Source organism: Alexandromys fortis, unplaced genomic scaffold (assembly GCF_014885135.2).
Source record: "Alexandromys fortis isolate MF-2015 unplaced genomic scaffold, M_Fortis_MF-2015_v1.1 scaffold_3, whole genome shotgun sequence".
NCBI lineage: Eukaryota > Metazoa > Chordata > Mammalia > Rodentia > Cricetidae > Alexandromys > Alexandromys fortis.
Genome location: NW_026067909.1, coordinates 5,961,195 through 6,074,038, shown reverse-complemented (window position 1 = coordinate 6,074,038; position 112,844 = coordinate 5,961,195). Strand labels below are relative to the sequence as shown.

Genomic DNA, 112,844 nt, shown 5'->3' with positions numbered 1-112,844 from the left:
CCATAATTACAAACAGCCCTACAAGCTATGTCGCGTGCATGCCACACCGTGAGAAATACAGCTACTAAACAAATGTAAATCACGACACTCCAAATACAACAGGACAAGCTGTTGTGTTTCTTTGCTGAGGTGGTAGAAACCCAAACCTAAAACTATAAAGACATAAACATAAGCCAGGTAGTGGTAGCCCACACCTCTAATACCAACACTCAGGAGGCAGAGGCAGGCGGCTCTCGGTGAGTTCGAGAACAGCCTATTCTACAGAGGAAGTTCTAGAACAGCCAGGGCTACACAAAGAAACCCTGTTTCACGTTGCCAGTAAAGCCACAGAAACCTCAAGAAAACAGTTGGCCACACACAGACATTAACATCTGCTTATAACATTGTATTATAGGGTTACAAAGTTTTACCACTGGGAGACAGTACACACAGTATCTCTGTATCCGGCCCTCTGCCCTGAATTTATTTTCAAACAAGTTCTCATGGTCAACTCACTGTGTAGGCAAAGCTGACCTTGAACTCATGGTCCTCTTCCTTCTACCTCACAAATGTTGCAAATTTTTTGTACCACCCTGCCTAGGTGATAATAAATTTATTACTATTGCTACTGAAATATGTTCTCAAGTAGCCCAGGATGGCCTCCAAGTTGCTGAGTAGCCAAGGTTTGCTGTGCTGTGATCTCCTGATTCTCCTGCCTCCACCTCCTAAGTACTGGGATTCCAGATAGGTGCCCCTAGACCCAACATTTTTCTTTTCCTAGTAAATGTGTCTGATTATACAGCATTAAACAGTTAGGTGGCTGAAAACAAAACTTGCAGAGAACTTTTGGGAGGTAAAATACACTACGAAGGAGAAAACTGTGTGGCAGAGACAGGAGAGGGGCTGGCAGGCCAGGAATCACAGCTCTCTGGAGCCTAAGACAGGAGGTTCAAGAGTTTGAGGTCAGCTTGGGCTACACCGTAAGCTCCAGGGATCCTGGCTTTTAGTATGAAACCCTGCCTTAATAAAAGAATGAAAAGTCAAATACTTGTTCTGATTGGTGTTTTTAATGATTGAATTATAAAGCTGAATATGGCATAAAAAAGGGTCTCCAAAAAGTTCCCCTAAAGTGTGAGAGCATGCCAGCGGAATGAGAGCAGGGGTGCGAACGTGGGGGTGGGGGGGACGCGAGGGGGAGACGCGGGGGGGGGGGGGGGGGGGGGGGGGGGGGGATGCGGGGGGGGGGGCTTTATCATCTAATCCAGCCGTTCACCACCTGTGGGTCATGACCTCTTTAGGGTCAAATACAAGATCTTCTGAGTATCACATAGTATGATTTGTAACAGTAAAAAAAAAAAAATACAGTTATGAAGTAGCGACAAAATAAGTTTCTGGTTAGGGGTCACCTTGCCATGAAGAACTGTATTAAAGGGCCACAGTGTTAGGAAGCTTGAGAACCTCTATACCACTGGGCCTGCTTCTGCCTGTCTCTGAAGAGCTCAGATTGCCTCTGTCACACGAAATCAGAAAACTGTAACTCAGGGAAGAGATGTTTCATAGAGTTTCAGGGAAGCGGTTTCATAGAACCGCTTTTTCATCTAGCAGTTTTACAAATTCTAATTTTTCTCTCTAAATGGAATTTGCAGAAAGTGGCACATACCAGCTGCAGACAGGTTCACCGTTTTGGGAGAAAGAGCAGGAAATGTCCTGGGAACTCTTCAGCTGCTCTTTCCGCCATTACCACTGCTAATATTGGTAAGCCTAAGGGGCAGCAGGTGATGTCACACCTAAAAAATGCTCTGACTTCAGCATCTAAGACTAGTGAGCTTGGGATGGGCCAAGCTGCACCCTGGGAAGCTAGTGAACCCAAGTTACAGGCTATAGGGATCCATGCTGAGGGTAGAACCTTTCTGCCTCTCAGAGCAGTTACACGGGTGCATGTTTCTCCCTCAGGGTCCCCGAAATGACAGAATATAAGTGTTCACTGCTCGCATCCCATTTATCACTATAGCTGCCCACCAACATCAGTGACGACAATGCCAGGATCCCCCTTTTAACCACTGCAAAACCCTCATCTTGCTGCTCTGGGAAGTCAAACCCTTTCCTTCTGACAGCCTTAAGAAAACTCTGGCCGCTTCCAGATTCAGTGGTTTGGGTCTGTTCAGAAAAACCCACACTTAGTGTACTGGCTAGTTTTATGTTGACTTGACCTATGCTAACATCATTTGAGAGGAAGGAACTTCAATTGAGAAAATGCCTCTGTAACACTGAGCTGTAGGGAAGCCTGTAGATCATTTTCTTAACTTGTGATTGATGGGGGAGGGTCCAGTCCAATGTGGATGGTGCCATCTCTGGACTGACTGGGGGTCCTGGGTTCTATAAGAAATCAGGCTGAGCAAACCATGACCACAACAAGCCAGTAAGCAGCATCCTTCCATGCCCTCTGCATCAGCTCCTGCCTCCAGGTTCCTGTTGTCTAAATCCCTACCCTGATTTCCTTCAGTAATGAACAGTGATGTTGAACTGTGAGGTAAATAAACCCATTCTTCCCCAAGTTGCTTTTGTTATGGTGTTCCAGCACGCAATAATAACCCTAACTAAGACACTTGGCTTTCCTCTATGCAGGTGAGTGCTCCAGATCCAAGGGGAAAAGGAAGGCAAGAGATTGGGGCTGCTTTGGACCCGTGTCCCTGTAGGGTCATTTTGGGCACTGACATGGGCTGACCTATGCTACGAGCATCTCTCGCTGATGTCTGATGCCTTCTTAGCAGCTGGGATTTCCACCTGAGAGCCAGTGACACCTGGACCTTCAGTGTCCTCTAGGGAGATGCCACCCTGTGCTGTGTGTTGGGTTTGCCTGGCCAGGAGCAGCCCCAGCGGGACAGCTGCTTCTAAACCTTCTGTAGAGGAGATAGTGAAGCTGCCCCCAGAGACGCTGTGAAGCACTTCTGGAGCATAGGAACAGGACCTGGGATGCTGGCCAAAGAGTTGGTCGTTTGTTGCCTAAGAGGGAAAAAACTTCAATGAGGAGGCAGCCAAGAAACTCCATCTCATGTCTCCTAGTCAGCTATGGATGGTAGAAGTATGCACACAGCCGTGTAGAAGCCAGGAGACAATCTTGTGTGAAGTCCCTCAAGAGCTGTCCACCTTGTGTTTTGAGACAAAGTCTCAATGACCTGGGACGCTCCAAGTGGGCTAGGCTAGAGGGTCAATGAGCCCCAGGATCAAGATGCCTGTCTCCCCATCCTGATCCCCAGCTCTGGGATTACTAGCCCATTACCCAGCTTTAGTCAAGTGGGTTCTGGGAGGGGAACATAGGTCCTCCTGTTACAGGAAGAACCTTACCAACTGCGCTAGCTAGCTAGCTCCCAGCCCTCAACTGTGTGGCAAACTTGTGGGGGTGGGGGATATATTTTTCCTGGGCTGGACAATGACAGCTGATATTTACTGCTCCTAAACAGCCAAGGGAATATTTTAACCACAAGCTTTTAACGATTTGTCATGCATTGCCAAGGCCAAATCTTACTCAGCATGTACGCACCATGCCAGGACTGTGAGGTCACCAACATGCCATTCTGCAGAGGACCATACCTGGTCAGCTGAAATGAAGCCGGAAAGTCCAGTTCCCTCCCATGGGCAGAGATCCGTAAACCCTACTTAGAGAAGGGAGAGGAGTAAAGAGACGTTGGGGGGAGCTGGGGGCGAACTGGGGGAGGAGAAAGCATGGTGCTGAAAAGGGCTGCCACTCAAGTAAAATGGCCAAGGTTTCCCTTCTTTTAAGAGAGACTCTTAAATTCCAATTACTCTGCCCCCCAAAGACCAGTTGAGAATAACCCCAACTGGAGGGAATTAATTTCCTTAGGAATTTCACTGGTGAGAGATTAATGGAGCCCCCCTGCCGAGCCGCGGTAAAGCTGTTAGTACAGGATTTGCACCTGAAGGATACATATTTTAATTTCAGTTCTCACGCTGCGCTAACATCTTCTGAGCTCCCATAAAAGCATAAATGAGCCCCAATGAGCCCTGCAAGTCTGCTGAGGACTGGCAGCTCTCAGCTCCCCAGGAGGAGTCTGGAACCCACTTGGCCCTGCAGGCCTCTGCCCTCCCCGCACATCCTCGCGCCCCCGTCCCCCGCCCACGCTGCCCACACAGTTTGGGCTCTTCGCTGGGAAGGACCTGAAATAAGTCTCCCTCTTGTAGAGTCCTGCAAAGGTGAGGACCAGGTTGACCCAGCCCTGAGCAGAATCCTGAGGTGGTGGTGTCCTAAAGAAGCCATCCTTGTTCATACGCAAGTACATCCACACCGTGCGTAACAGCTTGCCTGAGCTAATAATAAGGGTGCCCAGAGGCTGAGGTCCTCCCATGGCCCCTCCAGAGAGCCCTGGTATTTTACCCCACAATGGATCTTGGGAGGCAGGTTTCACCAAACCATGTAGATACATTGGACACTGGTTCAACCATGAGGCCAGACTCCTTCTCCTTCACCCATGACCGCTCTGGCAGTCGGACTGTTTGCCGGCCACTCTGATAGCCATTTTTTGTAGTACAGAAGTGGAAATTGGCTATGAGCAGTCCTCTGGACCCTCAGGAGGAGGAGGAGCTCCGTCCAGGGACAAGACAGCCAATTTCCTCACTCCCTTCTTACCAGAGGTGCTTTTATTGGAGCGCTCGATGTATAGGCTTGCTATAAAGGTTGTTTATGCTGTCATAGCTAGATGTTTATTGGTTATATTTCTGCTGCACTTGCTTGAAAAATAATTATTTCCAAAGAAAAGAAGAATTACATATCCAGTAAACTAAATAAGGCTCAGTGTTTATTAGGGACCTCTGACAGCTCCTCAAACGCAAACAAACGAAAAAAAAAAGGCTTCCGAACAGCGAATGGACAATTTATGTGCGAGTTTATTTGTAAAACAGATTTCAGGACATACTTCATCTTGGCTGTGCCAATAAAATGTGTTCCATTTCTTTTCAGGAGCGGGTGCTGTCACATAATCTGCTTTCCCCTAAGAAGGTAAAAACGGGCCGGATGAGCAGGCGTATCCTCCAACAGGAGCGTGGGTTGAACAGTCGGGCTGTTATGGTGAGGACTGAACGATCAGATCCCCAAAGGCCAGCTCAGGAAGAATCCATCAGTGAGCATGCAGCTCAACCATCTTAACTCAGCTGCTGCTGTTTCCACAAATTCTTCAGTTAAAGCCATTTTAAACTTGGTTTTGAATGGTGTACAGTTCTTCTGTCCCCAGCCTGAATCCCCATCTCCCCATTCTACCCAGGCCCAGGAGGAGCTGGGTGGGGTAAAGTCAGTTTCCAAGCGCAGGTGACATCAGCCTTCTCTTCGGACTGGAGAATGCATCGTTGACTGGATTCTCTAAGTCAACTTAGAGAGCCCAGACGAATGAATACAAACCGCTCCAGGGCTCTGTTGATCCTTGCTCTATGTCCTGCTATTTTTTTGGTTTTGTTTTGTTTTGTTTTGACCTACAAAGCTTGAATACTTTCACTGACCTTTCTCATTCCAATCAGCTATATGTACTTGAGATTTTATAAGTGTCGCCAGGTCTGGACTATGCATTCAAAAGCATTGCCGGCAGAGGGATGGGATGGGTATGTGAGAGAAGGAAGAAAAACTCTTTGCACAATCACTGACATGCACATTTTTGCACACATAACTACCTTTCAGGAGTCCATGCCCGAGGGACCACCCCAGACACGTGGTTCAGGTCATCACATTGGCCTGAGCATGTAGAAGTCTTTAGATGCAGCTGTGTATCCTGTCTTTTCTGAATCAAAATGTTTCCCATATAAACAGTCTACAATGTATTCTCCGAGTCCTTTGAAAGTTAATGTTCTGTTCTTCTTTGTCAGTCTTCTTTCTTTCTTTCTTTTTTTTTTTTTTTTTTTTTTGACTAAATCTCATTATATAGCCCTGGCTTTCTTGAAACTCACTGTTTAGAGTGGCCTGACTTCAAACTCATAGAAGTCTCCCTGCCGGAGTCTCCCAAATTCTGGAATTAAAGGTGTGTGCTAGCTGCAATTTTTGTTTCATTTCTATGAAACTAAGGACATAGGTGAACCTGCCTGCGTCACAGGCAATAGCTTGTGTTATGGCTTGAGTCAGAAGTTTCCCAAAACTCCATTGCTGGAGGTGTGATTAGTTGCCTGGGCATAGATGATGCATTATTGAGACGTGGAGCCCAGAAGGGGGAGTGTTCAGTGGGAACATGCCCTGGAAAGATATACCTTACTCCTGGTTCCTTTCTGCCTCTATCTTTCTGCTTCCTGGCTGCTGCAAGGTGAGCTGCTACGCTCTGCCGTGCCCCTGTCCCTACCATGATGCACTACCTCCCCACAGGCCTCACAGTGATGACAGGCCTTACAGCAAAGGCCCCAGCGGACCACAAAGTCCAACCCCTGAAAAAGAGAGACAAAAGAAATCTTTCCTGTTTGGAGTCTTTTTGCTCAGGTATTTATCATAACAGCAAAACACAAACTAACATAGTCTGTGAAGCCAGAAGTAATTCCTTACAAGACTAAGAGGCTCTAGCCCCCTCAGAGATATCCTCAAAGATATTTATGAGGACTACACACACACATGCACACATGCATGGACACTCGCACACACACTACATGATTCTCTATGTAGCAGATGTTGTCCTAGCCTGGAAACCAGACCTGCTGAGAATGAATTAAGTCCATGACCTCAGCATCATTGCCATATTTTTCAAACGTCTGCTACGCCCACAAGGGCTTCCTTCCTAATATACAAGAGGCATTTCTCTTGGGTACAAGGAGAGAAACAATGACTTCCCTTTTCAGTCCTAGCGCTGGAACCCAGGGCTTTAGCATCCTAGGCAAACACTCCATCACTGAGCTACAAATCTAGCCTGTGAGATAGGTCTTACCAAGTTGCCCAGAATGGCACCGAACACATAGCATTTCAGGCTTGTGCCACCAAGCTCAAGGAATACTGATCATTTGCTACTTTTAATCACTGTCATCTGAACTCCTACTCATCTTGAGCTCCCGAAGAGTCTGGTGGGCAGAGTGGGCAGGAATGTGTGGTCCTTAGCCCTCGTCATGTAACTCCGTGGCCTCGTCATGTAACTCTGTGGCCTCGTCATGTAACTCCGTGGCCTCGTCATGTAACTCCGTGGCCTCCGCAACAAGGTAGCATGGGCTGAAGAAAGTGTGGAAGCTCAGGGAGGCCGTGTCGTCAGATGACCTGGGCAAGCATCCCGTCAGATGCTCTGGGAGGTGTTTGGACCTGCCTCGCCCTCAAAGCCTGCCCGTGGGAAGCTCTCTAGACTGGAGCCCCACCCTGGATTTAAACAGCCAGAATGTTTTCTGTGGTTTTGTTCTGGAAAACCACTACTGACAAAGTTCCTTCTGCAAGAACACACACAAAAAAAAAAAAACAAAACAAGCACCAGGCAAGATAGCCCAGGCCTGTGACCTCAGCTGTCAGGTGGAGGAGGTAGGAGGATCAGCAGTTTGAGGCCGGGGCAGGTAACATGAGGCCTTTTCTCAAAAAAAGCAAACAAACAAACAAACAAAAAAAACAACCAAAGAGGATAAGGGCTGAAAAGATGTGTGGGTGGGTGGGGAGCTCCTGCTGCTCTTTAGATAGAAGACCTGTGTTCACGTCCCAGCACTCCTACCACTGCCTGCTGCCTACAACTGCCTCTACTCAGACACGTAAAATACAAAGCATTTTCCTCTTTAATGAGCAGAAAAGGCTCATTAAACCCTTCTAATCCCACTCAAAAGGAAAAGGCAGGAGGGTCAGGAGTTCAAGGCCAACCTCCAGCACGTAGTGAGTTTGAAGTCAACCTAGGCTACAAAAAATGGGGGAACCCCACAAAGCCCAGCAAGAGAGGAAGGGAGGAGATGGGAATTTTAAGAATATGCAGTCTCTAATAGCCCCAGAGTATGTCTAAATAAATGAGTAGCTATATAATAGTCTCACATTCTCAAGACAAAGTTGCTTATTTCCTGACGGCTACACACCCTGAGATGGCTCTGAGGTGTGAGCGGGAGACTTGCTGGGGAACAGGGTTTTGTTTAGCCCAAGAAATGTTTCAATCAAACACATCGCTGTCACTATAAACAATAGTTACCTTTCCAGTCTTAGAGACAGGTGGGCAGGGAGCCCAGACAGGTGGTGTTTTCCTACATGAAGCTGAGGGTCAGAGCAGTGTCCACCCCTCTACAGGGTCTAGAGCCAGGACAGTGATTGCTTCTCTGATCATCATATCCATCACAAGTCTGGCTTTGAGCAGGCAGCAGTTGCCCTAGCAGCGGACAGCAAGAGGCTCAGAGCTGCCTGCAGCCTTGAGGGGTTCAGGAGCCTGCAGCTCAGCTCCTCTCTTCCACACCAGAGCCGCATCTGGCCGCATCTTCTGGACAGTTTTGTTTTGGAGATTGAAACCAGGGCCCTGAGCACACAAAGAGGCAAGTACTCTACCACTCAGCTATACTCCCAACCCCCATAAGCGCCCATCATTCAATTTGACGAGTAACTATGTCTTTTGTGTTTTTAAGATTTATTTTATGTATGGGTGTTTGTCTTGCATGGACTGCCTGTGCACCATAAGCCTGCCCAGTGTCCTCGGAAGACAGAGTTGGATTTTTCTGGGATTGGAGTTACAGAGGATTGTGAGCCTCTATGTGGATGCCGAGAATCAAAATTAGATCCCCTGGAAAAGCAGCCAGCACTCTTAACCTCTGAGTTGGCTCTCTAGCTCAGTGTTTTTTAGTTATGCGCATGTGTGGGGGTGTGTGCACATGACTTCAGTGCCCTCAGAGGCCGGAGGCATCAGATTCCCCCAGAGCCGGAGTTACAGGCAATTGTAATCCATTTGATGTGGGTGCTGGGACCTGAACTCAGGTCCTCTGCAAGAGCAGTACAAGTTCTTAACGCTGAGCCATCTCTTCAGTCCCTTGGCTTTGTTTCTTTGTCCCAAATTCTCTGCCTATCTTCCTGGACTAATGGAGACCAAAAGAAATCCCACCAATTTGACAGAAATCTTTATTTCTCGAGTTCTCCACCCTGTAAATCACTGCGCCTGCACCAGAGTGACACCACAAAGACCAGGCGCCCTCTTGGGGCAGTGAGTCACAGATGTATCCCCCCCCCCCCCCCCCCCCCCCCCCCCCCCCGTCACCCAGTCTTCTCTCCTTGAGAACTGGGTTATTCTATTACCATTCCCTATCCAGAGCCGTTATTATTGGGTATAACTGTATTTATCCTACAGAAATATGTCCTTTTACGATGGGATATAAATATTAACTAACAATGTCTGGCATACCTGGTCACCAGCACAGCTGGGAGAGGTGGGAATCTCAGGGAATCTTGAGGCCCAGCCTTACCCTTAAATGAAATGTTCTGTTTCAAAAGATGCTTGTGGTCTTTAGCATTATTTAGCAATCTCTTCAGGAAAGGCTCATCTCTTTCTTAGTTATCTGAGATGCGGAATGTGGCTTTGCATGTCTTTGATTTTGCTTTATATTTTCAAAACAGTCAGGAAATACTGCATTCTCTGGCAATCAATTTATTTTGATTGATAAAAGGGGGTTAATAAAAACTCCCTTAGAAATAAAAGGAAGGTGAATAGCAATATATCTTTCATGGTGCCTCCTCTCAGCTGTGCATAAAGAGAGCAAGCTCTTTACTTCCCCTCAATAAGTCTTCTCCCCTTATTTTCTATACCTAGTGAGTCATTTATAATCCTTATTATTTCCAACCCACATGCGAACACAGCATCAGTCATATTTCCACATGCTAGAGCTTTTCCTTTCCTATGTTGAGAGAGCCGAAAGGCAAAAACACCCCATAATTTATATGAAAATGCGTGCCCAAAATGCATTATCCAACATAACTAATGTGACTTCAGATCCTTGCAAGTGAAAAAAAAATTTAGGACAAAATATAAAACCTTGGGCTAAAGTTCCCATCTATTCCTGAAACCAAATCTAACTCAGAAAGTGCATGGGCATGTGGCATTTGACAAATGTCACCCAGTGATTAAAAGCAGGGCTAGGTTAAAACGAGATATAATTAATGCGGTCCACTCAAATATGAAGCTATCGATTTTGGAAGACACATTTTATGACTGATTGAGAGTCTTGCTTTTTGACAGCACCCGTGGAGAAAACATGAGGTGACAAGCCGCAGAAGGCTCGCTTCCTGTGTGTACTGAGTGTCCACTGTGAGGCTGTGGAGCGGACATAGCACACCTCACATACCTCATACGCGCCCACGCATCTCCAGTTTGCACAGGTCATAGAGTTTTTCAGACGTTAAATCTGAACGGTTTGGGGGTCACCTTGCCAAGCACGTTTACAAAGTCAGGAAATATTTTAGGGAATGAGCTAACTCGCCAAGGTCTTCAAGAGCGTGGAAATGCCGTAGGCTGTTGGTTTTTCTGAGGTCTGGCTGTGATGAAGTGTTCCTGGGTCATGAGGAGCGCTGGGTAAACATTGTATGGAGTCTTGCCGGAAGTGAAAATAGCTTCAAAGCTGAGCTGGTTAGTGGTTTGTCAACTTGACACAAGCTAGAGTCATCTGGGAAGGGGGACTCTCAGCCGAGGAATTGCCTCTATCAGATGAGGGGGCATTTTCTTGATTAAGAATTGATGTGGTCATCCTCTTCCAGACTCCAGGTGCCTGGGAAGATGAATAAAGATTTAGCATAAAATGAATAAGAGGAGGGTACAATGTTTCAGACACTGGGAGCTGAAGTCAGATGGCCCGTGTTTGATTTCTGACTACACTATTAGCTAGCTATGCAAACTTGGGTGAGATAATCTTCATGGGCATCTGTTTCTCCAAATGATGGTAATGGCACTTGCCCCCAGCATCATTGTGAGTATTAAATAAGATAGCCATGAAAAAAAAAAAAGCAAGAGTGCTGCCTAACACCCAACAACTGTAGCTACTTTTATTATACTATCCTTCACCTAATTTTTTTTTTTTCCAGAAAAAGACAGTATGAAGCAGGCTGGTCTCCAATCAAAGCCTCTATAATGTCTCTCTTGTAAAGACTTGAGAAATATATAATTACATATAAATAAATAAAAAATTGATATGGGAGGATCCAGCACACAGTGAGCAATGCCACCACTGGGCAGGTGATCCTGACTTGGACAGCAAAGCAGGCTGAGGAAGCCCAAAGGAGCAAGCCAGGAAGCAATAATCCTCCGTAGTCTCTGCTTCAGTTGCTGCCTCCAGGGTTTTGCCTTGAGAACCTGCTATGGCTTCCTGGGAGGTGGGAGTGTAAGCTGGAAAAAAAACCCTATGCTCCCCTAAGTTGATTTTGGTCATGTTGTTTTTATCACAGCAATAGGGAGACAAACTGGAACAAAAGACAAGACAGAAGGCTCACAGGAAGAGGTCTAGTCCTTTAGAGAGTGAGGCAGGAGGATTACCTAAATTCAAGCTAGGCTGCAGTGTGAGACACTGGGGTGGGGGGAAGTAATCTAAAATGGCACAGGAAGAAAGCCGTGCCCTTCCTCAGCACAAGAATACGGCTGATTTAGAAGCGCAGCTTCAGATCTAACCCTCTGGGATGGAAAGACTTTGCACTGGGAGAACAGAGCCAGAGCCTAGGCTGGAACGGAACCCAAAGTGTGAGGCCACCAGAGTGCATCCCAATCAGTTTCCATTTAGCAACTTTTGACGGAATGTGTGCATGTAAGATGCAGTAATAAAGACCAGCTCAGGCAATGCCATGTCTTCTCACCTAATATTCTAGCAGTATCTGAGCCACATGGATGCATGATACAAAGAGCGGGCCAAAGATAAGACCCATGGAGTGAAGTGGAGCCGGCATGCAAGGGCTCCTGGTCGCTGAAGCACTGGTCAGCTCCAGGCTTGTGAGGAAGGAACAGGGAGCAGGGCAGAGAGGAAAACTCCCAGTGGAGAAGTCATTCCTGCCCTGGGACCCACTGCTGGGACTTGCAGCTCAGTAAAGAGGCTCACCTTGGCCTGGAAGCCCACAGAACAGCAGGAAGTAGAAAAGGGATATAGTTTACAATCTGATGTGTTACTTGATCCTTCTGCAGCCTGGGCATCACACCTCTGTGCCTCAGCTCCTTCCTTTTCCCCTTCCCACTTCTTCCTTTCTTTTAGAGACACAGTCTGGTCTCAGACTCACTGCGTAGCAGATGATGACCTTGGATTGCTGATTTCCCCCCTCCCCTCCCCCCTCCTCACTCCCCTCCACTTTCTAGTGCTAGAATTACAGGGGTGCCTGTTTTTTGTTGTTGTTGTTGTTATTGTTGTTTGTTTGCTTGTTTGTTGTTGTTTAAATCTAAACAGTCCTGAAGTGTCACGTGCAAACATAGTAAGTTAAAGATCCAAAATGAGTAACAAAGCATCCATTTGGGAGAGCTCCTTCCTGAGTGCCTACTGGGTACCTGGCCCTGGCCAATGGGAAACAATCAGTCTGGGAAATGAGGGGGATTAAGGACACAGGACCCTCAATCATTAAATAGGAAAACTACTGCACGATGACCAGTATCAGAGAGCCGAGATGGGGCCACTCAGAGGACCAGTGTGGCTGCTGTAGGTTAGGTAGTCAGACATAGACAGCTCCTCTGAGGAAGGGACATTCAATTAAAACGTAAAAAATGATGGAGAAGATCAGGTGCCGAGTAGAGAAGGGAGACGTGCTCAGGAAATATGGTGTCACCGTCATATCTCTAGAAACTGCAAGCTCCAAGGTAAAATAACTTTATACTGAACACCAAAGAAGAACTGAGAGAAGAGAGAGGGTGAGAACATTATTAAATGCCCACCGCAAGCCAGACTCCACGCTAGCTAGTAGACAATAAACATGTTATCTTTCACCTCGCAGTAGGAAGGGCAGAGGTGGCAACCCTTTTTCCAAAAAAGTCACTGGAATTTGGGGTGACTTTGCAAGGGAGCTGTATGCAAGTTTTCACACACACACACACACACACACACACACACACACACACACACACACGCAAGATATCTCAGTGGGTGAAAGTAGTTGCTGTCTAAGACTGAAGACCTGAACTGGATTTCCAGCAGCCGTGGTAGAAGTAGAGAAGCTAATACTGAAAGTAGTCCTCTGACTTCCACACATTTGTGGGGACACTCACCCGATTCATACACATATAATAATAATAAATAAATAAATACATATACAAACATTCAGACATAGAAATTTAAATGAAAACAAAGACCTTGGATGGATAGATATTTTTTCCAAAGAAGATATACAGATGGCCAGCAAGCACATGAGACGATCAGCTTTGTTAGTTATTAGGGAATGAAAGGAAAACCATTTGGATATATAGCATTACTGCCATTAGGGTGGCTGCCTGCAAGAGTGCCAAGTGTTAGATGACAAATGAAGAAATGGAAACTTTCATGTGTGGTTGGTGGGAACAGAAAACACTGCAGCTGCAACCAGAAATTGTGTTTCCAAAAGAAAGAAAGATCAGTTACCCACGAGCCAGCAGTTTTTGTTTTTCTAGAACTATACATCAGGTAACTGAAGCAGGGGGCACCCATGTTTCTAGCGGCATTTTCCCACAAAATGGAAAAAACAAAACATGGAAGCAAGCCAGTTACCCAGTAATGGATGAAAGCATACATGCCTTGTAATTGACCCGCAGTGTGGTTCTGCCTCAGGGAGGAGGGAGTGTCAACACGCGCTACAGCGCTGATGATCTCAAATTTATTCATACCCAGCAGAGCCACTACAAAGATCCAGATAACTCTTGACTCCACTTATGTCTGGTACCGAGTCTGGTCAGACTTACAGATAGCCTGGCATGATGGTGTACAACTGTAATGTCTACACTTAACGAGGTAGAGACAGGAGGATCACTGTGAGTTTGAGGCCAGCCAGGACTCCATAGTGAGGCCCTGTACCAAGCCACGCACACGCACTAACTTACAGAGACAGTAAAAATGTGGGTGGCAGTGGGAGCAAGTTTTGTTTTTTAGTATTTTGTTTTTTGAGACAGGGTTTCTCTGTAGCTTTGGAGCCTACACCAACACCAAACACGAAAGTTTAAGAGAGAGTTTAACTAAGTAATAGGAGAGCTCTAATACATGTCTAAGATGACCAGTGTTTTGTAACTATCTGAGCTGAAGTCCATCTTCCTTTCTTTTTAACAGCACTGGGGACCAAACCTGTGCAATTGCTGAGCAACAACTCCAGCCTTTCTATATAAACCCGCTGTTGTAGCTAGTGTATGGAGTTTGGATGTGGAGAAATGGTTTCGGAGTTGGCTCAAGCATCTTTTTTTTTCTTTTCTTTTCTTTTTTTTTTTTCGAGACAGGGTTTCTCTGTTGCTTTGGAGCCTGTCCTCGCTCTATAGACCAGGCTGGCCTCAAACTCACAGAGATCCACCTGTCTCTGCCTCCCGAGTGCTGGGATTAAAGGTGTTTGCCACTGATACCTGGCAGGCTCAAAATGGAACTGTTCCTAAAGGAGTCCAGGACCCGAGACACTTATGTCACTTATTTGTAAGACCTGACCTGACCCTCTGAGAGGTCATCAGGGAGTCAGATAGCTCTGAGCTGATGAGATTTCATTCACACTCCTATAAGAAAGGGATCTTGAGTCTTGAGGCAGCATGGGCTGGGGAGAGATGTCTACCGTCCCCCACCCACATCAACCCCTGAGACAGGTGGGAGAGCTGGCCCTGAGGTCACAACATTGGGAAAGTTGTTCTTGCCCTCCCCGCCACCATCTGTAACACTTGGGAGAGCAGGCCCTGTACCTCACCTGGGCAGTTCAAGAGAGTTAACCCTGTTGGTGGAGGTGTGGGGGAGCTGTGAGCATGGGAGAGCTATTCCCACTGCTCCGCTGTCTTGTGAAGAAATGGGTAGGGGAGAGATGCCATCCCTCCCATCAACACCTGAGGCCTTGCCACTCATAAGCTGCAGCACTCGAGAGAGTGGCCCCAACACCCTATCTGGGCAACACAGTAGAGCTGACCCTTAAGGTGTGGGTATGGGAGAACCAACCCAGAGGATGTAAAAGCTGGAGAACAAACTCCACCTCTTGCTCATTGATGCAAGGGGTTAACTAGTCAGGGCAGTCCTGGAGAGATCACCCTGGTGGCAAAGACAGGGGAGAGCTGGTGTGCTGACCAACCCTGCAGGTACTCAGACCCAGAACCAGGGTTATGTGTTGGCAGACTCCGACATCCACCCCATCTGTGACCTTCTGGAGCACAGGGGTGGGGGCTGGGATGGAGTCAGATCTGTGGACACGGGGCTGCAAGAGCTCCACAATACAGGGCAGCAATGGAATGTCCAGGAAGAGTCCCAGTGAGGGCCCAGTAAAAATATATGGATAAAGGGGTTTACTGTGTGACTCACTGTGTCATACTGTAGCTTCCATGACAAGATTTCCCCCTTCTTCCTTTTTCCCCCTCTTTTTCTCTTAAATTTTGTTTTATTTTGAGGTGGGGAGGGAGATGGGTGGGATTGGGAGACATGATGTGAAAGACACAAAGAATAAATAAAAAATAAAAAAGAGAAAGGGAATCTTGAACAATTTGGCATTCTCTCGTTGTTGCTGCTTTCTTCCTTTTAAATATAAAGGCTTATTTTTATTGTTCCTAACTCTGCATTTTTTGAGGGGGTGTGTATGTGAGTGGCGGCCCAAGACACTGGATCCCCAGGAGCTGGAGTTATAGGCAGTTGTGAGTCAGCTGACATAGGTGCTGGGAACTGAACTCATGCACTCTGCATGATACTCTTAGGCAATAAGTCATCTCTCCAGCCCATGAATTTTGTTCTGTTTTTCAAAATTGTGTCTTTCTTATGTAATAATCCTGGCTGGCTGGAATTCCCTATGCAGAAGAAGAGATCTGCCTGTCTCTGCACCCCAAATGCTGGGGTTAAAGGTGGACACCACAAGCCCAGTCCTGTGTTTTGTTGTTGAGACAGTTTCTAGTAGTTCAGAAGAGCCTCCAACTCACTGGGATGATGACCTTTGACTCCCAGTCCTCCCTTTCTCCCCTTTAAAATTTCCTTCTAACTAGTCTGTTCCTTTGGAGAATGCTGATTGCTACACTAAGCAAGAACTCCAACCCCAGAGAAACACCGCCCAGCCTCTTTAAAAAACTCAAGATTCTGAATTCCTAAACCACAGCTGGTGGGAAGGGCGTGTGACACAAGGTTGTGCAAGACCAGTGCCAGTGTCTGGCTAGGAACACTGAGGAGTGACATCAGATCTAGTGAGGGCTTGGCTTACAATAGAGGCAGCCCAGGTACTTTATTATCATTTTAATTAATTTATTTATTTATTCGAGGGAGGGTCTTTCCTTGCAGCTCTGGCTATCCTGGAACTCTCTACTTAGACCAGGCTGGCCTTGAACTCACAGAGATCCACCTGCCTCTGCCTCCCTAGTGCTGGGATTAGAAGCAGATGCCATCATGTTCAGCCTGCAAAGTTTGTTAAAATAGGTAAACATCTCCCAGTCCCTATCAGTAGCTATTGTTGTCTCTTACAAGGAACAGAGGTAAGAGAGCCACCTGGAGATCCTGCAGCAGCAACCTAAGGAGAGCTTCATGCACTCATAATGATTTCCTGCAGTAAACTCAGAGTGCCTCACAAGAGAAGTGTGGAGTGTAGCCAGGGGCGATACAGCTCAGAAAACGTGTTGTTAAAACCCACTTTGCACAAACATTGCCACCAGCGATCCTCCTGGTGATGTGAATGCTGTCGTCACCCGCTCCTTGAAACTAACACTGATCAAGAACTGGAAAAAGGCACCCCACAGCCTATCTCCTAGAACTCTGCTTCAATCAACCTTGTCTACTTCTCACCGATTCAAACTAGCTCACGTGCTCACTGCTAACCAATCACAGCCAAAGTACTGACCCTATTTTACTCGTCAATAAAGCACAGGGGGCTGGGAACTTTACAGAACAGTTCAGAGCTTTGCAGTGGAGCCCAGAGGGAGGAAGAGGCTGGCCTAGTCTTCAAGAAGTCGGTGTGCAACCTTCCGCATAGCCGGGGCCTGGAGCCGCACTCCACCCCCATGCCTGTGGCCGTTCCTGCTCCCAGGGCCTGGCCACGACAAGTCAGAAAAAAACAAAAACAAACAAACAAACAAACAAACAAAAAAACCCTACAGGCCGCTGCCCGCAAGGTCGAGACGAAATTTCGCGTTTTTCTCGCACCACAGAGCAAAACTAGCCTAGCAGCTTTCGGACCGGACCTCAACTCTCGGGGCACCGCCCAGCGCAGCTTTAGCCATGCCGATTGGTCTGAGGCTCCATCTATCAGGACGCAGTAACCAATCACAAGGGAGAAGAGACGGGCGCGCCTCCCGCGGACCAAGGGTTGCAAAAGTTGTAGATACTGAACAAACGACCTTTGGAATTGACTCTGTGAACCGAATACAAGCCAGTCACAGCCAGGCGTCGACCTGTGGCAGGTGAAAGAGTCCCCGTACTTAGGGACGTGGGCGACTCCGGTTTCGGCTACTCCTGCCTGCAGCCCTCGGTGGGGCACAATCTGTGCCCCTCAGGCTACGCCCCGCGCCTCCTCATTGGCTTCTTCAGGCACGTGGTAGGGTGGTCCCGCCTCCGGGTGGCCTGAGAGGCGGCACGCTAAGCCGCATGGACAGCTTGGCGCTGGGCCGATGGAGACGACGAAGGATCGAGGAGCTGCCGGCCGCAGGGGACGCGGTAAACTCCGGGCGGGGCGCGAGCCGAGGGAGGCGGCGCCCAATCTGGCGCGCGGGTGGCTAAGGCGTGGCCTTTCCAGACGCCGGCAGGCTGGGCGGTGGAAGCCCGAGGCGGGGCCGGGGGCGGGGCCAGGTAGCGGACTGTCCCGCCCCTCCAGCTGCGCTTGCGCACAGATGCCTAGTCGTGTGCTCCTTGACCAAACCGTAACACAGTGTTACGGAATTTATGAGTCGCAACCTGTGCCATAAGTCCGATCTCAATAAGCAAATCGAAAGAGCCAAGTTAAAAGTAGAAAGCAGAAAATTATTTATTTGTTGCAGCCGCATTGGCAGAGGGACAAAGGGATCCAGGGAACCACGCCAAATTTGACTTTGGAATTCTGAAGTGAGAGTAAAGGTGAACTAGAGCGCCAAGAACATCTAAGCAGTCCGTGTCAAAAGTGTGGCCCGGCCAACATTGGCTCATCATTGTCGTCTTGTGAGGTAGTCTGGCAGGTTAGAACTGGGTGAAATCTCATCCCTGAGACTCCTTCTCCCTTGGTCTGGGACTCTTTCCTTCTCCCAGCATGAGATTCTTAGGGAAATACTCATGTCTTTGGGGTCCGTTGTTTGAATAGTCTGATAGTCAGATTAAGAGTCGCATTTCTCAGAGTATCTCCATTTCTGCCATGTCTGTTAATGGAGGATCAGTGTGAAAGCCCAGGTGCTCAGAGTCAGTCTGTCGTTGGCGGCTAACTCCACCCCCAAACCTTGGGAGAGGGCTAGGGGAAAGTAAGCAGTGGAGGGTAAATGAAGGCCTCTGTGTCACATCCTGCTCAGGAGCCCAGCCTGTTGCATCACCTCTACCTAGTGAGAGATCTCACTAGGGACCTGCACAGATTGAATTACAACCAAACCAAACCAAACCAAACAAAACAAAAAAAACCCAAGCCCGAACAAAACGAAAACAAAACAAAAATCAACTCACTCAATGTGTTAAGTAAGTTTATGGTTTCGTGTTGCGCCTCATTGTGGAACAGAAGTTTGAAGGAGGCAATCTCTTAGCGGAATTGTGCTTGCCTCTGCTTCTCCATGCAACTGAGCAATTTTTCCTCAGTTCTCACCTTCATTTATTGCCTCTATTGTTTTGAGACAGAGCCTTCTCCAGTTCAGGCTGGCCTCCAGTGCCAGCGTTTATGCAGCCCCAATGACCTTGTCTTCCTATCCTGCTGCCTCCTCCCAGAGCTGGGATTACAGGCATGCACCCTTAAAACTGGCTCCAGCATTTTCTTTTTCTTCCTGCCCCTGTGCTGTAGGTTTGCTGCATGTTGATATGTCTTTCCAGTTAGCACAGCAATGTTACTTTTACTTGCGGTTTTGTTTTGAGACAAGGCCTTTTTATGTATTCCACGGTGGTCTGGAACTTTCTTTGTAGCCCAGGCTGGTTTTGTACTCTCATTGCTTCTTCCTTTGTCTCCCCAGTGCTGGGTTTATAGACACAGCCACTATTCCCACCTGCAGGCAGCTTTGAGGTTTGTTTGTTTTGTTTCTACAGTGAAGCAAGAATGGCTAGGGTAGGGGTGGGGTGGCTCAGTGGTAAAGCAAGTACTTAGTATGCACAAGGGGGCCAATCAGAGTGGGAGAGGATTTCTGCTACCGTGACTCTGATAAGGAACTTCTGTAAAAAAGTGGGAAGAAGGCTCCTGGAGAGATAAATCAGTGGCTCTGACTGTGGAAATCTTGTCCCATGACTATTGATACAATTAAAACCCTTCACCTTTTTTGGAGGCAAGGTCTTACCACATAGCCCTGGTTGGCCTGGAATTCACTATGGAGACCAGGTTGACCTCAGACTTAAAGTGATCTTCCTGGCTTTGCCTCTCAGGGGATTTTTGTTGTTGTTTGCTTTTTGAGGTAGAATCTCATATACCTTGGGCTGACCTTCAATTCGGGAAGTAGCCCTGGATGACCTTGGGTTTCTAATGCTGCTTCTGCCTCTGCAGTGCTGGGAGTAAAGGCTTGCAGCTTACTGTTTGTTTTCTGTTTAGCTACTCATTGCTCATCTTTCCTCTTTTCCTCCTTGCTAGGTTTAATGGGATCTATATTTTTTGATTGTGTGCTATTTTCCTCATTGGTTACTTAGTTTTGACTTTGCTGTTTACTGGTGATCTAGTATGTAACTTTGTCAGGCTACAGCCAACCACTTCATAGTGAAGGAACTCCCTTGTCTTTCCTCTCAAGTCTGTTCTCTGTTGCAGTCCTACATCTACTCTGAGTGACTCTGAAACCACCATTCTGCACTGTGCCGTTACTGTTTCATTCACGCAAGCAAGCCTCACTCAGACTGGACCCTGCTGAGCTGACCGGGTCAAAGAAGAGCTGCTCGTTGAAGGTGTCATTCCATAGACTTCTGTTTAAACCATTATGCTTTAAAGGTGTTTCCATAGCAAGAACCAATAGACTATAGATTTACACACGGAGTTCCATTGTAGTTTGATTCTTCTTTTAGCCTTCTTGAATGTTGAGGGTCAGGGGTTGCTTTGCATTTGTGAGTTGGTGATTGGACCCAGAGATTTGTGCATCCTTAGTGCCCTAATACTGAGCAGAAATATCCCATGTCTGTAGCTCCTTTTAATATTTCTTCTTAATTTTTTTTTCAGTTTTAGGAAATCAAACCCAAGGCATTGTACATATTAGGCAAGAACTCTACCACTGAGTTGTATCCCTAGATTACTTTAGGAATTTTACAGGACAACAGGTCTGCTGGTGATAATTATTTTCTACTATTGTTTATCAAAGTATTTCACTCTCTCTCTCTCTCTCTCTCTCTCTCTCTCTCTCTCTCTCTGTGTGTGTGTGTGTGTGTGTGTGTGTGTGTGTGTTATGACGCTAGGTATCATACACAGGGTCTCACATGCGATAGACAAGAGTTCTGTTGCTAAGCTACATCCTTAGCTTTCTTTTTGAGATAGGATCTCACTACTTTACTCACACTCACCTTTAATTTGTTCAGTAACTCTTCTAGAGGACCCTGGTTTGATTTCCATGTGGTTGTTTACAACCATCTATAACTCCAGTTCCAGGAGATCCAACACCCTCTTCTGACTTCTGCCGGCACCAGGCACACATAAATATATGCAAGCAGACCACTCATCCACATAAAATAAATTAAATCTGACTTGTTCGGTAGCCAAGGCAGACTTTGAACTTGCGATGCTCCAGCTTTAGTTTTCCAAGAAACTAGGATTACAGACCCATACCACTAGATACAGCTAGGTGTCTCAAATTTGATGGCATCTGTAACCCCAGACACCAAAGAACCTCAGTAATTCCAAGTACAATATCATGGAGAAAACTATGGCAGAAACAGCTAATGAGAAAATTTCTCGTGGGTTCTGATAGAAAAATGTAAAAGTAGCCAGATGTCAAAAACCAGCTTTGTCAAAACTTGTACATTCCAGGGCAAGTGTGTGAGGATTAGAATTATTAAGCAAAAGAAACGGAGATATAAGAGAATTAAGAGACAGAAACAACAGCATTGGGAGGGACATTCAGTGAATACTGAATTCACCTCGTTTATTCTTCCACAAGCTTATAGACTTCACTCCAAAAGAGAGGCAACAGAGTTCATTAACATGATATAAGGAATAGGCTTGAATTCTCAGATCTGGAGCAAATCCACCTCTATACTCAAAATACTAATTAACCATACCCTACGTCAGACTCTCTCATTTGTAGTAGCCACACCTGTTGTCAAGAACTTTGAGGGAGCAAAAATAAGCTCAAACTCTCTGACCTCTAGTCAAGGTAGAACAGGCTCACATCTGGTGTGTGCTCCTGCAGCCAGAGACATGGAGACAGAAACAAAGAGTGCTCTGACTTCACACTGGAAATGGTCCTGCCGGAGCAGTAGCGTTTTATCAATGGTAGACAGAGTTCTACTTATTTAGAATTCCAGACCCAGTGGAAGATATCATTTGTGTTCAGTTTCTGATAACTTCTCTGGCTGTCTTTAAGCTGAACAACCTTTTCTTTGAAAGTGTCTAGTTTGCTACTAATTGTATCTAGTGCGGTTTTCATCTCAGGATTTGTAACCTTTAATTTGGAACCTGTACACGCACATATCCCATGTCTAACATTTTGAGCATGTGCAGTTATAGGGACCCTTGGAGTGTTCTCTTCTAATTCTTTATTTTCAAATTACAAGAGTTTGTTTTGGCCCAGTACTGTGAGCCTATGGATGAACAGAATATCATGTTGGGGAGTGAGGCTTCTCACCCCACAGCACCGTGGGCAGAGAGAGAAGAAAGGTGGATGGATAGAGAGGACGGGGTTAAGGACGAGGTATATGCTTTAAAAGGTACACCATGCCTCTTATTAGCCAATGAGGCTATGATTCTATTAGTGAAGTTAACACCCTCACTGCTCATCTATCGGAACACGATTCAGGAACCGAGTCACGTGAGGAGAATTCTGAGTGCTCGTGAGAAAACAAAGCGAGAGTCTTGTGACTTTTTACAGATTTGTTTATTTGTATGTTATGTACATTGGTGTTTTGTCTGAATATGTCAGTGTGAGGGTGTTGGATCCCGTGGAGCAGGACTTACAGACAGTTGTCAGCTGCCTGACATGTGGGTGCTGGGAATTGAACCCAGTGCTTCTAGAAGCGCAGCCAGTCAGTGCTCTTAACTGCTGAGCCTTCTCTGCAGCCCGAGTTTCTTCAAAACATGGATGTTCTTGGCGTGTGTCTTCCCGCTCCTCCCAGGTGTAGCGGGTGGGAATGTGTTTCCTTCAGAGGACTCGTTATTGCGTGCTGCTGTTCTCTTTTACGTGCCTCTGTGGAGAAATACGCTTTTGCCATGTGTGGCTTTTCTTTGTGGCTTTATACAGCTTGAACTCACATGACGTTACTCACATGACTCTTCTTAGCCTTCAGAGTATACATTGTCTGATACTCCGAGGAAAGTTGCCTACTGTATGAGACTTTAGTTCCCTTCATTTATGGGCTCCATCCTCCCAGGTCCCACTGCCGCCAAAGTGATAAACACCCATCACTTCTGGGACCCCCACCTTGGAACACTGCTGCGTTGGGATCAAGCCTTCAGTTCATGAGACTCTGGGGGACACTTAGTATACAAACCATTATACCTAGTAATTTTTTATTAGTCATAGATTGTCAATTAGAGGTGTGGTGGTTTGAATAAGAATGGCCCCAGAGGCTCATATATCCAAATGCTTAGTTACCAGGGAGTGGCACTATTTGAATGGATTAGAAGGATTAGGAGGTGTGACCTCATTGGAGGAAGTGTGTCTCGATGTGCTTTGAGGTTTCAAAAGCCCATGCCAAGCCCAATATTCGTGTGTGTCTCTCTCTTTCTCTCAGCCTGTGAATCACTATGTTAGCTCTTAGCAACTGGACTAACCCTCTGAAACTGTAAGCAAGCCCCAAATTAAATACTTTCTTTTATAAGAGTGGCCATGGTCATGGCAACAGAACAGTGACAGGGACAAGAAGCATGGTGACATCTGCCTCAGAAAAGCTCACCCCAGCATGATGGTGACTTGTGAGCGCTGTGTCCCCGGAACTCCCTGAAAGGCAAGCAGGCAGTCCACAGAGTCCCATGTCCCTAGCAATTGTTTGCTGCTTGTGTAAACTCGGGGAGGGACCTCGTGCATCTTGTAACTTTCTGAGCTTACCAAGTCCTACAAAATTGAGCTTCCTATTTTCTTAGCTTTCTAAAATGAGCTTCCATCCAGGAGGATATGTTTCCGTTCATAAGAAATGACTACACAACACAGAGGTACCCAGTGAAGTTGAGTTTGAAGGACTTTTTAAAAGTTTGAGCTGGGCTGGCGAGAGATGGTGCAAGTAGTTAAGAGCATTGGCTGTTGTTCCAGAAGATTCCCAGCATCCACATGTCAGCTCATAACTGCCTATACCTCCAGTTCCATACATAGTCTATGATGCCCTCTGCTGGCCCCAGTGACCACCAGGCAAGCAATTGGTACAACACTCACACACGCACACACACACACAAAAGCACACACACACACACATGAAATAACATAAATAAATGTAAAAACATTAGGAGCTTTCAGCCGCAGAGCTTGCTTCTTCAGAACCCTTGAGCCATGGGGTCCAGGTGGATGAAGAAGCCAATATGGAGACTGAAGTGCAAAGATGAAAGATAAAGCATAGTTGCACATGGCTGAAGGAACAGATATAAGGGATGCTGGGGCCAGGGACCCTGTTGTGAGTTGTTGGGCTGCATGCTGCTGGCAACAGCACATCTGGAACTTTCGTCACCATCTGATCCCCAAGACCACCGTTGAGACATCTGCCTTGTTCCTTACCTGAACCACCCCAGCCCCCCTGTGCCCTGAGTCTGTAGCATTCTGACTGGCTCTGTTGTCAGGGGTGCACAAATGTAGTGTAGATCGAAAAAGTCACCTGCCTCTTCTGCTAAAAGCACGGAGTTAAGACTATCCAATCTTAAGTGGTTTCTACCTTGTTTTGACTGAGAATATTTTAAAGATTATCTTAGAAAAAAAAAGTTCAGCAGCAGCTACTTCACAGCCAACCCAAAGCCCCCGAGGGCTGACTTGACTCCCTAGTCTGGCCAAGTCAGCCTTAGTGACTCCGTACCCTTGCTCTGCTCTCCCCTCTGTGAATTCTGTGGGCAAAGGCAGCAGTGTGGCGTATCATGTCCTGGCAGACCAGCCACTGCTTTCATGGACACCCTCAGGCAGGCCAGGCTCTTGGTCCAGAGATAATAGACTCGAGGATGTTGAGAGGACAGGTAATTTTGAGTTCCAACCTGGAGTACTTTTGCTGCAGGTTCACAGGCTTTGATGTGAACGAACCAGAAAGCATCAGGTCTGCCGCGTTGATCAATTCTTACTGTTATGAACTGGTTTAAAAAACTGGGGAGGGTGGGTGGGTGGCTAGGTGGGTAAGAGGGTGGAACTGGGTTTTTATCCCTCTGTTCTCTCGGTGGGTAACTTCAGGACCTACCTTTGCTAGCACTTGGGAAATTATCCAATAAAGCCAGTAGTCCTTGTCAGCAAAACCACTTAAACGTATTGATGGCTTTAACACCATCCCAGAAACCCTAAGGGGTCTAACTTAAAAGTACGAAGATGGAGAGCTGAATCTGCCCGTTTCACTCCGTTGGATGCAGATTTGATAGCTCGTCTGCTGAGTGCAGTCCCCAGTGGAACCCTAATGAGCGCCCGTTGATGAGGCAGGGCCCTCCAACAAAGCCCTTCGCTTTGCCCTTTGGTGGTTATTAAGATTTTCTTCCTCAGTCATTCTAGCCCACTCCTCAAGAAACAAGCTACCGAGCCATCGCCCCCACTTTTTTTTTTTTTTCTCTTAGAATCTGCTGAGCCCAGTGCAGTGCCTGACTTGGTTTAGTTATGTTTGGTCCCGCTCCTCCTTGGTGAAAGGAACCGGCCAGCAGTTCGCCTTTGGTTATGACCCTGACCTAAGTGTTTGCCTATAGCTACACAGAGTATCAGTCCTTGCCAGCTAGGTCGGATTTTTTTTTTTTTTTTATTAGAGATGCACGGAAAAGTGCAGGAGAGCTGACAGTCCCTAGGAAGACGTTTTGCCCGACTGGGGACTTCCTACCTGACTGCTGTACTCAGCAGCCACCCTGGAAGGACTGTGGGTTGACTGTGGGTTGGTTATCAGGTGCTTGGCACCATGAAGAGGTGCACAATAGGTGTTCTGGAAATACCATCTCGTCTGTCTGACTTGGAGAGCACACGTGTTTAACTGCAAAGAAATGAAGGAGGCCTAGAAGAATGCCAGATTGCTGATGTTTCCAAAGCATCATTTATTTAGGAAAAACTAGAATTCAGGTGTGTCATAACAAAATGCAGTATTATGTACAATTATATGCACGCTAATAAAAAAAAGAGAAAAAGCAACCCGTGATTCCAGCAGTTGGGAGGCTGAGGCAGAAGGATCACTATGAGTTCAAGGCCTGCCTGAGCTGCAGAGGAATACTAAGTCTCAGGGAAACCAAGCCCAAACAGAAAGCTCTCGTAGTTGTGTGGTCTGTTTCCTTATCTGGACTGCAGCTTGCTTCTTCTGAGTTCTCTCAGAGTGCTCAAGACCATGTTGTTGGATGAATGTGGTGTCAGTTTTCTTTAAGTGTGCAGCCCCTGATAACCTGACTCTTATACTCCCAGAAGCCATCAGGTGTCCTCAGGTAGGGCTAGGGATTCACAAACCCCTTCTTATGCCATGCTAAAGTGTTGATAGGCTGGCTGGGGTGTGGGCACCAACAGCTGCTGTGAGCTCTTGAGTACAGTGGCCCTGTCGTGTCCAGAAGGCTCTGTCTCACTCTGGTCTTCCTGGACCCTTGGCTCTGATAATCTTTCTGCCCTTTTCCCACAGTGACCCTAAATTTAGCCTTGGTGGGTAGGCCTGCCCCATCTGTGGCTGAACTTCAACCAGCTGTGAGTTTCCATGTTACCCAGCATCAGCTGCACAGACATTTCTCTGCTGAGACCTGAGAGCTGCGCTGATCTAGGAGTGTAAGAATGAAAATTTAGAGAGATTTGATATTGTGTCCTCAGATCCTTTTTTTTTTTTTGTAAACAGCCTATTTAAGTTTTTTGCTCATTAAAGAAAAAGCTTAATTTACATATTATTAAGTTAACTTTAAAAAAGGATTTATTTTTATTTTCTATTTAGGAGTGTTTTGCCTGAATGTGTTAGAATCTGAGAAAAGCCCCCAAAGAAGACCAACAACCATGTATGCAATAACAAGAGTGTTTTATTGATTTTAGCATTGGGGTGGCAAAAGAGCAACCCCCAAAGAAAGTCACAAGCTCCTTTTAAGCAGAGTTTGGAGAATTACAGAGAGGAGGGATTAACCTGGGGTTGATTGGTGGAGGAAAGACTAGTATGGGGGCTGATTGGAAGGTTCTGATGGTTGGGGACCTTCCAGCAGCAGGGTAGGGAAAGCTATCGTTAGCCTGCAGAAGTCTTGGGGGCATCTGCTGAGCTAGCAGAAGGGCTTGTGGGGGTGCTTGTTGATGGTCACTCATAAATTGTGGTTTTCATGATACCTGCTTGCTCAGCTCTGTCCCATTGTAGTGAAGTGAAATTATGGTCTAATCTCTGTCAGGGCTCTGGTCTGCTGCCCCTGCCTCCCTCCAGCCTTTTTGCACGTATGTCTGTGTACCCTGAACATGCCTGGTATCTGCTGAGGTCAGAAGACAGAAGAGGACATTGGATCCCCAGAACTGGAGTTACAGATAGTGGCTGTAGGGTCCTTAGGTCACTCCAAATGACCAGAAGGCACCTGATAAGCAATTTCAGAGAGCAGCTTTATTCTCAGGACAGAAAAACTAGCATGTTGGGGTCTACCCCAAATGGTGTCCACTACAGGGGAGAGTAAGGCAATCCCTTTTAAGCCTGCTTAAGGGAATTGCAGCTGTGCTGAAGTGTACTTTGAAGTGATTGGGTATAGACCCTTACTGGTACAGGAACCACTTTATGGTTGGCTCATGACATCTGGTCGGCAAATGTGGTTGTGGTGTCCGCTGTCTGTCTGTTGTGTCAGGGGTCTGTCTGACTGGAAGTAGCAAGAACAGTTCCTGCTTGTGGCCAGGTGGGACCCTGATGGGCTACCCGACGGGATGCACTTCCTTAGGGTCTGATTGAAGCCCGGTCTGAGTCAACATAGGATGGTGGGGGTAATATGGGGCAATGGTCTTAGCAAACTGGCTCCTGGGCAGAAACAATTGGCCCTGGTCCCTTCGATTGTGAGCCTCCATGCGGGTGCTGGGACTCAAACCTGGTGTCCATGTTCTGTTGCTGTGAAGAGACACCATGACCGCAACAACTCTTATAAAAACAAAACAAAACATGTAATTGGGGCTGGCTTGCAGTTTCAGAGGTTAAGTCAGTCATCATCATGGTGAGAAGCATGGGAGAAGCATGGAGGCAGGCATGGTGCTGGAGAAGTAGCCGAGCAGTCTCTATCCTGATCATCAGGCCGCAAGGAGAGAGAGAGAGCTCCTGGGCCTGGTTTAGGGCCTCGAAACCTCGCAACTCACCCCCAGTGGCACTTCCTCTAGTAAGGCCACACCTACCCCAACAAGGACACGCCTTCTAATAGTGCTACTCCCTGATGACTCAGCCTTCAAATAGATGAGCAGACAGGGACCATTCTTATTTAAGACACCATACCCTAGTACTCTATCAGAGCTGCAAGTGCTCTTAACCTCTGATCCACCTCTTAAGTCCCAGTTTGTTGTTGATTGATTGATTGATGTAAAGTCTTTTGATGTGTCCCAGACTGGCACTGAACTCAAGGTCTTCCTGCTTCAGCCTTCTAGTTGCTAGGATTACCAGTTCCTGCTACTAGGATTACCAGTTCCTGCCGTGTACCTGGCTTTACTATTCTTTTTTTTTTTTAATTATTGAAAAAAATTTCCACCTCCTCTCCGCCTCCCATTTCCCTCCCCCTCCCCCCACTCTTATCTGATCTGTATTGGGTTGGTCTCCCATACCTGTCAAGTAACAGGTCCTCAGTCTATCTTTTTACACTTGAAAGGGAATCTTCTTAGCACCCTTTCCCCCTAAAGACTGTGTCTCCCTCCCTGTGAAGGGACACTAGCTCATTAGAGCCTGTGGCTCTGGCAGGCCTTGCCTTTCTCCCACCTTCCCTCTGCTGAGCTGAAAGCTGTTAGATTACATTCCTAAAGCTGGCCAGCCACCAAGGTCTGTTCCCTTATTCCACCTCTTCCTTTCCCTGAGGCTGACTACCAAAGTATTAAAGTCTAGCAATCAAAAGACCCCTTTGGCTCACCTAATTAATATGCCCAATAAAAATTAAACACCTCATCCTAACACAGGGTTTCCCATTTTACCTTTCTAAGCCCCCTATGCCTATGGGCCATGTCTGTCTCCTCTCTGTCTAGGACAAAATACTCCTGCCTCCTTTCCCATGTCCCCTTCTACTCCCTGGTCCTCTGTCTCCTCTGCCACCACCTCTAACATTCTAACACAGACGTCCCCTTCTTCTCCTCTTAAAAATTACAGCTGCAAAGTTATTTGCTGCTGGTCTTCTGCCCGAGTCAGGAAGCAGCCACTTTAACTTTTCTTCCCACTTAATAAAGGATCTCCCTGTGAAAACAGGTGTTTGGGTGTGGTTTGTAACTAATCCAGGGTCCGAGGAAGCCGTTGCTGTTGTGGGGGTGGGTCTCCTACAGACGACGTTGTCAAACCTTACTCGACTGTAATGGTTTGAATGTAATGTGATAGACATAATGCCTTATTTCTCAGCCTTTAATAGCCTTCCATCCATCTGCATGTTTATCCTTATACCAACGGTGTATTCTCTTGATAGGGATAATTGTATGCTAAGCTTCTATTAGGCTTTGCCATCTCTTCTATTGTTTTGTTTTTGAGTTCCATTGGTTGAATTCTTTTTTTAATATTTATTTATTATGTATACAATATTCTGTCTGCGTGTATGCCTGCAGGCCAGAAGAGGGCATCAGACCTCATTACAGACGGTTATGAGCCACCATGTGGTTGCTGGGAATTGAACTCAGGTCTTTTGGAAGAGCAGGCAATGCTCTTAACCGCTGAGCCATCTCTCCAGCCCCTATCAGTTGAATTCTTTAGTTCTGTCTCCAGCTAGTTGGAAAGCACAGTGAAAGCCTCGGTCTGTCAATCACAGGCATCAGGCAAATCAGCCATGACCTTTGTGCTTCATGTTTCTCATTCCAAGACTCAAGTGAACTCCTTACCTTCCTCTGTGATGTGGGGAAGAGGTGAAATGTCCTTTGGTTGGCGTCCAGGGGGTGGTTATTGGGTTCTGCTCACTGTCAATAGATGTGTATACTCGCTGTCTTTAAGTTCTTTAGAGTTGGGCTAGAGACGTGGTTCAGTGATAGAGTTCTATCTCTAACACTGTGGAAATTTATCTTTAATGTCAGAATCCAAATGTAACTTAGGCTTCTTGTGTCCTGGTAAACTCACAAAAGCCTAAATCTAATCATCGGCAAGTCCACTGAGTACATTTGTTCTCCCTACTGCTACCCCCAAGTCCAGCTTTTCATTGAACATGCGGCAGGAGAGGTCTGAGCTGCACCTGACCCCTCAGACACTTCATTCGTTTCTGCCCTCTTTTCGGCTGGGCAGCAGTCACAAGACTGCAGGATGTCCCTCCAGTGCCGCACAGCTGTTGGGCCAGGCCTCTAGGCCCTGACTACAGGCCAAGCTCTCAGTGTCCACAGTAGCCCTGGTCTTTGCCAGCAGGCCAGGCCCATTAGGCCCAAGTTTATAACAGCGCTTTAGTGAGGACATGAGTGTTGTCCTTGGAGATGGTCACCTCATCACCCATGCAAATAATGACAGAGTAGTCCAGGCAAGCTTGGAGACCGTGTGATATGGGCTGCCAGGTGGGGGGGGGGAGAGGCTAGTCACTGCATAAAAGGGGGGGCCTCCTCACAGTATAATCTCAGACCCTGCAAGGATGGAGCACCTTGGCGGCTGAGGAAAAGCCTGTGTCCTTCTTTTCTGGGTTTTTTTTTTTTTTTTTTGGTATTTTGAGTCAGCGTCTTCCTATGTAGTCCAGGCTGGCCTCAAACTTGTGGTGATCCTCCTTTATCTACCTACCCCCTTTTTTGAAAAAAAGATTTATGTTTATTATTTTTAATTATGTGTAGGTGTGTGTGTGTCTACATGTGGGTATGTGCAGGTGCCTGCAGAGGCCAGAGGCTTTAGATCCCTTGAAGCTGCAGCTGTGAGTAGCTGGCAGGGGTCCTCTGAAGAGCAGCAAGTGCTCTTAATTGCTGAGCCATCTCTCCAGTCCCCTTCCTTTTTATTAGAAGTGGCAGAATGAATTTCCTCGCACTCTTGTCCATTGCTTCCTCAAGGTGACCATCTATCCTAGCATCGGTTTGGCTGTGACTTTGCCCTTGGCTCACTGATGGTACTCACCATCTCTTTGCCAAGTGGATTGGGCTGGGCAATACTGGAAGATCTTGCCTGCTCAGTTGAGAGTCTGTTGAATAATGCTCATGGCTGAATGATGCTGCAGCATCAGGATGTCAGGGTCCTCTGATGAGAGCTGCTTATGTCCTTGGAAGATTCAGACCAAGAGTGAGAGTCAGAGTCCTAACTTCTGGCCCCTTTCTGCTTGACCTTCAGCCAGATTTCATTGTGCTGTAGGAAGCAAATCTCTCAAGAGTTCAAGGTCATTTTCCAAATGACAATGTCATCAGGAAGGAGTCTTTGCTGGATGGAAACCATGCTTTCACTCTGAATGGCAATCTGTGGAGCCTTATTAATCTCCATTCCTGGAGGTCCCGCTGCCGGTGCACACTGATGGCCATCCAGCTGCAGCACAAGGAAACTTCTCTATTATGGCAGACAGAGTGGAGCGAAGCTCGGGACACTATCCGCTATGCTTCCTGTAGCAGGACGTGACCAGCATGTACAAGCAGAGGGCTTATTGGCTCTAGGATAAGGCTGATAATAAAACTGCTCAAAATACATTCAAAGTGGAGGGTCAGATCACTATTGCTCTTCTGTGTTATTATCATCATTATTATTTTGATGATATGCCACTGTGTCGCCCAGGCTGGTCTCGACTTGGGATCTCCCTGCCTTCCCTCCCTAGTGCTGGGATACATGTGTACACCACATGCCTGGAAGATTAAGTTACTCCTTTTGTGTTTATTTTTATATAAAATATGTTTTCTTGTGGACTTAGCATCAGTGTATTACTGATTGCTAATGACTCTTCCTGGCTTTCTAATTTTTTAATTTTAATTTTAATTAATTTCTTTTTGAGATAGTGCCTTACTATGTAGACCAAGCCAGCCTTGAACTCACAGAAGACCCCCTGCCTCTGAGGTGCCAGGATTAAAGACGTGCACCACCACGCCTGGCTTGGTTTTCTGGTTTATACTATGCACATGTCACTCTCGCTGAGTCGCACTAACACGGGCAGTGTGAGTGCTGCAACTGGGGGTGTGATGGTCGAGTGTGCCACCGCCGCCTTCTGCTGACAACAGAGACTATGCGGTGCTCTCCCATTGGATAGTTCAAAGAACCGCTCTCATTTTGCATTCAATCCACTCTTCTAGCATTTAGTTAGAGTAGGAAGGCGGACTTTGGAAAGTACTCCGTTATCCAGAGCCATCTCCATAAAGAAGCTGCTGTGTGGGCTCCTGGATCCTCAGTCCCTGTTGCCTTTCCAGGAGTACCAGGGTCATGTCCCATCTGGTTTCTGAAAGGGCTCATCTTGTCAGCACAGAAGCTATGCTTTTGAATCTCATTTCTGGCAAATTGCTAAGTCTTAACCCCCTCCTCCCTCTGGACTCTTCATTCATTAAGGACATTTGGGCCCATCACTTCCAATAAAGGAAGTATCCACATCAACAAAGAAGTGACCCTTCCTCCGCAGGGAGGGCAGCTGGACATTCTGAGGCCTGTCCCAACTTTGTCCCATCATTGAGGCAGCAGGATCATGACTTTTATTTTAATTCATGCCTTGTCTGAAGAAGTGTCTGCTCAGCTCAGCCCCGGATTCAGCCGTGCTCACACGAGGCCGCTGTTCACTTGATCTGCTTCAATTACTCTTAAGTAATGGGGTCTTCATGTCTACTTGGGATTTTAATTTTGTTTATATAGTGAAGTGTCTTTTTAGTTTGGTGGTAAATCTTCATCTGCCTTCACGAAAGCTGACAGATCTCTCCGGAAGGGAGCAGAGAGAATGAAGCGCTCAGCTCTAGCAGGGCCAGCATCAGTGCTCCAGCGGCAGCCGGTGTCCTAAGGCTCAAGGCAGGCCTTGGCAACTGGACTGTTGGCCACACGAGCCTGTGGACCAGTGTCACTTGTGATGAGCTGTTCATAAACAATAGAGAGTCATTAATCCAGTCTGATGGCTGAGGGTCACCACATACATCATGGCCTCACGCCCCAGAGGATACCTGCCCACCGTGGTATCCAGAGTAGGCTTTTCCTTTTCTCCTGGACCACCACCTGAGCCACCTAAAGAATGTTGGCTCATCACTGTGGGGGTTCACAAGTCTGCTGCCTTTCTGTAGCTGAAGCTTTGCCACACACAAGCTGTTGTACCCTGACTTTTGCTGGTGAAATGTAAGTTCCAGTTCACGTTTATCCTTCTGCTCCCCGTTCTAGTAAGTCCATTTGTTGAAAGAAGACCAAGGGAGATGCTATTCCTGCTGACTATGTTACTACCATAGAAATGAAAACATGTATGCAGATAGCATGAGGCATAGTAATAGTCCCACACTAGCCTAGAGTATTGAGAGTTGACAGCAATCTGATCTTAAAGAAACAGTGTGTTAGTTAATTTCTGTTGCTGTGATTACATACCATGCCAAAGAAACTTAAGGAAAAGAAGGCATTTTTAGCTTATAGTTCCAGAGGAATAGGGTCCATCATGGTGGGGAGGCATGGCAGCAAGTGGCAGGAACTAGAAGCAAAGAGCTTGTATCTTGAGTGGCGGGCATGAAGCAGAGGGTGAACAGGAAGTGATTGAGTCCTGGGATTAAAGGTGTGTGTCACTACTCCCTGCTCTAGTGGCTTAGCTCTGCGCTCCGGTCTTCAGGCAAGCGTTATTAAAACACAGATAAAATATCACTATAGGAGCCTACAGAGAAGGCTGCTCCTGTGAGTTGCACTCTGACTTCCACATGGCATTTGCACTCCTCAAAATAGAAAAATAGAAAAATAAATGTAAATAAGTGTAAATAACACTTTTATAAAAAAAAACATTTAGGAAGCCGGGCGGTGGTGGCGCAAGCCTTTAATCCCAGCACTCGGGAGGCAGAGGCAGGCGGATCTCTGTGAGTTCGAGACCAGCCTGGTCTACAAAGGGAGTTCCAGGACAGGCTCGAAAAGCTACAGAGAAACCCTGTCTCGAAAAACCAAAAAAAAACAAAAAAACAAAAAAAAAAAACAAAAAACATTTAGGCTTCTCTTGTGTTTTCTCTGCTCCTTCTTGAATGGCATTTAGAAACCAAAATGGTAGTGTTGGGCACGGTGAATATTGAGCTCCTTGCTCTTGGATGCTGTAAACCATCCGGGGTGCATCCATGCATACACTCATGTGTGTGTCTCCTTACCTCCATGTCATACTGTAGACATACATGCTTACTCATGTGTGTCTCCTTACCTCCACGTCATACTGTAGACATACATGCTCACTCATGTGTGTGTCTCCTGCCTCCATGTCATACTGTACACATGCATGCCCACTCATCTGTGTGTCTCCTGCCTCCATGTCATACTGTAGACATACATGCACACTCATCTGTGTGTCTCCTGCCTCCATGTCATACTGTAGACATACATGCTTACTCATGTGTGTCTCCTTACCTCCACGTCATACTGTAGACATACATGCTCACTCATGTGTGTGTCTCCTGCCTCCATGTCATACTGTACACATGCATGCCCACTCATCTGTGTGTCTCCTGCCTCCATGTCATACTGTAGACATGCATGCACACTCATTTTTATGTCTTGGTACCTCCACGTCAGACCCATGAAAAGCTAGGAGTGGGCAGCAGTCGTTCCAGTACCAGAGATGTGTCTTTGGGTAGCTGGGCGGGCGGGGGTGGGAGCGATTAGAGGTAGAATTTGTGGGTCCCTATAGCTTCACCATATTTTCTCACCTCTTCCTTCCAGCATCATAGGAGATGCTTGTTGTCTATAGGGCCATGTCACATTTGAAAAGTTGTTCCAGGCTGATGAATGACAGATGATTTCTTGATGTTAGCTTCCTTTGCATTTTTCTAAATATGAATGTATTAGTAACTGTTCTTATTGCTGTGTTCACAGGAAGTAGGGGTGAATCCTGGTGCTCAGCCCACTTTTCCCTTTTTCCTTTTTCTTCAGTCCAGGACCCCAGCTCTTAGAATGGTACCACCCCCTCGGCTAATCCTCTCTGGGAATACCATCACAGACACCTCCAAAGACATGCCCACTAACGCTCCAGGCATTTTGTCATCTAATAAGCTTGACAAAGAAGTCGCTGAAATGGGTGTATTTAACCGAGCACTCTGTCACAACTGATGTGTGATGGCTTCTCAACAGCATCTGTCTGTTGTTCATGGAGGTGGTACCACTAATTTTTGCTTTTTTCATGGCTTTTGGATTTTTGCAGTATGCCTCCTCTAATGCAGGCTAAGCCCACCTTGACTCCTGACCCGCCTGCCTCTCCCTCCCAGCAGCTGGGATTGCAGGTGTACAGCACTGTGCATGCACAGCTTGCTCCTCAGCTTTTACAAGCTTCCCATATGGGGGTCACGAGCCTTTGTAGCACATGCTCCAGATATTTTCTTCTTTTTTTTTTTTCAGGTATCTTTAACTTCTTGGAAAGACTTCCTTTAATCTTTTTTTTTCCTTCTGAGCTATTAATTTTCATTTTGTGTATGGGTGGTTTGCCTCCATGTCTCTGTGGTGCCTGTAGAGGTCAGAAGAGAGCGTTGGAGCCACTGGAACTGAAGCCCAGGTCCTCTGGAAGAGCAGACAGTGGTCTAAACTGCTGAGCCATCTCCCCATCCCTTGTTTTAAGTTTTTGAGACACAGTCTTAGTCTGTAGCACAGGCTGTACTCTGAGTTGAACTCCGGTTGAGCCTCCTGCCTCGGCCTCCTACTGCCGGGCTGACAGGGCTTTGTGACCCAATTGTAGGCTTGTTTTGCTTTGTTCTAAAGATCTTCTTGTTTATATGTAGTCAGATGTATCAGTGTTGCTTTTTTTGCCTTCTGGTTTGAGTTTCAGTTAGAAAATACTTCCCTTTACTGTGGTTATGGAGCTAGTCACTCGGGTGTTTTTATGTTTGCTATTTTCCTAGCCTGTGTATATGTATGTATGTATGTACACCCTGTGTTATCTGATACAGAGGTGAGAAGAGGGTGTAGGATCCCCTGGAGCTGCACATGGTGGTGAACTGCCTTGTGGGTGCTAGGAATTGAACTTGGCTCCTCTGGAAGAGCATCCAGTGCTCTTAGCCAATAATCTCTCTAGCCCCATTAGTTTATTTGTAAATATGACATCAAAGTCAGGTGTAGTAGTTGCACACCTTTTAATACCATCACTTGGGAGGCAGAGGCTGGTAGGTCTAAGTGAGTTGGAGGCCAGCCTGATCTATTTGGTGAGTTCCAGGACAGCAAGATGTACATAGTGAGATCCTGTCTTAAAATACCAAAACCGAGAGGAGGGGGGGGGGAGAGGAAGGAGATAAAGGTTTTGTTAGTGTTTTTTCTTTTTCCAATTACTGCCCAGTTACCCAGATAACTTACATTGTAATCAGGTGTGTTGGCATTTATCTATAGCCCGTTACTTAGAGGCTAAAGCAGGAGGATTGCTCTGAGTTTGGGCCGGCAGAGGATGCATAGCAAAATCTTGTCGTTAAGATGAAGGCGGTGGCTTGACAGCTGGCTCAGTGATTAAGGCCCTTGTTCTTGCAGAGGACCCAGATTCAGTTCCTGTCACCCATCGTAACTCTAGTTTCAGGGGATTTGAAGCTTTCTTTGAACTCTCCAGGCACTAGGGACACAAATGGTGCACATATATGCAGAAAAAACCCCCACTCATATGCATAAAATAAATGAATTTTTGAAGAGCCCATTTATAACCCAGTGATTTGGGTGATAACTATCCATACAATTTGGAGAGTTTTCTGGACTTTGAACTCTGTGGAATTGGTCTATTTGCCTTTTTTTTTTTTTTGAAATGAATGTATAGTTGCTGGATTTATTTATTCCTTTTGGGGGCATCAGTGAAAACAGAGGCAGATAAAAAGAATCCCCCCTCCCGCCCCCGGGAAAACATTTGAGCAAAACAACTAAAAGGACTTAAGACTTTCTGATACGTAGGTTAGAATTTAAGGAGAGATAAACATTGCTTTGTTCTCCAAGCTTGCAGAAAGCAAGAATTAGTGTGCTTTCCTGGTGTCTTGGCAAGGGGTTGCATGCTCGAAGTAGAAGGATTGGAGAGCCGTGGGGCGGGACCACGTACATCACAGTGGGTCTACTGTGTCCTGCTGGACAGGTCAGTGTGGACTCATGGTTGAAAGGCAACTCTGGCCATCACTGATCAGTTTAATGAAGTTGTGGGGATTCCACAGCTGTCCTTTAGGGGATAAGTACAGAAAGGCCAGCACTTCTAGGCTGAGGGTCCACTCGGGACACAGGCTGGAAACAGATTCACGGAATAAGTCAGCCTACGTTTGTTTCCTGTGCTGTGCGTTGTGCAACTATGTGATTCAAGAAGAGTTTTTATATTGAGAGAATTATGTTTACTTGTAAAACATTTTCATAATTTGGGACATTTCAAATCCAGAAACATGACCAGAGGTTATGCTAGGCCATTTAAAATACTCTTAAATATCCTCTCTAGCCAAGTAGCTGGCTAGGTTTACGGTACCAAAATGAACCCTCTCCTATTGAGTAGGCCTTAGTCTAATTAAACAGTTGTTGGTTACCCTCAAGACAGTAGTGCCCCTCTTGCACTGTTGGTAATTTCTTACCAAGGCTGTCATTGTTTACTTGCCAGTTTTTTGCACAAGTCCCCACCCATTATCATTATACAGTCATGGTGTGTTTTAGTGTCCAGAGTGTTTTCCTTCCCAGTGTGCTTCTGACCTCCACCCCCCATGTGCTCTTTAGTAGCTATTCGTGTTACTCATGAAATATTAATAGCTTGTTAGTATTTTTGCTGGGGTTAAGTAGAATTTTCAAATTTAACTTAGGGAGAGAGAACTCTCGTCTTTGTAGTCTCAAATCATCTTATCTAAGAATAGGAGACCTTTAGAATTAGTTCTTCTGTAGTTTGTGCCCTGAAGAGTGTTCTGAGCTGGCATGGGGCACTTATCTGTATCCTCAGCACTGCTGGGGCAGAGGCAGGAAGATCAGTTCAAAGTCATCCATGGCTACATAGCAAGTTCAAGGCTAGCCAACAAGACTTCATTTAAAAAAACAAACATCCTTCTCCCACTGCAAAAAAGCATGTTAAGTTCTCTGAGCCAGCAGGTGTGGTGGTGCATGCCTCTAACCTTCCTCTCAGCAGCTCCTGGCTGCCTGTGCTGCCACCGTCAGGGGTCTCTGGGCTGCTGCAAGTATGCGGCGCAGTAGAACTCACACAGGCGCATCAATAAAACGTCGATTAACACGAAAAGGAAAACCCAACGCATTTGCTTCCTGTTTTAGTTTAGTGTTCTTTGTTTGTTTTTGATTTGTCCTGAATGATGTTTACATTTCAAACTAGTTTGAGTCTCTCTGGAGATAATCGTGTTACTGTTTCCTCATGAAAACTAACACCGATGGTGCTCATGGATTTCCTGGTGTCGAGCCTGTCTTTCTTTTCTGCAGACGTTGTCCTGGTCATACTATGATTTCCTTAATATGATGGGAGAGGCCATGTCTCTTCCTGTTTTGACTTTTTGCCTTGGTACTTGATGGTTAGTGTTGATTGTCAATTTGACAGGATGTGGAATCAGACAAACCTTCAGGCACACTTATGAGGGTTTTCTGGACTAGGTTAGTTTCTGGAAATGCCCGTGGTAAATCCAGTACTTAATCCCAGGTACCCATGGAGAAATGTCTCCTCGTTGAATAAACCCACTAGGTTTCAACAACCCCGACTCTCTGACGGGACTATTGGCAGTTAATGGTGGCTGTAGGAGTTGGGGGCGAGGTGTCGTTTTTGTCAGTGGTGTACCCACTGACAAGTAGTCTATGCACCAGTAAATAACTTCCTACCCATGCGCATGCAAACAACCCTAAATAAATCAAATGAAAATGTGCACACATATACCCTCAAAGACCTGGAAACTGGCGGGAGACTTCATGGAAAGAAGAAGGATTTTGGTGGGAGGAGTGGTGGGAGGATGAGAGCTGGTGCTCCGGACAGCAAAGCTGGAGGGGTCGTGCTATCAAAGCCCTTTAACACCAGGCATGTAACTAGAGCACTTGGAGATTGCCCTGCTGGGTTTCTGTCTTGTGTTCGACTAGGTCCATATTCCCCCCTTTGGGAATGGTAATGTCTAGTCTGTGCCCCTGTATGCTGGAAGTATCTCATTCGCTTTTTAATTTTACAGGGGGTTACAGTTAGGAGCTTGTCTTTAGTCTCAGAAGAGACATTGGACTTTTAAACAGGGTTGGGACTGAAAGCCTATGGGAACTAAATGCGTTTTGCATTATAATATGACCACAGGCTTATGGGGGCCAAGCAGAGGGATGTGAAGTTAGAATGAGAAGTGCTCCCTGGAGGCTCCTAAGTTTGAATACCTGGTCCTCAGCTGGCAGAACTCCTTGGGAAGGATGGAAAGAATGGCCTTGCTGTAGGAGGTGTGTCCCTGGGGAACAGGCTTTGAGAATTTAAAGACACATCATTTTAAGGTTTATGCTCGTGGTAAACAATGTAGAATCTGGGTATGATGGTGCATATCTTTGATTCTAGCACTTAGGAGGCAGAAGCAGGTGGATCTCTGTGAGTTTGACATTAGACCCCACCCTGTCTTGAAAAAAAAAATGTGTACTCTTAAGTTTCTGGCTCTTACCACCATCCTTTTGGCCTCTCACCCCCTGGAATTGTAAAAGCCCAAATAAAGTCTTCTGTTGTTTTTTTGAGACAGGGTTTCTCTGTAGCTTTGGAACCTGTCATGGAACTAGCCCTTGTAGACCAGGCTGACCTTGAAGTCACAGTGATCCACCTGCCTCTGCCTCCCAAGTGCTGGGATTAAAGGCATGCGCCACCACTGCCGGGCCCCAAATAAAGTCTTCTGTGAGTTACCTTGGTCCGTGTTTTATCACAGAAAAAGAAAAATAATTGATAAAGATGGTGATGATTAAAACATACTATATATTTGAAACTTTCAATGAATAAATAAACTTTAAGAGCAAATTAGGAATTATTAAATCAATGACACCCTAGATAACAAACATAGGTGGGGAAACTGACTTGGCAAGGACAGTGATTTACACCTGAGTGTAGATGCAGTTAGAGCCATGCAGTTGGAGCCATGCAGCTGGAGCCATGCAGCTGGAGCCATGCAATTAGAGCCATGCAGTTGGAGCCATGCAATTAGAGCCATGCAGCTGGAGCCATGCAATTAGAGCCATGCAGTTGGAGCCATGCAGCTGGAGCCATGCAGCAAATGTTTCCTGGCTTGGCAGGTGTTCAGAAGCAGGCCCATCTGGGTGGCCACCAGAGGGACATGCTGGCCCTGGGCTGAGGGTAGATGGGTGAGTGTTTACAGAATTCTTCCTGACTCTTGTCCAGGACAGGACGGCTCTAGGAATGTCCCTTGGGGCATTAGGACATTACTTTCTTCTGAAGTATTGAAGGACTATTTCGTAATTAACCTTCTTTAGCTCATGTGGATGTAGAAGCCAAATGTTAACTTTCCCCCATTACCTGGTTACGGGCTGTGTGTGCAGACTCTGAGATCAATAAAAGTAATTTGTTCTTCCATGCCAGTAAGAGAATTATTCACAAGTGAGCCATGCATACTGTGTTAAGAAAGAATGCAACTCGATGCTAAGGAAGATGTGTTGAAGCATATAAGTAGTTCCTTGAACAGAATTTATAGGTTTGGTACATTTTCAATAAACCAGCCACAATAGTTTATTACAGGAATTTCAGCCAAAATTGTTTAAAATGACTATTTTAAATCTATCAAGCCGGGTAACTACAGGCAGCTCTTGAACTAACAAGGTTAAGGTAAGTGATGGCTGTTAGTTCTGAAAGTCATCCCCACACGTTCTATAAGACTTTCCCGCTCCACAGGGGTCTATGTTGGGAGCCGAAGTTTTCTGAAAATAAATTCAGGCAGAGTGTTATATGTTGTCATCTGAAGTGAGATTTTGTGTTTTAGAAACGGGCATGCAGGAGGTCAGAAGCTGGTGGCCATGAGTACAGCAGCCACATGGTAAGCACCTGTGCCCTGCTGTCCTGGAGCACAGACGACCAGGAGCCACGGCCACAAGGCCCACCTGCACCGCGACCAGAGTGTGGCCAGGAGAGGCCGAGCTCAGTGGTATGTGCTTCCTCTTGCCACCAAACCCACTGCAAGCCCATAGAATTCGTTTAATAAAACCATGGTTTCCCTGTGCTGATGCACGTATGTCTGTTTTGTTTAATAGAGTCTGCAGAACGGCGGAAGGAGCTCAGCCCAGCCTTGCCTGAGATGTATTGCGGGGGAGTCTGTAAGTGTGATCTCACTGAGACAGAAATGATAGCGTTCTTCAACATCAGATCTGTAGAACAGTTAATAAAATCTGCAATCGTATATATAAGGAATGAGATACGTGAATAAAACTGAAGGCTGATTTGAATTTTTTTTAGCATTCTGTTGAAGTAAAAAAAAAATGTCCCAGCTTCAAATTTAGAACTAGAAATCACAAAGAAATATAAAACCCCCACTAAGAAGCAGTATTTGTGTGCGCGCGCATGTGTGAAGGTGCTGTGCGTAGATGTGGCCTCGAGGAAAAGAAGTTGGCCCTCTGCTTGTCTAAAGGACAGACCTTGAAGGTCGTCGTAGGGAAGAAGCGTGGCCTTATTTAAATTATCTCATCAGGAGTCAGTATTGGGTTTTCCTCATGTGTTTAAACTTTTCTAGTGTGTTTCCATAAACTTTACATAAATTGTAGATTTCTAAAGGAAACACAGTGCTCACACCATCAGTTCAAAATAAAGGGAGGCCTAAGACCGCCAGCCAATTTTCAGCCTCCACTGTAGGGCGGAATATCATAAAGCATATATTAGCATAATAATGCCTTTGTTATTAATTTTGAACTTACTCTAAGAACAAGTTAATATGTTTTTGATAACCTCTATAATTCTTGGGTTTTTTATTTTAAATTTGAACTCTCAATATTGTAATAAAATAGACCTGTATTTAAATTCCGCATAGAAACCGGGCGGATGAGCGTGTGCCTCAGTCTGAGTGTCGGAGATTGCCCCCCAAAGATCTTCAGAGAAGTGAATTGCTGTTCCCAATGAGCAAAAGATTGAGTCCGTAACTTACACGCATCTCCAGCTGACACAGGACTGGCTGCTGGGTTCTGCAGTGGCAGGCACTGACTGTCTTAGACAGACCTGATGCTCTGGCAGCTGCCATCCGCTCCAACCTGAGTAGCTGAAGTCATCAGACCCATACAAAAGCCAGCGTCAGTGTCGTGCCTCCTCCAGGGGAGTGTGCTTTGCCACTCTATTCTCGGTCTGCAAAGTTACTGTCAGATGTGTGCTGTATTTCTGAACAGTGCTCACATTCAGAATGCCTTCATCTGAGTTCAGTGTATTCAGGTTGATTCCCATGACTGCCAGATACCCGAGGATACAGCTAAGTCATACTTTTTGAGAATTGTGGCCCCATTGTAGTCAAATGACCTCTCCGGTTGTGACTGACTGGTTCTTTCGTGCCCCAACCCCATATCCTTGGGATATAGCTTTCAACCCCTCCTGTCTATCGGAGGCACATTTGGAAGTAGCATGAATTCCTTACACTTTGAGAGGTTGTGTTCTGGCATGAATGGCTTAAAGGGAGAAAAAAAAAAAAAGAATTAGCTCAAGCGCCTGATTGGATCATTTTGGCTAATATTCTGTTTGAACAACAGTACCTGTTTGCTTAGGGTTTTCCCTTCCTTTGTAATTCCCCAAGCTTGCCTCCTTTAGTTTCATAGGAAATGAATCTATGAGCAAAAAACCTACATTGATATGTAAATATCATTTTTTTGGTTAATGCTCAATATTCTTTTCATCTAAATTTCAGAAACTGACTTTAAAAAATCAGTTTCCCTTTATTTGTAGTTATTCTCAATAAAATTTTACCCAGGCTTGGGCGGTTTAATATTTACACCCACTATTTCTAAAAGTCTTATGTAAATAAAGATTGAAATGTGAATTTGAAAAGTCACACCTCTTGATATTTGAACAGACTATGCTGCGTATATCTTCTTTTCCTAATAATACGGCTAGTTTCTCTCCTAAGCTTTTAAAATAATAAGACACTTACTATTTTTATATTCTAAAACATCAAAAGGTTCAGTGTTAAATAAAAAGCAAATAGTGTTTTTAGAGATGCAGGATCCCAGGGAGCACTACTTAGCGGCAAATCACTGACGGGCAGCGACTGCAAACTTCAGAGGACTTTATTACACTCAGGCTTCTTCAGAGCCGCTTGGCCACATGCACAGGAGGGCTTTCCTGCCAGCTCACACTCCCAGCCTGACTCCGATGACTCCCCTGCCTCTGAGGGCTGCAGAGTCTATGTCAGTGTGGTTCTCATGGTATCCCTAACAGCAGCCCCATCCAGGTGTGCCTCTCAGCTTGCCTGGTGGCTTTTCCCCACAGCTGCTGTGTGAACTGAGCCTCCTGTATGTTTCTGACTGTAGTCTGCTGATCTCACTGATGCTTCCTGCTCTGAATCCTAGGCAGAGCTGTCTCTGTGGAGCATGAGTTCCTTGCACTTCAACTGGCTTTTGTTTATTTGCATGTGTATGTATTTATACATATGTGTTGTGTGCTTGCATGAGTATGGCACATGTGTGTGTGTGTGTGTGTAGTAAGCCCAAACTTGACACTGAGTGTTTTCCTTGATAATTTTCCACTAATTTAGTGAGGCAAGGTCTCCCCCTGTAACTGGAGCTCACTAATTCTGGGTAGTCTAGCTATCCATCTTGCCTCAGGGATCCCCTATCTCTGCCTCCCACGTACAAGGGTAACCAGTGGGCTATCACGACTGCTCGTCTTTTCCATGGATTCTGGGGATTGGAACTGAGGTCCTCATGCATACATGCTAGTGCTTTATCTGTTATGCCGTCTCCCAGTCTTCCGTCATGCTTTAGTCACTGGGTTGTTTCTCATGGATGCGTGGACCTTTTCTCAGTTATGTCCTCAGTCTCGCTCTGTACGTCTGCGCTTCAGTCTTTCCATCTGATCCATTCTAGTTCATTCTTACAGTGGTTTCCAGCTCAGTTGTGCTGGCGTGGGTTCTCTCTTTTGTCTCCTTGCCATAGTCTTATTATAGAGCATGAGCTGGCCTTGACCTTATCTGGTAGCCTGGACTGACCTCAGCCTCTGAGTGCTAGGATTATAGACCTGAACAATTGCTGACAATTTCCCTATTATAATCGTCACAGTTCACCTTGTGTTTTATATATATATATATATATATATATATATATATATATATATATATATATCTCCAGACCATCCTCTCTCAGCCTCTTATCAGCTACTTTCAGGGACTGGAATGAGTGTGGGAATAGTGTGCTTCTGTGGTGCACAGTTGTCAGGCTCCTGCCTTCCCTGCTCTGCCCTGCCCTGTCTTGCACACCCAGACAGAATGGTTGAGGACCGTTAGCAGCAGATTCCCTTTTGTTCCACAAATGACCTCATGCCGGCCTGCCGATGAACAGCTGACTTCTCTGTAGTCAGCTTGTCCATGGGAACACTCTTTGTCGACTGAGACCAATTAAGTGAGCCACAATGAGGCTGCAGGAGCTGCAGAATAAAGAGAAGAGGATCTGTGAGGGGTTGGGGATTATAATGTAGATCATGAAGGATGTGGGTTATAAGGCAGGTCCAGGAAGGGTGGGAGATTATAAGCAAGGTCCATGAAATGTGGGGTGCAGAGGAAGCCCTCTCATCAACCCTCAGTTCTAAGGGAGCCCTGAGTGAATGTGTTATTGCCATTCACTCAGGGATGTCAGGGGATGTCAAGGATCCTAGAGCCTTAGAGCCATAGAGAAAATGGTGAAGTCTTCTCCCTGGGAGTGAGACTCAGAGGAAAGATGGCAAAACCTTCTCATTTGGTCCATGTGTGGATGCTGATAGTGTGTGCAGAAAATGTCCTAGCCTTTTCAGCCCAGATATGTAGAGCCTGAACACTGCTCCCCTACAGTGACGACTTTGCTGAGTTCAGCAGGAGCCTGCAGCTTCTGAGCAAGTGGCTGCTGATACTTGGTCACCAGCGTTGATTCTGGAAGGGAACACACACGGGCTAGAACAGTGGCAAAAACCAAGAAAGTTATCAGAAAGCTACCATTCCAGGTAGTTTTGTTGTTGTGCCTTTGGTTCACAATGCCCGGTGTGAAAGAACACTTGGATGATTTAACATTCGAAAAATGAAAAAAAAAAGTGCTCATTACATTCTCCTATTAGATCCAGGTCCTGTTTATAGTAATTTCAGAGCTGTATATGAAAGCTCATTCCTTTACTCCATTGTGCTAGGTAGGCTGAGCCAGGAGGATGGTGGTGAATTAGAGATCCTGGCTGCATAGGAGTTCCAGGCCAGCCAGAACAATATAGCAAGACTCTGGCTTAAACACACACACACACACACACACACACACACACACACATCAAATAACCAAAACCAAACTGATAACTTATTTAGCAAACCACCATCAGAGTTTATCCTGCTAGAAACTGAACACTATACTTCATGGAATTGTTTCCATTGTTGAGGAGGAAGACAAGGACTCTTGCTGTGCCTGTTCTTGCTCAGTGTACTAGAGTTTCCAGCCAGTATAGTAAGACAAGAACAAAGAAACAATGAGTAGAAGAATTGGGAAGGAAAGACAGAAACACTTGCATTGTTGTTGTTTTCGGATTATATACATAATCTGTCTACATAAAATATCCAAGAAAGCCTGCAGATAAACTACTAAGCAAGATGGCGGAGTAGACAAATATGCAAAACCATAGGGTCATATTCACTAACAGTAATTTAGAAAAAGAAGCCCCATCCATGTTCTTAATTGTGCAGGTGGTTACTGTCATCATCCTTTGTGGATGCCAGTATTTCAATAGGCATCCTGCAGGGGATTTTCTATGTTGGCTTCTCTAAGAATGTCTTAATTTCTAAGTCAGTTTCAAAAGTTGTTTTGTTGGAACTAGAATTCTTGATGGATAGATTCTGTCCCCGAGGAAGCACTAGGAAGGCGCCCGGCAGTGAGTACAGCTGGAAACCCCTGGGCACGGGTCCATTTCTATCCCAATACTAGAAGCAAATAAGAACGTGAGGCCCTTGAGATGGTTCAACAGGTAAAGGAGCCAGCTGTCAGTTCTGCTGACCGGAGTTCATCTCAAGACCCACATAAATGTGTGGAGAGAACCTGCTCCCCAAAGCTGTCCTCAGACTGCCACATACACATCATGGCTTGCACATATGTGCACATACAAAATAAATATCCTCCAAAACTATCTTTCTTGCTTGCTTAGTGAGAATAGACTGGAATTTTGGTTTATTTTTCACTGTTGCTTTAGATTCCCTATGTAAGTCTTAGCAACAGAAATAGGCTGTAGCAGGGTTTCTTTTGGGCCACCGGCCAGCTCCCAAATCATGACATGACAACTGAGTATTAGTTACAAATGCTCATCCTTATCTTGTGCTTGTCCCGCTAGCTCTTATAACTTAACCTGTTTCTGTTCATCTACATTTGCCTCGGGGCTTTTTACCTTTCTCTCTGTGTGTCCCACTTTCAGTGCTTCCTCCATGCCTGGCTGGCGGGCGACCGACTGGCCCTAGATGTCTCCTCTTATCTCCCACGTTCTCTCCCTCTCCTCTGTTGAACCTGCACTCCTCCTCCTCTTCCTCACTCTTTTTGCCTGCCACCCCTGCCTTTCTCTCTACTGCCTATTGGCCGTTCAGGTTTTCGTTAGCCCAGTCACTGGCCTTAGGCAGGCAAAGCAACACATCTTTACCTAGTTTGACAAATGCTGCATAAGAAATAGAACGCATCCTTACGTAGTTAAAGTAACAGTCCACAGCAGCAGGCTTCCTGTTTCTTTGTGGTAAGACGCACTGCCAAGACACAGCAAACCCTGCTTAAAGCCCTTGACTTCACCAAAGCTAGGACCCAGGGAGCAGAGCATCCCCCTATCAGACATGCCCCTGGTGTTGTGTGTATGTTATTTGTGAGTCTCGGAATCTCAGGGCTTCAGCCAGTCCCCACCCTAGACTGTCCCTGTGCAGATCAGGCCATGTGACCTGAAAGACACTGAAAAGCTGGGACAAATGTGGAAACTCAGGAGGCAAAACTGGACATGGTGACACCTACCTGTAATTGTAGCACTTGGAGTTTAGAGGCAGAAGGCCCAGGAGTTTAAGGACAGCCTTGGCTACATGTGGAGCTGGAGGCCAGAATAATTTATATGAAACCGTGTTTCCATAAACAACAGTATTTAAAAAAGGGAAAAAGAAATCAGGAGTGAGCTCATAGGTGGGGATTAGGGATGGCATGAGGGAAGTCTGAATGGACAGTTCTGAAGCCTGCGGGTCACTGTGCTCACATTGATGACCTGTCTTGGTCCCTGAGTCTATGCATTCTGCCTGCAGCCTGTCTTCAGTGTGTACAGGACCATGGGAACACGGCCTGTATGTTCTATAATCTTGTTTATTCTCATATGATTGTCTATGAACCTGGATATTCTTATAGGATATTCTTTTATGGTCTTGTATGTGTTTGTATAATCTTAGATGTTCTCCTATGATCTTATATGTTTTTTATATGTCATTATTCCATGTTATATGATTTCATGTTTGTGTATGTTTTTATATATTCATCTATGATCTTGTATGTGCGTATATGATGCTCTTGTGTGTTCTTATATGTTCTTTTATGATCATATATGATGTTCTATGATCTTATATATATTCTGTGCTGTTATTTTTTGTTTTTTTATGATCCTGTATATTCTATGATGTTCTTTAGATGTTTTTCTATGATATTGTATGTTATTGTTTGTGCTTATGACTATCTTCTATGATGATATATGTTCTTATATTCTTCAATGACCTTGTTTATATGATCTTCTATAATTTTGCATGTTATATGTTTGTATATATTCTTTATGTCACGTTCTCATGTTTTCATGTCCTCACACATGCTTTTATGTGTTCTTGAGTGAACTCTCTACCTTTCCCCATCATGATTTATAGTGTCCTCATGACCTCAATGAGCTTGACCTTCTAGACAGATCATCCAGTCTTGCCTGTGTGCCACATGCGCACCAGGCTCCTGTTTCTGGTTCTAGAACATTCTGACCTCAACATCGTTCTCACTGCCTGGGATGTCTTCTGCATCCTAAGATAGACACATGTGCAGTCCTGACTTTCATCGCACTTTGTTCTCATGGCCCGGGTGAGCCATGAGCCATTGGTATAAAATGGGTCCATGGCCACCTCCCAGTCTTCTCCAAGCAATGTCTGAGTCTTTCCCATTGGCAGCACTTGCTTTCTGGAGGATGGAGAAAAGCCTTGACTGGATTGTCATCCCCTCATTTCCTGACCACCCAACATTCTGGGACCTCAGTTCCTCGGGGAACCCATTAGCGTCTTGGTGTGGACCTTAAAGGCAGGAATACCCACCCCTCCTTAGCCTGTGGCTGGAAAGCACACTACTGTGTCAGTGCCTATAGCCAAGTGTGACAGAGACTCTTGGATGTTGAGGGAAACTCCCGCTACACAGCAGTATGGCACCTGCCCACTGTCATCCTCAACCATATCATTCTCCCATCAGCTTTTGTGGGGATATGGAAAGAGGCCTGCTCCAGGAGGGTGTGTGAGGGGCCCTGCTAGGGACCATTGTGATCCTGGGCTACTTCCAGATGTCCACATGAGGATCAAGCCATACTGCTGTGACTTTGAATCCTGATTCAGTATTTTGACAGTGCATTTAAAATTTTATTTTATGGGTAACTGAAAGATATTTCATCCTTTTTCTCCAAGTAATAAAGAATGTAACATTTGTTAAGAATATTCTATGACTAGGCAGCTTTAGAAATATTTTACCTTAATTACAGTGCAGTACATGTTAATACATCTGTAAGTTGTGCCTTAGAAGTCATGACAAGACAGGACCAGTATCCCACCCTGCATTCCCAGTGCTTGAGAAGTAGCACGCAAGAGCTAGCCTAGTGTGTATGTCTCTCTCTCTCCCTCTCCCCCTCTCCTATTGGTATATTAATTATTATTATCTTATTTTTGAGACAGGGTCTCACTCTGAAACCCAGACTGGCCTGGGAGTTATTATGTGGCCTATGCTGGCAGTGTGCCTGTCATAGCTTTACACGTGCTGGCAGGCATGTGCCGTCTCATCTGTCTTAGCCCAGTTATTATAAATGGTGTCCTCTGTGTTGGTGACTATGTAGCTGAAGCCTGTTAATGAGTACAGGGTGAATCGATACTCACAGTATCTTCTCTCACCATTGCAGGGCCATTTTAACCATACCGCGAATCATTAGAAGATGCAAATGGGAAGAAGGAAGATTCCAGTTGGGTTTGAACCCCCATGCGACAGCCAGTGCAGATACCTTCCAGCTGACCTGGGTGCCCGCCTGTTCAGATGACAGCCAGGGCTTCCTACAGGGGTTGTTTGCCTCTCAGGCAATCCCACTCCCTCTGCAGAAGGCCAGGAACATCCAGAGTGTGGTGGCTCATTGCAGCCTCTTTTCTAATGTTTCTGCTGAAGAGGAAATCATCTAGAAGTCAACCAATTCCATATCAAGATGCCCAGGGGTTTTGGAGCCTTGTAACTCGTGTAATCACAAGGCACAGCTGGAGATCTCGCTGCCTTTGGACTTTGGGGCTGTTCTGGACATAACCGGGGCTGTTCACATACTCTTTTTAATTAAAAAAACTTATTTTTATATTTAAAATGCTCTATAATCCTGATGTGAATTTTGCTAATTGTTAATATCCCATCAAGCCATGTAATTCTCCAACTTTAGTTTGAGGGACAGAACCCCATTGATATTAAAATGGAATTGCGGACAGCTGTTGGGTTTCAGTGTGTTTTGTAACTCTGGACACTAGCCTTGTTTTCCCTGGATCAGGATGCTTCGTGAGCCGTCCTGTTCGCTGGGTCCTAAAGAAATGTCTGGAAGCTGGAGGCACCCCAGCCCTTCTGCCATGTGTCCATAATGTTCTTTACAGGGCTTGTGCTCCCTGCCAGGAACACATGGAATAGCCCAGTCCGTGCTAACCCTGGCGTGTGGTCATGTGAGGCCCACACTGTAGAATGGGAACAGGGGAAGCCAAGCTCCTGGAACTAGTGTGGCGCTGTTTGTGAGGGAGATGCTCCGGCATGGCAGGACATGGCCTTTAGCCCTGGGAATACGCCAGACTGCTCATGGTTGGGCTTGGAGATGACAGCCAAGACTGTGAGAGACAGGTTGTGGTGTGTGGCCTCAAAATGTCGGGGCTTTGTTGTAGTTTGTCTTGTTTTTGAAGAGCTTTAGTTTCCTCAAAAAAAAAAAAGATGTTAATTTTTATGAACAAATGCAAAACTCCTAAGTTCCCACTTTCTTTGTACCTGTGAACCCTAACCCTAACTCCTGGAAAGGGATGTCCGCATCTTTGTGCCAGGCATTCTGGTGCTTGAGAAGCACACAGTTTACCCAAGCATTTCTGTGAGCCCAGCAGACCCTCTGACATCTTCCACCCCGTGAGAAACATCCCTACTCCATGTTAGAGTCCAGAGGACTCTGATTCTGTCTTTTCCCTACTGAAAATGTCATGAGTGACCTTCAAGAACCACCTTAAATTTTTTAAAATTACATTTAGTGCATCTGGTATGTGTATGTGTGTGTATGATGGTGTGTGGTGTGTATGTGTGTGGTGCGTGTGGTGGTGTGTGATGTGTAGTGTATATGCGTGTGGTATGTGCATGTGTGTATGTGTGGAGTGTGGTGTGTGTGTGTGTGGTGGTGTGTGATGTGGAGTGTGTATGCGTGTGGTATGTGCATGTATGTATGTGTGGAGTGTGGTGTGTGGTGGTGTGTGATGTGGAGTGTGTATGCGTGTGGTATGTGCATGTGTGTATGCATGTGTATGTGTGGTGTGTGTGTATGTGTGGTGGCATGTGATATGTGTGTGGTATGTGTGCGGTATGTGCATTTGTGTTTAGTATGTAGTATGGTGTCATGTGGTGTGGTGTGTATTGGTGTGTGTGTGTGGTATATGGGGTGATGTGTGTGGTGTGTGTGTATGTGTGTGTGGTGGTATGTGATATGTGTGTGTGTGTCTTGTGTGTCCGGAGTATTTGTGGAAGTCAGTGCAGGAGCCAGTTTTCTCCTCTCCTGTGGGACCTGGAGATCAAACTCAGGTCAGGCTTGGCAGCAAGCACCTTTCCCCACAGAGACATCTCTCCAGCCTATGAAAGTCTTAGAGCCTCTTTCTCCTCATCTGTGTTGTGGTGGTGGCACACGGGATTTTCCATCAGCATTGAAGAGAAGATAATTTTATACATGGCACGAAACTATACATTCAAAATGTATAGTGGCTAGCTCTATCTCTCTCTCTCTCTCTTTTTTTTTTTTTTTTTTTGAGACAGGGTTTCTCTGTGGCTTTGGAGCCTGTCCTGGAACTAGCTCTGTAGACCAGGCTGGTCTCGAACTCACAGAGATTCGCCTGCCTCTGCCTCCCAAGTGCTGGAATTAAAGGCCTGCGCCACCATCGCCCGGCTTACAATTACTTCTTATACTAAGGCTGCACTTTTTTTTTAGATTTATTTATTTATTATGTATACAACATTTCTTCCATGTATGCTTGCATTCCAGAAGAGGGCACCAGATTTCATTATAGATGGTTGTGAGCCACCATGTGGTTGCTGGGAATTGAACTCAGGACCTCTGGAAGAGCAGTCAGTGCTCTTAACCTCTAAGCCATTTCTCCAGCCCTCTATCTCTCTTCTTTAAAAGTTTAAATGACTCAGCCATGTGGTGGTGGTACATGCCTTTAATTCTAGCACTTGGATGACAGAGGAAGGTGAATCTCTTAGTTTGAGGCCAGCCTGGTCTGTATATAGAACAAGTAAGACACCCAGGACAGCCAGGGCTACACAGAAAAACCCTGTTTCAAAAAAACATAAAAACAAACACGTTTATATGAATATCCAGTCAAAATCAGCATGGTGTCTCTTTTGAGATGTTATCGACATAGATTCCAAGTTAGATGACATGGCCGTCTGTGTACTTACTGTCTTGCAATGTCCTCAGGAACTCTTTCAAATAAAGAGGGAAAGACAGGAATGGAAGAAATGTTTCAAACTTTGTTCTCTGTGCTTGTGGCTTGACATCTCTGGTCCTCCTCTGGCAACTCAGAAGCCTCCTCTACCTCCAAAGCCTCCCTGGCCTCTGCCACCAAATCCCACCCCTTTCTCCCACTAAAGCCACCTTTACCTGTAGGCTTGGCCCACTGCAAGGTAACTTTGTTTCCATCAATTTCACCATCTCCTATGGCTTCCTTGGCAACTTTTGTATCTTCTTCACTGTTGGAGTCTATAAAACCAAACCCTTTGGGAGACCCAGTCTCCTCACTGGTGGCTATTCTTGTACGAATAGAGCTCTCAAACGATTCTCTTAAGATCTCTCCAGTGCTTTCCTCCAACAGACCTTTCACGGAGTTTTGGATGGCTGACTTTGGATCCTTGTGATTCCAGCCTGATCGTTCTGTACTCAGTCTCCATTTTCTTCAGGAGTTTAAAGCTTTAGCATCTTCAGACGAAGCACATTCTATCAATGCATGCCCTTTAGATCTGTCATTTGGATGCTGGGGCACACTGATAAAAAGTTGCTTTCTCAAATGCTTCCTAGAGTGCTTCTTCTGTCTTGTTGTAGGAAAGTTCAATCCAAAGTTTTGTTTCACTCCAAGTGCTTTTCTTCCCAGCTCTCTCTTGCCTTTGTCCTCTCTCCAGGGTAGGAGAGTGAAAGAGATCACCCATCAGCCTCTGCCCGCTGCTTTGATTCAGGTTCTCTTGGCATCAGCTTCTGCGTTGAACTTGGGAGTGATCCTTTTACTTATCCTAACACCCTTGCTGACCAATCTGATCTCCATGGCGTCTTCCAACACTTCATCCTTAGCGATACTGAAAGATGGGTTTTTGACTAAAAGTATTTGTGCAACTCGAGCTTTCTTAGTGTCTCTTTTTGTTTTTCTACTTCAATTTTATTGCCAAACATTTTTTTTTAAACCAGTGAGCGCCAAGGCTTTTTCTCAGTCTTTAGCAGACTTAAAATCCATGTAACTGAATTTCCTATTTGTACCAGTTCTGGCGTCCACAACAGCAAGGTCAGCTTTAGCAAAAAGTCCACTGGTGGCAACTTTCCATTCGGCTGCAGGTTTGCTGGGATGAAGGTTTCAGCGAACAGGTTGAAAGGTGTGGTTCCCAGCCTCCCACTTTATGTTTCTTGACTTCAGGAGCTTCTTTTTGGTCATTTCCTTTTCTTTTCTGTTTTCCAGTTGCTGCCTTCACAGGCTCCTGTCTTCCTCCTCCTCCTCCTCCTCATCATCATCTTCATCCTCCTTCTGGTCACACTCTTGGCTTTCATGGGAACAGCTTTCACAGGAACTCTCTCCCTTTGGCCCGTGTGATCGCCATAGCGTCGTCTTCAGGATCACCTGTCTCCTCATCATTCTCCTCATCATCCTCACCCGCATCCTCCGTCCTCTGCTGCTTTCCCTGGTTTCACTGCTCTCACAGCTGGCCGCTCAGACGAATCCTCTTTGTCACCATCCATCGTCTCATTGTTGTCACCGTCCTTACCGTCCTTACCCCCGTCACTTTCGTCCTCTTTGGCACTCTTGTGGTTCTTAGCCACCTTGGCTGGAGTGACAGCTTCCCTTTGCTAAACAAGGTTTGCTACCGATGCTTTTGCTTGTGCGGCAATTCTAACCTTTTTTTGTTTGTGAAACTACTAGCTTTGTTGGAGCTGGGGCAGCCTTCCTGCCTTTGCTTCGGAGGGGTGACAGCCTCTTCTCCACTGCTATCTTCTCCATCATCTTCTCTGGGGGAGGAGCCATGTTTTGGGAGTTACCTCAATTTTTTTTCTTTTTAACTAGCCCTTGTGAGTTTCGTCATGATGGCAGGTTATGACTACGGCTTGTGTGGCCAAAAAGCAGCACAGAAGAGCTTAGGGAAACTCGAGCAACTCCTATGGCAAGCTCAGCTGGGGACACGAAAGACACTGGAGCACATACCACTGAATGTCAGCTACAGCTATCATCCGAGGCAAAAGAGACCAATGTCATCTTAAAAGTCAGCAGAAAGTTCCATTTACAGCAAGCCTCCCTTGACCAGCCCTGTCCTGGGCAGCCTCGGGAGTGTCCTGCTGCCTATGGACATGTGTGGGGCCGGCAGAGAGGTGTGCAGATCCTTCTTCAGCCCTGGACGTCCCTGGAGGTGAGTCATGCAGCCTGCTGGGGCTGGCCAGGTCAGCTGTCCTCACCCACAGCTCGCTCTCCCTGCACAGACCACCTGTCAGCACTGCTGGTACTAAGCACAACCCATTAGCCCACAGGCAGAACCTACACAGATTGCACTACACTGGGTTTCCAGGCACCCCATGAAGAGCGTGAAATGGGATTATCTCTTCCGAGTGCTTCCTCATTGTTTCCCTGTCAAGAAGAGGAAAAAGGCATTTCCTTCCACCCAAGGAAACACTGGGCTTTTATGTGTGTGTCATTAGATAAGCTTTTTTTTTTGTCCCTTTAATCTGTCACTATTAGGTTTTTGCATTAGGATAAAAATATCAAAGTACACAAATCTTTAAACATCTTAAATAAATTGATGACAATGTCTAAACCAACCATTTCAAAGCCATTCACACCAGAAAGTTCAAGCATGTTAAATCCTTAGCAGAGAGGGGCATGTTAACATCGTTCAAACTGCTTCACCTTCTAAAACACCGTTGTTTCCACGTCCTTTATGTGTATGCATGTGTGTCTGCTTGTATGTGTGTATGCGTGTGTGCCTGCTTGCGTGTGTGTATGCGTGTGTGCCTGCTTGCATGTGTGCCTGCTTGCATGTGTGTATGCGTGTGTGCCTGCTTGCATGTGTGTATGCGTGTGTGCCTGCTCGCGTGTGTGTATGTGTGTGTGCCTGCTTGCGTGTGTGTATGCACATGTGCCTGCTTGCGTGTGGTGACTCGGGGGTCAAGCGCAGGTATCATTCCTCAGGAGGTCACCTGGAGCTTGCTGTATTAGCTAGACTGGCTGGCCTGAGACCCCCGGGATCTTTACTCCCCACACACTTAGGTTACAGACATGTGCTGACATTCCCAGCTTTTACATGGAGGCTGGAGATGGGAATCCGGGTCCTCATGCTTGCTCAACAGCCCCTTAGCACACTGAGCCATCTCCCCAGCTCTAGCGTGATCATTTTCAAAAACTCGAGTTGATGATGCTGCGAATTTCTTGAATTTCCCAATATTCTTGACAAATCCTTTCATAAGTAATTTGAATTAACAGAAAGAACTTAATCTAAAGATTAGGAATGTCATTTCCAATCTTCCAAAATAATGATGATCACTGATGGCCCATGGCACCTAAATAAATCTGGGGAAATAGCTATTTAATTCTTTTAATCTGTATGTATGTACACATGCATGCATGCTTGCTCATTTGTGCATACATGGCATGGAACAGGAAGTGTATTGTAAGCAACTTTCTAAACTCTAGAATTGACAGAGACATCTCGCTGCCTGGACAGTCACCCAAAGTTCTTTGGTAATGCAGGTACCCATATTTAGACTGCTGGCCCATAGTATCTGGCAGACTTTTCCATGAAGCGGGAAATTTCAAAGACAGTTCCACTTATATTGGCCGTTTGTCAGTCACTTTCTTCTGTGTTCTGCCGAATGTCTGGCAGACTCTTTCATGAAGCAGGAACCCTGAAGGACTGTCTCACCTTCTTTAGGCAACTTCAGCAGTCATTTTTCTGTGGGTCCTGCTAGTCCAGTCAAGCAGTTCAGGCAAGAGCAGTTTCTTGCGCAAATGGCTAACAAACTCCATGAGGAGCCTCTTCAATGTCCATCTTCCTCTTGAAGTAGATTGGTGCATCCAGGAGCAGATGTGTCTCATTGTCATGGAAAGTCCTAAGTTATTAAAACATTTTAAATGCCATACTCTGAAGGTCTCTGAAAGATTTGAAGAATACCTATCTAACTGAAATGTATCTGTTGAAATAGGAGCGGCAGGGCTGCGTCCCCGGCACCCGGCCGCCCGCATGGCTAGCTTATGCCCAGAAATAATTACACGGAAACTGTATTCTTTCAAACACTGCCTGGCCCGGCTTGTTCCAGCTTCTTATTGGCTAGCTCTTACATATTGTTCTAACCCATTTCTAATATTCTATGTAGCCCATGAGCTGGCTTACCAGGGAGGATCTTAACCTGTGTCTGTCTGGAGCGGGAGAATCATGGCGACTCCTTCACTAAGCTTCTTTTTCCCAGAATTCTCTTCTGTCTACTCTGCCTACCTAATTTTCTGTCCTATGAGGGCCGAGGCAGTTTCTTTATTAATAAGAAATCACTCCCACATCATGTATCTCTATATATCTAGAAAATCTAACTAACATGACTAGTTTGACTATTATAGATGATTATCTATTAACCTGTATTTCTTAATTATACATTACATTTTTAAATGAGCTGCACAAACACAATACCTTAATCAAGAGCAGAAATATACAAATAACAAATTTGATCTTAAATTCGTATCAATAAACCAAGTTCCATACCAATGCAAATCTCTATAGCATATCCCCCTTTAAATGTAAAGAAACATTTATAAACAATATTTAGGGAATTTGGGCTTAGTTCTCTCCAAACTGCTTCCTGCTTTTTTGTTGGGCAAAGTAATTTTAGGGGTGTTTAAAGTAAATTTAGAACTACCTTTCAGGGGCTCTTGGTCCATCAAACCACATTAGTCTGGAAGAAAACCTACAGGTTCTCATCTTCTATGGAAACAAGAGAAGAACCTCTTTTTCAAAGCTACAAATCCTTAGACCCAAATTCTGAAGTCAAAATGCCTTTAAAATATATATGCTGGTTTAGCTTAGTAGCCCAAACAATGAAATGCCTCTGTACTTAGCTCATTCACAGTCAAAAAAATTAAAGAAAACACAATAACATACATAATCCAGATTCTCTGTGTATTTTCCATCTTTATGTGGCTTATTTTTCATACTCTATTACTTTTTCTACAAGTTTACTCTGTCTCTTTAAAGACTTTGTTTTATTTTTTAAAAAAATTTACTTCTTTTTATACCTCTCTATATTCTTTTTCTTCTTTTTCCCAACCCTACATATATTTATCTGACACTGTGACCCATTTAGAGGTCTTTTCCATCTGGATTTCTCTTTATTGCATGCACATCTATGGTTATTTTCTGACCAGGAGTGTTTTTTTTTTTTTTTTTTAATGTTAAGCAAGCGTGGCTACAATCAAGGCTGCTTTGCCTTTTGGCTCTGCCCTGTCCAACATGGACAGGTCATGGAGGTCTGTGCAAAGCCTCTGCAGCCATGCACACCGCTCCCATTCCAGGTATGCAGCAGGTCTTTGTCGCACCATTAAGCAGTTTATAACACACTGCTCACATACCCCATTCAAGTGCTCAGCCTCCTGAAAGAGCCAGAGTTTGTGCTGACAGCATGGACCAGGAAGCTGCCATTTTGAAACCATGTGGGTTTTTTCTGCTACCGCTGAATCAGGAAGACCTCTCTTAAGGGAGCTGCGACATGATGCCAGCTGAAAAAAAGAATGCAGCTAGACTTTGTTTTTGTGTATGTGTGTCTAGAATTCCTTTCAGAGCTTCCTCAGCTTTTACATGGATGTAGTCAGCCCCATGTTGGCGTGCCAATCTGTTGTTGGAGGCCTGCTTGTTCGTTTCCAGCTGCCCAGACTCCCAAAATAATCACACAGAAACTATATTATTTGTAATACTGTTTGACCAATAGCTTATGCATATTTCTTGTTCACTCTTATCTCTTAAATTAACCTATTTCTATTGTTTTATATTTTACCACAAGGCTCATGGCCTATCAGCAAGACTCTGGCTGGAGGCTCATGTCTTTCTCTTCTGATGACTCCATGGCGTTTCCTTGACTCCACCTACTCTCTCTAGATATATATCTTCCAGCCTGGGTATATTCTGTTAAGCCATTGGCTGAAAGCAGCTTCTTTATTCATTAACCAATAAAAGCAACATATATACAGAAGGACTTCCCACTCCAACTCTGGGGGGGGGGCCTTTTCTCCTTTCCTTTTTACATGGGCTCCAGAGATTGAACTTAAACTTGCTCGGCAAGAACTTCTACCCTCTGAACCATCTTGCTGATCCTATTTAAGTCTTTGAGCCCAATTTTATATCTCTGCATCTGGGTGTCCTCTGCATTCCTTGTTTCCGTTACTGGTGGGAGCATTTCATTTGTATGATTTGCCTGGGCTTTGTAGTGATAGTTCACTTGTATTTTAATAAATAAAGCTTGCCTGAAGATCAGAGAGTAAAACAACTCACTGGTCAGGCTTACACACCATCAGTAATGACACACACCTTTAATCCCAGTAGCCACACTAGTTTGCCTTAGAAACTGGGAGGTCGTGGTACACGCCTTTAATCCCAACACTAGAGAAGAATATAAGACGAGAGGAGACAGCTCTCACACACAGTCTCATTCTGAGGATTCCTGGAGGCAGGATGGCCATTTTGGACTGAGGTAAGAGCCAGGGACTGACTGTTTTGCTTTTCTGAACTTTAGGTTGAACCCTAATATCAGTCTCTGGGTTTTTATTAATCATGTTACAGTGCTTTGGGACTTGATGCCTCTGGTGTCATCTGCACTCCTTGTCAGGCCAAGAGCAATGCCCTGAATCCTGTTTTCATTTTTGTGCAGAGAGAGGTTAGGGTCCCTCGTTTATGCCTGCAGTTCATCTCGATTTTCTCTCTCTGTTTCTGTGTCTCTGTGTTTCTGTCTCTCTTTTTAAAGGTGTGGTAATGGTCCAGTATCTTCATTTACATAGGCATATCCAGTTTTCTTGATTTCACTTGTTGGCAAGGTTAGCCTTTCTACATTTTGCAATTTGTCCTCTGTGTTGAAGTTTGTCCATTCAACAATGTGGGGGAGCTTGTATAACATTATGCTAAGCAAAGGAAGCCACTCACAGGCGAATGCTGTAAGCTCTTGGGCATATGTAGAATCTAAAAAGATTGAGTTTGGAGAGGCAGGGTATAGAATGACAGCTGCCAAGGGCTAGGGCAGGCCGTGGAGTGGTGTAGGTGTATAGCTCCCATTATGAAAGATGAGGAAGTTCTAATGTTTTGGCGTGGAGCCTTGTGCCTCTGGGTAACAAACTGCTGCGTCACACACCTGGGAAGAGGGTAGGTGTCCAGGCAAGCGCCCAAGGATGCTGGATCTGGGGGGAAGCGGCACCTGCTTCCATGCCATTTACCTACCCTGCCAGTAGGGGGAGTCAGGAAATGCCGAGACAAGCTGAAGACAGAGACAACTAGAACAAGAGCTAGACTGACAGAGTGAATACTCCATTTGTCTTTGGGCAACTTTGACAGAGCCACTCTGCTAGCTCTGGCTTGCAGAATGGAAGCACATGTTCTCTGCAAAGTGCCATGTGCTTTTCCTGGGACTGAGCTGGGGTGCTGACTACAGGTGGGGGATACGTCATCCTTGGCTTGAGCATGTAATGTAAGAAAGCCTGTCTTAGGGCTGGACAGAACTTACCTTCCTCAGCCCCATGCCAGGGTCCAGTGCCTTCCCATCAAGCACTCAGCCTTCCCCATAGACCCTCCAGCACCCCACTCAGATGCCAAGAGAGAGTGAGGGCATGGGCTGCTTTTCTCTTTCCTTTCCTTTCTCTCTCTCTCTCTCTCTCTCTCTCTCTCTCTCTCTCTCTCTTCCTTCCTTCCTTCCTTTTTTTCTTTTCTTTCTTTCTTTCTTTTCTTTTTTTTTTTTTGAGACAGGATTTCTATGTGCAGCCCTGGCTGTCCTGGAACTCACTCTGTAGACCAGACTGGCCTCACAGAGACCTACCTGCCTTTGCCTCTCAAGTGCTGGAATTAAAGGCATGTGCCACCACCTCATTTTTAGCAGCAACATGAGCCAAAGGGCACATGCTAACACTTGTCACCTGAAGCCAGTGCTTGCACGGTCTTCCCTCCGTGGACTCTCTTCCTCCTCACCACAGTGCCATGGGGGCTCTGCTCGTGCATGGTGATAGCAGGAGGTCCCAAGAAGCTGCAGGATGCACGCTTTGCCCTCTAAGAGCACATGTATAGTATGGGTGGCAGCTCCTAGGATCCATATGAGCGTTAGAAGGAGATTAGGTAAACCTCAGAGCCGTGGTGTGACAGCCAGGTGACATGGTGGACTGAAGACATCAGATCTGTGCAGGCGCCTGGATAAAACATGTATGCCTTTCCTTGTGATGGTTATTACAACATACAATGTCACAAAGTGCCTGTCTGCAGGTACTCTCCCCCCCCCTTCCCCACCACGCACACACCTGAGAGGGAGATTCAGACATCCCCCTGGCTGGCAGGGTAAGGTGTCCTGCTTGGGTCACGTAGCAGCCATTTCCCAGGTAGGCTGCCCTGCTGAGCTGCATTGGTCTGTGTGACAGGAGAGGGGCTGCAGCAGATGCAGCCCAGGGTGTCGGGGTATCCCTCCTCAGAAACTGGAAGCCCAGTTGCAGTGGGGGCTGGCTGGCGGAGGCGTCACCACCCTCGTGACTCGCGGGGAGATGGCAGCTTTACATATTTAAGAGGAGCGTGGCCGGTTTCTTATCTGAAGTATACTTCCCTGGAGAGACCACCACCATTTGATCTATTTTTGATTAAAATGTAAAAATTAAAAATTAAATCAAATGGTGGTTCAACTCCTTGGGGAGAACACACTTCAGTTATGAAGTACTCCCCACAGCAACCTTGGGACTCTTACGGCGGCATCGTCTCATCTGTAGGTGGTCTTTTTATGTCACACGTAATTAAAATGAATTGCAATGAGATCCACCGGTGACTGCCTTCTGTGTGACGACCTGTGGCTGGTGCTTCCCAAGCAGGTCCCCAGGGGGGTAGCCTCCAAGGTGAGCTTTGTGGTAGTGGCAAGAAATCCAAGGGTGCCAGACCTAAGGGAAGAAGGGACGCCTTCAGCACACCCCAGGACCTTCCCTTGTGACCGGTTCTGCCACAGAGAGAGTATGGTCAGAAGCTAGGAAGTGCACTATCGGAATCTAGTCTGTGGCTCTCTGTGTCTAAACACTTGGCTGCCTCAGTGGGGAAAGGATAGGATTGGGGATGGGTGCAGCTCTACCCTGGTTATAGCGTTTGCACTGGATTCATGCCTAGAGGACTAGGCCTAGATGTGGTTTCTGAGCCACATATCCCGTTGTGTGACCTGTCATGCTGTGGCCACCTGACGCCCTCTTGGCTGCATTTGTGTTTTGAAATCTGCTTTGAATGAGCTGCTGGAGAAGCAAACCCTTCTGGGACACAGAACACCTTACTCTGTGCTGGTATATAGCACTAAGGCATTTCTTTCTTTTAAAAGTTGTGTGTGTGTGTGTGTGTGTGTGTGTGTGTGTGTGTGATATGTCTGTGCATGGATGTGTGTGTAGCACAGCAAGCGTGCTGAGGTCAGAGGACAACTTTGTGAGTTGGTTCTCTCCTTCCACACACAAGGGACCTGGGGATTGAACTCAGGTCATGCGGATTTCGCCGTCAGCGCTTTCCCCACTGGACTCTCTTACTAGCATCTGCTAAGGCATTTCTGTTGGCAGCATTGGCCTCGACCTTTGCACGGAGAATCCCTCCCTGGAAACCAAGACACACCTCCAGAAATATTTTGAGGCAGCCAGTGGTTGGAGGGAAGGCTGGATCTGACCCGACTTTCTGCTTTAGGACCCTGTGTTCTGTCTGGCAGCAAGGATGTGGCCTTCCATTCACAGCCAAGTTGGATTTTAGGAGCCAAAGAATTCACTTCCCTGCATTTGTGACTCTGCAGCTGGGTACAATTTGCAGCCCTGAGCGAGGCCTTGCCCAGACTTAGCAGGAGCCCAGCACGCAGCTGAGCCCAGGGAAGCCCCTCCCTTTCCCTAGGCAGAGCTCCATCTTCAGGACCCCGGCCCATCTATCTGGCAGGGAGAAGTGAAAGGGAGGAAAGAGGAGGCGGGGAGATGGTGGGGTCGCTCACCATCAGAGATGGAGGTGTCACTGTGGCCTTTGACATTCTTTCCAACCCTGGGAAGCACCGCATCCTTTTTCCAGTCTCTGTGGCAGTCCTGTCGCCCTCCCGTCATGGGTGGCCTGGTTCTGAGCCCATGATAGCTCAGTCCTTCCGTCTGGAACAGCCCACCTCCTCTCTCAGCCTCCTCTCTACTGTAGCCCCTGTGGTGATTTCTCAGTCATGTCCTCATTCAAGGTGCCAGATAGGCCAGATGTCAGCTCTGTCCCAAGCTGGAGTTCTCCCTTTCTGTGTCTTGTTCTCCCGCTGGCCCCAGCTGCCCCATCTCTCCTGTCTACCCATGGCTCCCCTTCGCTTTTCCTTCTCCCTGCCCCTCTCAGTGCCACAGATTGGCAAGACATGTGGATCCTGTCAAGGTCACATAGACATTAGAAAGCCACCTAGCTCTACTCTGGGTTGAATAGACACCCTTGTTCTTCAGAGAAGAGTGATGAACACCTCGAGGACATATGTGTGGAGATATGGAAACTTCTGAAAGACCAATCATGTTAGGATTAAGTTTGGGAGTTTGGGGTTGCAGTGGGCTGCCGGACTCAGGTCATGGCGTGGTGTGTGGGAATGTGATTGTGGGTACATTTCTTTTTTCTTTCTTTTTTTTTTTTTTAAGATTCATTCATTTATTTATTTAATGTGCACTTGTGTTTTGCCTCTATATACTCTGTGTGAGGATATTGGATCCCCCTGGAATGGGAATTACAGACAGTTATGAGCTGCCATGTGGGTGCTGGGAATTGAACCTGGGTCCTTTGGAAGAGCAGCCAGTGCTCTTAATTGCTGGGCCATCTCTCCAGTCCCCTGTGGGTACATTTCATTCTTTTCTTGATCTAGGCATGTTCTGGATTTGGGGTGAAAGAAGGGGTACCTAAGTCAACAGGACTGTGTGGAGAGACTTTGTCATTCCTGTCTTAGTGTAGCATTCACTGAGGAGCCACGGAACAAAGCGATGCAGGTGGTAGGGTGCCCACTGCCAAACAGGAGGCATGCCGGTCTTAGTAGTGGGGGTTTAGAAGGTTCTCAGTTGTGGTTGTTTGTGGATGGCCTTGGGGAGGAACTTGGGAGTTGCTATATTTTGTGTCTTGATAATTCCTCTAATTTAAATTAGCTTTAAGATTTTAACAATCTTCTTAGAGTTTCTAAAACTATCAGTATATTCTAAATGTTGATAATCTATTTTAAAAATTTCAACTCCTAACCATCACTATTTTGAAAAAAAAAAAAAAAACCTCACAGTCAGTAGATGCTTTAAAAATCCACACACACTTAAAACTGGGGGCCAGCAAGTAAAGGCACTTGCCAGCAAGGCTGGGACCTGGCTCTTATTCTCAGTACCCACACGGCAGAAGAAGAGAACCAGCTCCTGCAAAGCTGTCCTCTGACTTCCACGTGCACACTGTCGTGTGCATGCACCCACTCCCATCACCATTCATCCCCGCATAAATAAACAAACAAAAAATAAAAATATATGTTGAGCAATTAGGAAAGTGAGCTGTGACCACCTTGCGCAGCTTCTTGTGAGCCTTCTGCTGGCCTGTTCCCTCTCCTTCCTAGATTTTCCCCTGGATTGTGTAAAGGCAAGTCCACACTATTGTTTTGACCCATTCTTTTTTAACTTTCTTTTTATTTATTCTATGTGTCTTTTACATCAGTATTTTCATCCGTTCATTTCCCAGTTTCTTTGCATCTTCTCTCAGCCCCTGTACTTCACCTCCCCAAATCAAAACAAAATTTAAGAAAAGAAAAAAGGGAAAACTTTTAAAAAAATCTCGTCATGGAAACTGTAGTGTGACAGAGTGAGTCACACAGTAAACCCTTTTGTCCATGCGTCTTTATTTGTAAGTTCTCATTGCAAAGAGTCATTAGACTTCAGTATGTGTTTTCAATAGAAAGGATGTTTGACATAGTTATCACATGTAACAACAACAAAAATCAATGGCTCCTTAGCATAAGCTTGTAACCAGTTCGTTTTTACTCATAAGCCATGCCACCCATCCCCTCCAGGAGTTGCTCTTCTGCTCTTGTTGGCATCAAGTGGGTTTTCAGAAGTGTCGGGGGTATGCTGAAGACAGCAGGTGACTCTGAGTAGCTCTGGTCTCAGGATGAGGGATGGATAGACAGAGCTACAAGGGTGAGATTTCTGCTGTTTCCAGGGTTCAAACGTCACCTGGCTGTCAAGGGCAAAGGGAATTTTAGAAAGCTTCCCTACATTTCGAGCGTGGTTCCTTCCAGAAAAGCAGGCTGAATGGACTCACCTGCAGAGATCTGCCCATGAACTCTTCTGGGAACACGGATGTAATAAATTAGCAGGGTTTTTGTTGTCTAACACATTTTCTTAACTGGGTGATTTAACGATGTCTGTATTGTGCCAAAGCACTTAACATTTGCAAAATTATCTTTCCATCTACAAGCTGGTTGTCCTTAGTACAGACTGTAATCCAGCCCTGGAAGCCAAAAGGCACTAGCCACCCCCACACAGATAGACACAGCTCACATCTCCCCACTGTATGCTTGTGGCACTCAGCCTACGGATGTGTGCATGGGTGTATACCTGAGTACGTGCATGTGTGTGTACACTCACGTATACATGCATATGTCTGCCTTTATAGACATTATTTGTATTTGTGTCCATTTATGAGTGTGTGCATATGTGTGTTATATGTCCATGATTGTGCACATACATGTATATACATCTTTGGATGTAGAAGTGAGCGCATGGATGTTTGTGCATGAGTATTCACACAACCTGTTAAAATTATAAACAAAGTCCTGCATTTTTTTTCCACTTCTGCCTTAGAAGTAGTTAGTTATTGTGAACCATGTATTATTACATTAAACAGATACACTGTAGTCCATGTGATGGAATCCTATTGAGAGATAACCTGTGTTGCTCTTAGTTTTTGGGGTTCTTTTGTTGTTGTTGTTGTTGTTGATGATGATGTTAAATCAGAAGTTGTTAAACCTCTTAGGCTAAAATTCAAATAAAATCAACAGGATTTGAAAAGCTTACTGTTAAGGTGGCAAAATTTTGGAAAGCGTAGATACTAGAGATGAAGATGTTAGCAGGTTCTCTGCTGCTGTTCATCAACACAAAACAGACAGAATGGCAAAAATCCCTGCTATTTTTTCCTTTTTGTTTTTGAGACAGGGTCTTACTGTATAGCCCTGGCTGGCCTACAAGCTGTTATATAGACCAGGCTGGCCTCACACTCACGGCACTCTACCCTCCAAGAGCTGGAAGACAAGGTGTCTGCTACCATGCCTGGTGAAATCCCTGCCCTTGAAAAGTCCTGGCGTCTGCTCCATCTGCTGCCCTACTAAGCATTGATTCTGAGCTCAGGCTTAAGCTCAGAGACACCTTCTGCCTTATTCCCCAGACCTACCCAAGGGACCACTGGCTTCTCTTTTGGGGGCACATCGGTGGTAACTATAATGTTTGCAGGGGATGCCTGACTCAGACCCACAGTGTCAAAAGGGAGGTGCTTGCCACTTGCAGTTCATCTTTGGCATGAAGTCAGCCTGGCCTCTATCATAGCAAAGTTAATCTCATGGAATCTTGGGTGGAAGGACAATGATTCCATGCGTCAAGGTTTTCAGGGGTACAGGACAGCAGTGAGGGCCTCAGCAAGACTAAATCTTCCCTTTGCAGGCTAGCTCATGTCCAGGGCTGCCAAGGAGGCCAACACAACTCCCTATATCTGTCCATGGTCATTGTTGCCCCTCTCAATTGGGCCTGTGGACCACCTCCTTGCTTAATTCATTCTAGTCTGCTGAGCAGGGTGTTTGGTCATCCAGTGACAGGCAGGTGTCACAGTTACTTTTCTATTGCTATGCTAAAACACTTCAACCAAAGTAACTTATAAAAGAAAGAGTTGGGCTTACAGTTCCAGAGGGTTAGAGTCCATGATGGCAGGGTGAGGGCATGATGCCAGGCAGTTGGAGAAGCACATGGGGACTCATGTCTCAATCTATGAACAGGAGGTAGAGAGAGCTAAATCAAATCAAAATCACTAGAGTCTTTCGATAGTTCAAAGCCTCTCCCCAGTGACACACCATCAACAAGGCCACACCTCCTAATCCTTCCCAAACAGTTCTACCTGCTGAAGACCAAGTATTCAAGTATACGAGCCTACGGAGGCATTTCTCATTCAAGCCATCACACAGAATGGGGTTGAATGGAGTACAGCCACTGGACGCTTACTCAACCTGGAGGGAGGAGGAAGGAATGCTGAAACCCAAATGACCCACTTCCTAGGCTTCTTTTTTTTGTTTGTTTGTTTTTTTGTTTTTCGAGACAGGGTTTCTCTTGCAGCTTTGGAGCCTGTCTTGAAACTAGCTCTTGCAGACCAGGCTGGTCTTGAACTCACAGAGATCCACCTGCCTCAGCCTCCCGAGTGCTGGGATTAAAGGCGTGCGCCATCATCGCCTGGCTCTTCCTAGGCTTTTCTGTAAGAGGAGCCATGTTGTGGCCTTTCCCTTAGAAAGATCCAAATAGCACAACCCCTTTCCCCAGCTTTCCATGCCAGGCTGGGAAATGGAGCTGTTCTGCCTTTGCACAGAGATTAGCAGGTACTATAGGACCATTCCAAAGCCCTTTCTGAACTGTTTAGTTACTCCTAGGACAGAGTATTTCAGCCCAATAGGACTGAGGATGGCAACTGCAGGCCTCAAGCTTTGTGATGACATGCTCCCTTGAGGAGGAAATAGTACTAAGTCCGACTTGCCTGGTCCAACTCCCTGTTTCCCGCTTGTGTTTACCCCAAGAGAGGGAGCATGTCAGGGGACAAGGACCCTGTCCTGGGTCCTCACAGACTGAAAAGTAAGCAATTGGAGATTCCCAGGCAGACCAGTTTTTCATTCCCAGCCTTGTGCTACGCTGTGCAGTTCACCACATCTACAAGTGAGGCTCTCTAAACTCCCAGGCAATAAGACATCTCTGATCACCCATAATGCTTTCTTTAGAGGTCTCCAAAGTCCCATGGGGGAGGGCAAAGGTTTCCAGGAGTAGAAATCCATCTCTATTATCTGTGGCATACAGAGGAGGGGACAGAGCCAGGGACCGAGATGACTCATGATGGTGAACTAGATGTCAACTAGACTGGGCTGAAGGCTGTCCGGATAGCTTGGGAAATATTTGTGTGTGGAGGGTGGGGGATAAATGTTCCTTGAAGAGATATTTAAATCAGTCATCTACACAGGTCCACCTTCCAATGAAGACAGGTATCATCCAGTTTACTAAGGCCCTGAGTAGTACAGAATGGCGGAGGAAGGGAACCTTTGCTCTCTTCCTAAGCTGGGATGTCCATCTCTCTAACCCCCCTCACTGAAGCTCCCACCTTTCCACCTTTTGATTCAGACTGAGACCTCTCCGTTGGCTCCCTCAGTGTCAGGCCTTACAATGTGAGCAGGATTGACCCTACGCTCATGCTAGGACCTCTCGCTCAGAGACCTGGGGACTTCTCAGCCTTTATAATCTCAGATCAAAATTCCTAGATATGACTCTAGCTTGGGGTCTGTACGTAGCTTCTTGGCTCAGTTTCGTTGGGCTCAGGTACCTAGAGCATCATGAATGCCAGGTCCGTGTCAGTATCTGGCTGTTGCAGAGGGCACTTGTCCCATTATGTCTAAAGTTGAGGGTTTCTTGTGATGTGGGAGGTCGAGTTGGTCATATTACACGGCATCTCTGTGACCCTGTTTCCCTGCAACCAGGACCCTACCCAGGACCCCATGCCCCTGTTCCAGGTTCAGAGCCCACCACTTCTTTATATATGGCTGGTTGCTTTTTCTGTTGCATCCCCTTCTAGAAAAGCAAGGAAGGGTGTACACAGTCGGCACTTAATGTATGCATCCTATTACACTGAAGTGGCCCATAGATAACAACCAGGAAGGCTGCCTGTTATAATCCTAAATTCAGTCCAAGGTCTGGATTAAGCTGCACAGTCCAAGGCCACGGCCGATACCAGACATCTCTTGGCCAGGATGCAGGCCAGAAGGATCTGGGCACAGCTGGGTACTCTTCAGGCAGCCCTGCCCACACCTCTCCATCTGTCCAGCTGGTGCCTTTGCAGCCCATCATTTAAAATGAACAAACACCAACTCAGAAAATAATCTCCAAAATCATTCCTCCCAAAGCAGGGCAGCGAGCCCGCATCCAGAGGCAAGGCCTGAAGTCAACGTCAGCACAATCTTGTAACGCCCATAATGTGGGGCCAGAGCCACCCTGTCCCAGGCCAACACCACACAGGGGCGGGATGACCACTGATAAAGAAATGCCTGAATCAAACGAGGCAGGTAAGTGGCCACAACAGGGACCAGGCAGGCAAAGAACTTTCTAGAGACAAGAGCTGAGCCTCAGTTATCCTATTTCTCTTCCAGGAGACAGTTGTGGCGTCAGGAGCCAATGGGAAAGTCTAAATGGAAACTCTCACACCCGCCTGTCACCCTCTGGCCCAGCCACAGTGGGCACAGTGCGCTGGGCACCTGAACCTGCTGGAAGCCACCCACGCACATTTCCCCCTATCGTGAAAGAATCAAAGACAGCATCTTGGGTTGGAAGCAATTGCGGAGGGTGGAAGTTTCTGGTCAGGCAAATAAATTGGATTTAAGTATATTACAGTCATAATCTTTCCTGCCCCTCTCCAGACGGTCTCTGTACATGGAAAAAATGAGAATATATTCGCAGACAAAGCTTGACCTGAGGGAGAAGCCTGCCGGAATCTGGATTTCCAATAACATAAGACAATAAAGCTTAGACTTCTAACCTGCCTCAATATAGTAAAAGTATATAAAGAGCTTAGCTGCTAATAAAAGGGAAGGGTCTCCCCTCGTATTTGAAGATCCGGACCCCCCAGAAGGACACTTCATAAAGATCATGACGGGTTAGCTAGGATCATGCAGACACGAGGCCCCTTGTTGACCGATTGTCTGACAGTTGTCACCTATGGGTCCTATATTAATAAGTCCCGTGTTGATTTCCTTGGGGTATTTTTGTCTCTGTAATTGCACATCTTCCTATTGTGACCATACCCTTTGCTACACGCCGAGCTACGGTTACCTGATGCCAAGACGCTCATGTGTCCCTCTATTCTTCCAGGAGAGTGCACACCTTACAAAAGGCACCTCTGTCTCAGCCATTTCTCCCAGGAGCTGAAGCCCAATCCCCTCACAACATGAGGGTGCAGTGAGAAGCGGAGTGATGAGGCGAGCCATGGCTTATGCAGTTGGGGGAGGAAGTAGGGCTCAGCTCAAATGTCCCTTAGCGTGGAGCGGCCACCAAATCACCTCTCACACTGGAGAATTTGAGTAGCATGAATCCTCTCTGCTCACCCACCTGCCCCTGTGCTGAGGTCATCGCTTTGGCCTCATGGCTCCATCTCTGGGCCTGGCGATGACAGGGGCTCTCTTTGATATCATCTGTACCCTAACCTGAAAGCCTGACTTTCTAGAATGTTCCAGTTTGGCCTCTTCCAGGCATCACCTCATCCCTGTGTCATTTCAAAAGATCCAGTCCTACTTCACATAGCTATAGAGGATTTTATTTCAGCACGGAGGGAGGAGACACGAGGAGGAGACACTGCAGACCCAGGGCAGGCCAAGCTACAGTCTACAGACCCTGCTTAAGAGAAAGCAGCCCAGGCCATGAGCTTGTCAATGGGCTGCTGCTTGTCTTGCTCATGCATCGCGGTGGGGACATGGTACAGGAGACTGCCACAGGGCCACCAGGCTTCTCCCTCAACCTCAGGACGCTCAGAAGCCCTGCAGTTCTTCAGCAGCCCATAGAGGGGATTGTCTCAGAATGCCTGCCAATGGTCAGGCCCTGGGTGCTTGGGAGACTTGAAAAGGGGCTGCGTCTGGGTCGGGCTCTTGAGAGTGGCAGGAACACTAAGCCTCTGGTGTACCACAGAACCCCTGGGCACTCCAGTCACTACAGCTGCTGTCCTGACATGGGTGTATCAGTGCCTTGAGGTGGGAGGCACTGAGCATGTGAGCAGCTTAGAAGACCAGGGCTCAATACCCCAGACCAGTCTTTTGGCAACAGCCCTTGCATAGGAGAGGCAAGTAGCCAGTCTATTCTCTAACTCAGTGCCTGCCTCTTCCTGAGCCTCAGTTTCCTCAACACAGGGTAAGAGAAACAAAGAGCCTATCATGAATTAAACTGCATCACCCAGATTCGCATATTGGAGCCTTAGTGCCCAGAGGAACTGTGCTTGGAGGTGGGGCCTAGCTGGAGGTAATTAAGGTCAATTGACTTCACTAGGGTTGGCCTTGACAAGGTAAGGAGATCTGTCAGTAGAAGATGTGTCATTAGTGTCATTAGAAGCTCACTCGCTGCCTCTCCACCATCCAGCATCAAGAAAGCAGCAACTAGCCGGGCGATGGTGGCGCGTGCCTTTAATCCCAGCACTCAGGAGGCATAGGCAGGTGGATCTCTGTGAGTTCGAGACCAGCCTGGTTTACAGAGCTAGTTCCAGGACAGGCTCCAAAGCCACAGAAAAACCCTGTCTCGAAAAACCCAAAAAAAAAAAAAAAAAAAAAAAAAAAAAGAAAAAGAAAAGAAAAGAAAGCAGCAACTGCAGGCCAAAATCAGAGGTGTCCTCCCCAGAACCGGCGTATGAAGCAGTTGTAACATTCTCAGTCTCTGGAACTGGGGGGGAAAGTGTTTCTGTTGTTTATTTTTAAGATTTATTTATTATGTATACACTGTTTTTGCCTACATGTATGTGTGCACACCAGAAGAGGGCACCAGATCTCATTATAGATGGTTGTGAGTCACCATGTGGTTGCTGGGAACTGAACTCAGGACCTCCGGAAGAGCAGCCAGTGCTCTTATTCTCTGAGCCGTCTCTCCAACCTCTATGTTAAAAGCATCATTTACAGCAACCTGGTCTACACCATGAGAAGTTGGGCCTGTCTGCAGAATCAACCTGGAGAAAAAGCAAAGTTGATCTTAGTGCCAGCCAGATGGCTCAGTAAATAAAGTTTTTTTTGCCACTAAGACTGAGGACCTGAGTTCTAAACTCGAAACCCACATGGTGGATGGAAAGAATCACTTCCTACAAGTTGTCCTCCGCCCTCCCCAGTGCACACCTTAGCATGGATGTGTACATACGTCCACACACATAATAATAAATAACAAATGTAATTTTTAAAAAAAAATCTAAAAATGTTAGCCCTGAGAAATGATAGACACCGTGGAGGAAACACTCAGCATGGGAAAGGTCCAGTCATTCACTAGCTGAGTAATTTGGGATTAATTCCCTTATGCAAAAGAGACGCCACATCATGGGCTGTAGGGAGGACACTGTGAGAGATAGCCAGAGGCCAAGCCTGAGGAGCCGCCACTTGACTTCCATAACACAAATCATGGGGCAGCTCTTCTGTCTAGAGCCTGTGACAGAATTGCAGGCTGGAACTGTGTTCCCCTAGATTTCCTGTGAAAGTCCCATATTAATCAGGTGGTGACCGTTTTGAGATGATGCTTTTGCAGGCCATAAAGGTTAAATGAAATTAGCAGAGGGAGCCCCAGTTCAGTATGAATGAAAGCATTATCTTTTAGAAAAGGTGCTACAACAGAGAATAAAATCCAGGGATGATGTTCTAAGGACACAGCAGGAAAATGGCCATCTGCAAACCAAATGGGAAACCTCTACACGGACCTTGAAGGATGTCTCAGCTTCTGAGCACTGTGGTTAGCTTAGGTGACTCACCGCCTAGATGAGTGTGTTACTACAGCTTCCCTGGCGGCTTCACAGGAAGTCTGCCCACAGCTGTCTACTGTCCATGAGGAGTTGGCCCTTCATTCTTCAACCTCTTTCAAAGTCTTTCTTCTCTCATAGTCCTATTCCTGGTCAAAGTTCTCCCAGCTGTGAGAGAGGAAAAGACATCTGGGCAACAGAATCAAGCACGTAGATACAGCCAGGTCAGTTCCTGCTGCAAATGAGAGCTACAAACCCTGGACCAAGACCAAACTCTACCCCAGCTCCAACTAACCTTCAGCTACACATACTGCTATCTGAACTGTGATGCAGGCTGGTGCTTGGGGTATTGTATAGAAGTGTGAGAAGTCTTTAAAGCACCCAGGGAAAACAGACACAATCCACACAGCTGAAAACAGTCCTGACTACAGACTTCTTGTCAAAACTGTGGAAGCCACAAGGCAGTAGGGACCACGTCCTTAAATCCTGAAAGGACACCTGCTGACTTCAAAGTTCAGAATCCAGAGTAGCATCCTTCTGGGATGAAGGCAAGCTTGAGACTAGAGAAAGTGTAGCTAATGTGTTGCCACTTATGAAAAACACTGAGGGAAGCTCCTGGGAGGGAAGTTTATTCTTTTGTAATTTCCAAGTTAAAGAAGTAGCGAAGGCTGTCAGGTCTGGGAAGGTGCGTGAAAATGAGAGAGCTTTTCATGTCTTTATTTCTTTGAAATATAAAAGACCATTTATGTAAAAAATGTATCATGTTATCTTGTGAGGTCTATTACAAATCAGACACAGATTATGGAGTAGGTGTGGAGAATGGGCAGGTCACAGTCAGATAGAAAATGGCGCAACACTAACTGGCATGAGAGATATGTTGTGTATATTTTAACTCCTAAGCAGCCACCAATATAGTGTCAGAGAGGAAGGAATGGCTGGAACACAATAGACTGGAAAACTTACAAGTATCAAAATATTCCAAAATTTGGCAGACAATAAAGAACACAAAGAAGGAAATAAAACATTAATAAATTAGCATAGCCTATTCAACTGTATCAATATTCATGTTAAATGTTAGTGGAAAATTCAAAGCTCAATAATTCAAAGGCAGAGGTTAACACAATTGAAAGAAAGGCCAATGATAAAATCCATTTTTATATATTTTTTATAAAAATCCATTTTTTATAATTAATATATGCTAATAAAAAGGAGCATATGGTAGCTTGGATGGCAATGGCCTCAATAAGTTCTTTTTTTTTTTTTTTTGAGAAAGAGTCTTGTTTTTGTTTTTGTTTTTTTGTTTTTCGAGACAGGGTTTCTCTGTGGTTTTGGAGCCTGTCCTGGAACTAGCTCTTGTAGACCAGGCTGGTCTCGAACTCACAGAGATCCACCTGCCTCTGCCTCCCGAGTGCTAAGATTAAAGGCGTGCACCACCACTGCCTGGCCTCAATAAGTTCATATACTTGAGTTATTGACCCCCAAATGTTGAAGCTGTTTGGGCAGGAGTAAGAGGAGTAGCGTTGTTGGAGGAGATGAGTCACTAGGAGCAGGTGTTGAGGCTTCAAAAGACTCACGCCAGTCCCACTGTGATCTTTCTTTCTGCTTCCTGCTTGTGCATCAAGATGTGAATTCTAAGCTGTTCCTGCCATCCTGCCTTTGCTCCATCACCCTGGACTCTAACCTTCTGAAACCATAAGCCAAATTAAATTCTATGGTGGGTTGTCACAGCAATAGAAAAGAAACAGATGGATGGGGGCAAGAACTATATCTCACAACCATTAAAATGGCTACTGGAAAAGAAGGGAGGTAGGGAGAGGCAAAGGAAGGAGGGGTGGAGAAGTAGTCTTGGGCAAGGAGTTGGAGATGCTAGAAGCCTTAGACACTGCCAGTAAAACTGTTAAATGGCACAGCCTCTGTGGAAAACCACATGGTAGTTCATTAAAAATCAAACACAGAACTATCATACAATCCAGCACCCCTGAGTATTTCTCCAAAAAAATTGAAAGCAAAGCCTCAAAGTAGCATTGCTCACAGTGGCCAGGAGGTGGGAGGGGCCCTCATGCCCGCTGACAGCTGAGCTGGTGAGCAGAGGAGGCAGAGGTAAAATGCTGTATTGGTTCCTTTCCTGTCGCTGTGAGCAGACCCTGAGACCAAGACCGCTTATGTCAGGAGTTTACTGTGTCTTACAGGTCCTAGGGGGTGAGAGTCCACCATGGCAGGGAGGCATAGAGCAAGGGCAAGCATGGTGGCAGGAACAGGAAGCTAAGAGCTCACACCTTAAACCACAAGCATGGAGCAGAGACAGCGAACTGGAAGTAGTTTGAGAATTTAAAGTCTCAAAGCCCACCCCTGGTGATGTACTTCCTCCAGCAAGAGCAAACCTCCTAAGCCTCCCCCAAACAGTGCCACCAATTGGGCACCAAATACGCTTATGGTGAGGGGCATTTCTCATTCAAACCAACACAACAAAAGTGGTCGGTCTTTGTAAGGAAGGAGAACACGGCACATGCTACAAGCAAGGCATGAAGCTGGAGGTTGCTATACAGACTGGGACAAGCCAATCACAGAAGGACAGGTACCAAATGATGCCACTTCCCCAAAGGCAGCTGCCACAGTCAGGCAGCTACAGTCAGGCAGTAGAACCTTGTCTGCCAGTGTTGGGAGAATGGAGAAATATGGCATAATTTTTTGGGACAGAACTTTGCTATGCAGCCCTGACTGACTTGGAACTGGCAACAGTCTTCCCCCTCTGCCTTCTGAGTGCTGGGACTGTAGGCACGTGCACCTCACCCCGCTCAGCGGTTATTTTCTGGTGTGTGTAGACTCTCAGCTTTGTACGACGAAGGCGTTCTTGAGATTACTTGCACAGCAATGTAAAGGGAGTTGAAACTGCTGGGCTGTGCATCTAGAAACGGTGAGGCTGGCTGGGTACCAGGTGCACTTCTGCACTTCCACCACTCGGGAAGTGAAGGCAGGAAGATCAGGAGCTTAAGCAAACCTTGGCTACAGAGGAAATTCAGGGCCAACCTGAGCTACACAAGACCCTGCCTCAATTCAGCCCCATCCCCCAAAATCGCAAAGGGAGTAAAGTCTGTATCATAGGTGTTTCACCTCAAGAACAAGCCAAAACCTGGAAGCTGGAGACCTGGCTGTGATTATGACTCTAAGTCTGATGTTTTGCGTGTGAAGCAGAAATGGTTGCTGCGGGTATTTGGAATGGCTACACGAATATCAGACAGCACACACACCACGACCCAGACATTAAAAGAGATAAAGAAGGACACTTCATGAAGACAAGAGGGTCCGTTTATCAGGAAGGCAGAGTAATGGATATGAATGCACCCGATAAAAGAAAAAGGATTGTCTAGTCCTGCCAGCTCAGAGATCTTAAAATCATTTCAGTGATGTGATGTGCACAGGGGAGGTGACACACCATCACGGTGACCTAACTAGTTCTTACACTGTCTGGTTCACTTCCCTCTAACGGTGTGGAGGGGATTCTTTGAGGCAGAACCCACATGCCGGGCCACACAGAAAATGGTAATGAATGTGTGGGGCTGGGATAATGCACAAGGTGTAGTCTAATAAAAGTGGAATTAAGTTGGAGATCAATAACAATATGATAGCCAGAAAAACCTCCTCAGAAGACAGAATAAGCCCCCCCCCCCCAAGTTAGCCACATCCTAATCCCTGGGCCTGTATGTTACCTTATATAGCAAAGGGACTTAAGATTGTAGACAGAATTAAAGCTGTTAACTACCCGACTTTGGGGTGACGTGTCATCTTGGATTTTTGGGGGTGCGGTGATGTCTTCAGCAACATCTGTTAAAGTGAAAGAGAAAGGAGACATGGTGGCCAGAGGACTCTAACATGAAGGGGTCCACACTGGCCATCACTATCCTGCAAGATGGGGAAAGTGGCCAAAAGTCAAGGAAGACAGGTAGCTGAAAGAATCAAAGGGTTGGATTCTAGAAAGTATAGCCTTGTTTATACCTTAATGTGCACCTGATAAGACCTAGCTTGGACTGTAAAATAATACATTTACTTTCCACACAATGGAAACTTTTCCTCCAATTTCAGTTCACAGGTGTTGTTACAATGGATGTAATTAAAAGTTAGTACCAGGTGTCTGGGGGAGCCAGCTTGGTTGGTAAAGTACTTGCTGTGCAAACATGAGGACCAGAATTTAACCCCTAGAACCTGCATGTGGCAACACTTGCTTGTAATTCTCAGCATGAGGGAGGCAGACGCAGGTAGGTCTCTGGGGCTCAATGAGTTCCACGTCAATCAAAGAACCTGTCTCAAACAAACGAACAGACCAAACCAAAACCAAAACATGTGCATACATGGGTATACATATACACACATATGAAGTCAATGTCAGGGATGGTGGCACATGCCTATAATCTCAGCTTTGGAGAGGAGAGGCAGAGACAGGAGGGTCACTGAATCCAAGGCCAGCCTGGGTTACATGACTCTGCAGGCTGTGTGAGATCTGTGCCTGAGGTGCTGGTCGGTTCTACCGGAGCCAAGGACTTCACATCAGAACTTACACCTTAGTAACTGGAGGTTTCTCTCATGACCTCTGGTTCCTGAATAAACACTCAGAGGCTTAATTACAAATTGTTTGCCCAATGTTTTAGGCTTATTACTAACTAGCTTTTACATCTTAAATTAACTGATTTCTATTAACCTATGTATTGCCATGTGGCCATGGCATTACCGCACATCTTGTTTCTCTGGTGGTTGCTGGTGCCTTCCTTACTCTGCCTTCTTTCTCCCTGCATCTGTTTGGGTTTTCTGCCTACCTGTATTCTGTCCTTCCATAGGTTAAAGCAGCTTCTTTATTAACCAATGATAATAAAACATATTCACAGCATACAGAGGGGCATCCCACATCATTATTAATTAGATAGAAAAGGGGAGATGATGTAGGATGCCCTTCTGTATGCTGTGAATATATTTTATTGCCATTGGTTAATAAAGATGCTAATATGTCAATAGCCAGGCTGAATAGAGCGAGGTAGGAAATCCCAGCAAAGGGAAAGGGAAAAGAAGGTGGAGTCTGGAAGATGCCAGCAGCCACCAGAGAAGGTAACAAGCCATGAACCTCATGGCAAAATATAGAATAATGGAAATGGGTTAATTTAACTTGCAAGAGCTAGTTAATAATAAGCCTGAACTAACAGGCCAAACAGTTTGTAATTAACATTAAGCCTTAGAGTGGTCATTTGGGAACTGGCGGGTAGGAGAGAATCCTCCAGTTACACACCTGCACTACATCTGGCCTCTGACCGTGGCTGTGATGGGAGCAGCTGCTTGAACTTTCTGCCACCCTGGCTTCCCACCATGAGGGACTGTAACCTAGAGCCATGAGCTACAGCAAACTCATTCTCCTATAGGTCGCATTTTTCCAGAGTATTTTATTGTAGCAACAATAATGAAACTAGGACAAGGACATAATTGAACACAGCAAAGGTGTGCTTAGGAAATTCTGTCCTCATCCCAAGCCAAAATTAGTTCTAATGATTTTATTTTTTTTAATGAAGCCCCAGTCAATGAGTAAAACAGCAATTTCAAAAACCAAATCTTCTAACGCACAATTCAAAGGCAGAGAGACTTGATGCCACATGCGGAAAGACAGGAAACGACAAGAGCCCTTATGTTCTGCTCTGTAACAGCAGGACACTTTGTATGTGCAATAAAAACACAACAGTGCAGGGGCAAGCACAGCCAGAAATACCCCAGATTCATCCCATGCTTGGTTTTGAATTAGGTTTTGGTCATTGCCTGAAACCTTTGGCCACTGTCAAAGCCTTGCATCTCCACGTTCAGTTGCATAGCTCCTGCGTGGGTCATGACCCACAGTTAAAGAAGCTGGGTGCTAAAGTGACCCTTTGGCCAGGGAATGGCACTTGGAAGCCATGAGCTGTCATTTGAGGCTGATTCCCTTTGCAGGACTGGGCAAAGGCTTGGCCTGGAGCTCAGCCAGCGCTGGAACCCTCAGACTTAGACCTGCTGGGTTTCAAGCACTCGGCTGCTGCTCCCACCTGAAACTGCCACGGGCATGAGGGGCTTTGGGACCAGGGAGTAGAGCACAAAGTCTTTCTCTAGACCCAGGAAGCCCTGTGCTTATAGGGCCTTTCCACCTGTTTGCCAGCTTGCCCTCAAGTATCTGACAATTGGCCTTATATCCTTGTTGAGAGTTCCAAGTGCGTGAGCAGACAGAGTGGGTTCCTGTGGAAGGTGACCTCATATCCCACATGCTTTGCAATGTTGCTAAACAAGCAGAAACACAGATAAGAAAACTAAAGGGGAGAGGGAGGGTGGTACACACACAGGAACCAGCAGTCAGCAAGAGGAGTGAAGAAAGCTGCCTCGCCTCCTAAGCCAGGACTGGAGGTCAAAATGGTGACTGTCCTAACAGGGGTTATGATCACAGCTTAGCAAAGACACAGGGAGGATTTATTGGCTTGAACTAGTCTTGAAGTACTGGTGACGTCAGACGTGTAAACACCCATCGGAGGGCCTGGCAAATGCTAGCCCGCTGCTCAGGTCTGGCCTGTCCCTGCTGGAATATGACTGTTGGTATCTAGTTACAGTATCTCCATATGATAGAGCTGAGTGGTTGTTGCAAAGACCTATGCCCTATACACGCAAAGTTTGCTGACCCCTGTCCTGGAGCTGGTTGGCCATGTGTCCTGTAGGGTGGCCACCAGCTGCAGGCAGCTCTTCTGGGATGAGCTTCTGGGGAGCTTCAGCATTTTGATTATGTAACAGGATTAACTTTGCCCCCCCCCCTTTACAAGACAGCTGTGTACTGATGAACTTAGAGCTAAGACCCAACACAGATGACGCCACTCTCGTTTTCTAGTGCTGTTGAGAGCACACTTAATAAAGCAACTGCTTACATGTTTGTCATCCACACCGAGAGTTCCTGAAGCAAGGAAGTCTTCCGGAAGCACTGGTGTGCATTTACTGAAATATCCATAGGGTTCAAGGCAGAACCTTGATCCTGAAAGAGACTTGGCTCTATACTTCAGTGCCATCCTTGAGTAGCAAGCTCCTCCATCCCATCTGGCCTCAGCTGCTTTTCTTCGCTGTGGAGAGAGATTCCACAGCCCGTTTCTCATGTTCTTGACTCTAAACCGTAACCGCATGGCTGAAGTTGCCAAGTTCTGCTGCTTGACGGGGCTGGATCTTGGCCTCTCAGTTACGTTTGCCTCAGCTTCTGTTGCTGATGTTTTCCTTCATTGATTAAGCTTTCCTTTATTAAGCTGGATGCTTAGTTGGGTGGGGTCCTGCCCTGAGGTCACTGCTTCCTTTATTTCATTTAGCGCCAGGCTTTTCTTTAAAACATGTTACCTCCTTGAGTACAGGACTTAACTCCGCTCTGCTTCCGGGTGCTCCTTTTCTCTTCACACTGCTCATCTTGTGTTATTCCTTGTGCAGCTTGCGTCTTTTCTTTGTAGATCTGCATAAGAGTGATCTCTAATCACTGCATGATAGAGTCTATACCAGGCTGTCTTGAAATCTCCTTCACTAACTCCACTAATCCAAAAATTTTCAATTTAACCTTAGGCAAATTTCTAGGACAAGGGCAGTGTAACCAGAGACTGTGTGTTCATTTCTGGCTGCCCAGACCCAAATAATCACACAGAAATTATATTAATTACAACACTGTTTGGCCAATGGCTCAGGCATATTTCTAGCTAGCTCTTACATCTTAAATTAACACATTTCAATTAATTTTATGTATCACCACAAGGCTCTGGCCTACCAGTAATGTTCAGGTGTCTCTTTGACTCCGCCTACTCTCTATCTCTGTTCGGATTTTGCACCTGGCTTTATTCTGCCCTGCCATAGGCCAAAGCAGCTTCTTCATTAGCCAATAGTTCACAGCATACAGAGGGACGTCCCACATCAGGGCAGAAAGCAGCCATATTTGCCAAACTATTACAAGACTCGTCTCTAGACCACTTATTAATATTCTTCCCCTCTGAAACTTCTTGAACTGGGCCATCATAATTTACATCGCTCTGGGTATCACCGTTCTTCATGCTTCTACTACTGTGGCCCACTAAGTCCTACTTAAACCATTCAGCAGATTTCCTAATCCAAAGCCCTGAAGTCCACATTGTGTCCACAAACAGCATGGCCAGACCTGCCACAGCAAGTCTCTACTCTCTGGTACCAACTTCTGTCCTGGTAAGGGTTCTATTGCTGTGTAAAGACGCCATGACCAAGGCAACTGTGATGAAAGAAAACATTTAACTGGGAGGGTGCTTTTCAGTTTCAGAGGGTCAGTCCATTGTCATCGTGGTGGGGAGTATGGCAGTGCAATGGAGTACAGCTAGGAGTACATTCTGATCCACCGGGGAGGGAGAGGGAGAGGGAGGGAGAGGGAGAGGAAGAGGGAGGGGGTAGGGGAGGGGGAGAGGGAGAGGGAGAGAGAGAGCTCAAAACCCACGCCCAGTAACACATTTCCTCCAACAACAAGGCCACAGCTGCTACAACAAGACCATACCTCCTTTCCCTTACAATCCTTTCACATGGTTCTGCTCCCTGATGACTAAGCATTCAAATATATGAACCTAGGTAGGCCATTCTCATGCAAACCACCACAATACTCAGTGGGTTTCTATATGTTATGATGCATATGGTGCTTCGTGGGACACTATCATGTGCTCTTTGCGGTTTATTTTATAAGTGGGTGTATCTAAATGCTTCGCTTCCCCCCTTTACAGAATGAGGGTACCACCATGATTTGTTGTAGAGTTAAGTGGGTGAATAGGAGAGAAGCTCAGAGCAGTCTCTGGCTCAGACAAGGTGCCCAGGGATGCTTCGCTGCCAGTGCTGCTGCTGCTAGGAGACCTTAGATAGCTCCTTTCCTTGCTCTGGGCTCATTCTTCCCCAGGAAAGGAGAGGTTAAATTATTTTAAAAATTAAATCTACAGATGACTCCAGGCCGAGCACCAGTCTCAGGCGGCACTGGGAAAAGCTGCCCTGTTCAAAGAGGAATGCTCTTTGATCCAGCCACCTCCCACCTCTTGGAACTGCCCAAGCCCTGGGACCCAGCATGGGAAAATACAGGCCAATCACAGCCTAGCTGGAAGGCTTATCTGGAAAGTGGGAATGGCGTGCCTCCAACCCCATTTGCCACATGACAGCCAGCCACACACTGTGGTCTAAAGGAGAGACTTAGAGGTATGTGGGGAAAATCAGTTAAAACTGGCATATCCATTAGGAGTATTTAAACTGGAAACACGTTTCTGTGGACCATCTAGAGCTCCTCTCCTGTGATGCTAAATCAATAGCTCACATTTTAGTTGGATTCATTATTCTGGTCTTTGAAACCGCCTGGTTCCTAAATTCTTTCCTGTTTTGCTCTGAAGACTGCCCCCCGGGGCTCCTGTAGATGACTGTCTTAGATGCCAGGGCCCCAGACCCCAAACCCTTCTATAGCAGTGGATGACAGGTCAGAGGGCAAGGGACTATCAACTATCAACCAATGTTGCCCCCCCACCCCCACTCCAGTGCAGGCCCTGTCAGACCACAGGCTCCTTTGCTCTAATTCTTAGATGGCAGTCATCAAGTTTGAGAGACTCCAAGTGAACCTGCAAGGAAGAACAACTTGCTCCCAAGGAGGGGAATGGGGCCACTTAGCACCGACCAGCAGGTTTTCAGTGGCCTTCCAGACCCCTGGGAGACTAAGGGCCTGCAGAGGGACACAGAACAATGTCTGGACGAGGTAGGACACAATGGCTCTCCCCCACACTTGGTACCTCCTCCTCCCTAGCACATCTGCCCAGCCCCTTGGACTCAGGGTGGCTGGGGTCATGACCAGAACATGGGAGCTGCACACAGTTGAGGCCCACGAGGGTAAAGCCGAGGTTACCCACAGGATTTTTGCTTTTGAAGCAATGCTTCCACTCTCATCTAAGAACACACCACATAATAGGAAAAAACCTGAAATTGGGTATAAAATAAGAGCCTTCCAGTGAACCACTTATTTTGATAAGTATAAAATAATTACCTTCCAGGAAACAGCTCAGGCTTGTGGCTGGCTGTGTGGCTTCTGCAAGCCAACCCCCAAGCTGAGCTGTAGCCCAAGTGTGCTCTGGTCTGGTTTTAGAGATGTGGACAGGATCTTTCCCATGGGCACTTCTCACTATTACTGAATGGGGCATTATTTATTATTATTATTGCTCTTGCTGGCCCACAGAGGGAGAGGAGACGCTCTGGATGCTTGGTGCCCTGATGCTTGTGGCAGCTGGCTGACTGAGCAGAGGCACAAATGTTCCTGGACCAGAATCTTCTCCCTTAATACTTCAGGTCTATGATCACCGAGCATCACTGCCCTGGCTCTGAGCCCTCTGTCTTACCTGAAGGCCAAGAAGTCCCCCTGTCACAGTCTCCTCATTTTAGGAATTTTGATGACTGTGCCTAACTCTTCTGTGTTCCCAGCAACTGCTCTGGGTGACAGTCCCAATTTCAGGACGCCTGGTGGCTCATACCGGTCACATCAGAGAGCTGATGTGGTACTACCACCATCCTTATCATCAGCCCCACTTAACCCTATTGCTGAGGCTCAGTTCTTTCCTATCTGGAGCTGCTCTGGAAGCGTCCCTCACTGATGTCCTTGGCTAGTCTGTCCATCAGCTTGTGGGGTTCAGAGGTTCTCCAAAGGAGAACTTGGGGGTCCTACCTTTACTTTGGGCTAGCCGTGTTCCTAAATATGCCAGAAATGTGTTTTTCATCTCAGACTCCAGATCAAAGGTAAAAGCAGTGGAGAGAAAGCCCAGCTCCAGACAGAGTGTGTGCCGAGTGGCCTTAGGACACCAGACCTCTCGTCTCAGCCACGAGACTGTGTTCTCACTGCACTCTCCTAGCTGCTGGCGAGCCTTTCTCGGAGCCCAGTGTGAAGGAGACTGGCAGAAACAAGGCTGTGACCCCGCAAGTCTGATACCCACCCTAGCCCCACACCTTGGAACTCAAATTGTTTGGCACAGGGCATACTGTTAATTTCCCATGATGCATGATGCTCCCTTGGTTATTTTTCTGTTGCCGTGACAAAACACCACGATTAAGGCAACCTATAGAAAAAAGAGTTTATAGGGCTTACGGTTTCACAGGGTGAGTCCATGATCATTGTCGTGGGTAGTGTGGAACAGGCAGGTAGACACGGTGCTGGAGCAGTAGCTGAGAGCTCACATCTGATCCACAGGCAGGAAGTAGAGAGTAAGAGGACTAACGGGGAATAACATGGGCTTTTGAAACCTTAAAGCCCATCCCCAGAGGCACTCCTCTGACAAGACCATATTTAATACTTGGAGCATTCAAATCTATGAGTCTATGGAGGACATCTTCATTCCAAACACCACCACCCCCAGCCATCAGGACCCTCCATGCATGGTAATGCTGAGCCCATGCCACAGAGCTGGTGCCTTAACACTCTGCTGAAGGAGATGGTGCTTTGTCCCCCCATCGCCCAAAGGATTCTTATTGAGGTTCATCCCAGACACTTGCAGAACCATTGTACTGATGCATAGTCTAATAAAAGCTTGCCAAAACAAAAACAACAAAAACAAACAAACAGAAAACTGCCTGCGATGCCATCCAGAATGTGTACAGGTGGGTGGGTGGGCGCAGATGTTCATCTGTGTAGCTGCTGCTACGTGCAAGATAGAGATCTAGCCGTCAGATCACAGGCACTGAGTTTGTTCACCGAACTAGCTCATGTGGTCCTATCTTATGTGTGTGCGCGCGCGCGTGTGTGTGTGTGTGTGTTGAATACATACAGGTGCACAATCTGTAAATACCTGAGCAGAGACCAGAGGATGATGGTGGGTGTCCTGTTCTATCTATCACTCTCCATCTTATTCCCTTGGGAAAGCATCACTTACTGGAATGAGGCTCCTGATACCTGGTGGATCGCCTGCAGGGTTCATGCATGTTGTGACATACATCAGCTCTTTTTTTCCTTTCTGTAACTGAGTAGTTTGCTGTTAACTGGATCTAGCACATGGTTATTGTAGTCATGTCTGTGCAAATAGACACATTTCCCCCCCTGCATTCTCCAGTCTGAATTGTGGACTTGGTGGGATCATATGTTCCTGTGGTTTGGGGCACCTGCAGATGGAACCCCTGTTTCTCCAGGCCTCCTGGTAGCCCCTCTATGCACACCATTACCTTTGCCACACTGAGTTACCTCCCTTGTGTCATTCTGCCGGCTCAGTGGTCAGATAGCGTGGACAATCTGCCTGTCTGGCATTTCTGGAAAACTGGGAGGTGATGACTATCCTGCATCCTTCTCCATACAGCATAGCTGCCATACAACAGCTCTGAAGGGTCACCTCTGCCTATCACCATGGTAGTGATGCACCTGCTTGGCTTTGATGCATGCGGTTGTGGTTCTGACCTAAATTCTCCACTGGCGAGCGTTGGGTTGCTTCTGCTGTTTGCATGGGTTAAGTAGTGATAGAGTTTCCCAAACTGTGGCCAAGAATAACCCAGTTGTTCTTGCTCATTTCGCCAAGTGGAGTGGAAAGCAAAGGGGCTGAATGATGGCCGTGAATCCTTCTACCCAAGAGTGACAGGTGGCTCTCATAAGGGCTGGCAAAGACCAAAGTGACATTTCATGTCAAAGAGACATGCCATGGCAAAGGTCAAAGGGGCATGGCCACATCAAAGCCTGGAAAGTTGCTGGGCATCTTCTGGCCTCCCTGGATATCAGATGGGCCGTAATGACATTGCGACACCTGCTCGCTTGATGACTTTGTTTAGACAGGGCCAAACTACCTTTCATGCTGCAGTTAGCATTTTGGCCACCTCTGGTATAAAATTCCTAGAGAGGAGCCTCTGTGGTTTGTGTTGTGTGCTGCGTCTGCTCACTTTAGCAGCCAGCTCAGAGAATGGAGTCCTTCCAGTGATGCAGGCCCCTTTGATGCAGTCCCCTTCAGAAAGTAGACTTCAGGAGATGTGAGGCCTGTGGTGGTTTGAATAAGAATGGCCCCCATAGGCTCATATATTTAAATACTTAGGGAGTGGTACTATTTGGAAGGACTAGGAGGTGTGGTTTTGTTGGAGGAAGTGTGTCCCTGGGGGTGGACATTGAGGTTTCAAAAGCCCAAGCCAGGCCCAGAGGCTCTCCTCCTGCTGCCTGTGGAGGCAAATGTAGAGCTGTAGGCTACTTCTCCACACTGTGTTTGCCTGCATGCCATCAAGCTCCCCTCCATGGTGACAATGCGCTAAACCTCTGAAACTGTAAGCAAGCCCCAATTAAATGCTTCACCTTGTAAGAGTTGCTGTGGCCTTGGTGTCTCTTCACAGCAGAGCCCTCTTTGTTCCAGCTGTGATCAACACTTATGGCAGACTTGGTCTCCTGCAGCCTGCTGTCAGCTAGGATATCCAGGACCAAGGAGCTAGTCCTATGTGGAAGTGACAGGGCCACTCTCTGGTAGGCACCTTAAAGATCCCTTCCCTCTGTGGTTTGACTTCCCCTTCTTTCCTCTGCAGACCCCAAGACAGACACATTAGGGGGAGCTCTCAGTCTGTCCTAAGATTGTTGGAAAAGTAAATTCATTTTCTGGGCTTTGTGACAAAAGACAATGCATGGGAGGTTTTAATGTATTTTAACATGGTTGAGCCCCTTACCCAAGCTCCACAGAGGATGAGGATACCAAGTTCCATGTCCATGTGTTATTTCCTCTACAAGCATACCTATGGTTTTTAACTTACAGATTAGGCATAGCAAGAGATTAATAATAAGAAATGATGAAATAGAGCAATTATAAAAATACACTTTGGTAATTTTTTAAAAGATGGAAGCCATTATTACATAAAATAAAATCTTATGTCGCTGGAACAGTAGATCTAATAAACCTTGGCAGTTGCTAAGTGACTGATGGGCTGGTATTGCATACAGAGTGGATACTCAAGACAGGGAGATGATTTGTACCCCAAATCAGAGAGAGTGGGAAACCGAGGAGATTTCATCACACTGCTGATAATGGTGTGCAATTTAGAACTTAGAATGGTTTATTTCCATGATTTCCCACTTAATATCTTCAAATCAGGGTTGACCGCGTGTACGTGAAATCACATGTTAGGGAGTATCCCTAAATATAAAGTTGTTGCTCCCAGTTCTGCAAGCCAGAAGTCCAGACTCAAAGGGGAGGCTTTGTTCCCTATGTGGACTCTTATGTTTGAATCTTAGCTGGTTACTCTTCCAAGTTCTAGACTTTGCTGGAGTTACCCAGCATTCTTCGCTTGAACTCATCCTCCAGTCTTTCCCTCTGTCGTCATAAGACATTTTTCCTGTGTGTGTCTGTGTGTGTCGTGTTCTCTGAAAAGGAGAATCATTGGATCAGGGTGCGTTCCAACCTATGACAGTCAATCTAAGGTCAGTGACTAGATATTCTAAGTCCCTGTCTTCAATCAAGGTTACACTTAGAAGTGGGCAGGAGTTTGAAAGACACACTATCTAGTACAAGGAGAGGAACACAAATGTCCCCTCATCTACACAGCCAAGCTCTTTAGTTCCAGTCAGACCCCACCCTCAAACCCCTACCCCCCCCCCCACCGACTGCTACCCTGTGGAATGAAATCAGGAGTCTCCTGGAGAGTGGGGAGCTATTGTCCTAGACTAAGAATGAGAAGTCTCAGGAAGTGAACCTATGAACAGAAAGGTGCTTTCTCACAGTGCCCATGTGAGATCTTCCAGTCCCTACCATGTCATATACCCACACCCTGGCTCTCTCTCTGCCAGCCCCTCCTTGCCAGCGTGCTCTGGAGCCAGAAGGACTGCCACTTGGCTCTGCCCAGGATTCTCAATGGTCATGTTTGTCTCCCTATTCCAGGGATTTCCATGGCCCAGCACAGGGCCGGGGTCAGTAAGAGTCACTTCTACTTACCCCTGGGGTCTTGGTCAGGGTGCTCAGGCCAGAGTGCCACTGCCCAGCCTGAGTTCACGGCTGCCCACTTCCTGTCTACAAGCCTATTTATACTTCTCATCCTCTAAGGACCTTTCTTCAGCTAAAGTCCCATGATCACGTATAGTAATCCTAACTCACACATGTTAAACGTTAAATGAGTTTGCAAAGTTTTTTGGTTTTCAAAATGCCTAAACTCCGAGCCATGAACCCACTGACCTGCTTTAAAAAAAAAAAAACCTGCATGGATAGGCCAGGCATGGTGGCACATGCCTTTATCCCAGCACTTGGGAAGGAGGCAGAGGCAGGTGGATATCTATGATTTCGAGGCTAGTCTGTCTACATAACAAGTTCCAGGCCAACCAGGGATTCATAGTAAGACCCATCTCAAAAATAAAACAGAACACGTAGATATGAACTTCTGCTTGGCAAGGTGCGTGCTATGTATGCCCACTGAGGCAAGCATACAACCAGTCCTTCACAGGGATCTTTAAAAAAAAAGTTTTGAGGGCTCTAGAGAGATGGCTTGGTGGTTAAGAGCATTTGCCATGAAAGTAAGAGGATCTGAGTTTGAATCACCAGGACCCATTTTAAAGCCAGTTGTGATTTTGTGTGCCTGTAACCCTAACACTGGGGGACAGAGACAGGCAGATCCCACTAGCCAACCAATCCAGCTATAATGGAGAGATTCAGGGTCAGTGAGAGACTGTCTTAGTTAGAGTTTCTATTTTTGTGATGAAACACTATGACCAAAAAGTAAGTTGGGGAGGAAAGGGTTTGTTTGGTTTACACTTTAGCATTGCTGTTCATCACTGAAGAAAATCAGGTCAGGAACTCAATCAAAGAGGGCAGGAACCTGGAGGCAGGAGCTGATGAAGAGGCCATGGAGGGATGCTGCTTACTGATTTGCTTATCATGGCTTGTTCAGCCTGCTTTCTTCTAGAACCCAGGGCTAGCAGCCCCAGGGATGGTACCACCCATCATGGGCCCTCCCCCATTGATCACTGAATGAGAAAACGCCTTCCAGCTGGATCTCATCGAGGCTTTCCCTCAACTGGGGCTCCTTCCTCTGATGTTAACACACAAAACCTCTCGGTATAGAGACCCTGTTTCAAAAAATAGCATGGAGAATGATAGAGAATGACATCTAACATCCTCCTTTGACTTCTGGATAGATATGCACAGGTGTACACACAGGCGCGTGTGTGCGTGCGCGCGCGCACACACACACACAAACGATTTGGTCATGTTATCCAGTTGGCCAATGGAAGGTGGGCATTTCCATCTCCAGAGCCTCTGCAGGGCCCACATCTTTTCTACCCATCACGATTGTCTATTTGTTTCTTTTCCCCTGCAGGATTATTTATTTATTTATTGCTAGAAGTAAGAAGATTAATCACGTGTTTTATTAAGCTGTTTTAGTTTTCTTTGGTGAGAGATTCCCTCTTCTCCATTGGAATATTTAGAGGGTTTTTTTTTTTTTTACTACTTGATAGAGTTTGAAGGAAGAAGTCAACCCTTTGTCCTTCATCTTCATAGTAGATATTTTTCCCCTGTCGAGGCAAACTTTCTTCAGGTGTGAAGTTCTGGAAGTTTGCAGCATGAATCCTCATCTAGGGGACATTAGGGGACATAATGGGCATGAATGCCTTTTATTGTAGTTTTCAGACAATACAGATGTGCTCTTCGGATGGCCATTTTTTATATTGACCCTCTATAAAGTCCAGTGGCATAATACTAAATCATAAATAAGTGAAGACATTTTTACAGGAAACAAAGATATTGAAGTCTGCAGACATGGCTTTCCCCCCACATTTTTAAAATTATAAAGTGATAAACACACAAAGTAAAAATATTAAGGCAATGTAGACTGATATTAAATGAAAAAGGACCATTGCCCGTCCCGCGCCCAGCTCTCGGGAGAGACCATTTTAACGGTTTATATTTTCAGAACTTGTTGTAGCCACCGTATTTCTAAATAAAATGCTTTTACTGCTGCTTCAGGATTGACCAATTTTAGAAATCTTTACTCCACGTCCCAGGATGAAAGAGGAGTCAAGTCATTCCCACTTCCCCCATCATCCCTTTAATTGCGTTAGTTGTATTATTTTTAGCTCTTCCAGCTTTCTTTAATGGCTTGGAATCGGGTGCAGACACCTCCATTTCTGCTTGGCCAGCAGTGGATCAGGGGACAAAGCGAGGCCTGAGCTCAGAGAGCTGTAGCTCTTGGGTGGGCCAAGGCTGCAGTCTCTCCCTCCTCTCGGCCCAGGGCTCACTCATTCTAATGGTGGGCAGCTGCGACACGCAACACCCTGCATAGCACTAAACACACTGGGCTCACCGGGCTTACTCTCCTGTTTGGAGGAGACAAAAAGTGGACAAAAATCAGCAGGCGAAAGATGCAGCAGTGTTAGAACCTAAAGAAAAAAAAAAAACAAGAAGTGGGAGAAGAGAGGGGGGAGCTACAAAATATAAGGACCAGAGAAGGTGTGTCTTGCTCTCCCTTCTGAACCTGTCACTTCGTCACCCCTGAAATTGCCTGTAATTCCACAGCCGGCAAACTCTTATTATATGATATTATAAACTATTTACAACGGGGTTATATAGGCAAGCCCTCATTGTAGATTAAAAATATTACAAGTCAAACATGTATTTGCTTCTGTGTGTGTTTAACAGACTATATTGGTTATTTGTTTTGTTGCTGTGATGAAATATCGCAGCAAGAGCATCTTAAAGGAAGAGAGTGTTTATTCTGATCCCCAGTTCCAGGGTATACCATGGCAGGGAGGGCAAGGAGGCAAGAGGCATCTGGAGCCAGGACCCAAGCCCAGGAAATGACGTCACCATCCTTTAGGATGGGCCTTCTCACCTTAACCTGAGCACAGAAGTAAGTCGTAGATATGCCCAGAGGCTCGCCTCATCTAAGTAAGCCCTCACGGTGTACTCGAAGGCCGATTCCAGCTCCTGTGAGGTTGACACGAATTATCAGGAGTACCAAATATGCTAGCCAGGCCTAGCCTGAATTGACAGTACTCGCATTAGCCCACGGTTGGCAAAACCACATAACATAAAGACCATTTTACAAATAAAGTATCGAACATTTCATGTATTCATATGTGTTGGGGTATAAAAACACAAAACACAACACCAAAAACAAATTGTTGGCTTTTCCTTCCTTGGGAAAACACCAAATGGTGGGGGACACTGGTGGAGCGGAGGACTTGGGAGCTGTAGTGGCTTCCACAGAGGATATAGCAGCAGTCTCAAGGGTTGTAGTTGTGGGGGTGGTCTTGGCAGTGGCTAGGCTGTGGCTTGGGAAACTGAGGCTGTGGGGCTAGCAGGGGTAAAGCAGAGGACCAAGAATCCCTGTCACCGAGCTGAGCCACCTGGTCAAAGGCATGAAGATCAAGTCCCTGAGGAAACGTGTCTATTCTCCCTGCCCATCAAAGAATTTGAAATCACTGTCTTTCTCTTGGGAGCATCTTTTAAGGATGAGGTTCTAAAGATCATGCCAGTATAGGAGCAGACTCGGCCTGGCCAGCGATCTGGGTTTAAGGCTTTTGTTGCTACTGGGGACTACAGTGGTTACATTGGTCTTTGTGTTAAGTACTCTAAGGTGGTAGCCACTGCCATCTAATGGGACATCATCTTGGCCAAGCTGCCCATTGTCCTTGTGTGGGGAGGGTACTAAAAGAACAAGGTTGGGAAGCCTAACACTATCCCCTGCAAGGTGACTGCCCCAGTGGCTCTGTGCTTGTGAGCCTCTCCCTGGCCGCAGAGGAGTTGGAATCATTTTGTCCCTATGTGCAAGAAAGTATTGCTGCTACCCGGTACTGATGACTGAGTGCTCCACATCAGTCAGGGGCGGCACTGCCACCCTGGCCAACTTCACCAAGACTATCCTGATTCCATCTCCAAGAGCTACACCTACTTGATCCCCAACCTCTGGAAAGAGACCAAATTCTCCAAATCTCCCTATCTGCAATTCACTGACCATCTTATGAAAAAAAAAAAAACCACACCAGAGTCCCTGCACTGTGGATCCAGGCTCTAGCTGTAGCTACCATATAGGGTTTTTATACCAGAAAAATAAAATGACTTATGTTTGAGAAAAAAAAATCACTGGCAACACACTAAGCTGTAACACACTAGTGGCTTTCACGGTCAAATGGCTGGCTGGGCACTAGGCAGCTATCAGCCCCTGTCCAACATCACAGCAAAGTATCCACCTTCCATTTTAAATCCAGAAAGGTCAAAATTCAAAGTACAGTCTCTGCCAAAAGCTATAACAATGAGGAATCATAAGTCAAACTATCATAAATCATAAAGGACCATCTGCATTGTTCCTTTCCCTGTCCAGGAAGAGGGTGCAATCTTACACCATGAAGGCTGGCAACTGGCAGGGGATCATCCAGGAGTCCCCCTTCACATGGATTTTTTTTACACTCTTTCAGTTGCTCAAAATCACACTTAGATGTTTCACGTAAGTGCTGGGTACTCTTCTATAGCTCTTTGCTCCTCCTGACTTTATTAGTATACTTTGTTTTTTCACATTGATAGAAGGTATGAAGCCAGCTTCTTCACTCTGCTATTCTAAGTGCTGATGGGTACAGGTCACCCTCCAAGTCCTTCAAACTAGAATCCTTTTTCATACTGAGCTCATGATAACATGGCTGCTTTCTGGGCCTTGTGTCTCTTTTCCTCACCTTCCTGGATTTATTTGAGTATGTCCTCAAAAAAAAAAAAAAACTGGCAGAAAGCCAGGCGTGATGATGCGTGTGATGCACGCCTTTAATTTCAGTAGTTGGGAGGCAGAGTTCAAGGCTAGCCTTATCTCATAGGGAGCCCCACGCCCGCCAGGGCTACTTAGTGTGACCTTGTGTCAAAAAAACAAAACAAAACAAAAAAAAAAACAAAAAAAAAAACAAAGAAATAACAAGCAAGTGGCTAGAAAGACACAAAAGTAACTTTCATCCAGGGCTGGGGAGATGCTCAGCCAGTGAAGCTGGAGGGTGTGTTTGACCCCAGGCTCCGTGTACAAAGCCAGGCTTGGCCACTGAGCTCTGAACCCTAGCAGTGGGGAGATGCAAACAGGAGGATCCCTGGGACCCACTGGTGAGCCCAGGTGCCAACGAGAGACTTATCTCAAACAGCAAGCTCCCAAGGAATGGCAGCAGAGATTGACCTCTGGCCTCCAGCACACATATGAACACATACACACAGAAACTTAGATTCCCCAAACCACAATCAATTCTTTGACTGGACATATGTTCTATAGCAGTGATCTGATTTGGGGTAGATTTTTTTCTTTCTTCTCTCTTTCTAGCATGTTTCCAGAAGTTTTGCCTAAAATATTGACATCTTAAAATTCCATCAGGCTGATGCCAGGAGAGTCTCATTTCAGAAGGGGGAATCAGAGTCTTGCAAAACCAATCAATTTGGGTGGGCCTGGCATCTAAGTAGAGTTATGTTATAACGGGGCCTATGCAGGACAAATATACGCATACGGGGTGAATGGCAATATGGCTGCCCCCAGGGCAAGTGAAGAGGGGTTACTAGTGTTTACGACAAGCAAAGTATACTCAGGTCCAAGCAACTTGACCATGGGGACCATGTCAATCTGAGTGACCTACCCTGCCACCTGGGGCCATGGTGACATCCGAGCCTGAGCTGCCGCAGAGGGCATGACTGTGTCCATGTTCCTGCTACAGCTGAGGTCTGTGATGATGTCCATGGCCCTTGTTACCCTAGGGGGTCGTAAGAGCGATGTATGCTGAGAGCCCTACTGAGCCAACCCCGTCCCTCACCGGCCCTGGGATAGCTGGCCTTGCCTCTCAGTGGACACTGCAGCAGGAGAGATGGCCCCACCCCTACCCGTGGGAGAGCTGCCCTTGCCCCCCACACAGACATGTGGGAGAGATGGTCCCTACCCTTCAACATGGGCATGGGAGAGCTGGCTCTACCCCTTGCCTGAGGGGGTGGTCCCAGAGGACTGACCAGCTCAGCTACCACCCAGACCCACATCCTAGGCCTTGGTGTGGCCCACCTTAATGTCTGTTTGATCTGTGACCTGCTGGAATGCATCAAGTGATTGGTCCTGTGGAATGATAATTGCAGGATCTCCATGACTCGGGACAAAAGCAGTATATCCGAGAGGAGTTTAGTGAGGGTCCGTAATGATGCTGTGCCAGAGGCCTTGAACCACACCAATGACTCATTGCCACGAACATTTTGTGGGTGAAGTTGATTGGACAACTGCCAATTGTATACTGCCAGACGCACCACAGCTCCCGAAGCCTCTAAGATGAGCGAAGAGGTGTTGGAAAGATAGAGGAGGGAGTGAGGCGTTTTTTGTTTTGTTTTAACTATTTTGGGGGGTGGCATGCTGCAGGGGCTAACAGAGGTGAGTGGGATTAGGGTGCATGATGTGAAATTCCCAAAGAATCAATGAGGAATTCTGTTAACAAAGAGAAAAGAAAACAAACTAAGCGCGACCCTGGGAGTGAGCGAGCCACCAAGCAGCATTATTGCTTCAGGGTCCTGCCCTGACTTCCCGCAATGATGAACTGTGACCTGGAAGTGTAAGCCAAAGAGACTCTTTGCTCCTCTAAGCTGATTTAGGCTAGGGTGTTTTACAGGGCAGCAAGGTGAAGCTAGAACAAGGGGGAAGCCGTGACTCAGACCCGACATGGCCCCTGTCACTGGCTAGTGCTGGGAGCTGAGTGGAGCAATCCTGGGACAGGTAGCAGTACCTCTCGTGGCAATGTGTCCCCGCCGGTTTCTGTGGACTCTCTTTACAGAGCAGACCCCGAGCATCACCACGTCTGACAACTTTTCCAAGCCTCTGGGCCTGAGCTCCTGAGGTCTCCTCTGAGACATGGAGACTGACAACACAGAGTGAGCTCCCGCTGGACAGGTTTGCAGGGGTGTCTGGTGGCCGTACATTTGTCCGCTGTCCTTTGCTTGAACCAGGGACAGACAGACAGAGCTCCTACCGCATGTGTTATTGTGGCTAGCTGCTTGGCACTTGCACTATCTCTGATGGGGCTTTTGGGTGACTCTTGGGGCTGCTAAGACCTCTATGTCCTTTCCCTTTGCCTTTTTTCCTGGCAGGACTCACTCTGGCGACTCTTCCCATTGCCTGGCTGGATTGTGGGTGTGGGTTGGATACCTTACCTCACAGCTTCCCAGCCCAGCCACAAGGCATCCAGGAAGAGATTCCTGGACACTTCTGCAAGAGGTTAAGCCCCAAGTGCTGTTTCTGCAGATAGCTGAACTGCCTGGCTCAGTCTCCTGCACAGGTGCCTGGAGGCTGTCCTCAACCTCGGAACCCAGCCTGGGTGAGAAAGCTCGAGCCAGGAGCTGGCAGTGCCAGCATCCCCAGCAGGACAGCCTCCACAGCTGGCCTCTGTCCTTGCCTTGGCATCTCCCGCACAGAAAGGATGAAGCTCTCAGACAGACTCAGCACTGCCATGGTCTCTGCCCAGATCCATGACTACCAGCTTGGGGTGAGAATTTTTTAGTACACACACACACACACACACACACACACACACACACACACACACACGAAGGAGCCACTAGTTCACTGGTTTGGTGCAAGGTGGGAACAGTTGGCCTTCTGCCCTTGATCCTCGATCCTTGCATGCTGGATTTGTCCTCTCTGGCCCAGGAGTTGGTTCATCTCGGGGAAGGCTGAGGACTTCTGAAATCTACCCAGCTCCATAGTATGACCTCAGGAGACCTGGCCCAGCATTCCCTGTGGACCAGTTCCCAGGCTCAGCTCTGACAGGGAGGTTTAGGTTTCCATTGTGATCCCAGGGGTGAAACAGTAACTCTGGATGTTCAGGGATGTCCCAGGGACTGAAAGGCCCGGAGCTACTGGCTACCTCAGCCTTCTCCACAAACAGCTGCTTCACTTCCTGTCATTGCTCCATGTTCGTTGGTGTTTCCGGTGAAATAATATAAAATTGACCTCTTTTACCACATGCCCAGGTAGCAGTTAGTTCATACAGCAGACGGACACCGGCACTGCCAGTTCCGGCGGTTTCCTCATTGCCAAGTTCAGCCCTTGCCTGCCTCTGCCATCCCCAACCCAGGTAGTCACCAACTGGCTCTCCATCTCTACAGACGCATCTGCTCTGGGCATCCAGGGACATGGGGTCGTATGGCACGGTGTGAAGCCTTCTGATGCTGGTCTCCCTCGCCTCTCACCTTGAGGACTCAGTTTAGGCGTCAGGTGCTCCCAGGAACATACTTTCTGCAGCCAGATCCTGTCCCAGGAGGAGGAGAGCTGGTCCTGTGCAAACGCTGAGACATGTGGATGGGGAACAGAGGAAGCTCCGAGGTCCTTGAGCGCAGAGACCAAGAAAGGTTGTAGCAAGGGCCAGAGGATGGCCGGGGAAGGGGGCTCCCCTCCACTGAAGATCAGTAGAGGCTGAGTGGGGCTTAGAGTTATAATTCCAGTTTTAGGATCCCAGTCCAGTGTCATGTCTTGTGACCCTGAGAGCGCTATCTGTCTTCATGAAGCCCCACTCTCTTCCTCTGTAACGGGATGACAGTGATGTCCACAGTGCAAGGTTCAGGAAGAAATGACACCTGTCATCAGCATCAACTGCCATTGGCACTTTTTGTATTTTTTCATCCATATATGTATATATGTGGTATGAACGTATATATGAATGCATGTGCTTATGTGTGTGTGCATGTGTGTATATGCAGGTGCACATGTATATGTGTGCATATGCATGTGGAGGCCTGAAGTTGACATGGGGTCTTTCTCAATTACTTTCCTCTTTATTGGGGGTAGGATTTCTCCCTGAATCTGGAGATTGCCAAAACTGGCTGGCTTAGCTACCCATATTGCCCCCAGGATCCATGGTCTCTGCCTCCTAAGTGCTGGGATTACAGGTACTGCCTGGCTGTGTTTGCTGCTGATGCTGATCTGGACTCAGGTACTCACCCTTGTATGACAAATGCTTTATCCACTGAGCCGTGTCCCCAGACTGTTGTCTCTTTCTTGTCCTTGCAGGCTCATATACAGCCATGAGAAGTAATACAGAGCCCTCACAGGCTCTTCAACCAGCCTCCCTTTGTGCAGAGCCAGGGTGCAGTCGCTGACAGGCAAGCTATAAAAGGGAAACGTGCCCTCACTATAAGGTCCCTCTTGTCCATCTCTAGTCTGCATCTTTCCTTAATCCTGGAGACCACTAAAGCATTACTGAGGTGGTTTGAATAAGATGCCTCACATAGTCTAGGGCATTCAAACACTTGGTTCCCAGGTGGTAGGACCTTTGGGGGAGGTGTGGCATTGCTGGAGGAAGCATGCTCCTTGATAGGCCAAAGACCCCCAGTATTCCCATTTGTTCTGTCTGCTTTCTGCTTGTGGCTCAAGACGTGAGCTCCAGCCACCATGCCTCTGCTCTGTCTTCATAGTCTCTTATCCCTCCGGAAGCATACCCAAAATAAATCTTTCTTTCTAAAAGCTATTTTGATCACGGTATTTTATCACGGCAGTACAAAATTAACTAGCACAATTACACATCCCTATAACTTGGTCCCTTCAAGAATATTACAAATTATAGTATCTGTGCATACTGTAATGTATTATGCTTATTTATAGGGCTGGATGTGGTGGTCCATACCTGGACTATAGCATTTTGACAGTGGAGGCAGGAGGTCTTGGGTTGGAGGCCAGCTTAGTTAGCCTACAGAATGAGACCTTGTCACAAAAAACAAAGGACTGTGGATGTTCCTCATTGGTTCATTCTCCAGCATGTGAAAGCCCTTGGTTGGATCCTTGGCATGAAAATAAAATAGCAAACAACAATGAAACAACCTATACAAGTGGAATCACCCAGTGTGTCATACTCTGGCGTCTCCTCTCTGGGTCTAACTGACTGGAGACTCACCCAGACTTGGTTTAAATGTTCCCATCAACATGACAGCAGCGTTTGTCTGTCAGTTTTGTGTTGACATAGATGTCACTTCTCAGGGACAAATACTCCGATGTGCAGTTGCAGGATGTATAAGCAACACACGTTCAACCGTTAAAACACAATGATCACATGTACTCACTCACAGTGGTTTTTAAACATAAAGCAAAGAAAACCAGCCCACAAATCAGAATCCCAGAGAACCTAGACAACAGTGAGAACCCTAAGAGAGACATACATGGATCTAATCTACATGGGTAGTAGAAAAATACAAGATCTCCTGAGTAAATTGGGAGCTTGGGGACCTTGGGAGAGTGTTGAAGGGGAGGGGAGTGGCAGGGAGGGGAGCAGAGAAAAATGTAGAGCTCAATAAAAATCAATAAAAAATAAAATAAAAAATGTTTATAACTCTAAAAAAAAAACCCCATATTCCTAGCTGGTTATGCACTGCCCCAATGTCAGCATTTGGGAGGTGGAGGTGGACGGACCAGTTCAAGGTCACCCTTGACAACTGTGGATTTAGAGGCTAGCTTGAGCTGCATAAGATCTTCATAAGACAAGCAACAAATGACCAAAATAAGCCATTTTCTCAGAGTGGCCTTAGCATCTAATATTCTCACCTACAGGAGGTGGGAATATGTCCTCACAGTTCCATACCTTACGATTCAGACAGGTGTAGTGGCGTCCCTTATGACTTTGAGTCTCTGTAGTGATGATGGTATTTTACATCCTCGCATGTGGTTCATCAGGCTGTGTTCGTCATGGACGCATCTTTCTACATCGTCTGCCCAGCTTCATGTGAGAAGACTTTCTTCTCGTACTGTTGAGTTTGAGACATCCGCTATGTGCCAGCCAGCAATCCATTATGAGACATGTAGTCGGCAACTCCTTATCCCTGGTCTGCAGCTTATCTTCTCTGCTTGGCAATTTCTCAGGGCTTTTGGAGAAGCAAGAGTTTTTTTTTTGAGGCTTTACACACACACACACACGTATATCTAAGTATATATGTGTACATATAAGCACACACATGTATATCTAAGTATATATGTGTACATATAAGTACACACACCACATATATTAGTTTGCTTTTCTGTCAGGTTAAAGAACTCTGACTAACCCTGAATCCTCTTCTGCTTTTGTCATTTTAAATAACTTTATTGTATTTATTTATTTATTGTGTGTATACACACGCGAGGTCAAAGGACAACTGCAGGAGTTGGTTCTCTCCTTCTACCATATAGGACCGGGAGATCAAGTACATTTACCTGCTGAAGCACCTCACTGGCCTCCTCTGTTTTTTGTTTGTTAATATTTTGCTTATATGCCTATATGTGTTTTGTACCAAGTTCTGCATAAAGGATGATGACTTAAGTCTTATGTTTGGTCTTGTGAAAATCCACTTTGCTCGGCACATTTCTGATGCACACATTAAATGTTAACCCTGCCTTACTTGTGTCTCCGAGTGCAGTAGCATGGAGTATGTTTGTGGCTTATTCCCTCACTCCTTTCTCTTGGAGTCATAAGGTAGTAGAATCATCCTGCAGTGCTTCCAAGTGTTGGGGGCTTTTCTGTTACTGAACACAAGTGGAAAGCTGAGCATGGTGGTATATAGCGGTAATACCAGTTTCTTCAGCAGCTGATGCAGGAGGATCATAATATTCTCAAACCTCAGTCATACGACAAATCCCCGTTTCACAAAGAACAAAGCAAACCTGTGAGTTTAGCTCTACTGCAGTTAGAGAACACCCTCTGCACGACTTTACTTCTTTGTTGAGCTCTGTCCCATGGTCTAGATTTTTGTCTACACTGGGATCTTTTACAGATCCTTAGAAAGAATGGGTCTAATATTATTAATTGGAATGTTCTGTAAATATCAGTCAGGTCCTGGTAGCATCAAATTGTTGGCGATGGTGTGTTGAGTTCTCTGTCTATGCTGATTTTCTAGTTGTTCTGCCAAACTTTGAGATACTGCACTGAAATCTTCAGCTGTATTGCTGGATATACTGGTTTTGTTTTTCCTTTCATGCCTATCAGTTTTTGCTTCATGTATTTCGTTCACAGTTTTGTGTTTTTAGGAAAAAATACTTAACCTTGTTATGACTCATTTCTGTTCCTGGTAATTATCTTTGTTCCAAATTCTACTTTCATATTATATTAATATAGCTAATCCTTTCTTTTAATTGATGCCTGTATGAGTTCTCTTTTTCAGTCTTTCTACTTTCAACCTGCCTATATTACTGTATATGAAAACAGTTTCTTTGTTTTGTTTTGTTGGAGATAGTGTCTACCCATGCAGCCTTTGGCTGGCCTGGAGCTTTCTACGTAGACTAGGCTGCCCTTGAACTCATATGATTCTTCTTCAGCCTCCTGAGTGCCGGGATTAAATGCACACATCCATCATACCTGGCTGAAGCGTGTTTCTTAAACACAAAATATAGTTGAGTTATCAAAAACCAAAAAACCCATTCCACTGATTTGTTTTTATTGGCGGATTCAGAATATTAACTTTTTTTTTTTTTTTGGTTTTTTGAGACAGGGTTTCTCTGTAGCTTTGGGACCTGTCCTGGAACTAGCTCTTGTAGACCAGGCTGGCCTCAAACTCACAGAGATTTGCCTGCCTCTGCCTCTTGAGTGCTGGGATTAAAGGCGTGTGCCATCACCGCCCATTAAGAATATTAACATTTTAATGTAGGTTTGATATGTTGCTTCTTATGGTTTGAATGAGAAATGTCTCTATAGGTTCAAGAATTTGAGCATTTCACTTTCATTTGATGGCACTGTTTAGGGTGGCTAGGTAAGACCTTAGGAGGCAGAGCCTTGCTGAAGGAAGTGTGTCCCTGAGGGCGGGGTTTGAGAGGTCAGAGCTTCACCAGCTTCCTGACGCTGCCCCTTGTGCTTTCTCACAATTTCTTCTTCCCATGTGCTGATGAAAAGGAACCAGACAGCTTCTTGCTCCGACTTGTGTGTCATTATGGACTTCAGCCCCTCGGGTCTGTAAGCCAAAATAAACTCTTCCTTAAGTTCCTTTTTTCTTCCCTGGTATTTCATCACAGCAAGGAAGAAATAACTAAGACACTGGGTTTTATTTATTATTTCTGCTTTTTATTTCTCTCATTTGCTCTGCTTTCCTATGGTTATTTGAACATTTTCTATTATTTATTTATTTATTTATTTATTTATTTATTTATTTATCTATCTTACTATCAATCCCAGTTTCCCCTCCTTCTACTCCTTCTGCTCCCCCTTCTTCCCATCCCATCCCCCACCCACTCCTCAGAGTGGCCTCCCCTGGGAAGTCAATTAAGTCTGTCCCATCACTTTGCTGATGCAGGACCAACCCCCTACTCCAAACTTGTGCCTAGGCTGAGCAAGGTCTCTCTCCATCAAGAGTGGGCTCCACAAAGTCAGTTCATGTGTTAGAGTTAGATCCTGGTCCCACCGCCAGTGGCCCTGCATACTGCCGGAGTCACACCGTTGCAAATACTTCTTTAGAATTCCACTTTGAGTTACCTATTGGGTTCTTTGTTTCTCCTAGTGTCCCTTCTTTCTTTATTTCTTTTGAGTTTAGAGAACTTGTTTTCAGGTATAATTTCAGGCAGCATTTTCTCCCAGTATCCATCAGAAAATGTCTCAATTGCTCCCTGGATACTGAGGAACAGTTTTTAACCTGTGTATGGGACTTGGTTGACAGCTCATTTTCCCAGCACTTGAAGTGTTTTGTGCCAGCTCCTTGAGGATCCCATGGTTTCTGATGAGAATTCCACAGCCATAGAATAGATCTCCTTTCTCATGCAAGTAAAGCACCTCCTCTGCTCCTGCTTCCAGAATATTCCCCTTGTTCCTTAGCTTCCAGGGTGGATTGAATGTATATATTGTTGTGGATTTCTGAAACCTGTTTGCCCAGCTGCTTGATTCTGCGGCTTATGCTTTTTCCCCGATTTGGATAATATTTATCCATCACTTTGCTGAGTGCATTTTAGCCTTCCTCTTATCTCTCTACACCACACCCAGTACACACTCTTGACTCGTTAGTGAGAACAGCTCTTCGTAAAATCTCACCTGTACCTCAGACTCTCACTTTTTTGTTTGCTCATTTGTCATTTATTTTGAAGCAAGGTCTTTCTGTGTATCTTTGACTGGCCTGGAACTCACATGCAGACTAGGCTGGCCTTGAACTCACAGAGATTGACTTGCCTCTGTTTCCAGAATGTGGGGATCAAAGGCTGTGCACCACCATGCTTGACTCTGTTCACTTTTAAACTCCTATTTTTTCTATTTTAAACTAATTTCTTTTCTTCTTCTTCCTCCTTCTCCTTGCTTTTCAATTCTTTCTTCCAGCTACTTCATTCTGCTGTTATGATTTTAAATTTAAATTATGTTATTATTTATTTCTAAAACTTCCATGTGTGTCTTCCTTATGTCTTCTCTTTCTTTCTTGAGACTTCCATTTTTTCCCATCAGTTTCAATTGTTGGTTGACAGCTGGCTTGAAAGCTTCCAGGTGATATAGACTACTAGTGGCTAACCCGGTCTACATAGTCAGTTCCATCCCTACCTGTTTGTTAGCATCTGTTTGTTGTAATGTTCTATTCTCTTTGAAACCATCTTGGTTCTTGGTATGATGAGCAGCCTTTGATTGAGACCTGGGTGTTTTGCGTATTATTTTAGGTTTCCATCTTTGACTTTTCGGTTCTGGTTGGTCTGAAACATTGTCTTGCTTCTGTTGAAGCATTGTTTGGGTCATTGCTGCCAGGTGGCATGGGATATCTGGTTGCCCACTAGCAAGGGTGGGTGAGTAACCCCATTGGCACTATGGGGTGAGGCACTACCTCATTTCTCCTGAGTGATGGCATACCTTCTGATCCTCCACTCAGCCTTTTCATCTGGGTGCTAAGCGCCCTTAAGGGTAAATGCCTAGGCTCATCTCTTGGCTCCTAGCCATCACATATGGGGAGGGCCACCATGGTATTTGGCTGTATTACGGCACTTATTGTCTAACTACTCTGTTTTTATTAGACACCTGCTTGTGTTAGAGCCTACTTTTAGTTGTTTCCATTTCCTTTAATTTAGTGATTATTACTGTGCGGTATGTGTCAGTGCTGGCACCGGTATGCTATGGTGAGCAGAGGTCAAAGGACAACTTTCAGGAACTGGTTCTCCCCTTTCATATGGGAGTTCTGTTGGCCAAACATAGGTCGACAAACATGATGGCAAGTGCCCTCACATGTTGAGCCGTCTCATCAGCCTGTTTTATCTATTTAATGAACTGTGTTGATCTTTGGCTCTATACCTAGGTTATAAGAAAGCCCATAAAATCAATGAATCTGCTATTATTTCCATACTTTACTATAATTCCCACAAAATTTTTGGCTTTAGTCGAGGCTTTTATTGCTGTGCAGAGAAACTGTGTCCATGGCACCTCTTATAAAAAAATATTTAATTAGGATGGCTCACTTATGGTTTCAGAGGTTCAGTCCATTACCATCATAATAGGGAACAGGGTGGTGTGCAGGCGGACGTGGTGCTGGAGCTCAGACTGCTACATCTTGCAGGCAACAGAAAGTCAAACTGAGAGTCAAACTGAGGGAAGCTTGACCAAGAGAGACCTCAAAGCACGCCCCCACATTGACACACCTCCTCCAACAAGGCTAGACCTCCTAATGGTACCACTCCCTCTGGGGGCCATTATCTCTCAAATCGCCACAACTTTAACGATTGCATTTTGTGGTTTCTCCGTAGCTTTGAAAGATTTTTTTAAAATGTACATACTGTTTTGCCTGTGTACCTGTGTACATGCCTGTGTACCATGTGCCTGCCTAGGGCTCTGCAAAAGTCAAAAGAGCACATCGGATCGCCTGGAACTCAAGTTGTGAATTGTTGCGAACCATGGTTGAATGAATGGGCGCTAGAAATTAAACCTGGGTCTTCTACCAGAGCAACACGTGCTCTTAACTGCGGAGCCATCTCTAGCCCCACGTTTTTTAAAAACTAAAATAAGGTATAATTTAGAATAAACACAAATCCCCACCTGAACCCTGATAGATTCCTCGGGAGTCTTTTCCTTAAACAGCATGGATTACGACATCATAGATCGAGGGTCCTTCTCAATGCCTGTGATCCATGGAGGTCTTTTGAGGCAAAATTTTGTGGTCCAAGGAAGTCCTCAGTTTCAGCATCTGAGCTGGTCACCGTAAGCACTATGAGTTGCTATGAACAAAAATATTCTCAAAAAATTCAGCAGCTAAAAACAGAAGGTCCCGGTTCATGCAGTAGAGTGAGCATTTGCTTCCAAACTCCACCCTGCGTGTGGTAAGGAATGGAGCTAGGCTTGTTCCACCTGGGGGCCCTACTCTTGGCTAAAATTTGCCCTTAGAGACTTTGGCATTAAGTCGAGTTAGGAGAAAGATCTGTAGAAAAGGGATGCTCCGTCTTAACGGTCCACCCACAAATGTGTATCCCTCTATCAAGAGACCTGAGCATCCAGACACAGGGAAGTGTGTCTCCTAGGAGAAGACTAAAAGCCTCTGGCAGTAGCTCCTGTGGAGAAATTAAATAGCTGAGTTACATTATTAGAAGAAGGCTGAGGCAAACATCTGGGTCTCCTATTTTACTATCTTTTCCCTTTCGTCAGGTGACCTGCTACGGGGATGCATCTTGTTGTCCAAATCCTTTTGTTTGGGGACAATTCTCCACTAGGCCACTTCTCCACAAGCACTAGCCTGTCAAGAAAACCCTCTATCCTTTGAGGGACAACCATTTGATGTAACTACTTCAAGAGCAATAAGCAGCAACCCTGGAGATGAGGACAGTGCAGTCCTCACCAGCTGGATCTTCTACAATGGTCCTGACTATATGCCCCTTGGTGAAGTCACTTCCATTGCTCCTCTGCTCCTCCTTGCAGGCTGAAGAGTTAGTGGCACCCCCAGGTCCTCGTTGTTTCTGTAGGAGTTCACAGCTCTCTGAGGCTCAGGTTTTCTTCTTCCTTCCTTCCTTCCTTCCTTTCTTTCTTTCTTTCTTTCTTTCTTTCTTTCTTTCTTTCTTTCTTTCTTTCTTCTCCTCCCTCCCTTCCTTTCTTTGTTTTTTCAAGAGAAGGTTTCTCTGTGTAGTCCTGGCTGTCCTGGAACTCACAGAGATCCATCTCTACCTCCTGAGTGCTGGGATTAAAGGTGTGCACCACCACAGGCCTACTCTGAGCATTAGTTTTAAGGGATAAGTCTTCTGGATAAGAGGAAAATGTCCTCTCCCTTTTTCCTTACATGGAAACTGTCAGAAGAGTCATGCCCCACTTTTCTTACGCAGTGAGGAATGAGAGTGTGTGCTTTGATGCTGTAACAGTCACTTGGGTACCATAAGGGATTGTTTAGAGCTGCCTGACCACTTGGTTAAGCCTGAGGATAAGGTAGATACCCCCAAAGGATACAGACAGGCTGTTGATGAAATTGTTTAAGTCCCTCCTGGCTGTAGTCTTTCTGATGTTAGCTTTCTGATGCATGAGTCTACAAAAATTCTCTTTCTTTGCCTAAACCAGTTTGAGTTAGTTTTCTGTTGCTTACAACATAGACTTAAATGGTGTCCCTTGGGATAGAGTATGGAAGGGGACAGCTGCAGAGAGGGATCTAACAAAACAAAAACATGAAGACAACAACCATCCCACTAGGCAGCTTAAGAGAGGAGCAGCAGACCAAGGTAACCATGACAACAAAATAGCGATGGACAGCAGGATGCCAACCAGCACTGAGCACGCACTGAGCCTCTGATGTGCAAGAACATTATGTGGTAGCTACTATCACCACATCTTATAGGTGAGGAAACTAAAACCCACGGGGTCAGCATTAGTAGAAGACACCACTGTGAAAGGTTGGACTGCCCCAGGGGAGGAACATGCCTTACTCAGGATATGATCAGAGGGAGGGGCTCAACCAGAAACTCAGGTCTGCTTTCTAGGCTCTCCCTCTATAGCTGTCCCTGTGTAGGCCTAGGAGACTTCCATCCATCTCCCTGCTGCAGGAGGACAAGTTCCATGCAAGCTCGGGGAATCTCCAGGAGAAGAGCAGAGCTGCTTCCCTGAGTTTTTCTGGAGGACAATATCCCCCAGACCACTCCACTGCCAAGACACCAGACAGCCTACATTCTAAACCACCCTTAGGGTCAAGTCCCTGGAATGGTGCATCAGACTTGGGAAAGTTGTGACATCACCTGGTGTGGGAGGTCCTTCTGTGTATGTGTTGCTTTTATTGATTAATAAAAATACTGCTTTGGGCCGATAGCAGGGCAGAACAGAGATAGGCAGGGAAAACTAAATTGAATGCTGGGAGCAAGAAGGCAGAGTCAGTGAAACACCATGTAGCCGCCAGAGGGGAAAGACACCAGCTGCCAGCTGGAATCTTGCTGGTAGGCCACAAGCTTTGTGGTAAAATATAAAATAACGGAAATGGGTTAATTCTAGATATAAGAGCTAGCTAGCAATACGCTTAAGCTTTTGGCCAAACAGTATTGCAAATAATATAGTTTCTGAGTGGTTATTTCGAGTCTGGGCAGTTGGGAACGAACAAGCGGCTTCCGCCAACAATCTCCCTCATGTTTAAGGTGGGCAAAGATCAGATCAGAACTAAGGAAGGGTGGAGATACATGATAGACTTCAAGAGCCTTAGCTCCTCACCCTGATGGCATTAGAATCCCATTCCTTGCTGCCTGTGAGCCAGCTGCTTTCTGTGGCTGCCCTGGCTTCCTATCCAATCTCACATTCAACCTGAAGCCCCTTTGGCAATGGCAGGGGAACCCCTCTCATATTTTGAGACTTTTTGACCTTTTTGTGGCCATATCTTGTCACTCTTATGTTTCTTTTCTGCTCCATAAGAATCCTGAAACTATACAGACACATCTGGAGAACCCAGGACTATATCTGTATATTAAGGCCAGCTGATTAATAAGCAGAATCTGGATGCTAAGTCCATTCTTAGCAAAATAGGGACTGGAGTCTTGGGGACATTTTTCAGAATCAAAACTGGATGAGTGACAGGTCAGTACTACGTAACTCTTTCAGAGGTGAGCATCTGCATCATCCCTCAAATGAAGCTTGGACTGGTGACATCACTCACAAAGCGAAAAAGGATACTGAGTTTCTCATCATCTGAACATTCAATGCAAGAAGTGGTCCAGAGAGATGGCTCAGTGGTTAAAGGTGCTTGCTGCCAAGTCTGGTGACCTGAGTCCCATCCCTTGAGCCCACACTGTGGAAGGAGGGAACCAACTTCTGCAAGTTGTCCTCTGACTTCCACGTGCCTACTATAGTCCTTAAGTCCCTTACACCTGGATAAGTCAATGTAATTTTAAAAATAAATGCAAGGAGTTTATGGTTTATGTTTTTCAGTACGTTTCTTTCCTTCTTGTTGGGAGCATTTACATATGAAAATGTATTGCTTTGAACTGAGGAGACACTCCCAGCAGAAAAGCAAAACCTAGTTGCACAGGAAACGCCTCACAGAACAGCCCAACTAAACTTTACATGCTTCTCCTGGTGGCCTTCATGTCCTGTGTCTGCCCTGTAGTTTGGGTTTTCTCAGTCTCCAGGACTGCAGCTGCTGCATTCCTTTTCTGTCAGCTGCTGCATGGCCTCTCTTCTTACCCTGTTGCTCAGGGTCTAGAAACTGGAAAAGCAGCCACATAGACAGCAATGAGAAGGCGCTTTTGTTCCCAAGTTCCATCCAGTGTGTGCATTTCGCTGGGAAGTCATCTTTCTCACCTAGAGGACCAGCCACAAGAATTTCTTTATTCTTGGTGTAAATGCAGGGATGAGGGGAGAAAAAGCTTAACTCTTCCACTCCAGTTAGCACATTAGCAGTCAAGATTAGGAATCCAGCTTGCTTCCCCAGTCTTGGCTACGCTCAAGAAATGGGCATTTCAGGATGAGGCTGGAGCTCAGTTGGCAGAGTACTTGCTTAGCATGCAGGAAGCCCTGGGTTTGGTCCCCAGCACTGTATAACCCGAGTATGGTGGTGCATGCCTGTGAGTCCAGCACTCCGGAAGTGGAAGCAGGAGGGTTAGGAGTTTAGTCTCACCCCTGACGGCATGCGTTCTCCAGCCCAGGCTAGCTACACGAAACCCTGTCACAAATAGACAGACAAAGCCAAATGTGACATCGATATCATCCCTCCTTAGAAGAAGAGAGAGCTAAAAGAATCAGAGGTCAGGGAGGACCAGAGTGAAGCAACATCTTCTGGATACAAGACCATGCAGTTATGAACTCACAGCAGCTGGGGCTGCCTGCATAAGATCTGCACAACAGCAATCTAGGCAACATTCCAGCATGCAGAGGGGAGGTGCCCATGGGTCTCTAAGCCTAACTGAGCCTAACTATTGACAGTTGGCAGCTTCTGGGGGAGGGAGTGTTGTCTCTGATAGGTCAGTGAATGGCTTTACAAATTGGGTGTGTGTATACGTGTGTGTTTGTGTGTGTGTGTGTATACACTGTGTGTGTTAGGTGGTTGCAAGATGGTCAAACAATAAGCATTGCTGCGGGTAGGGATGGGGACAAGGTCTGTGAAGCATTCTGTTTAATTTTACCTGTGTTTGAAAACAGCTAGAAGTGCATTTAGAAACTGAACTCCATGCTTTAATACAAATAAGTTATTCTGCAGAAGCGCACATGTGCGAGCCAACAGGACTAGAAAGGGACAACTGGGCCAGACCTCCTGAAGGTAGGCCTCCTCAGGAGGAGACACATTGCAGAGAGCCTAAATACTTCTCCAAGTACTGTTTCTTAAAAGTCCCAGACATGGAGTTCTTATTTCCAGACTGGGGGGCCGGTGTTTTCTCCAAGTCCTTGGCCTTCTGTGAGCGGTTGCCGGGCACAAGGTCCCTACCTCCTCTCGCTCATCACATGCTTGATGCTGAGAAAGTGGCTACAGCAGACCTGCTTCTCATGGGCATAGAGCTCTAGGCAAATATTGAAGCAAGTTTGAATATTGACATCTTGAGTGTCTGCTTCTAGGTACAGTGGCCAATGACAAAGATTACACATTCGAACGATGACAGATGACAGGGACATTGATTTTGACACGCCGAAGAGAATTTGGCTTAAGCTGTCAGTTCTTTTGAAGTTCTTCGTAATACAAAAGCACTTTCCCTTTATCTGTGTATAATAACAAGGATTCTTCTAAATCGCAAACTCCTTGAGGGCACAGCCTTCTTCCACACTGCCACGGCTCACAGGGCTTCATGGCATAGTTGAATATTCATGAGCAAGGGAGGAGGGGCAATAGTGTCCAATTTACAGGGATTGATTATTCTTGTTTAGATTAACAGACACCTTGGTGCTTGTTTGCATTTGAAGAGGAATCTGTGGCCTCCTTTATGTGCCCAAGTGAGCAATACCTCTCGGCGGGTGGGTATGGGAGAGGAGAGCAAGCAGAGGTTACTGTTCACAAGGCTAGTTGGAAGCAATATTACTTGAGGACCAGCCAAGAGTATAGCCTTAGTTTCCTTTTCTAGGCACTAAGAAAAAGATAAAAAAAAAAAAAGATGGGGTAGGGTCAGTTTATAGGAGAAGAGCCCAAGGACTGCAGACTCTAAGAGAGGTGAGGGGGAAAGACTAAACAGAGGGGTGGCCAGGCCAGGTGTGGAAAAGCAGGAAGGAGGAGGGTGGGGAAGGAGATGTCCCCAATTCACCATGAGGGGAACTGAGATTCCCTGGTTATTCTGTCCCATCTCATCAAACTCCCGGAGAGAAGTGTAGAGGGACCAGCAAGATGCCTCAGAGGGGTAAAAGTTCTTGTCATCAATCTTGACCGATGACCTGAGTTCCATTCTTGGGACCCTCATGTAGATGGAAGCAATTGGCTCTGGCAAGTTGTCCTTTACTCTCCATATGCACACTATGGCACTCACATACCAGCACATACACACATATGCCAACACATACATACACATGCACACAAATACAAAAATAAATATATTTATATTAAAAAACCCTAAAACTTGGAGACAGTGAAAGCACTCCTCCTATGGCCTCTGAAGCCACCCGCAGAGCCATTATGATCCCAAAATAATGGACTCAGAGCCGCAACCTCTTGGAAGTGTGGCAGGCCATGCCCCTTACCTTTCCTGAGAACTTGGGTCTGTCTTGGGTGCTTGGAACATAACAGTCAATGCATGTTAGCTGCTATTAAGAACATGGGTAATTTTATGTCTTAAAATATTGTATATTGCCTAAATGGCTTCGTGCTGACTTGCATTAAAACATGATTCCCAAGTGAAGATGACAAAGGGGAAATATTCGTTATTTAGTTCTCATCTTACACTAAGCTATCATAATAAAGCACTTTTCTGGGTTGCATTCTCCAGAGTGCTTTTTACTAAATAAATGGCCCAAAATAACTTTTCTCTTCCAGTAAGATTTCATGATTCAGCACAACAACTTTCACTACAAAAGGTTGGAATAAGGAGTAGAGGACAAGTCTGGGGACCAAAAACAGGGGGTTAAAGCAATGAAGGAACAAGTGTGAGCTTCCGTTAAAGATCAACCTGGGTGCCCTAAACTGTTTATTCAGAGGTCTGTGTTGGATTTGGGGTTGGTTGAAAGGAGCAGGCAGAAATTAGCTCCCATTTCCTGCCGAAGGATACATTAGAGAGAGGAAGAGGAGTCAAGTCTAGCTGTCTTCCAACCCAACCTCAGGTCAGGAATGCTGGACCTCTTTTCTTCGAGATGGAGCTACAGATGTCTAAAAAAAGTTTCCACCTTTGCTGAGTGACATCATTGGTGGAGGGAGTGGTGGGGTTGTCTGGCCCCCAGAGGGCAGCTAAGGCCCTAGCCAGCAAAGCTGTCCTGGAAGCCGGACTACCTTGGAGCTGGCCAGGTATTTTTTTTTTTTCCCCTGGTGGCTTCCCGGGGAATCCTGGTCTTGCTTTCTTGGTGAACAACCTCTTGACTCTCTAATGGCTCAGTAGAGTGCATCTCGTTAAATTAGCAATAGACGGTTGGGAGCTGTCTTCACCTACACTAAGAGAACAGGAGACCCTGACCCATCTTCTGCCCGAGGGAGAGTGAGCACACGTTCACATCGACAGCTTCTAGCAACTCGGATCCTGGGATCCGCTTCCAGACTGGTGTGCAGAAGTGTCCACCCACTTGGTGCTTGCTCCAGGCCGGATGCACTCTCTGGGTCACGGCGGGTTACTACTGCCCTTAGGGCCCTGCATGAAGGAGCCGCTCCAGTCTTCGCAAAGAGTCCTCCAGGCAGAGGGACCCCGTGCGTGGCCCCGGGGGCTCCCCCGAGGCCTGTTCCCCAGGCGGCTAACGCGGACGCAGCTGTGGCCCCGAGGCACCTCAGCGGGCGGGCTGCAGGGTCGCCTCAGGCACCTCCTAGCGCCCTGCTCGGCCCCCCGCCCGACGCGTCGCCGCCACCGCCCGCGGTGGAAGGCAGCGCGGCGCGTGCGTACTGCGCTCCCGCGGCCGGGCCCGTGGGCTCTTCCCGGAGGGCAGGAGGTGGGAACGTGGGGAGGCGCGGAGCCGCACACCTCCAGGTTGCCGCAGGCGACGCCGACACCTCACGGCCCTGGTGCCCGCCACGCCCGTCGGAGGAGAGGCTCTACCATTCGGGTAAGCGCGCGGATCCGCGCGATCCCGTCGGGGCCTCCCGCCCCAGCGCGGCCCCACGGTGACCTCGGCGCCCGCAAAGTTGAACTTCGCGCGTCGCGGGCGATGGGACTTGAGCTCCAGGGCTGGCCGCAGGGTGCAGGGGCGGGCTATGCGGTGCAGCCGGGAGACGGGCACTGGATGCGGTGCCTGATCCCTGGTGCGCGAGGTCCTGGCCTCCCGGGGAACTTTTGCGGTGATCGGGAGCGCGGTGGCCGCAGGCGAAGACTGCGGGAATGCCTAGCGGCTTGGGTGGCGGGTCCCTTTGGCTTCTTGGCAGGATCCCGGGAAGGCAAGGGAGGATCCCCGTGGCAGGCAGATCGAGGTTTCTGGAGCTTTAGCTGAAGTACCCGGATTTTTCGATCTCTGTTCCACCCCCAACCCCAGCAAAAGTAAGAACCTTGGGGGGAGGCGGGGGAAAGGAGGGGGCGTGTCGGTGCCTGGATGAGAGCGCGGGAAGCAATTAAAACTCCTGCTTTCGGATTAACAACCCCAAATTGATCGATGTGTCAGGAATACCATTGATTTATGAAAGGTGCTTATTTCTCGGGTATGGAGAATTTTATGTTCTCCAGGTGAAACCGAGTTCACCCAGCTCCAGCGTAGATTGATGTTTTAATAAAAATAAATAAAGGGGAAAAGCTCGCCTGGTCTTTGGGGACATCAAGTCTCAAATCGCGGAGTTAGACTAACAAATCAAATTGTGTTATCCTTACATTTCGTGTCTTTTTATTCATCTCGCGCCTAAAAATCGCAGGCAGGAGCGCGCCTTCATTTGGGAAGTTTTAATCTAGTGCATAGAACTTGGCATCACTCGCAAGTCATGTTTGATAAGCAAAAAGGCACAGGTGCGTCGGATAATTGTGATAAGTGGCAGGCCTTGCGGTGCAAGCGCGGGGGAGCGCGGGTCGGCGGGAGGTGGAGCCGGCTCTGTCTGAGGCGAGGGCGGCGGCGGCCTGAGCCGTGCGGCGCCCATAGATGGCGCCCTGGCCCCACGCTAGGCTCGCCAGCCACCGCTCCAGCGGGCGGCGCGCGGGCGGGGCAGTGACGAGGGGGGGCGGGGTGGGACACAGCTTCACACTAGCAGTTCATTTGAACCAGGGCGGCAGCTTAGCCGAGCTGGAAAAACAAAATGATCCTTATTATCGTCGTTTTAGTTTAAGGCCGGCAGGAGTAGTAGGGAGTGGGGGTCCGCAAGTCCAAGGGTCCCTGGGCAAAGAGACATTCCCCGGGACACCCTCCCCATCACCCACTGTGGCCCCAGTTGTGTGTGTGTGTGTGTGTGTGTGTGTGTGTGTGTGTGTGCGCTGGCTTAGTCCCAAGTTCCAGTTCCCTCTTTCCCCCAAAGCAGCCCCTGCTGACAGTGGCCTGGAGATACCGCGTGTTTTGGGCGGGGGTCGGTGGATTGGCAGCAAGGACACCAACTTCAAAGCTGCGCGTAGATCGCCCGGGAAGGGGGTTTCGGTCGCCCAAAGGCTGCCCCCACCAGTGCGGCGGGAGTTCCCTGCCCCGGCCTGTGCAGGCCCCGCCGCCGCTGCGGCTGCGGGCGCTCTTCTCTTTGCAATGTAAATTTCAGCGGGACAAATTGCTTATTAATAGTCTAGAAGAGAAGTCGGTTTCTTTCTTTCTTCTTTTCTTTATCTGTTTTTATTTCTGCATGGCCCCTAGCTATGCCCTGGGCAGCCTCGCCGCCCAGCAGTTTTCTCTTTATTTCAATATCCTAAAGAAAATGCAAATTACATCAGTGTGGCCTTTTAAAAAAGTTAAATTAGCAACAGCTTTAAGTGACTCCATTAGTATGGAAAACATACACATGTTTAATGTAGGAATAGCTTCCTTTCAGTTGGACTCATCCTACTCTGTAAAATTTAGCAGACCCTCGGAGTTGATAAAGAATCTTAGTTGTGACAGAACGTGTGTCACCACAGACATACGGTGCGCGGCCCGACCCACGCCTGGCTTTCCTGGACGAACAGTCCTGTTGCTGCCAGCTGCCCGCTGTCCAACCCCTCTCCCTCTCAGAAGCTCCCTGACCAAAGCGTTTGTGCAGGCCAGGTGGAGGGCTTGATTATATCTGCCCAGGGGCAGGGAGCTTTCTCTTTCCTCCCAGCTTGCTTCATCCTTTGCCGTCCCAGCGACAGAGTAGGTCACCCACTGGTTAACTCAGCCCCACCGCACACAACTGCGTCCTGGGGTGGCTGTGTAGCTGTGTAGCGACTGAGTTCAGGTGCACGAGGCTAGGAGTGAGAGAGGGTCCAGGAAGAGAAAGTCCTTAATGGCTGTCAAAGGCCACCCTTCTGGGTCTACCCTCATCTTGTCCTCAACGCCTTTAACCTGTTCACGAACCAGTGTTTCAATAAGGAATTCCATTAGCAAACTTCAGAGGGTCTGGGTCTTCCAGCCACGCATGGCACCCACCAGGTCCAGGAAGGAGTTACGATTTATGACATTCTGGAGACGTCTTGTTAGAATGTAATCTGCATTTTTAAACTACTGCGTAATAAAAAGTGAAAAGTTTTGAGACACCTTTCTTGATTACACCTTTGGCGATACTTTAGGTTTTACATTTAATTTGCATTTTGTTCTTAGTGAGTATTGAAGTCTTGAGTGGAGGATTCAATTTTATTAGGACATCTGGACTGACAATATCAATTCAGACACCAGTGTCCCAAAGCATGCTAAAATTTCAGAGTTAATTAGAACGCAGTGTGTTTAATTAAAGCCAATTATAATATCTGAAATTATCTGATCGATCCGTGTTTGTATAGTTTGGTTCTGTTTAAGTGTTGATTGGCGCACTTTGCACGCTGTTCGATCCAGAAACTTCTCTGGGGAAAGTTTGCTTTGTAAGTTGGCGGGCAGTGTGGACTTCGTGTCCCAAGTGCTCATTCTGGTACATCCTGCAGGACCGCCTTCAGGACGCAGCTGAACGGAACTAGGGAAATCCCAGCTT

At 46.5% G+C, this 112,844-nt stretch overlaps 1 protein-coding gene and 1 pseudogene across 1 annotated transcript; one reads left to right on the top strand and one right to left on the bottom strand.

Annotated features, from left to right (window-relative positions):
* The first annotated feature begins 17,408 nt into the window (after positions 1-17,408).
* Positions 17,409-49,444, top strand: CUNH10orf143 (chromosome unknown C10orf143 homolog). The gene is made up of 4 exons (XM_050137657.1): positions 17,409-17,670; positions 40,539-40,700; positions 40,807-40,869; positions 48,884-49,444. Exons 1-4 carry the CDS (start codon positions 17,602-17,604, stop codon positions 48,911-48,913), a joined length of 324 nt encoding a protein of 107 aa, XP_049993614.1. The 5' UTR covers positions 17,409-17,601; the 3' UTR covers positions 48,914-49,444.
* Positions 49,445-51,619: 2,175 nt separating this feature from the next.
* LOC126498559 (nucleolin-like) lies at positions 51,620-93,798 on the bottom strand (annotated as a pseudogene).
* Between the last annotated feature and the right edge of the window lie 19,046 nt (positions 93,799-112,844).

Excerpts from the sequence above, each read along its gene's own strand:
- CUNH10orf143 (XM_050137657.1), top strand. The coding sequence starts at position 17,602 with ATGGACAGCTTGGCGCTGGGCCGATGGAGACGACGAAGGATCGAGGAG. Across the intron at positions 17,671-40,538 it reads TGCCGGCCGCAGGGGACGCG|AAACGGGCATGCAGGAGGTC; the intron begins GTAAACTCCGGG and ends TTTGTGTTTTAG. Across the intron at positions 40,870-48,883 it reads GATGTATTGCGGGGGAGTCT|GGCCATTTTAACCATACCGC; the intron begins GTAAGTGTGATC and ends TCACCATTGCAG.